This window comes from Juglans microcarpa x Juglans regia, chromosome 4S (genome assembly GCF_004785595.1).
Source record: "Juglans microcarpa x Juglans regia isolate MS1-56 chromosome 4S, Jm3101_v1.0, whole genome shotgun sequence".
Lineage (NCBI taxonomy): Eukaryota > Viridiplantae > Streptophyta > Magnoliopsida > Fagales > Juglandaceae > Juglans > Juglans microcarpa x Juglans regia.
This window is the reverse complement of record NC_054601.1, coordinates 1889463-2029749: the sequence shown is the minus strand read 5'-3', so window position 1 is coordinate 2029749 and position 140287 is coordinate 1889463. Positions and strand designations below refer to the sequence as shown.

At 35.4% G+C, this 140287-nt stretch overlaps 18 protein-coding genes and 3 long non-coding RNA genes across 38 annotated transcripts in view; 12 read left to right on the top strand and 9 right to left on the bottom strand.

Moving 5' to 3' along the window:
• Positions 1-5615: 5615 nt before the first annotated feature.
• Positions 5616-7185, top strand: LOC121263570 (probable sarcosine oxidase). Its single transcript, XM_041166534.1, is given in 3 exon segments — positions 5616-6335; positions 6338-6631; positions 6634-7185. Coding segments are annotated over 3 exon segments (1221 nt in total). The 5' UTR covers positions 5616-5788; the 3' UTR covers positions 7014-7185.
• Positions 7186-8019: 834 nt separating this feature from the next.
• On the bottom strand, positions 8020-14620 carry LOC121263571. Of its 2 annotated transcripts, XR_005940296.1 has the most exons (3): positions 13923-13988; positions 9578-9847; positions 8020-9463 (listed from the first exon to the last, which is right to left on the bottom strand). It is a non-coding gene; the product is annotated as an uncharacterized LOC121263571 (long non-coding RNA). The 2 variants fall into 2 exon arrangements; XR_005940297.1 differs by lacking the exon at positions 13923-13988 and adding an exon at positions 14494-14620 and having other exon boundaries at positions 8020-9847.
• A 1182-nt stretch (positions 14621-15802) lies between these two features.
• On the top strand, positions 15803-18519 carry LOC121263564 (exocyst complex component EXO70A1-like). The gene has a single exon (XM_041166527.1). The coding sequence runs from the start codon at positions 16088-16090 to the stop codon at positions 18122-18124; it is 2037 nt and encodes a 678-aa protein (XP_041022461.1). The 5' UTR covers positions 15803-16087; the 3' UTR covers positions 18125-18519.
• An 8207-nt stretch (positions 18520-26726) lies between these two features.
• LOC121263567 (suppressor protein SRP40-like) lies at positions 26727-28317 on the top strand. Its single transcript, XM_041166530.1, has 2 exons — positions 26727-27494; positions 27732-28317. The coding sequence occupies exons 1-2, from the start codon at positions 27157-27159 to the stop codon at positions 28180-28182; spliced, it is 789 nt and encodes a 262-aa protein (XP_041022464.1). The 5' UTR covers positions 26727-27156; the 3' UTR covers positions 28183-28317.
• Positions 28318-29771: 1454 nt separating this feature from the next.
• LOC121263569 (putative peptidyl-tRNA hydrolase PTRHD1) lies at positions 29772-31510 on the top strand. The gene is made up of 2 exons (XM_041166533.1): positions 29772-30212; positions 31140-31510. Exons 1-2 carry the CDS (start codon positions 29832-29834, stop codon positions 31320-31322), a joined length of 564 nt encoding a protein of 187 aa, XP_041022467.1. The 5' UTR covers positions 29772-29831; the 3' UTR covers positions 31323-31510.
• A 1944-nt stretch (positions 31511-33454) lies between these two features.
• LOC121263566 (pentatricopeptide repeat-containing protein At5g10690) lies at positions 33455-37785 on the top strand. Of its 2 annotated transcripts, none has more exons than XM_041166529.1 (12): positions 33455-33790; positions 33886-34068; positions 34233-34365; positions 34501-34598; positions 34718-34879; positions 34984-35049; positions 35255-35390; positions 35778-35959; positions 36441-36518; positions 36821-36889; positions 37086-37262; positions 37496-37785. In XM_041166529.1, exons 1-12 carry the CDS (start codon positions 33605-33607, stop codon positions 37745-37747), a joined length of 1722 nt encoding a protein of 573 aa, XP_041022463.1. In that variant the 5' UTR covers positions 33455-33604; the 3' UTR covers positions 37748-37785. The 2 variants fall into 2 exon arrangements, with proteins under 2 accessions (XP_041022463.1, XP_041022462.1); XM_041166528.1 differs by having other exon boundaries at positions 35727-35959.
• Positions 37786-38038: 253 nt separating this feature from the next.
• On the top strand, positions 38039-40140 carry LOC121263568 (54S ribosomal protein L24, mitochondrial). The gene is made up of 2 exons (XM_041166532.1): positions 38039-38486; positions 39386-40140. Exons 1-2 carry the CDS (start codon positions 38287-38289, stop codon positions 39849-39851), a joined length of 666 nt encoding a protein of 221 aa, XP_041022466.1. The 5' UTR covers positions 38039-38286; the 3' UTR covers positions 39852-40140.
• A 2156-nt stretch (positions 40141-42296) lies between these two features.
• LOC121262705 lies at positions 42297-43037 on the top strand. Its single transcript, XM_041165293.1, has one exon. It carries the CDS (start codon positions 42297-42299, stop codon positions 43035-43037), a length of 741 nt encoding a protein of 246 aa, XP_041021227.1.
• Positions 43038-47720: 4683 nt separating this feature from the next.
• On the top strand, positions 47721-48234 carry LOC121263563. Its single transcript, XM_041166526.1, has one exon. The coding sequence runs from the start codon at positions 47736-47738 to the stop codon at positions 48126-48128; it is 393 nt and encodes a 130-aa protein (XP_041022460.1). The 5' UTR covers positions 47721-47735; the 3' UTR covers positions 48129-48234.
• A 9348-nt stretch (positions 48235-57582) lies between these two features.
• Positions 57583-62615, top strand: LOC121263561 (probable E3 ubiquitin-protein ligase RHG1A). Of its 4 annotated transcripts, none has more exons than XM_041166524.1 (7): positions 57589-57748; positions 58185-58446; positions 59971-61174; positions 61272-61322; positions 61487-61528; positions 61723-61887; positions 62391-62615. In XM_041166524.1, the coding sequence occupies exons 3-7, from the start codon at positions 59990-59992 to the stop codon at positions 62541-62543; spliced, it is 1596 nt and encodes a 531-aa protein (XP_041022458.1). In that variant the 5' UTR covers positions 57589-57748; positions 58185-58446; positions 59971-59989; the 3' UTR covers positions 62544-62615. The 4 variants fall into 4 exon arrangements, with proteins under 4 accessions (XP_041022456.1, XP_041022458.1, XP_041022457.1 ...); XM_041166523.1 differs by having other exon boundaries at positions 61430-61528; XM_041166522.1 differs by lacking the exon at positions 58185-58446 and having other exon boundaries at positions 57583-57748; positions 61430-61528.
• On the bottom strand, positions 62606-62852 carry LOC121263562. The gene is made up of 2 exons (XR_005940295.1): positions 62721-62852; positions 62606-62685 (listed from the first exon to the last, which is right to left on the bottom strand). It is a non-coding gene; the product is annotated as an uncharacterized LOC121263562 (long non-coding RNA).
• Positions 62853-63969: 1117 nt separating this feature from the next.
• Positions 63970-69023, bottom strand: LOC121263560. 2 transcript variants are annotated; one of them, XR_005940294.1, is made up of 2 exons: positions 66484-69023; positions 63970-65703 (listed from the first exon to the last, which is right to left on the bottom strand). XR_005940294.1 is itself a non-coding variant. In XM_041166521.1 (2 exons), the coding sequence occupies exon 2, from the start codon at positions 68162-68164 to the stop codon at positions 66911-66913; it is 1254 nt and encodes a 417-aa protein (XP_041022455.1). In that variant the 5' UTR covers positions 68165-68603; positions 68837-69023; the 3' UTR covers positions 66374-66910. The 2 variants fall into 2 exon arrangements, 1 of the variants encoding a protein (XP_041022455.1); XM_041166521.1 differs by lacking the exon at positions 63970-65703 and having other exon boundaries at positions 66374-68603; positions 68837-69023.
• A 1188-nt stretch (positions 69024-70211) lies between these two features.
• On the top strand, positions 70212-96820 carry LOC121263557. Of its 5 annotated transcripts, XM_041166514.1 has the most exons (12): positions 70212-70413; positions 71489-71537; positions 71622-71670; positions 71926-71996; positions 72165-72223; positions 72394-72492; positions 79694-79751; positions 81327-81463; positions 81557-81613; positions 82089-82186; positions 83100-83302; positions 83613-83989. In XM_041166514.1, exons 1-12 carry the CDS (start codon positions 70336-70338, stop codon positions 83681-83683), a joined length of 1029 nt encoding a protein of 342 aa, XP_041022448.1. In that variant the 5' UTR covers positions 70212-70335; the 3' UTR covers positions 83684-83989. The 5 variants fall into 5 exon arrangements, with proteins under 5 accessions (XP_041022448.1, XP_041022449.1, XP_041022450.1 ...); XM_041166515.1 differs by lacking the exons at positions 83100-83302; positions 83613-83989 and adding an exon at positions 82294-82410 and having other exon boundaries at positions 70229-70413; positions 82089-82190; XM_041166516.1 differs by lacking the exons at positions 83100-83302; positions 83613-83989 and adding an exon at positions 96810-96820 and having other exon boundaries at positions 70230-70413; positions 82089-82285.
• LOC121263554 (plasma membrane ATPase 4) lies at positions 84921-92974 on the bottom strand. Its single transcript, XM_041166509.1, has 16 exons — positions 92624-92974; positions 90036-90155; positions 89692-89928; positions 88824-89585; positions 88609-88731; positions 88416-88520; positions 88181-88325; positions 87913-88077; positions 87443-87681; positions 87312-87344; positions 87132-87213; positions 86884-87044; positions 86254-86427; positions 85669-85851; positions 85373-85554; positions 84921-85244 (listed from the first exon to the last, which is right to left on the bottom strand). Exons 1-16 carry the CDS (start codon positions 92678-92680, stop codon positions 85148-85150), a joined length of 2865 nt encoding a protein of 954 aa, XP_041022443.1. The 5' UTR covers positions 92681-92974; the 3' UTR covers positions 84921-85147.
• Positions 96821-104574: 7754 nt separating the features above from the next.
• Positions 104575-108035, bottom strand: LOC121263559 (COP9 signalosome complex subunit 5a-like). The gene is given in 7 exon segments (XM_041166519.1): positions 104575-104884; positions 104886-104908; positions 105034-105111; positions 105754-105836; positions 105957-106104; positions 106186-106467; positions 107469-108035. Coding segments are annotated over 7 exon segments (1122 nt in total). The 5' UTR covers positions 107898-108035; the 3' UTR covers positions 104575-104805.
• Positions 108036-108661: 626 nt separating this feature from the next.
• Positions 108662-110918, bottom strand: LOC121263555 (rust resistance kinase Lr10-like). Of its 3 annotated transcripts, XM_041166510.1 has the most exons (3): positions 110746-110917; positions 110228-110307; positions 108662-110094 (listed from the first exon to the last, which is right to left on the bottom strand). In XM_041166510.1, exons 2-3 carry the CDS (start codon positions 110304-110306, stop codon positions 108815-108817), a joined length of 1359 nt encoding a protein of 452 aa, XP_041022444.1. In that variant the 5' UTR covers position 110307; positions 110746-110917; the 3' UTR covers positions 108662-108814. The 3 variants fall into 3 exon arrangements, with proteins under 3 accessions (XP_041022444.1, XP_041022445.1, XP_041022446.1); XM_041166511.1 differs by lacking the exon at positions 110228-110307 and having other exon boundaries at positions 110746-110918; XM_041166512.1 differs by lacking the exon at positions 110228-110307 and having other exon boundaries at positions 108662-109984; positions 110746-110916.
• Positions 110919-112477: 1559 nt separating this feature from the next.
• On the top strand, positions 112478-115938 carry LOC121263556 (cytoplasmic 60S subunit biogenesis factor REI1 homolog 1-like). Its single transcript, XM_041166513.1, has 6 exons — positions 112478-112558; positions 112589-112758; positions 114312-114884; positions 115018-115187; positions 115318-115536; positions 115660-115938. The coding sequence occupies exons 2-6, from the start codon at positions 112654-112656 to the stop codon at positions 115817-115819; spliced, it is 1227 nt and encodes a 408-aa protein (XP_041022447.1). The 5' UTR covers positions 112478-112558; positions 112589-112653; the 3' UTR covers positions 115820-115938.
• Positions 115939-120143: 4205 nt separating this feature from the next.
• Positions 120144-123899, bottom strand: LOC121262522. Of its 4 annotated transcripts, none has more exons than XR_005940113.1 (4): positions 123512-123897; positions 121208-122280; positions 120493-120602; positions 120144-120428 (listed from the first exon to the last, which is right to left on the bottom strand). XR_005940113.1 is itself a non-coding variant. In XM_041165025.1 (4 exons), the coding sequence occupies exons 2-3, from the start codon at positions 122101-122103 to the stop codon at positions 120566-120568; spliced, it is 933 nt and encodes a 310-aa protein (XP_041020959.1). In that variant the 5' UTR covers positions 122104-122280; positions 123512-123899; the 3' UTR covers positions 120144-120333. The 4 variants fall into 4 exon arrangements, 2 of the variants coding, with proteins under 2 accessions (XP_041020959.1, XP_041020960.1); XM_041165025.1 differs by having other exon boundaries at positions 120144-120333; positions 120566-120602; positions 123512-123899; XR_005940114.1 differs by lacking the exon at positions 123512-123897 and having other exon boundaries at positions 121208-122419.
• A 528-nt stretch (positions 123900-124427) lies between these two features.
• Positions 124428-131750, bottom strand: LOC121262521 (HBS1-like protein). 3 transcript variants are annotated; one of them, XM_041165021.1, is made up of 12 exons: positions 131225-131750; positions 130735-130941; positions 130515-130615; positions 129786-129944; positions 128942-129019; positions 127340-127785; positions 127108-127218; positions 126540-127027; positions 125945-126113; positions 125195-125434; positions 124963-125097; positions 124428-124833 (listed from the first exon to the last, which is right to left on the bottom strand). In XM_041165021.1, exons 3-12 carry the CDS (start codon positions 130609-130611, stop codon positions 124702-124704), a joined length of 2055 nt encoding a protein of 684 aa, XP_041020955.1. In that variant the 5' UTR covers positions 130612-130615; positions 130735-130941; positions 131225-131750; the 3' UTR covers positions 124428-124701. The 3 variants fall into 3 exon arrangements, with proteins under 3 accessions (XP_041020955.1, XP_041020956.1, XP_041020957.1); XM_041165022.1 differs by having other exon boundaries at positions 131524-131750; XM_041165023.1 differs by lacking the exons at positions 130515-130615; positions 130735-130941; positions 131225-131750 and having other exon boundaries at positions 127340-127807.
• Positions 131751-132675: 925 nt separating this feature from the next.
• LOC121262291 lies at positions 132676-132984 on the bottom strand. The gene is made up of 3 exons (XR_005940078.1): positions 132895-132984; positions 132807-132832; positions 132676-132769 (listed from the first exon to the last, which is right to left on the bottom strand). It is a non-coding gene; the product is annotated as an uncharacterized LOC121262291 (long non-coding RNA).
• A 5804-nt stretch (positions 132985-138788) lies between these two features.
• The window catches only part of LOC121261854 (replication protein A 32 kDa subunit A-like), a 7951-nt gene continuing 6452 nt past the window's right edge, over positions 138789-140287 (top strand). Inside the window, exons 1-2 of the mRNA XM_041164257.1 lie at positions 138789-139017; positions 139485-139595. Of these exons, the coding sequence (XP_041020191.1) occupies positions 138910-139017; positions 139485-139595 (219 nt within the window). The 5' untranslated portion in view covers positions 138789-138909. The remainder of the gene's footprint in view (positions 139018-139484; positions 139596-140287) is intronic.

Sequence of the window (140287 nt, the reverse complement as noted above, 5' to 3'; positions counted from 1 at the left end):
ATGTGCCAAGTATGAAGATTGCTTCTTATCCTTTAATTGTGATCCTAATATTAATTTCCAAACAAGAGAAAAATAACATTCAGATGCAAAATGTTAACTCAAAAAGAAAACAACAACAAACTGTGTGGACGAAAGAAGATGATACATCATGCATGGACAAAGAGGAAGAAGGAGATCATGGATTCAAGAAATTAACGGAATTGAAGGAGTAAATAAAAAAAAAAGAGAAGTTTAATTGTGCGTGCGTATTAGTTTCTTTCAAGAGTAGTGGGAAAAAACTTACCATTGATCCATTGCTTAGGAGGCTGAAAATGGAACGTAGTTTTATGAAGTTGTTTCACCTCAACAGCATGCATAGAGATTCATAGGCATCAGAATGATACCAAGCCCTAGATTCTTGATCGAGAAGTAAAACAGAGAATTTCCCTTAAAATTGATAATAAAATAAGACCGCGTGCCACTCGAAGAAGGGGAAGCAAAGCAGAGAATAAAGGCTTTCCTTCGTATGCACTGTGCAGACAGAAGAAGAAGAAGAAGAAGAAACCCAAGTTCAACTCGGAACCCGGAACTTGAATTTTTTAAAAACAAAGATTTATTTGGATTTCGGTTCAGATTTGACCTAGGCTAACCCAGTCTAGCTTCTAATCCGAGTTTGAAACCCGAATTTTGGTTCGAGTATACCTGATTTTCAGACCAAAACTCGAATAAACAATTCTAAATTGGTCTATCCTATATTAATAAAAGACGACGTTGGGAGGTTTGTTATATGCTTTTTAAAGGCTAAGCCAAACACGCAAGTGGTTTGAATTGGTGGTCTTTACTTTAGTTGTTGACTACAAATAATCATGGACCATTTGATTATGTTCAAAAGAAAAGTGTTTGCTTTATAAAATGTTTTTATCTAAATAATTTCATAAATCGATGTAATTTAGAGTGATACATCATATTATAATTTTTTTATTATAAAATATATATATATAACATATTATATAAAATTACATTAATTTATTTCATCACTAAAAGGCAATCTGTCGATCAAGAAATTATATCTTTAAGGTCTCGTTTGTTTTCATGAACCATCTCATCTCATCTAATCTAATCATTATAATTTTTCTAAACTCATGTATAAAATATAATAAACAATTCAACCTTTTACAAATCTTAAAATAAAAATATTATTAAAAAATAACATTTTAATAATAACTTATTCAGCTCTCATCTCATTTCAACTCACCTGTACAACCAAACGAAGCCTTAGAAGTTCCACAAAGACTCTAAAGTGGGCAACAAGTAGAGTGAAAAGCGTCTCACATAAGAAGCTAGATGCACGAGATAATTGATAGTTTTGTGACAAAAAATGTTATTCAAATATTTTTACACCACGCATCGTTCACTAACATAATTTAATTTTTAATATTCAATTTTTAAATTTATCTTTACAATTATATACTAAATAAATGATGCAAAGTCGTTGTTCCGGACATAACAGTGCATGTTCCAACATCGTCTCAGCACATTGTCTACATGACGTGGACCTAGCACTTGTTTTGACAATCTTTCGAAGAAAACAAACCTATAGAAGACCCCAACATAGTGCTCATCGCACCCACATTATCGTTATCCTATTATTATGTGGAAAATAATTTATACATAATATATTTTACGATATAATATTTTAAATGAAAGATATTTTTATAAAACATCATATGAAAGTAACATCATTTTATAAAAATACTCTCACCTTATAATATTATTGTAAAATATGTTGTGAAAATATATTATGTATATCATTACTCAACAATAAAAGGTCTTCTAAAATTGATATATATATATATATATATATATATATATATATTGTTATTCATTATTTATCTTATCATCATCTCACATCAAACAATGAATAAAATGCAAATACTAATCACTTACTCAATGCCATGTCATCACATAATAAAATGATAATAGATAAGCAATGACGAATGGCATTTTTATCTCAGTTATTATATTATAGCAAAGTTGATGACCGAAGTCTCAGAGGATTAGTATTAGTTTAATCAAAGTCATTTTTAAAATTTGATAAAAAGTATAGTTATTTTTTTCATAAATCCAAAACCTCTCTAACCATAACTACACATTGAATTAGTCAAAATAATAATATAATAATATTTTTTTATATTTTACAATTACACTAATTATATGTTAATTAATAATAATATTTATTACTTCACATATTTCAAAACTGAACACAAAAATAAAAGATAAAGGGCGTTCGAGGAAGTTAAAATCGTAAAAAATGAAATTGAAAAGCAGAGCAATTGAGGTAATTTTTATAATAATATTACTTTTGAAGATGAACAGTACATTTACAAATTTGAAAATATATTTAAAATTACTATAGCTCATCATAGTTCAAACTTTTACTTTTCAAAGAAGTCAATGTAGATAATTTTATCTACATTTATTCAAATTTTAAGAATGAAAAAGCCAATGCCAGTGCTTTTATGATAGTCGTCTTGCCTACAAATTAGATTTAAAGGTGTGAGTAAAAATCTTTGTTAATATTTTTAGATGGGAATAGGGTAGTTTGTTTTTCTTTACATTATCATGGTAAAGAGATAAAACTTTTGTGTATAAATTAAGAGTAATATTACTCATCATCCTTTTTACTATCATTTTCTTATCATCATATAATATATTGTTAAATGATTATGAACTATTTATTATATTTCACTTGTAAATCTATCATTTAATATCAGATCAAGAGATATTAAGAGTATAATAATAAAAATGGTGATAAATAGATTTCTCCATAAATTAGAGGCAAAGTTCCACGCGGGTCCTTTCAAAACAATGAGATTTATTATCAAGATATAATTTTGTTCAAATTGTTTTTCTAGAATTCATAAATTATTGTGAAAGAAAAGTGTTACAATCACAAAGTGATTTTAGAAAAATAAATTGACAAATTAACATGACTTTATATGATAGTTAAATCTACTTTATAATAATAATAACTTTACAATTTAATAAAGCATATCAAAATACATCAATTTATAAGTATACTTTTATGATATTTATTTATGATTCAAATATTTCTCATTAAATAAAAAAATAAAAAAAACGTCTGATCATGTTGCGTAACGATCCAAATTGAAACTCCTGCGTCACTGCCGAGGTATACCCCTGCGCATTATAAAAGAGCAAAAACGAATGCAATACAATAACTAAAATACTTTATTTGCGTGATCTAAATAAAGATATTGACATAACATTATTATAATTTTATCTTTGAGAGGGAGCGGTTCTTATAAATTTTAAGATTCAATTGATTTTTCTTATATTTTTAATAAAATGATATTATCACATTAATTAATTGTAAGATCATGTGTAAAATAATTGTTCAAATATCGTTGCCCAGAATATAAATTCAAATACTATTAATTTATATAATAGAAATAATAATCTATAAGAAAATATAACGAGAATAAGGGAATCACGAAGGTAGAAAATAAAATTTTGGACTCTATCCAAGATTTGATTAGAACAACGATTTCTTTGGAATATATTTGTCTTGCTTCAACGTGTTATAGAGTATTAATAAGATTGTTCAGAAGATACAATAAAACACTTTAATTCATTGATCTAAAATAACACATTTTATATAACAACTCAAAATACTATTTTCGGCTTCGTTTAGAAGTCAGAAGCAGCTCAGCTCAGTTCAAATTTGAGCTGAGCTTGCCATCCAAACGTATTTGAACCGAGTTTTGTCATTTAACTCATTTTAATCTGTAGATGGATGTAACATGTCTTTCTTTGCAAAGATTTCTGACTCTGCATTTAACTCAGCTTTTAATTTTTTTTTACCTTCCATTGGACCGTTATAACTCCTCCCCCTATCTCTCTCTTTCCGTCTCTCTTTCCTCGTCCTTCTTCTTCCCCAACTCATTGCAGAAGAAAATAAACTCATTTCCTTAAAATCAATATCCCTCTCCGCAGTGACTGCACTGCACCAAAATTTATTTAAAATATTTCCCAATTGCAAGCTTGAGCTTTAAATTTATAGATGCTATCGAACCCACAGTCATCCCCCATAGTTGACGGGTTGAAGAAGGAGATGTTGTGATTCAACGAAAAAGCTTCCACCGTCAACTCCTCCAACGTCTGCAGCCCTCGTGCTCCAACAGTGATTGAAGTTTGAAAATGGGTTGTCCTTCCCAATTGTAAGCCCACTACAGCCCTTTGGCTTACATCCTTTCGGCTTGATAAATAAACAATGTAGTGAAAATTGCGTTTTTACATGCATTGACTCATTTAAATAATAAAGTGATATTTTTTATTAATTTTGTTATTTTAAAAAAATTAAAAATTACAAAATCAAGAAATATTTTATACAATCAAATAAAAACTTTAGGGAAGATAAATAATGGTACTTGGTATTACCAATTTTACTCATATCATAAATAAGAAATAATAGAAATAATGAAATAAAAGTGATGAAAATAGTGAAATGGGGTGCCTTGAAAAATGATACGAAAGGAAACGGATAAAAAAAATTAAAGAAAAAGTAATATAAAAAATAACAACTTCAAAGACTACGTACGGAATAGTGAATAGTGAATACTATTATGAAAATTAAAAAAAAAAAAAAAAAACCGATAGGAATCCAAACTTATTTCCTACTTGCTAAAAAAAAAAAAAAAAAAACTTATTTCCTACTTGCATGTTCTCGGTGGCGTCTAAGCTACAGTGCCAGTTCCTTGTATATTTTTCCTGCTGCATTTGGCGCCAGATACGGAAATCATTTCCGTTTATACTGTAATATGAACAGTAACAAATAATGGTGGGACCATTTATTTTACAACTTTTCATAAATTTTCGTAAATATATCTAAACTTATCTTAACATCCAAACATATTTTAAACTCATTTTAAGTGAACTCCACCAAACTCATTCAACAATCTCAACTCATTACTATTCATAAAAAACTCAACTCATCTTAATATCCAAATACAGTCTTAATTACGAGGTAGAGATAACTTTTTGGAAGGAAAACTCATGTTCATTTTGTTTGAAAATTTGAAAATTTGAACAGATCAATTATATGGTGACCCTTAATTAATTTAGACCATAAATTATAAAGAAATGACCTAAAATATTTGGTAATGGTCATCAAATAGTCCATTTAAAGAAAGTAACTACAGTATAAGAATAATGATAGGGTTACTATCATATTATTACTTTTTTTGTATTTGATTTTTTTGTATTTTTTATTTTACTTAATGATTAAAAAAATGAGTATTAATAAAGTTATATATTTTTTTAATTTTTTCTTAGTGATTAAATATGTTAAAAAAATATTTAAAAGAAAATAATAATAATAAAAAAACTTAAAATTTACTTGAATAATAAATGGGTAATAATAGACTAATAGGAAAATGATTTACACATAATATTTTTTATAATATTTTACACAATTATGTTTTAAATAAGAGATATTTTTATAAAATATTTTATAAAAATAAAATAATTTTATAAAAATATCTTTATTTTATAATATATTATATAATATATTGTGTGTATATCATTTCTCTCTTTTTCAACTTTTAATTAGTAATACTTCGGAAAGTCTGGCCTGTCAAAAGAAAATAAGAAAACAAGGTTCACCCATGCTAGCTACCGGGAAACTTCGCACCAGAAGTTGGTGCTTTTAAGGAGATTCCCTTGTTAGAAAACTTTCACATCGCATCCAACCCACTAAAAGTAGCCTCCAAAATATCCCGTCATTGAGATGGCACTTTCTGCTGAAGAATTCGATGTTGTTGTCGTCGGCGCAGGCGTCATGGGCAGCTCCACCGCCTACCAAGTCGCCAAACGGGGTCACAAAACGCTCCTACTCGAGCAATTCGATTTCTTGCACCACCGAGGCTCATCTCACGGCGAGTCCCGCACCATTCGCGCAACCTACCCCGAGGACTACTACTACCCCTTGCTCATGGAGTCGTACAAGCTCTGGGAGGAGTTCGAGTCCGAAATCGGCTACAAGGTCTACTTCAAGGCCCAACATCTCGAAATGGGCGCGTCCGACAACGAGTGCCTCCGCGAGACCATAAACACTTGTCACAAACACTCCATCCCACACGAAATCCTCGACAGCAGACAAGTAGCCGAAAAGTTTTCCGGCGTGTTCGATATTCCGGGGAATTTTCTTGGAGTGTTTTCCGAGTATGGCGGCGTGATAAAGGCCACGAAGGCAGTGTCCATGTTCCAAACACTAGCGCTTCAAAAGGGTGCTGTTCTTAGAGACTGCATGGAAGTGAAAGATATCAGAAAAGACAGCGTCAAAGGGGCGTATGGATTCACACAAGCAATGGCGAAAAGTTCTGGGCCAAAAAATGCGTGGTGACCGCCGGGGCTTGGACGAGAAAGTTAGTCAAAACGGTAAGTGGGCTCGAGCTGCCTATACAACCTTTGGAGAGTACAGCGTGTTATTGGAGGATTAAGGAGGGGCACGAGGCAAAGTTTGCAATCGGAGGGAATTTTCCGACGTTTGGGGACTCTGGGGAGCCGTATATATACGGCACGCCGTCGCTGGAGTTTCCGGGGTTGATCAAGGTGGCTGTGCATGGGGGAATCCATGCGATCAGGACAAGAGGCCATGGGGGCCAGCAAAGGGATTAGAATATCTGAAAAAATGGGTTGGGGAGAAGCTGGCAGGGCTGGTTGATTCCGGAGGGCCGGCGGCAACGCAGTTGTGCATGTATTCGATGACACCGGACGAGGATTTCGTGCTTGATTTCTTGGGCGGGGAGTTCGGGAAGGATGTTGTGATCGGAGGTGGGTTTTCTGGGCATGGGTTCAAGATGAGCCCCGCGGTGGGGAGGATACTGGCTGACCTTGTGCTTATCGGAGAGGCAGAAGGAGTGGAGCTAAAGCCCTTTAGGATTGCAAGGTTTGAGGAGAATCCTAGAGGAAACTTCAAAAGCTTTTTATCATGTTCCTCATCAGAATTCTGAAAAAGCCTTCGATATATTTGTGGCCCTAGACTAGAGGCCAGGAATGTCTTAACGTTTTAAGTTCAGATCAAGTCAATCACTTTATTCACTTCTCACAGGGTGAATAAACACCCTTTCTATTGAGTTTGTAACAGATTATGGTATGCTTGTTGCCAGTGTCATCTTATCTTAATTCTGCTGCAGTTACTCTCTCTCTCTCTCTCTCGCAAGAAGAACGCTAAATTAAGCAGAAGCGAATTTAGACGGGCACGAAACACGTGCGTAAAGAGCAGACACAAACTTTTTGTAGTACAAGTTTTACGATTATTATAGAGAGCTGTAAATACAACAGTCGTAAAGTACAAACCTTCGGTAACCCGGTTGGTTTTGGAGTAAACAAATTCTCAATCTATTTCTTTTGTCATGGTAATAAGAGAAGATGACTGACCAGAACCTTTTTTCTCAAACCACTGGAGTGGCCAGAAGTGCATGCAAATTTGCGATATGGCCCAATAGATTATTTCCGAGCCGTAAAGCTGGTCGTCGCACCTGAGCCCGATCACAAGAAACCCTGGCAGAATGTGTATAAAAATGGTTTCAGCTTAGAAAATGTAGAATAGTTTCAAACCAAACGAATACAAAGAATATTGGGTTGTGCCTACCAAAGACCATCAATCATGTCAGTAACAGGTCTTGGACTCTTGTGAATCGTGGCACAATTTTTGACGTAATAAGTGACTTGAAACCATGAACTACAGTGGATAAAGAAAAAATTGAAATAAAAAAAGAAGAAGAAATGTATTCATTGAACTATGAGCTGTCTTAATAGCCAAGGAAATAAACGCTATATAGCCGAATAGATGTCATACTTGTATTCTTCTAGGTTTACCTTTATCATCGTCTTCATCTTCTAATCTACCGCTAGTATTAGGATCCAGGTCTATAGCAATGGCAACTTGGTCATTATTGGCTTTGCGCGAACTGCAGACTTGAGGTGTAAGCGAAGTCCCTGGCACTGTCCTTAAACATCTGCAAGGATCCCACCACAATCGATCGTTTACATCAAGAGTAATCTAACCTTGAAAAAAAAAATATATAATTGCTCTACAAAGGGCATTGCAACTTAAAAAAAGAGGAATTTGGATATAAGATATAAGCGTTCACAACTATCAAAAGTAAAATTAAAGCAATGAACTAACAGTTAAACGAAATGAACCGAATGTCACAAAGGAGCATCCACATAATGTAAATAAAACCAAATAGTTCTAGTGCATACTTGTGGTCCATGAAGTGGGCCTGGAAGTACAAAGCAAATATCACTGTCTAACACATTTGAATGGGAAACCAGTGATAAAAGGTACTACTTAATTTGTCACTAACGCAAACTACCGAGTAGCGGCCACCATATATTCCAATGCCTCATCAATATCTGAACCAAAGAAATATAAATTGCACGATCCCCTTCATTTCCTATAAAGTTGATTTGGACAATTATCAATACATAATGCATTCCTTTGTTTTTACTTTTTCCCCCTTTTTGAGAGGGAGAAGGCCATTTCAAACAGCAATTGATCTGAAATGGACAAGCTTATGAAACTTAACACATCAAAGTTCATATCCGAGAAACTAAATGAGTATTATATATATATATATATATATATTAATAAAGTGACTAACGTTTCCAGCAACTAAAACTTTCTCACCAAAGGTTCAACTTCCAAAATCTGTAGAGCCGTTTTCTACAAAAATCATACTAACAGTTCTCAAACCTGAATTAGAAACTGATTCCCTTGACTTGAGCAAAAACCTAAACTCTTCTTCAGTAAGCCCCCTTATCATTTCCATGAGCTGCGACAGACTGATTGCGCTCACACCCACAACAGGTGGCACAATATGTCCACCAGCTGAACATTTAGTTTCACCGGGTCCATCAAGGCTAATATCCTCAACCATACAAGATTTGTCTGGCATATATAGTTCATTGTAACTTGTAACCCTCTGCGGCTGTCCTACTGTCCAAAACAGCCTGAGTCTTTTTCATAGTCACCAAATGGAAAAGGCATGGCGGAGTTTTCTTGGTAAGATGAACCTTCTCCCTTCCATTTTTTCATGGCAAGATTAGCAGATGAAATCCCATCTGCCTCGTGTAAAGACAAAATGGAAGCTGAAAATCCATCCAACAAGGTCGAACCAGCAGATGCACATACTTTTCCTGACTCACCAGTTTGCTCTGCTTCGCAGGATGCCTCCTTCGTGCCAGTCTTTACTGAAGCTAACCTTGAAAGAGCATCAGAACTTTCACAAGGCTCAGTAGCAGGATGCCTCCTTCATGCCAGTCTTTACTGAAGCCGACCTTGAAAGGGCATTTTCACAGGGCTCAGAGAAAGGAAGCCGCCATTCTCCTTCAAGCACTATTTCACTACTTCGACCAGATTGCCTCAATTCCAAACCACCAGGTTCCTGCGTTGCCCCTACCCAGCAACAAATGAGAATATAATTATACATCAAGTCTACATATCATATGTGCTAACCTACCAGAAATTGTATCAAGATACAAGTATAAAGAGAAGGAGGGCACAACCTACATCTGTTACCTGATCTTCCCTCGACTGAATCAATGACAGATCTGGCTCTCCAACTCCCAGCGAGCACGATACTGATTAATGAATAATTTCCAGGTCTGAATCATCATGAGGAGAAACTTCCTTTTAAGTAACCTGATACGATGCTTTTGATATGGTAGTGGATGATGCACCAGCATCAGGTTCATGCTGCTCAGCTTCACCATATTTTTTTGATGATTTTCTATGGCCAGTACTGATTTTGCTCTCCTTTTTCTGATGAAATTGTTGAAGCTGATGATGGAAAATTAAAATCAAAATTAAAATCTCCAATCAATCATTATATGTCTGGTTGTTAAAATACTGGGGAAAATTGGGAGGAAAACATAAGTTCCAAACCCCAGGACTGAACAAAAGGTTTGATCATCGGGAGCCTAAGAGGATACTATTCAAACCTTACCTTCAGCTCTATTATCCTAACAGCCAAACAAAGTTTGAGGAATCAACGTATAATCACTCCAGGAATAATATTATAAAAAACCCCAGTCATCTATACTTGCTAATTGCTGGGATACCAAAATATAATACAGAAACCAGAAAGTGGAACCTCAATTTTCTTTTGCTCCAGTCCCCCAAAAAAAGCAACCAGCTCAGTCATTCCCACACAGTTATTAAACCCGAAATTTTAGTTACATTATGAACTCAATATCACAGACTGCACAAATTACAACCTGTTCCTTTATTTTCCTAAAATTTCTCCGTGACCAAACAGGAAGTGACAATAGCAGTTTCAAACCTGGAAATGAAACAACTCCAGATCCTTCCAGTCAAGAGCATTCTCGAAGTATTAGAAGAAAGCTACTGAGAAAGAAATTGTATATTCAACTTGATGCCTTTACACGTGAGAGTTGGTATTTATACCATTACAATAGAGGAAAGTAAAGTAACTAATCTTGAACTAAAGACTTAGTTACACTAACTGACTATTTACTATTTACAGTAACAGAGTAAAGTAAAATGAAAGCAGTAACTATTTAACTACAATATCTGTGATAGTCCCCCTCAAGATGAATGGTAAATGTTGTGAACATTCATCTTGGATAACAAAGAATGAAATATAGCATATCCAAGTGGTTTGGTAAATATATCAGCGAGCTGATGGGAACAAGAAACATGTAAAGTTCTAAGTACTCCAGCTTGTATTTTCTCCCTGATGAGATGGCAGTCCAATTCAATGTGTTTAGTTCTTTCGTGGAAAACGGGATTTGCTGCAATGTGGATGGCAGCTTGATTATCACAAAAAAGTAAAGCAGGCTGAGGATGATGTTGATGAAGATCAGAAAGTAAAGACTGCAGCCATGTGATTTCACAAACAGTATAGGCCATAGACCTATATTCAGCTTCTGCACATGACCTTGAAATTGTTGTTTGTTTCTTAGATTTCCAAGAAATAAGAGAATCACCAAGAAAGATACAAAAACCAGAAATGGACCTCCTTGTATCAGGACAACTAGCCCAATCCGAGTCAGCAAAAGCTTTAAGATGAATCTGAGAAGTTGCTGAGAAAAAAATACCTTGTCCAGGAGCCATTTTAACATATTTCAGGATCCTTAGAGCAGCTTGCATATGTGGGACTCGAGGAGACTCAAGAAATTGACTCAAATGATGGACTGAATAGGTGATGTCTGGTCTGGTATGAGTGAGGTACAGCAGCCTACCAATGAGTCTTCTATAGCTTGTTCCATCCTCAAGTAATTCACCATCAGTTTTTGACAATTTACAGTGAGAATCCATGGGAAAACTGGCTGGTTTTGAGCCCAGTAAACCAGTTTCAGATGTTAACTCAAGGGCATATTTTCTTTGACATAGAGAAATACCCTTTTTGGATCGGGCAATCTCCATGCCTAAGAAAATTTGACAGGCCCTAAGTTCTTCAACTTGAAATGTGTACTCAAAGAGGATGTAATAGACTGAACAGCAGACAAATCAGTGCTGGCTAAAAGTATAGCATCAACATATACCAGTAGAGCCACAAAACAATCATCAGTTTTCTTTGTGAACAAAGACTAATCTGATTTGGATTGAATAAATCCCAAATCCAACAAGGCTTCATTGATTTAGAATTCCACTGTCGAGAAGCCTGTTTTAAACCATACAAGGATTTCTGCAGCTTACAAACCCGTGTATCCCCCTTTCTAAGATACCCAGGAGGTGGCTTCATATACACCATTTCTTTCAAATCACCATATAGAAAAGCATTATTTACATCTAAATGTATTAAATGCCAGTTATGAATAGCTGCTAATGATAAGAAGCATCTGACTGTCACCATCTTTGCAACAGGAGAAAAAGTCTCTAAATAATCAAGACCTTCCCTTTGAGTATACCCTTTGGCAACCAATCTTGCTTTATGTCTCTCAATTGAGCCATTAGCATTAAACTTGGTTTTGTATACCCATTTACAACCAATTGGGACTGTATTAGGTGGCAGGTCAGTGAGGGTCCAGGTGTTATTTGATTCAAGGGCAGCTAATTCAATAGTCATAGCATCTCTCCAATGAGAGTGCTTAATAGCTTGATGATAAAATTCTGGTTCTATATGAGATGAAATGGAAATGCTGAAAGCACTATGAGAGGGAGATAAATGTTTATAAGATAAAAAACCAGAAATATCATATTGATTACCTGATTTTGTAGAAATTGAGCCTGCAGAAGATGTGTTTGAGGTAGAAGCTGCTAAATTGCAGTGACAATTCTGCAAGTAACCAGGAGTTTTGTGCTGTCTAGTTGATTTTCGAAGAGGTGGAAAATGAACATTATCTTGAAGTGATGGAATTACTGGAATTGATGGAGAGGAAGTGAGTAACGGCTCAGTAGAATTATTAGGAGGTGTATTTTTTCTGAAATTGAATGATGGATCAACTTCAGATTGAGAAATAGAATCTGGAATTGGATTAGGTATAACAATGTCAGATGGAATGGATGAAGGAAGTGAGGATGATTTTTGCTGAAATGGAAATATAGACTCATGAAAGATTACATCTCGGGATATAAAGAAGACTTGTGACTCAAGATCAAAAAGTTTATATCCTTTTGTTCCAAATGGATATCCAACAAAAATACACTTCCTTGCATGAGGTGAGAATTTTGATCTATTGTGACTAAGAGTAGAAGCATAGCATAAGCATCCAAATACTCTTAAATGATAATAGGAAGGAAGATCACCATAGAGAATCTGATATGGTGAATTTTCATTTAGAATATGAGAAGGAATACAGTTTATGATATGTGTGGCAGTGAGAACACATTCACCCCAGAAAGTTAGTGGAACATTGGATTGAAATTTCAAGGCTCTTGCTACATTAAGGAGATGCTGATGTTTCCTCTCAACGATAGAATTTTGTTGAGGAGTCTCAACACAAGAAGTTTGGTGTATAATTCCTTTGGAACAGAAAAAATCAGTCATGTTAAATTCTAAACCATTATCTGTTCTTACACACTTTATTTCTTGATTAAATTGTGTATGAACCATATTATAAAAGGCTATGAAAATGGTTTTCACTTCAGATTTGGATCGCATCAAATATACCCAAGTTGATCTTGAATGATCATCAACAATGGTTAAAAAATATTTAAAACCATCATGAGTAGGTAATGAAAAAGGACCCCAAATGTCACAATGTATTAAATGAAATAGAAAACTGGATTTGTAAGAATGGACTGGAAATGAAAGACGTTTTTGTTTTGCTAGAGGACATACAGAACAAAGATTCTTATGATCATTTTTATTCAGAACAAGATTTGGAAGTAGTTTTGCAAGTACTAACAATCTAGAAGATGATGGGTGTCCTAATCTATTGTGCCACAAACTGGAATTGGAATCAGAAACAGAATTGACATTTGGTGAAAGAGCTGAATTACTAGCTGCACTCACTGATGATTGTTGCAGAAAATATAAACCAGCAGATCTTCTACCCTTCCCAATCATCTTCCATGGGGTAAGGCCCTGTATATAACAGATTTCAGGCATAAAAATGAAACAACATTTCTGATCAGCAATTAGTTTAGTTACTGAAAGAAGATTATATGCAAAACGTGGCATTCTCGAAGTATTAGAAGAAAGCTACTGAGAAAGAAATTGTATATTCAACTTGATGCCTTTACACGTGAGACTTGGTATTTATACCATTACAATAGAGGAAAGTAAAGTAACTAATCTTGAACTAAAGACTTAGTTACACTAACTGACTATTTACTATTTACAGTAACAGAGTAAAGTAAAATGAAAGCAGTAACTATTTAACTATAATATCTGTGATAGGAAATTCCAAACTATGTAGAATGAATAAACAAAGCAAAAGAAAAGGACCTTTTTGCGTCCTGCAGAGAGCAGATCAATACGGGTCTTGTTCTTGTCCATCCAATCCGTTCCGTTCTTGTCCCCCCACAACCCCCCCGGGTTGAGTCTCCACACAAATCACACACATGGACAAGGCTCAATGAAAATCACCATTACAGACACTGCCTCTGTACCGTGTCCGGAAAAATAAATAACTAAAAACTGAGCGAATTGATAAGCTTTACGGAATTGAAAGTTTGTCCTCGTCTAGTCGGGGAGAAAATAGAAGTAAATCCTATAAAACTCAAGCGCTCGTGTTAAAATTCAGAAAATCAGAAACTAAACTCGGCAAAGTAAAGTTCAAGCTTTACAGTGCACTGCCTAGTATTCAAAATCCCAGTTTCGTGCATTCTCCCAGCCAGCACACAGAAGGTAAAAACGTCTGTTTCCAATTTTCCACCAATTAAAACTTTGATAATCGGGCAGTGATTACAGACTTCAGCCGAACGAAAATCCAAAAAAAAAAAGGTATGGAAAATATAATTCACGAAACAATGCAAAAAAGAAAAAGTAATTCAAAACATAGGAAGTGAAAGCGTACATCCTCGTCGTCATGATCATAAGATCTAACGCAACCTTCTCGTTCTGTCCGTTGTCTCGGCAGGTGAAACGTCGAAAATAGCACTGTTAGTTTCATCTGAGGCGCTAAGCAAACGGTACTGCAAACGACTTCCAATGCAAGAAAGCCGAATAGGACCCCAATATGGGCTCGGACCCGCACTTGTCATTGTGAATGGACCTTTCAATTAGAGCACAGAAAGCCCATACTACGAACTACTTGGACACAGAAAGCCCATATTTATGTTATAATTCCTTGATAAAAAAAAATATATATATATATATATATATATATATTTGTAATGTATGGCTTAACCAATGACCAGCCTTTTTACCATTAGTTAAGTTTAAATATATATATAAATAAATAAATAAATGGATGAGAATCTAAGATCATATATATTTTTTATCATACTTTTGATATGGTAAAAATGTTTTTTCTTTGGTCTCATTGAACATCCATCTACTTTGAATTGAATTGTTTCTGACACTAGTTTATATAACCAAATTTAAATTGCATTTATTAGATTTTGGATCTAGCCGGAAAAAAAATGCGATTCGGTTGAACAACCTTAGGTTGTGTTTAGTTGTTAGACCCAATTCAATTTATTTCAAATCAATTATTAATGGAATCTACTACTTTTTTTAATTTCTCATAAAAAAAGTTAAACTCATATCAATTTATATCAAACATTTTATCTAAAAATTTAAACTAATCTCAACTTAAAAAGATTAAACTCATCTCAATAAAATTTATAAAATATTACTATTTATAACTCAAGTTAACTTATCTCAACATCCAAATGCAACAATAAAAATTCATTAAATTTTCATTTCATAATGACATATAGAAATCCAAATTGTAGGAAGTGTGAATCATTATTGGTGCTAGTTGGTAAGCGAATTAATTTGCATGTGCCGATGCTGACTTGAATTGATGGCAACCAATTACTGTAGGTTTTCTGGATTTTATTTGTCTAAAACTTTGTAATGCTCTTGCACATTTGGCTGGTACTGGTACAGGTCGAACTAAACGTACGAAAGAATTAGAACAAGAAGAAGAAAGTTGTGAGTAGAGAGCTTTCGTTCCAATTCTCAGAGTCTCATCTCATTTTGTCACCGATTCTCTCTCGAGGTTTCGATAATACCGATTCGGAACCCAAGCTCTCACTTTGACTTCTTCTCAGCTCAACTCCCTCCGCTTCCACTCGCACTCCGAAATCCCCAACTCACAGTCTCTATTTCCAAGCGAGTCCATCTCTATCTATCTCGCACTTTCCACCTTAAGAAGAAGAAGAATGGTTGCCGATTCGGTTACATAAATAACATTTCCCGCACCACTTCATGGTGCATGGTTATGATTTGGTGAAAGTTTGGTGAAGGAACGTTTGCAGATTTGTTCTTTTTTGGAACACTTGTTTGATGAATTCCCGAGAGATTGATCATAGGATTAACCATTGCAAAAACCAGCTGCTGATTAAAGGTAATGTCTTGCGAAGCTATTTGCTTTTCTCTATTCCATAAGATTTAGAGGTCCAAACCTCTGATTTCTTAGGGTTTTGGGGTTTTGTATTCAAATGGCGGAGTCTTTGAATGACAATACAATCCATTGTTTGATATGTGCTACCAAATCATTGAAACTAAGCTTAGAAAAGTCGAAGGCGCTAGGGTTAGCTTTAGACAGAGCTGGGCCTAGATTAGAAGAGATTAACCAAAGATTACCTTCATTGAGAGCTGCCGTCCGACCCATTCGAGCCGGAAAGGACGCCCTTGTTGCTGTCGGGGGCCACATTAATCGTGCAGTAAGCCCTGCCGGGGCGGTGCTCAAGGTTTTTGATGCTGTTCATGGTCTCGAAAAGGCCTTGTTATCTGACCCCCAGAATGATCTCCCTGGCTACTTGTCGGTGTTGAAACGCCTACAGGAGGCATTGAAGTTTCTTGGGGACAATAGTGGACTGGCAATTCAGTGGCTGGTGGATATAGTAGAGTATTTGGAGGATAATAGAGTCGCCGATGATCTGTACCTTTCCAATTTGAAAAACTCCTTGAAGAATCTTAGAGAATTGCAGAATGATGGGGAGAGGGCACTCCTTGATGGCGGGCTGTTTGATGCCGCATTGAATAAGTTGGAAAACGAGTTCCAGAGGCTCTTGACTGAACACAGTGTGCCACTTCCAATGTCTTCATCATCTCTTGGTAAGCAAGCGTGCATTGCACCATCACCTTTACCTGTATCTGTTATTCAAACGTTGCAAGCAATTCTTGGGAGATTAATTGCTAAAAATAGACTCGAGAAGTGCATATCAATCTATGTTGAAGTTCGTAGTTTGAATGTTAGAGAGAGCTTACGAGCTCTTGATTTGGATTACCTTGAAGTTTCAGTATCCGAGTTCAATGATGTGCAAAGCATAGATGGGTATGTTGCACGGTGGGGCACGCATTTGGAGTTTGCGGTGAAGCATTTGTTTGAGGCGGAGTATAAGCTTTGTATTGATGTTTTTGAGAGGATGAGATTGGATGTGTGGTTGGATTGCTTTGCAAGGATAGTTGCTCAGGCTGGTATTCTCGCATTTCTTCAATTTGGGAAGACTGTTACAGAAAGTAGGAAAGACCCCAATAAGCTTTTGAGATTATTGGATATATTTGCATCTTTGAACAAATTGAGGCTGGATTTTAACCGGTTGTTTGGAGGAGCAGCATGTGTTGAAATCCAGAACTTCACAAGGGATCTCATCAGGAGTGTAATTGATGGGGCAGCAGAGATGTTCTCCGAGCTTCTGTGTCAGGTTGAGTTACAGAAACATACCCCGCCTCCTCCAGATGGGAGTGTTCCAAGATTGGTAATCATCATTATCGATTACTGTAATAAACTGCTTGGGGACGGCTACAAGTCAATCCTAATCCAAGTTCTAGTCATTCACCAGAGTTGGAAGCGTGAGAAATTTCAAGAGAAGCTTCTTGTTAATGAGGTTTTGAAAATAATCAAAGCCATTGAGCTGAACTTGGAGACATGGATGAATGTTTACGAGGATATCAACCTATCCAACTTTTTTGCAATGAACAATCATTGGCATTTGTACAAGCACCTGAAGGGAACCCAGGTTGGGGATCTCTTAGGCGATTCTTGGTTAAAAGAACATGAACAGTACAAGGACTATTATGCCACAGTCTTCTTGAGAGACAGCTGGGGAAAGCTTCCCAATCACTTAAGCAGGGAAGGTCTACTTTTGTTCTCAGGCGGGCATGCCACTGCCCGTGATCTTGTCAAGAAAAGATTGAAAGCGTTCAATGAAGCTTTTGATGACATGTACAAAAAGCAATCTAATTGGGTTGTGTTGGAGGAAGATCTGAGGGAGAGGACATGCCAAGTCATTGTGCAGGCGGTTGTTCCAGTTTATCGTAGCTACATGCAGAATTATGGACCCTTGGTGGAGCAAGATGCAAGTTCCAGCAAGTATGCAAAGTACACAGTACAGAATTTGGAGAAAATGCTAATGTCTCTTTTTCAGCCAAAGCCCAGGAGATATGGCAGTTTCAAAGGCAGACAGCCAAGTGAGAAATTCAACAATGGAGTAAGAGATGATCTTCGTCGTATTGCCTCATCGGTTATGTGATAACCTGATTGACTTCACTCCGTCGTGGTTAATTTAGGACATTGCATTACCTTGAGCGATAGAACTAATGCACAGAAACTGCCCATTCATTTCCTTAATGTTCTCCCTTTGATGGAAATTTTGTAATTTGTCTGACCGTAATGAGGAATCGAGGGCTGTCTCCCATGCCCAAAGGGTTCTGAAAACCCATGAGATCTCAGAGTCTTAGTAAGTTATACAATCCTGATGGTAAGGTCAGTAGATAATAGATATACTTTAAGCCATAGCTTCTTCTTTTTTTTCCTTTTTCGTTGAGGTGTAACTGTGATCGAATTCTTTAGTCATCAGTTATTTTGGAATTAGGTTGTACATGATGTAGGGAACTTAAGGAAATGCTTGTTGTCAATTTTACCGGATGCCTGTTCTTGTGGAGAACTTACGTATGATAAGCCATGATCTTGGTGAAACATAACTGACGATGATATGTTTGTGTCTTATATCCTTTTCTTTCGTTCTTTCTTTTTTGGGGTTGTATGCATATCAAAGAGTATTAACAAATGTAATTTCTGTTAACTGATTCTTTTAGTATTAGTTTCAATTAGTTTCTGTAATTAGTTAGTAGAATTTGGTAGTAATTTGTTAGCAAAGTGCCATAACTCAATATTTGTATAAACACATGCACTGTAATAATCAAATTAAAACTCATTAATTCGATTTCTTTTCTCTGTTGGCACTTCCATTCTTCTCTCCCTAACTCCGTTTTTGACAATGCATGAGATGGTATTAGTTATGTCAGCGTTGAGGTTTCTTTCTCTTTTTCCCTTTTCAACTCATGATCCATGCGTTGTACTATAATATTCATGTAATATACTTATGTAGCAGCCATAATTAGCTCTTAAAAAGTTCAAAATACACCAAAAAAAAAAAAAAAAAAGTCATAACAGTCACTAATCATGCTGTTGATGTTACCTTTCTCAGTTTGTTTTTTTCTTAATTTCTTTGCCTATCCCTGAAACTATTTGCTATCTGGTTGCAGAGTTGGATTTAACTGATGTTTCTCCTTGTTGACGTCTTTGTTCTTTCCTATCCTCTCTCTCCCCCCCACAACCCCCCCCCCCCCCCCCCCCCCCCCCCCCTCTTCTGTGCCCTCGAGTAAGATTACCACACCAGAATCCAAACAGGAGTACAAAACAAGAGTGACATATGTTACTCTTGTAACACAGGATTCCATCTTTGGAGTTGGAAACCTATCTTGTCGTCCATCTGGCGGTGATTGTGCTATTTGGTGGTCTCGATGATTCTCTTGTAACGTTCGTTGATGAGGATGTGGCTGATGCTTTCCATGTTGGAAATTCTGGATGGTTCCTGATGCCGTGGCACGACGCAATACCTAGATTTTTTGACTCGGGGGAGCTCGACGAAACTAACGTTTGACTTGTCATCCAGGGGAAACCGACACATAGGCCTCACATTGGGAGGCATATGGTTATTAAGTTGGTTGGTTGGTTGGTTGGATAGACTTACTGCCATCTGGGGGGGTTCGGTTGCTTTTCCGACTCCCATCTGTTCTCATTCATGTATGTGGTCGTTCTATCCACACGAAAAAGTCAATTATTAGGGGATTTGAGAACCAGGCTCTATTTTTATTTTGGCCACATATCGTCAATAATTGCGTCTGCTCCTGAAGACTTATTTTTAATATAAGCTCGACTTTTCTTCGCCAAAGCCAATGGCAAGCCGTTGCAAGTGCGCTTACCCTTCAATTGGGTGCATAAAAGCTTGGTCTCTGGTGTTTGGGCGGCTATGATGTAACAAAGTTGAAAATACTCTGTCCATTGGAAACTTGAAAATAAGTGGAGAATTTACGCCCAATAAAAAAAAAAAAAAAAGAACGGAAACTGGAGAGTGAAGCCATCCAAAGGACATTCATCCCGCGAGAAAATAGTGTCTTTTAGGGAAAGCATTTCGGATGTCCAAAAAAAAATAATAATAGAAATAGGCTTTTTTTTTTTTTAATAAAATAAGCTATTGATTTAGTGTCCATAGCAGTATCTCATATTTTTTCTCCTTGAGAGGACAAAGGGGGACTTCAAGTACAGTTTTACATAACACTTTCTATGTTAGGAGAGAGTTTGTTGAGAAATTAAGAGAAAATTCGTCACAAAAGAATTTGTGTGTGGGGAAGCCCTAGAGTTGATGCGTAATTTAACTTATAGTATGAATTTTTTTATGTATTGATAAGTTATAATTGTAACTTCGGTTCATTAATAAAATGAGTTTGTGTCCATTAAAAAAAAAAAATTTGGAACTCGACCCAAATGCATCTGGGTAACCGCCAAACCGAGCAACCATCTTTGGGTGCGTTGGTCTTCTGATTTTAAACAATTTTAGCAGAGAGGTCATTTTCCTGGATATTCTGTTGCCCACCAAAAGTTTCGCTCAGTTTGGACTGAGAGATGCTCTCGATACATCATTTCATTATTATAATTTTTATAAATTTTTATATAAAATATAATAAATAATTTATTTTTTTAAAATTACAAAATAATATTCTAATAATATTTTATTCAATTTTTATTTCAAATCATCTCATTCCGATTCATTAACCAAACCTAACTTTAGAGCATTAACATTGGTCTATGCATATGCATATGTAAAGTTATATTTGCATAATATAGCCCTAAAGTCTTCCATATTGACTTATGCATATCCAAATATTTAGTTACCTATGAACAGTGCTTATCCAAATTTGGATAACTACTATTCACCCTACAAATCATATTTTAATAATTATTTCTCTCTCCTCCCTCTCTCTCACAATCCTTTCATTTTCTCCCTCTTTCAACAACATAACAAACTTTCACTTACACATTCATTTTATTATTATAATATATTATATAGATTTTTTTCATTTTATTATATTTTTAATATAATATATAAAAAAATTATATTTTTTATTATTGCATTTGCATTATTAATGTCAAATGTATGTAGTGGATGCTAATTGTAAAAAATATATAAAAAAATTGATTTTAACAAAAAATTAATAATAATAAAATAATTTTTTATTATTTTGTCTCAAATATGCATAACCCAATGTGAGAATTTTGCTTGAATGACAAAGTGGATATGCAAAAGAGGTGATTTTGTATATGCATATGTATAGACCAATGCTAATACTGTTAGGGTAACTCTCCAGTTGGGGCTCTAAGTAGTTCATTTTGTTTTTTTGCTTTTTTTTTTATATGTATTTTTTCAACATTTTTAAATATATATATTTTTTAAAAAAATTACAACATTATTTAAAAATACTTACTTAATGAAATAAAAAAAAAAACCAGCAGTAGCCCAAGCGAGAAGAACACTATTTTCCAAAATTTTAATTTCTTCAATACTAGGCGATAATGATATATCTTATATTATTAATCCTAGAGAATCTTAAATATAAAATATACCTTATAAAATCGAATTGCAAAAAAACTAGTTAAATGCAAATGGAGTTAGAAAGGCATCCAATAATATTGCAACGTATTGAGGAAGGGATCATCTTTCCATCCATGGGAACGAGGGGATGCACCCCAGCTAACCCGTTGCCGAAGGTCTGGGAAGATGTATTCGGCTCTCACTTTTCGCTTTCACTGCGAGTCCGTGACACTGACGTTTTCCTGCAACATAAACGGCCCCTAACCTCGATTCTTTAGCACACGATATCTAATCCCCTTTGAATATTTGTACACATACCAATACCTATCAGCATGTTAACGTGTTTGAATTCCTATCCCCTGTTCACGGTCCAAAGAAAATAAATAAATAAACACGACATTCGATGAAATATAAATAATAAAATTTTATTATTCATCATTCTATACATATCATATATTTTTTTAACTTTTCTTTAGTCTTATTTCTGTTAAACTAATTGAATTATTTTATTCATTATTCATTCACCACATATTTATTAAGTGAAAAAAAATAAAAAGATAAAAAATTATCTGTAGTGTAGAAATAATAAGTATAATTTTTTTAATTAATGTACTTTTGCGCATTTGGATTATACTTATTTTTATTAATAAATCTTATTTATTTTTATAAAATATATATATAAATAAAAATAATTTTACAATCTAATAACATCAAATCACATAAACTTGTTAGTTTATTTTTATAAAATTTTTTGTAGTTAAAAGCATTTCTCAAGTTATAGAAGGAATCCCTACTGACTCTTCAAGACTATCTAAAAACACATGAAAATAAAAGCAAATTGAACAATGAAGAGACCCAAGCTGAATACGTTATTCTACATTGTTTCTAATTATTATTACAATTCTGTGCCTTTTTCTGAAAATTCGACCAAATTAACGTCTGAGCTCTCATAAAATTCAAAAATATTCAGATTCTTCTGCATCATATTTTCTAAAGGTGGGCTTGGCTATAGGGATTTCGAACATTTAATCTTACACTTCTGACCAAGTAGGGTTGCAGAGTGATACAACAACCAAACTCTTTAGTAGCTAAAGTACTGAAAGCCAAGTATTTTTACAAAACTGACCTCCTACATGCAAGAATTGGAAGCAATGCCGCTTATCTTTGGAGGAGTTTTTTGGAGGCTAGACCTGTTCTGGAAGAGGGCTTGATATGGAGGATTGAGAATTGAAATGCTGTTAACATATAGAATGATAAATGGATCCCTCAACCTGCATCTTACAAGGTGCAAACTCCTTTGGATGGGAGGTATGCACATTGGCCTGTGAGTAACATGATTGATGAGCAGACTAAAGCATGGAACCTGCCTGTTCTAAGGAGTATTTTTAGTGACGAGGACATTAGCAACATATGTAGGATTCCTATCAATTGGAGTGGTCTCTCTAATAAGCTAGTATGGAGGTGCACTAAAGATGGTCTGTTTATAGTGAAGAGTGCCTATCATCTCCTTGGCAAAATGGAACAGACTTCACTAGGTCAATCTCCAGCAAATCAAAAGCAAATCTGGCCCACTATATGGAAAATTAAGGTTCCAATTGCAGTCAAAATGTTTTTGTGGAGGGCCTGTCATGACTTATTGCGAACAAATCTCAACCTCAGTAAGAGGAAAATAAGGGAATTTCCTTTATGTCCTGTTTGCAATCTGGAACTTGAATCAATTTTTGATGCTTTATGGTCATGTACATCAGTGCAAGATGTGTGGGGAGTTTGTTCCAAGAGCTTATAGAAAATGTAGGTCAATTTTGCTCATTCAGAGAGCTAGTGAGGCACCTGTTTTCATCACTAAATGAGGAAGATATTGATCTCTTTGCTATTACTATATATCCTGTGTGGAAGAGAAGAAATTTGTTTGTATTTGAAGAGAAATTTGAGGATCCTTCTAAGCTGGTTTAGAATACTCAACAATTGCTTAGAGACTACAAGGCAACTAATGAATGTTGTGCTGCTAGATTGGAACTAGATAGGTCTCAAGGAATTAATTGGACTCCTTCACCTATGAATGTTTTCAAGGCCAATTGGGATGCTGCTGTCGATAAAGTAAAGTGTAGAGTGGGTATAGAGGTGGTGGTCAGGAACTAGGAAGGCCAAATGATTGCAACATTGAGATCTCAAAGAAGTTTGTTCCCTAATGTTAACTGGCTGAGTTTGTGGTTGCTTTCAAAGCTGTAATTTTCTGCAAATACTTAAGTTTACTTAGAGTAATTCTTGAAAGGGATGCACTCAATGTGGTTCAAGACCTTAACATAGAGATTAGGGGCTGGAGCATTGCAGGTTTAATCATTCAAGACTTTAAAGCAGAGCTCAAGAACAGGCCATCCTAGTCTGTCATGCATGTCTCTAGAGATTTCAATTGTATTGCTTATTGTTTAGTTAATGATGCATTAAAAACTCTCTAATTAGAGCATTTTTTTGGAGGGAGTCCCTCCTTATTACCAACATTTGCCAAGTTAAAGATGAATCAGATGGATCATTCTTTCAAAAAAAAAAAAAAAACAGATGATGCCAAGACTATATATGGGGAAGAGGATCGAAAGGGAGGAACAAGGGCCGAGACTTATTACTTTATAATTTTGTGTACCTTTCCGTGACTGCAAACGAGGTTCATAAGGACCGAAATTCACGCAAATTGGTCAGTGTAAACGTAGAGAATAACGTTGAAATTAAGAATTTTCGAGTAATAAAACTTTTGACGTGTCTTGATGATCTTATCCTTTTGCCAAACACTCTGAAGAAGAATCCCTCCATCTATTTTCAAACGAGCTGGGGATCGCCGAGAATGCCATGAAGTTTGTGTCGCCTTTCCTCCCGGTATGAAATTTTAAGCAACTTTTATTGAAATCTGCAGAGGAATTCATCATTATCCAGCTGCCCACTTTAAGTTCATATGATCTACATCCATGGCAAAGTGGCCCGGAATTAACCTACTTCTTCCTACTTCTTTAATTTAGGATTGAGTGATTAATCTTCTTCGTAAATACTCTCCGAAGATAATTGGGTATTTAATCTTGTCTAGCCTCATTTTATGGTCTTTTTTTTTTATGTATTTATAAAATACCATTAATATAATAAAATGCAAATTAGTTTAAAGAGAGAAGACGGGGTAAGCTAAGAAAGCGGACATTGGATGAGTCCACTACAATCAGCATATATATACTTTGACCTAATTTCCACCAATCAGTTCTTTTATCGGAATTGTTTACCTTTTATTTATAATATGCATGCCCATTTATTCTGGTTGGAATATCTGTCTGCCAATAAGACAAAGTCCACCGCAATCAAGAAACACTGCCCATTTATTGTCTTGGTGGTGTGTAACTCATGGTTTCCTTCTCTAAAATAATATGAAATTTATTATTATTTTTCAATATATATATATATATTTTTATATTTATAAATCCCTGACACGTTAAGCATAAATATTCGAGTTGTTCATTTTAGAATTTTATGGTGGGGTGCTCTGTCAAAAAGATTATTTGAGCTAAAATGAAGGCTTATAGGGTCTTGAGCTAAAAAAGAAAACAGTATTTTTATATATAATCGGTGGATATAATCGGCGTGCAGTCATTCATGTTACATTAGATTTAAAATAAATTCTTTATCTTTTATCAATTCGGTCTCTCTCATAAGTTTGGTATTTCTCTCTCATCAATTCTATCAGCTCGATCTCTCTCTCTTCTCAACTCTTCTCATCTCTTTCTCTCATCAGCTCGGTCTCTCTCATTAAGTGTTTTCACGTCATCTACATTTGTACGCCTTTTACACTAAACGCTTACAACAAGCATTTTTCAAAAGAAAAACAAACAAACAATTAACGATTTCGTTAAAAATACTAAAATAGTTCTTTATTAATCAAATTGAATATTTTACATATATTTGTTATCATTCTTTCACCAGTAATTTTATGTATAAGTTATTGTTTACTTTTGCACTCTATTTATAGTTTTTTTTAATAAAATGTGAGAATATTTTTTATAGAATGTGAGTAGGGAATAATAACTGATAAGAATAATTTTTCTTCTTTCATAATATTCTGGATAGAGATCAAAATTTCTATATGAAATTCGAAATGCAAAACTTTAGACCGGAATGATGAATTATTCTGGATAGAGATCAAGTATTTCGATGATAGAAAGAAACTTCGAATAAGCTTTATTATTATTATTATTATTATTATATCTTTTTAAGATATTAAAATTAATGCAGGGCATCGACAAGTTATAAAATCATGGTGATGCCTTGCACATTTAATTTAAGATCCAATCATCAAATAGTGCCCATAAAACTATTTATCATCACTCAACTAAGCAAGGGGTGCAAAGTGTCGGTTTTTGGGCTATGAATTGGGTTCGATTCCAACAAGAAGTACCCACACTTCGTCCCCAATAAGTTTGGTTGGATTCAGGTTAGAATTAGTTTGACTGAATAAATTATCTAGATTAATTTTGAAGCCTAGTTTATATGTAATCAAATGGTCTAGATCGTTAGTTGATAAGAACTTTAGATACTACCCTCAATATTTGTGAAGATCAAAAACCAACTTGCACCCATAATAAATATGTATTCTTTAATTTATACTGTCAGATCTCAACAATATAAGGTATTTTTCGGACATTTTTTCATAGAATAATCTCAAATACACGATCTCATCCATTAAAACGGTGTGTCTAATAATCTGTTAAACTCTTTAATCATACTACAAATGGCTAAATCTCCAGCTAATCTCAAACGGGTCGTTTTATATGGATGGATAGGTGATGTTCATCTACATCGTCTGAGACACCCGTACTCTCGATGGATCGATGAATATGAACCATAAATGACACAACATTCATTTATTTCAGTTCAGAGTGTATTTACAAACACGGCGTTTATGCCGTGAATCGTGCAGAGCAGAGGAGAGAGAGAGAGAGAGATGTACTAAAACGAGGAAATTGCATTGCAAGTGAAACATACTTATTTTTAAGGGGGGACCCAGTTTTTGAGCTCTCCGTGTCTTTCCTTGATCTGATCTAAAATAAGGAAACAGGATAAGTTTGGTCTTGTCTCTGGTCCTTATCCTTGCCACGTCATACCCTGCCGCTGCGCGTTAGCAGCATTTCTCTCTTTACCCTCTCTTGCTGCCTTGGAATATCCATACAATATATCCGACCTCCACGTACTTTTGTTTGTCTCTCGTTCTATTTCTCTATATATAAATAATTTACTGACTTCGTTTTTTCTCAGACGCATTGTTGTAATGTCTATCCAAAAGCAGCGCAACCACGCGCACTCTCTCTCTCTCTCTAGAATAGACAGCGAGAGACCAACCTGCTCATCCTTATCCATGTTCGTCTTTTTTACAAACGCTTGACCTACACCCAGCACGACTCTTCTTATCTTATCCCACGCTCCCAACCACCCTTTGGCTCTGTGTCTTTTACCAACCAGAGCGGCCGTCGATTGATGACAAGTAGCCCGTGTTCAGGGAGCTCAAAAGGAGGTGAAGTCCGGGGCGGAAACGGTAACACCGGAGGAAAAAAGAAAGAAAAACAACGACGAAAGTTCTCTATCGGGACCATCTGGAAATTAAAATGGAGGTTATTGTGGGTCCAACCTTCGGCATCGATGTTAGGGACCGGAGCAGCGCCATCCCGAGCGCTGCCGATCAGCGCAGCGTGTCTTCTTGTCTATTCCTGGAGGACGGCATCGGCGGAACAGGAGATGGCGATGGGTTGGTATTCGGCATCGGCGGGCAGGGGAAAGGTCGGGAGGCAAACGAAGAATCTTCAGAGAGTTCTTCCTCGATCGGAGCGCCGGATGATAGCGAAGACGAAGGGGACGACTGCGTTTCGTCAAAGGAGATTCTGAGCAATTTCAAGGGAGCAGGATTGGGCTCTTTGGGTTCAATGGAAGACACTCTTCCCATCAAGTAATTTTTTCTCCTTCTAAGTTGATGGCTTTTCTGCGAAATAATGAATTGGTGATTATTTTGGTTTTATTTAGAACTCATCCGTGCATTCTTCATGGAATATTTGTTTGATCCCTTGAAATGATCGAAGAAAGGGAATCTCATTTTATATCTATGATCTTCCGTGTCTTTTAATTTAATACCCAAGAGAGAATCTTTTACCAGCAGCAGTTGTGTGTTTGGTGTTGGTATATGCAGGAGGGGATTATCGAACCATTTTACTGGAAAATCGAAGTCCTTTGCGAATCTATCGGAAGTGAACACACTAAAGGATCTGAAGAAGTCGGAAAACCCGTTTAACAAGAGGAGGAGAGTTTTGGTAGCCGCCAAATGGTCTTCCAGGAAATCTTCCTTCTACAGCTCCTCTAACCCTAAATCTATGCCTCTACTGGTTCTGAACGAAGAGGAAAATGAAGATGAAGATGATGAACATCTTCGACGGCAACAAGAATACCCATCAACGTCGTCCTCGCCTTCATCATCGTGGTCATCGTCGTCATCAGAGAAAAAGGAACAAGAACAACATCATTTAAGTCATCAGGAGAGAGTACCCAAAACTTTTATTGATAGGAGGATCTTGAATTTCAAGTCAAATCGTTGTTTCTCTCTCACAGATCTGCAAGAAAATGATGAACAAGATGACGATTAACTTGGTTTTTCTTAATCAAAATTTCTTTTTCTTTCTTTCTTTCTTTAGCTGTGATGTATGGATGCCAGTTGCCAACTCAAAAAGGCATAACAAAAATCGTAATATGATGTATTATCATCCTCTTCTGTTTGTCGAGACTCGAGATCTTTTCCACTGATGGCAGGTTTTTTTTTTTTTTTTTCTTTTTTTTTGGGTTTCCGTGAGCAGATATGGATTAATTATGATCTTATCTTATGTTTCAGGCTGACTAGTTTCTTATTTTTTATTGTATAGAAACCACTCTGAACAAAATCGGGTTCGTAGTGGGTGGGATGGTGGTCCGACATTGTTAACACAGCCACTTTGATGCTTCTTGGCAATTGCCCTTCGTTCTAGGAAACAGTGGCCCTTCTTTTGTTGGGTTGTTAACTTGTTTTTTCTTTTTTGGAAGAGCTGGCAAGCTATATTGAAGATTGAATTGAATGCTAAACCGTTGAAGGATGATTAAAAAATAAAGATGATCTCAATCTTTAATCTAGCTTAAAAAATTTAATAAAATAAATATGATTTCATACGTTATTGAGGATGGATATCTCGTGATCATGTTTTTTAAACGAGGAATGTTATATATTATATTTTATCTCTCATATGAATTATTTAATAAATAATTATTTAATAATAATAAATGTCAGAATATAATAAAAATAAGATGATAGTATAGTATATAATTTTTTTAAAAAAAGGAAATTATAGATAAATAAAACGGACAAAAAGAGGAAGATAATCATAGATCGAAAATTAACTGTAGTTAGGAACTTAGGAAATAGGTGTGGTGATATCAACACCATTATACATTGGACAAGTATTAAAAGAGACACCTGGACAGATTCGTAAGAAGACGGGGTGACCATGTGAGATTTAGGCCTGATTTTGATAGTCATTGTATCTCATTTTATTTCTATTCCATCACAATATTCAAATATCATAAATATAAATATTTTTTTAATTTTTTCATCTAATTATATTATTTAATTATTATATTTTTTTAAATTTTTAAATAAAATATAAAAAATAATTTAATTTTTGAAATTCTAAAAAAAAAATTATTAAAAAAAATTTAACTTTATAATAATTTTTATTTAATTTTTCTCTAATTTTTTAAAATCTCATCAAATATATTAACTCAAATATTTTATTATTATTTATAAATGGATCGTCCATCTAGAGTGTAACCCGAGATATTCTCCCAATAAGATCATTTGGCTTTTTTTTTCATATTTTTTTTATACTCTTCAATATTTTTTAAAACAAAATTTATAATATTATTAAAAAATACTGTTCAGTGGCCTAAATATTTTTTTTAATAAATTATTTTATTACTATTTACACCTTATCTTATCTCCTAGACTTCACAATATTTAAACTAGGCGTTAAATTTTAGCAGTGGTTAGAGGTTTTTTTTCCCGAAAAAACTGTATTATTGGAGGGTTAGAGGATAAGACGGAGTAGACAGTAGACCCAACCTATTTCTTACCGAACTCGAAGGGCCCCAACTACTGGAAAACCAGACCTAAGCCGAGTTACTTCAATATTTCTCTCTTTTTATCACTTTAATGGAGCGCCCATCGAGTCAAAAGCCCAACAGCTGAGCCTAGCTGATCTGATCTGCCATGGCATCTCCTCTCTTCACGCCGCCATTTCGTTTCTCTCTTAGTCTTACTTCCTCCAATGCTCGCTTCCCTTTCCCAAGAGCTAGAATTAGGGCTTACCTTTCTCCTCCCCGCGGTGTCTGGTGTCGGCATCTGAATTCTATGAGTCAACCCGTAGGATCGGAATCACTGCCTTCCGAGGATGAAGGTGGCGCGAAGATGGAGAACTCCGACGTCATAGTTCAGTACGTGGTACTCCGGCGAGACCTAATCGACATGTGGCCGCTCGGGAGTGTGGTGACACAGGGCTGCCATGCCTCCGTTTGTGCGATTTGGTCCCACAAAGACGATCCTCAAACCATCGAGTATTGTAGTTCCCAAAATATTGATTCTATGCATAAGGTGAGTAGCCTTCTCCTATTTATAAGTTTTGTCCTCTACATTTCCTATCTCTTTCTCCGATTCTCCACTGTTGGTCATTTATTTATTTTATTATTGGCACTGAAACTTCAATGACTTGAGCCCACATGGAACTACTTTGCTTTGTTCACTTGAAAACTTCACTCTATGAAGAGAGTTAAGGGAAGTAACCGAAGGATCAATATTTTGATTCGTATGAACACGCCTTCCAACTTTTACTTGTAGTGTCGTAGAATATGTCTCGGGTCTTGTGCGGTTTGGACGGTTAGATGAGATTAAAATTTAAATTATTTGAGATGAGTATTAAAAAGTTAAATAAAATATTATTAAAATATTAATTTTTAATATTATTATTATTTTGAGATTTGAAAAAATTAAAAAATTTTATAATATTTTGTGTAAAAATTTAAAAAAATTATAATAATAAAATTATATAAGATGAAATATTTTTACTATTTAAACGAGCCTAGGCTTATAAAACTTGGAACAAATTTTCAGCTTGGCATCCACAGGACCCATGTCTCAGGGAACGATCTTGATTGCACTTGGGATGGGCACTTGCCTAACAATGATTTGTAATCGTAGGATTGCCTTAGGTCTATTATGAACAACTTTGATTGTACGTCGTAAGCTTCCGACATATAACATCTGAGGCCGGCTGTGATGCTTATCTAAATGTTTCTATGATATTGTTTTGTCCCTCATTCATGTCAAGTTCAGTTCTCATCTCAATATTTTCTTCAACCTGGATTTTTCCTTTCATGGATGTTTTTGTATCCACCTGAATTCCTGATGATGCTGTTGATAAGTCTACTTGTAATTTATTGTTGGCCAATTTGTTGGGATGATGGAAGTGATTGGAAGTAAAGGTGCTGAGTGAGTCTGCTTCCTTTTTGGAAAATAATGCAGGTTACTCTCGAGGTGAAGGGCGAACCTCAGATCTTGAACTTGTCAGAAAAGCTCACGGCTGGTGGCATCACTCACAAACTGTGGATAGAACAACCTGAAAACATCCCAACATGCCTTGCTACAAAGCCATGCCCCAAATCTGCAGTTTCTTCATTTTTCAAGAAGTTGAAACTCTGCAAGTGATGTATGTAACCTTAAATTTTTTCATCAACCCATTTTGTTTTTTGGGTTCGCGAGGAATTTCCTTGAACTATGAATTGAATTTCCTTGGTTAGTTTGTTACTAGAGCACTTTAAGCTCAAGTCTTGTGTATAAACACCGCTCATATGTATGTATTAGACACACTGCAATAATATCTTTCCTTTTCAGTCCATCTTATTTCTTCTGTCGGCAAGTGCTCTCCCTCCATTTCTAACGATTAACTCATTTCTTCTAAAGCTATTTCTTAGGATGTAAAACGAAGAAATTTTCCATCTGTCCTAGAAAACAGACATTCTAGCAGAGCAAGTAAGCCACTGTTGACCAAGGTCCTGGAAAACCGATCTGAGTACTCTGAGATTGGCCCTTGATCAAATGAACCGAAGAGATCCATTGACCCAAGGATATCGCAACACATCCACAACTCACTTGAATAAAAAGATCGAGGTTTAACAATCTAAATAGTAGGCTCAGAAAGTCATCGATTCACTTTGATGGCCATTGCGAATACATGCAATTAACCACAGTTCCATTTCGAAGGCCTCTGCCACTTCTGGATGTGTGTGTTGGCCAATTTGGTTCATTCCCAAGAGCCTCAGCCAGCCTTTATCCTTTCTGAACGAGTTCAACCGAAGATCACCCGTTCCTGAACCTCGCCACCCCACAAAATAAAAAGGTTTAAATACAAAAAGCTTCTGTGTTCACAATCTTTTCTTCCTTAGCTTTGCTAGGTATAAGCGATTTGGGGCACTAAACTGCATATCAACGCTGACATAATTTTTTTTTTTGAAAAGAAAAACAAAAGAAGAAAAATTTTGAGAGAAGAATAAGATTTTTTGACTCACGAAAATCATTTTCATCTCAATTCGTGCCGTTTTATTAAACAGATACTTTACAAGTCAGCATCGGTATAGAGTTTGGTACGTGAACTCGCTTAGAAGACTTTTCCTTTCAATTGCTCCATGGATTGTGAAGTTTCTAAACTCATATGTCAATCAAGAAAGAGTTGGAAACATGGCATGAAAAGTGCCTCGTAAGTTAGAGAAGTTGATACTATTCATACGAATAAACCTTTTTCTATTTCTCGATCTCCGACATAAAACGTTAAAATATTGTATAAAACACAAACGCAGAGAAATTAAGGAGAGGTTTCGATCAGTTGTAAATTATTGAACCACCAAACGTCTGGCGCATATGGTGCAGTAGTACTTGCACTTGGTTCTGGAGTAGAGAGGCAGGAAGCAGAACCTCCACTGGCTCTGTACGTCCATAGCTTGTATCATCCCTCCACAGCACGGACACGCCTCGAGTGCTGGCTACGTCGACACTACTCTCTCGTCCTCGTCGCACACGAATACCAGACACATTCTCTTATTCTCTATCTATCTTCTTTCCTCTCTCAATTAAATTAATTTGTCTCTATCCGTCTTCTGGCGAAGAATAACATTGTTTATTTATTGACAAGGATCAACAATTCATCACTTTAATTTCAATGCGCTAAATAAGGTAAATATTAACACTATAGATATGTGGATTTGAAAGCTAGAACGGTTGATTTGACACAATTCTTGAAGTAATGCTTGAGTGAATTTAATTATTTGGTAACGAGTAGAGATCTTTAAGGATTCATAAGATACTTTATTGAGTGAATTTATTTAAATACAACCGTTGCTTATTAAATTCAGTAGTAAATATCTTTAATATAAACCGTTGTTTTAGAATCAATAATAAATATTTTCTTACATCAATATTAGCCACTTTTGAGATTCAAAGATTTAATATTTCAAAAATTCAAATATACAAATTACAAATATATAAATATTTTTTATTATAATTAATGCATTTATAATTTGAATAAATTTTTTTATTAAAAAAAAAATTGAATTTTAAAAATGAGGGGTTTATAGTCATTTGGGCCTTTTATTAGGCTTGAGCTTCTTCTTCAGAAAGTTTAGTTTTGGATTGAGGTATGGACTTTCAGATATTGACGTCTGCGTTTCAAACTGTGGAATGGTCTTCTAATGTTTCACGGAGAACAATTTAGGCTCGGCCAGGCCCAAAATGTGGATTGCAGGCCGAGTTCCTTTCCATACTAGAGCCCTCCCAGCCTAATGTTCGCTCGCCACCAACATTACCCGCCATTAGTTTCTCTGCAATTCTGCAAGCTTCCATTCCGTTTCTCACATTATCCACAGCTCGCTCTCTCTCTCTCTGGGGTCTCATCTATGGCTGATGGGTAAGTCCTTCTCCATTTACTACCACCAACAATGCATCAGATCCCCGCCTGCTTGTCCTCTCACGTACGGACGGCAATACCAACTCTCTCTTCCGCTCTGTGTTCCTCTGTTCCCGCTCGGCGTCGTTTACACGGGAAAGTCTCTCCCCACAAACCCAATCTCAAGCCCCTCACTTCCCGCATCGTCTATCTCACTCGCCGAAGACAGCTTCACCAGGTCTTTCTGTTTTTATCTTTATCTCTTCCCCACCCCCCACATTCAAAACAAAATTCTGAAATCCCGTTGTATTTATTTCTTTCCGAGTGTTGTAGATATTTGAGGAGATTAAGGCTGCAAAAAACCGGTATGGGAAGCTGAACACGATCGTGATGAACGCTGTCCTTGAGGCCTGTGTTCATTGCGGTGATGTTGATTCTGCGCTTCAGATTTTCGATGAAATGTCAAAGTCAGACAATTGTGGAGTTGATACTGTTACATACGCTACACTTTTGAAGGTACTTTAGTTTTCTGGCCTAAGAATTTATGTAAGCAGACATTGTAAGTATCTCTTTTTAAGCGCGGTTTGTGCTTCTGCCCCCCCCCCCCCCCCCCCCCCCCCCCCCCCCCCCCCCCCCCCCCCCCCCCCCCCCCCGCGTCTCTCAAAAATCTAATGGTGAAGGGCTTGGGCTTGGCTCGAAGAACCGACGAAGCATTTCAATTACTTGAGTCCGTGGAGCAAGATTCTGCTGTGGGGTGTCCAAAGCTATCAGCACCAATTATCTACGGGCTGCTAAATGCCTTGATTGAAGCTGGTCAGTGTATTCCAAATTATTTACTAAATTCATAGTTAGCTTTTGATTACTTGTGTTTCCAATAAAGCTGCAAACTGCTGCTCCATGATGACATCATGCTCACTGATATGCCTCACTTGGGTTGCTGTAGTGCAGGAGATCTACGCCGTGCTAATGGTCTTCTTGCACGATATGGTTTTTTGCTCCGTGAAGGCGGCAACCCTTCAGTCTCAGTATACAACTTGTTAATGAAGGTTCTGCGCTGACCTGTCTGTAAGAAATTAATTGATACGTTCGTGTTTACGAGATGCAGATTATCTAATTTTAAAGTGCCATTATGTTGCTTAAACCGTTTTCTCTCTGAAACTTTCAGGGTTATGTAAACACAGGCCTTCCACAGGCTGCAATAACCGTATATAAAGAAATACTGCGTTTAGGATTAAGGCCCGATAAGCTCACCTATAACACGCTAATCTTTGCTTGTGTCAAGAGTGAAAAGCTGGATGCAGCAAAGCATGTCTTCAAGGAAATGAAGGTCGCAAGCATTTATCTAGAAGGCCAGTTTAGAGCCTGCAAATTGTTCTTTAGTAGCTGAAGAGAATTGCCTAGATTACTAAAATTACACTTTTTTCTGGTCAGGACAAAGCACAGAAATATGGCCATGTCCTTTTCCCTGATATTGTCACTTACACAATATTACTCAAGGTCAGTTGTTCCCTCACATAGTGCTAACAATTATCCAAATATATAAAAAAGTACTAATAATTTACAGTATCTATAACATGATAATTTACAGTATCATGTTATAGCTTGTGCAAGGATGGATGCAAAGAATCTGTATCTTCCCTCTGTATTTTTATCTTGTTAATTCAAGTTCTGAACAAACCTTTCACCCTTCTTTCTTTGGTAGGGTTTTGCGCATTGCAAGGATCTGCTCTCAGTTCAGAAGATTGTGTTGGAAATGAAATCATATCATGATTTGTATATAGATCGAACGGCATACACAGCAATAGTTGATGCATTTCTAAATTGTGGTGCGATTAAGGGTATGCTGCATTTGAATTTTCCTTCAGAATTCCATAACAAGACTAGGCTGCACAACGAAACTAGATTTGGATTGTATATGGTAGCGATCCTAGTTGAGATCTTTGCAGTTCATCATGCTGACATGACTTAAAATTTAGAAAAGTGGTGCAGGTGTAATTTATACAGTAGCAACAACATTTTCATCTAAATCTTGTTGATGAAAATTTATTATTCTCGTTGTTTCCACTTAATACATTGCAAGGAAGATACCAGATTCTGTTTTAATGTATTGAGAACTAAAAATATATAGTTTTGTTCTACACATCAAGTGTTCACTTACTGTCTGTGATGTTTAGATGCTCTTTGTACATTTGGAGAAATACTAAAGCACTCTGGTGGGAACCCAGACTTGCGACCAAAGCCCCATCTCTATCTTTCCTTGATGCGTACTTTTGCTGGTAGAGGAGATTATGATATGGTCAAAACCCTGCATAAGCGCATGTGGCCAGATACTGCTGGAACCATCTCCCTACCGATTCTAGAAGAAGCTGATAATCTTCTCATGGAGGCAGCTTTAAATGATGGTCAGGTATTAGATCTGCCAGAAACAATTACTTAGGTTTTTCTTGATGGTGTTTGATGCAAAGTAGTTATTGCCTGTGGAACTTAGATTTGCATTAGTGAGGTTGTAGCTTGGGAGCTCGTTATGTGAATGATAGACAAAAGGGTATTTACTATGCATGTTGCCTCAACTAACTAGCATAAGTTTCACCTACTGTCTCTGAATTGCATTCTTCTTATTAATTGTTACAACTTAGGTGGTGTTCAATATGAACTCAGGATTGATGACCAAGGGAAGAATAAAACAAAAGAAAAATTATGGATTAGGAAATGTGGAAACTAAGAGCTTTTGCAGAAACACTTCCACGCCCTTCTTTTTTTGGAATCGGCAATTTATAACCTTGCTTCCTTTACTGTTAATTGTAATCTTGGTTATTGGCATGTGTAAATATAAAATTTGAACTTTGCCATTATCATATCTGCCTTTTAATGGCTTTTTTCTCCCCCAGGTTGAGGTGGCTATCGAAAATCTTAAAAATATTGTTAAGAGATGGAAGGGGGTTTCATGGACAAGTCGAGGAGGGTTGGTATGTTAACTCTTTTACTTTTCATGATTGAATATTAGGCCAAAAACTAGGGTAAGCTGAAGACTGCAACGCTCAAATCTTTTGGTGTGACCTCTTGAATTCACTTCTGATTGCCTCCTTGGATATGTTGTCTAGTTTGCACCTCATTATTCTTTCACCAGTTTTTGTGGTAGTTGATAAGCTAGGCACTTTTCTGGATTTTTTTTTTTTTTTTTTAATTTTTTGTTTTTGCTCCTGATAAGTTACTCATGCTGTTTTTGGGCTACCTTTTTAGCCACCTTGACCGTACCTCTGTAATGCAGGTTGCCCTGCGGATAGAAGCCTTGTTTGGATTTACAAAATCCATGTTCAGTCCTCACCTACTGCCTCAGGTTTATAACTTGTCTCTCTGGTTCACAATTTTGTGAAAGGTGTAGAGGGTCCTAAAGACTTTTAATGACTACGGTTGCTATTTTGGATGTAATAAATGTAGAGTTGCTTTTACCACTCTTACCACTTTTGGCATCGAGACCTTTCTAATCCGCAAAATTTTCTTTCATGTTGTGTAACTTCACTGCATCCCTTTAGGTATCACCGGATGAATCAGTTGAGAGTATCATGATTCCTTTTGAAGCAGCTCGGCCACTACTAGGCACCGTCTCCTTAAAAAAAGTGGTTATGCGGTTCTTCAGAGATCCGGTTGTTCCTATTATCGATGACTGGGGCAGCTGCATTGGACTATTGCACCGTGAAGATTGCAATGAGGTCTGCTTGCATTTATCCGGCTAGCTAGCCATTCTTAAGCTGCTTTTATATCTGACCTGCAGTTGAGAACTTATCTCACTCGTAATTAATTAACTAAACGTGTAAATGAAATCATGAAGATGTGATCTCTAGTTAACTACAGTAAACTAAGAGTGTTTATTTGTCCTATATGAGTTTGAGAAATGATGCATAGTGAAATAGAAACCTAATATAAATGTGTTGTTCTCGTCTAGTTGGATGCCCCACTCTCAACAATGATGAGAAGTCCACCTCCCAGCGTAACAAGCTCCACGTCCATCGGTCAGGTGGTTGATCTGATTTTGGAAAAGAGGTTCAAAATGGTGGTGGTTGTAAAATATAGCAACTTTTATAGCACAAGTTTGAGGGCTCTTGGAGTTTTTACAGCGGAACATTTGTTTAGGCTCGTCACATCTGTATCAGAATTGCCTGTGCAACAACTTTCAGTCTGTAGAAGATCAATGTAAATTCCATTTTGTTTAATCAATTACGGCGATGGTAGAGAGCTCTTTTTTCCTTTATTTATTCATTTATTTATACGGTAGATTTTAAAAAAAAATGAATTACATATATATATATATATCAGAAAAACCAGAAATTTACATGTGTATTCACCAAAGAAGAAATTATTGTCCCAGGAGATCTTGTTCACGAAAACAAACAGAGCCGTAAAAGGATCAATAAATATCAATTCAAGAAAAAAAAAATAGAGAGGGAGAGAGAGAATACGTGTCAGTATTAGGGTTGCATAGCTGCTGACGTGGCAAACTTTAGGCACTAACTTAACTAACCGTATCGCTTGCTACTGGAGAGGCAAGCCCAAACCCCAGCCAAACCCTTAGCCTCCTTCGAAAACTAAACCGAGAAAGCACCGTGATGTGCAGCAAATCGAGCTTCGTTTTTGTACAAACCCAGTAATAGGCGCTTCTTGTATCCATTTTCTCTGTTAAACCTTTCTTTCCCACCTAACGAGCTCAGACAAGAAGAGAAAGTAAAAGAAAGAGAGATGGCGTTCAGAGGGAAGGAGATGATGAAGAAAGTGCTTAAGAATGTGGGAGGGGAGAAGAACTTGGCACCGGGTCTGAAGGAATCGTTGAAGAAGTGCATACCGGACAGCAAGGTGGTGATGGGCCGGGCCAAGCGCGGCCTCTACGCTGGCCGCCACATCCAGTTCGGCAATCGCGTCAGCGAAGATGGCGGCAACAAGTCTGTACCTTTCTCTTCTCTCTCTATAGTTTTTTCAAATGAACTCCTTTTTGTTTCAATTCTATTGATTGTATTTTATCTTCGACAGGATTAGAGAGGTTTTGGTATTTGATCTGTTTCCGTGAGTGGGTCTTTATTTTTGTGAATGTTTTTGCGCTACCGCAATTCATTTCTAGAATTCCTTTATTTGAATTTCAAATATTGAATTTTGTGGTAACGCATATAGATATGTGTTGGTTCTGAATTTTGTGATACGGCTAATGGGATTCATTTGTGGAATTTTGACTGAGCTTTCTCCTTTTGGATTCCACCTTTTTTAATGCTTTGCTTGATTTAATGGCTTGCTCTGAGGGTTTTATTTTAGCTGGGGATTGCGTGCTGTGCTTGTTGGTTGTTAGCAATGATTGTTAGCAATGATGAGTACGTTTTCTTTTTCCAAGTTTGTTTTTCACCAAGGACTGAACTGTATCCTGTTAGTCTTTTCTTTATATAACCAGATCTACCTCAAATGATTCCTGATCTGTAGCTACAAGTTCGAGCATGTTCTAATTCCCTACCGTAAACTGCATGCAATTCTCAATGGTAGTAGCAAGTTGATTGACGGAGGTATTAGTGGAGTTCAGAAGACCAAAGGCTGTTATGAGTCTCGCTTTCTTGTAAGATTAGACATATTACTATCTCTGATGTGTGAAGAGACACCCCATCCTATTAGTTATTTTACGCCTTGTCTTCCCTACTGCGTCCATGGGCTACATGTTCACTGTTTTTATTGCTGGATCCGTTATTTTGCAACATACATGGAGTCTCATGCTTGTTCTGTATTGGAATTTTGAATTTCTGTTGTTGTTTATCAATTTAGAAGAACCGTATATTGAGAACTTCTGAAACTGTGTTGATAGGTCAAGGAGAACTTGGAAGCCGAATGTCCAGGAGAAGCGGCTCTTCAGTTACATTTTAGACCGCCATATTCGAGTTAAAGTCACCACACACGCCCTCCGCTGCATAGACAAGGCAGGTGGGATTGATGAGTACCTGCTGAAAACTCCTTACCACAAGATGGACACAGAAATGGGCCTCTACTGGAAAGCTAAGATTGAGAAGCTGTACGAAGAGCTTGGGAAAATGGAAGTTGTCTTCTTCTCACCCGAGGATGAAGACAAGTTCGAACAGGGTTTTAAAGATCTGAAACTATCTGAGAGGGCAGCTCGTAGGGAAGCAAGGAGACAGATGTATGGTTTGTCGGACAAACACAGGGAGATTGAGGGAGGACAAGTGGAAGGCCAAGTGACTGATGAGGATGCTGCAAGAACTGGGGATGGAAGCTCGCATCACGATTTTCCTGAGCAGTTGGTTGCAAACACTTAAGTTTGGGCCTGTTCAGTTCGAATGTTGTTCCCATATTTGTTGGTTAATGTCTCTTTCAAAATTTGTTTCTCCATAATGTTTTTTTTGGAAGTAGTGCAAGCAGTATTAGGACTGAGAGGCCAAAACCATATATCATTTTCAGATAGAAATTAACTAGGATGGATATATATTTTGAAGTTATCTTGCACACTGCTTTCAGCCGATCAGTGCCCGAGGTTTTCATGCAAGCCTGATGATGGTTCATTCAGTAGCAAACAGAATAAAAGTAGTGACAAAAAAATTATTGCTAGATTGACTTCTCATGAATATGTAACCATTCTGTTGTATGGCATTCATCCATTTTGATTCTTTTCAATTTTCAAAGCATTCCATTTAAAATCTTCTCAGGTTTGGGATGCTTTTAACATTATAATGGGCACTGAACAAACAACAGGAAAAAAAAAAAGAGGAAATTTTTTTTATTTTTTTATTATGGACCTTAGAATCCTTTTGACGGATGTTTAAAAGATGTTTAAAGTTACCTAAGTATAAGAGTCTTCTCTCTGTTTTCTCTCCCGCGAAAATTGAGGTGGTGAAAAAGTCAGTAACCGTAAAAGGGGATATGAGAGGAATGTGGGCTGGAAAGATTTGGAAAGTGAAGAGATAGAGGGGCTTGAAAGGATGTGTGGTAGTCTCCGATTATCGGAGGAAGAGAAGATAGGTATTGATCTAGATTTGGTATCGGTGGAGGTTGCACGAGAAAAGGGGGAGAGAAGTTTAATTGGGAATGTATGTATGGATAGGGTAATTGGATGTGAAGTGATTGTTGTGATTATGACTAAAATATGGAAAGTAAGTAGTCCAGCAAAGTTCTTGGGAGTTGGAAAGAATCTGTTTGTGATAACATTCAAGACATATGCCAATAAGATGCGGATCCTGGAGGGAAGGCCATGGCTATTCGATAGCCATCTCTTCGTCTTAAAAGTGTTTGATGGTTTCTCTCAACCAAATCAGTGGGACTTCTCTACTGAAGTGTTTTGGGTACAGGTTCACGATCTCCCAATGGTCTGCATGACTCGTGAGGGAGGAATCCAAATCGGAAGCTCACTGGGGGAGGTTAAGAAGGTGGAGAGTCCAGATGACGGTGTTGGATGGGGGCAATTTCTACGGATTAGGGTGGAGATCCAATTGCACAAAGCACTTGCTCGGGGGAGATTTGTCAAGGTGATTGGGAGGCAACTTTGGGCGACATTGAGGTATGAAAAACTGCCTCGCATTTGTTTTGATTGTGGTTGGGTTTTACATAGTGAGGATGGATGCAAGATGGGAACAAGGAAGAGGGAGGAGAGGGGGGAGGATGGAGCACAATTTGGTTCATGGTTGAGGGCAGAGGTTGTGCAAAAGGGAAAATATAATGGCTATTGGACCAGATTTGGGAGTGAGGGGAAGGAAAAAGCATGGTGGAAGGAAAATGAAAAGGAAAAAGAAACAGAAATGAGGGGTCTGGGAGTGAGGATACGAATGGTCAAGATTGTCCAATTTTGATAGCAGAAAGGGAGAATATATCAAAAGAGGGAGGTGTTGTGGAGTTGGGAGCCAAAATAACTAAGGCGGAAATGAAATGGGGGGAGATGGAAGAAGGGAGGGGTGAATTGAGTGAGGGGTCTGACCTTTTGCTATTGTCTGATAATCAGAAAGGGGGGGAGTGGTTGAGAATGTTAACACTGAAGAAAAGCAAATGGAGTCTGTTGAGAAGAAAAATAGAAGTTGGAAGCGAAGGGCTAGAGACAAAGGTATGCCAAATAACCTTTTGAACCTGAAGAGTACTAAAAAAAGGGGTGGGAAACAAGAGCAGAATGAAGTAGAGAGAAAGAAGCTGAAGTTATGTGATGAGGAGCACATTGAGTGCAGATTGGTAGAGGCTGTTGAGCAGCCCTGCCAAGAATTATGAAAATTCTCAGTTGGAATTGCCGAGGGCTTGGGAACCTCCGGGCAATTCAATCTCTTTGCTTAATGGCAAAGGAAAAGAGACCCGAGATTGTCTTTTTGATAGAGACAATAATGCGTATGGAAAAAGCTATTAGTATCAAGAGAAAACTGGGCATGGATGGTTGTGTGGTTGTTGAACCCAGAGGAATGAGTGGTGGATTAATGGTTCTTTGGAAGCTGGAAGATCAGGTTGAATTGTTGAATTACTCACAATGGCATATTAACTTGTGGGTTAAAGGGGGTAGAGGGGAGAGGGATTGGCTGTTAACGGGGTTTTATGGGAACCCTGATGTTAATAAAAGGGGGAATTCATGGGAACTTCTCAAAGAGTTAAAGCCCCAAGATGGGATTGCGTGGTGTGTTCTAGGAGATTTCAATGAAATAATTTCTTAAGATGAAAAGGTGGGAGGGAGGGAAAGAGGTGAAGGGCAGATGTCACAGTTTAGAGAGGCACTAGAGTGCTTTGGGTTGTATGACATGGGTTGGATAGGGAACAAATTCACATGGTTTAATGGGCATGAGGACCATACCTTCATTAAGGAGAGACTTGATCGTGGGGTGGCCAATCAGAGGTGGATGGGTAGGTTCTTGGAGAGAAGGGTAGAGATGCTAGGAACACAGGTCTCTGACCATAAGGCTTTGTTTCTATCTGTGGGAGGGAAGGCTGGGGGGTTTCAACAGAGAAGAAATTTTAAATATGAGATGAGTTGGGGTATGGAGGAGGAGTGCAGTAAGATTGTAAGGGATGAATGGAGAAAAGAACATATTGAGAGGAAGCCTTTAAAAAAGATTCAAAATCTGCTATCAGGGTGTAGAAGGGCTTTAAGCAGATGGTATAAGGGTTCAACAAGAGCTAGAGAGGGGGCCATAAAAGAAAAAACTGAGAGGTTAAATTTACTGGAAGTTGATGAAAAGCCCGAGAGAATGGGGGAAATAAAAAAGCTGAGAGAAGAGTTGGGATTCTTGTTAGAACAGGAGGATTTGAGATGGAAGCAGAGGGCAAAGAAACAATGGCTAGCATATGGTGATAAGAATACTCAATTCTTTCATGCATGTGCAAGTCAAAGAAAAAAGAAAAATACTATTAAATCCATCATGGATGAGGAAGGAAGGGTGGTGGAGGCTGAGAATGATTTAGAATGTGCTTTCTGGAATTACTTCAGGAAAATTTATACATCTTCGAATCCTTCCTCTGATGATATTGTGAACTGTGTGTAGCATACTAGACCCAAAATCGATGAAGGTATGAGAGGGGTTTTAGAGAGAGTTTTCACTGTGGGAGAAGTGGAGTTGGCTTTAAAGCAGATGTCTTCCTTGAAGTTCCCGGGGATTGATGGGTTTGGGGCTGGGTTTTACCAAAACCATTGGGAAACAGTAAAAGATGAGACTTGTAAAGCAGTGTTAGATGTTTTGAATGGGGGAGAGATTAGCATAGGGTTAAACCATACCTTGATTGCACTGATTCCCAAAGTGAAAAATCCAACCTCAGTGAGAGAGTTCAGGCCAATTAGCCTTTGTAATGTGTTATACAAGCTCATTGCAAAGGTGTTAGCAAATAGAATTAAAAAAGCCCTACCTACTGTGATCTCCCAAAACCAAAGTGCATTTATACCGGGGAGGTTAATAACAGATAATATAATGGTGGCATATGAAATGCTACATTCAATGAGGTCAAGGCAGAGGGGTGGGGAAGGGAGTATGGCAGTTAAATTGGATATGTCAAAGGTCTACGACAGAGTTGAGTGGCCTTTCCGAAGAGCAATGTTGTTAAAACTGGGGTTTGAGGACAAAATAACAGGTTTACTTATGAAATGTGTGGAAATTGTCAGCTTCTCAGTTCTTGTAAATGGAAAGGCTGGGAGATCTATAAAGCCAACTAGAGGAATAAGGCAAGGGGACCCCCTGTCCCCTTACCTTTTCATTATATGTGCAGAAGGTCTTAGCCAAATGCTTCATACAGCTGAGAGGCATGGAGTCATAAGGGGAAGTGCTGTTTGTAGAGGAGGATTGAGGGTGAATCACCTACTTTTTGCTGATGATCGTGTGCTGTTTTGCAGGTCAAAAGTAGATGAATGGAGGAGAGTTTATGAAATTTTAAAACTCTATGAAGCAGCTTCTGGCCAAGCTCTTAACAAGGAAAAAACCTCTATAATGTTTAGCAAAAATACAAAAAGTGAAGTAAGAAGGAGTATCAATCATGAAACTGGTGCAGTGATGTGTGATAGCTATGAAAGATATTTGGGCCTACCTCCATTCGTGGGAATATCCAAATATAATGCTTTTCGAAGTATAAAAGAAAGGATATGGATGAAGGTACAAAACTGGAAGACCAGTTTTCTCTCGAAAGCTGGGAAGGAGGTGATGATTAAAGCTGAATTGCAAGCTGTACCAACATATACAATGGGTGTTTTCCTGTTGCCCAAAAGATTGTGCACTGAGATTGAAGGCATTTTCTCGAGATTTTGGTGGAGCCAAGATCAGAACGAGAAAGGTATTTATTGGAGAAAATGGAATGAAATGGGAAGACCAAAAATGAAGGGAGGAATGGGATTCAGATCTTTGACAAGCTTTAATATGGCAATGCTTGCTAAACAGGGGTGGAGGTTACTAAAAGATCCTCAATCCTTAGTTGCTAAAATTTACAAGGAGAAATATTATAAGCACTCGAAGGTTTGGGAGGCAACTATTGGCAGATCCCTTTTTCTAATCTGGAGAAGTGTATGGGAAGCAATGAAGGTGGTAAGGGAAGGGGCTATATGGAGGGTGGGTAATGGCAAGGATATCAAGATTTGGGGACAAAAATGGTTGCCTACTAAAACTACCCATTGTGTACAATCTCCCATAACGATGTTGCAAGCTGAGGCAAAAGTTTGTGAATTAATAGATGAGGAAAATAGGTGTTGGAAGGTGGAGTTGGTAAATGCTGTGTTGTCAAAGGAGGAAGCGGGGATTGTGAGAGCAATCCTTGTCAGTCAAAGGGGTATAGCAGATAAACTTGTGTGGGGTCAAACAAAGAATGGGAAGTACTCCGTGAGGAGTGCTTATCACATGGTACAACAAAGGTTACTGCAATCAGATGGTGAACCTTCTAACCCCGAGAATAAAGATGAGATATGGTCAAGAATTTGGAGCATGAATGTACCAATTGCTACAAAGCTGTTTGTGTGGAGAGCTGTTAGTGATTTGTTACCCACAAGGAAAAATCTTTGGAAGAAAAAGATTGTAGAGGATCCTTTGTGCCCAATATGCAATTTGAATGAAGAAACCATTTCTCATGTAATGTGGTCTTGCCCTGCAACAGTAGATGTATGGGGGGATACAATGAGCCCTATTAGTAAGTGGCCTACTATCGAGTACGATTTTATACAAAAATGGTTGGACTTGTGCAGAGGTATGGATCAGAAAATAACTGAAATGGTGGCTGTAATAATGAGGGGTATATGGTATAGAAGAAATAATTATGTTTTTGAGAAGAAGTTTTGGAAGCCAGGTAATGTAGTACAGATGGCAGTTACGGGGTTGGAAGCTTTTTATTCAACAAATGAGGAAAAAACTGGGTTGAATAAGGGGGAGGGAGGGAAAAGAGAAATGTCATTGGAGATGCCTTATTGGTGTAGCTTTCAAAGTCAATTTTGATGGGGCTCTTGACCAGAGTTGCTCAAAGATGGGAATGAGAGTGGTAATTAGAGATAGACAGGGAGAGGTAGTTGCTGCTATGTGTGCTTCAAGAAGAGATACCCAAAATTCTTATGTGGCAGAAGGGATTGCCTTGTGGAGAGCAATGAGATTCTGTCTGGAGATTGGTGTGGTGGATGTGGTTTTCGAAGGAGATTCAAAGGAATTGATTGAGGCTGTGATGTTAGACGAAGAGGAGGACTCCAGATGGGGGCAGATTGTTGAAGATATTAAGAAACTGAGGAATCTACACAGCAATTGGAAGGTGGTTTTCAGTCATAGGGAAAGCAATGAAGTGGCTCATAATTTGGCAAGAATAATTCTCTTGAATGATGAGGAACTTTTCTGGATGGAAGAGGTACCAAACTCTATACAACAGTATATTGTAAAGGACAAACTTTGTAACATTTTACAGTGAATGAATATTGATGAATGATTCAAAAAAAAAAAAAAAAAGATGTTTAAAGTTCTAATGACGCCAGCTGAGTTTGGTGGTGGAAAAAGTCAGGCGAAATTTTTGTCAAGAAAGCACGTACGTGAAGCATTCTGTGTTAAATCTTTTTCCGTCCATCATTAACTACGTACGATGAGCTTAGCTTGGGAATATTGACAAGTCTAGACTCTATTTTCAAGTCTGCTTGGGAATATTGTCTGATTTAGGTTTGACACTTTCAGGTGACAACACTTTTCAGGAGAGAATTATACGTCATTTCTGTTGGTTAAGATTTTTAATTCTCGAGGTGAAAACATATGGTTTCGTCGTTTTGTGCCATGAAACTCAACTATTTATTTTTTTCCCCAGGCCGGTAGAAGTTGATAGAACACCTAATAACATGCATAGCCAGCATTGAGTTTTGAAATTCTTATGTGGAGAAAAACTCCAGCGAAGTTGAGTCCCTCGAAAAAATAATTTTTCAGTGTCGACATGTCATTTGTAACTATCACAATACTGTATGTGCTCGGCAACGAATCAGTCATGTCATCCAGCCAAGCCATGCACCCTCTACCACAGCCTTACGTCAGGTTTACTAAGGGCTGAGCTCCGACCTCCGACTCCGATTCGCATAGTCTACGATCCGACTCCGATTCCGACTCCAAATTGTTGGAGTGGAGTCGAATTTGGATTTTTTTATTGGACTTTTTTTCTTAGCCTATTTAAAATTTCAATTTAATAATCTTGGGCTCTTACTAATCGGATTTGGTCTTCTGGATTTCAATTTTTTTTTAAAATATTTTTTCAATTTCAATTTTATTAAAACATAACCAAAGCTGAAAAAATAAATCATTGTACAAATTAATGTTATTATACATTAGTATTATATATTATTTTATGTTATTATTTATACATTAGTATTACATGTTATTATACATTGATTATTATACATTACTAGTACATGTTATTATACTTTAATTATTATATATTAGTATTACATGTTATTATAAATTTATATATTTGTGTTTATACATAATACATTAGTATTAAATGTTACTATACATTAGTTATTATATAATTAGTATTACATGTTATTATACATTAGTTGTTATTATTCATTAGTGTTACATGGTAGTAATAGTTAATAGTATGGTGTTTACATATACTAAACTATTATTAGTCAATTTATTCTATTTATATTATATTATAAGCATATTATTTTATAATAATTTGCTCATACTAGTATATTATTGAATTTAATTAACAATATAAGTTATATTTATGTAAAATATATATGATTAATATATAAAAAATACATATATTTTTATAAAATATGTACAATATCGGAGTCGGACAATCAAAGTCGGAGTCGGTACATCACCATCTCCGACTTTGACTCTGACTTTTTTGGTTACAAAAACTCCGACGGTGGAGTCGGATTTTTGGATTTTTGCTCGTCCCTAGTTTACTTATACAGATTTACGTCTAATTTAGTTATAAAAGTTGAAAGTTAAATAAAATATTAATGTTAAAATATTATTTTTTAATATTATTTTTGTTTTGAAATTTAAAAATTTTGATTGTTTTTTATATTTTATTTAAAATTTTGGAAAGTTATATGATTAGATGAAATGAATGAATTGAAATGGTTTGTGTAAAGAAAAAAGGGCCTAAACTTAACACGCTTTTCTAACCTTCTGGCGAAACATCGTAGCTTGTTCAAGAATTCATCAACTTCTTTATCTATAAAAACGTCTAAAACCCACATACTTTTGCACATGAAAGTCTCACTTCAACAAACAAATCTAATGGGTAGAGAGAGCTGGCTAGGGCTGGGCGGTCGCCTAAAGAAGGCAGTGAAGAAATTAGCATTTGTACTCAGCTTCAAACTGAGGCGATGGCGTTTGGCTTCCATTGTTGGCTGTGCTTTTACTAGGCGCCGGTTGAGCTTTAATGACCGAGTGGGCTTACATGGCTGCATCGAAGATGATCAAGGCGAGAAGTCCGATGGAAATAGTTCCTTTAGAGGGGTTCAACGAGCGAAAAGCTTTGCTTATTCCGACGATGATGTTGATAGGAGAGCGGATATTTTCATTGCTAATTTTCGTCGTCAGCTTCGTTTTGAAAGACAGATATCTTTGGAGTTAAGGTACTGTAATGGGCGTAGTTTCAAAGGCGACGAAGATAATCGGTCGTTTTGACCTTGGTTTCTCAATTTTGGTTGAAATTAAGGTATACCGCGTACCGCTAGATGGGGTTGATAAACAGCTATATATGAAGAAGTGAGGACTATTTCAGCAGAGGGATTTTGATTTATTTTTCTTGGGGTATAGATTATAATTGCTTGTAATTAAATATGTTTTATAATTAATGTTGATGATCCAGCAAAACTTGAATTGTACTATCCTATATATAGTATTATGAATCAAGCATATGTTTTTTTGCAGTGTGAATATATATACTTGAAAATCATCGCAGATTAAGGTATAGTTTGGATTCGAATATGAGTTGAGATGAGTTGAGATGGGTTATGAATAGTAATGAGATGAGTTGTGAATAGTAGTAAGATTTGTAAGTTAAAGTTGATGAATAATAATGAATAGTAGTGAGATGAGTTGAGATGAGTTGAAATGAATTGAGATGACTTGCGAATACAAACTGGACTTAAGATGTTTAGCTGCTCACTTGTACTTGTTATAGCTTTTTGATTTTTAAATTGAAGATCCTAGTAAGAAACTTGGAGGCCAAGAAAAATTAGTGAGCAAGCTAGCTGCTACCGGTTGAGAAAGATGGACATGAAGTACCAACTCTACCCACGATTCCCATGATATGAGAGCCAACTTCTTGAAAAGAGAAAAGGGGCATGCATTTTCTTCCAAAACCTTCCTTGATATTGTACTCTTCCTGCATGCTAAAGAGATACTCCGCCAAAGAACCTCGTTCAGTACCTAACGCGTACGTGACATGTTTCTTTGGCTTGATATGGAATATACACGGGGAAGACGTGCATGCCAACTGAACTATGCAGTCTATGCTATAATATGATAATAAAGTTAAATACAAAATAAGAATATAACGAGAACATTCAAACTCATTCAAGCTGTGAATATCATATATATATATATATATATATATATATATATATATATTCTCTAATATCCAAAGTGCTAACGATCGAGAAAAAGTAACAACAAGGTTTTGTTCATCAACTCAAGACTCTCTCCTAATTTTACGTTTTTGATAAAATAAATTTTGAGAGAAGATTCAAAAGATTAATAAGAGTGCTCCATACTTATTCATAATTGCTCATAATTGCAGAAGAAGTGCTGAGTCGATTACTTAATAAGAGTGCTACCGATGGTAAGATGATTGACTACAAAACTCACAGAGAATGCTATCGTATTTCTCATCTTTTCTACGCCAATGATCTTATGATATTTTTAAATGGCTCCAAAAAAATTTTAAAGGCTTGTATGGATACGCTACACACATATGAAAACCTTTTTAGTCAAAAGGTAAATCACATCAAATTTGCAATGTATTTTGCTAAACAAGTGCCCACAGCAAGGAAGGCAATTGGGCTTAACACTATGGGTTTTCATGAAGGTGCTTTTTCATGTTTATACTTGGGTGCACCTATGTGTACAGGTAGTATACGTGCCAATCATGTAGATCCCTTGATTCAAAAAGTGCAAAAGAAACTAGCCTCGTGGAAATGTGCTTTACCCTCGAAGGGTGGTAGACTTGTGCTAATAAAACATGTGTTATCCAGTATTCCTACATATCTCGAAGTGTCATACACAAGTTAAATCAGATTTTTGTTGATTTCTTGTGGGTTAGTAAGGATGGCAAAAAGAAAAAGAAATGGGTGGCATGAGAGACATTGCATGTAGACCTACAGAAAAAGGTGGTCTCGATATTTGGAAATTGGAAGAGATAGAGAAAGCTCTTCATATGAAATTTGTTTGGCAATTTATGTATGGCAATTCGCTTTGGGCTAATTTTTTCCGAGCAAAATATAAAGCTCCTATTCACCATTTCCTTCAGAATCAAGTTTCTTACGAATCTCATTTTTGGAAAGCTTTAAAACCATTGATCAAAGCGGTGATTAGAGGCTTGAAATGGATTATTAATGAAGGCAGGATCTCGTTTTGGTCCGAAAACTGGTCATCTTTGGGGATTCTTGGTGAATTCTCGGATGTTACGGATCCCTACTTGACTATAGATGAGGTCTTTTATGATATGAGAGGTAACTGAGAGAAAATACAAGAGATAGTGGGGAGCCCCATCTATGAAGACATGAAGTTACAACACATTTATCTCTCCTTAGGTCCTAATACCCCTATATGGAGAACAGAGTAGAATGGCAACTTTACAACCTTTTTAGTTTGGCATGACTACAACCAAGATCCTACACAAAAAGTGTCGTGCGCTAAATGGATCTGGCATAAATTAATTTGGAGTAAAATTTTTATATTTATGTGGAAAGGTATGTTTAATGGTTTGCCTTTTGACTAGAATATTTTGAAGTTGCATATTTTTATGGCCTCTAAATGTGAATGTTGTCAAGTGATTGACTGTGAATCTTTAAATCATTCCTTACTCTTAGGAGAGATTACGTCCTTTGTTTGAAATTTTTTTGAGGCAGAGTTGGGTCTGAATCTTGTACCTACTAATATATGGCGTGGTAAAAAAAATTTATTTTTTATTTGAAAGTTTGAGAAAGTTCTAATGATAAATTTGAAAGTATTTGTGTTTGAATGATGTTTAGAAAGGAAATGAGATGCTGCGGTGTCGGGAATCCTATACTGCATGGGTTTTTTGAATTTTTTTATTTTGGTAGTTTGTTTTTCAGCTTCTTAGTGTAATGGGGTTCTGAGTCGAGTGCTTTACAATCCAACTATAATAGATGCCTATATTTATTGTGAAACTTGTTTGTTTGACTTGATTTCAGTTCCTTTGCATTGATCTCTGGAGTATAAATTGTATAATTATCATATCCTTTTGTTGGATTGTCTTCTTCTTGTCAATTTTGACTCCATGCACAGATTGATTTGTGTTACGACATAGTTGTTCATAATTTTGTTTTTCTAATATCTCAAATTGTTGTTTGAAAAAAAAAAATTCAACCATGAACTTTGTAGAATTTTAAATGATCTAGATTTTTATGTTCACTTGTACTAGTATAATTCACTGCATATGAGCTACAAAGAGGGTGACTATTTTGTGGATTGATGTCATATTGATTCTAATTACACTTGTTGAAAGCATGACTCTCTCTGAATGTCTGAATGTCAGATTGTATTTGTGAACAATAAACCAATCTGAATTTTGGTATTTTTGTGTTTCTGGGATAGAGCTATTAAACTTGTTGAAAGAATGGCTCTCTCTGGGGCTTGTCACGATAGAGGGGAGGTAAGGATCCATGAAAGTTTGGATGAGCTTAAATAGCATTGATTTCTCTAGTTTTATAACTTTGGTACTTAGTTTAACGGCATGATTTTAGAGGTTGCGCAAAATACAATCTGATCTTTGTCTCATATTTGATTGCACTTCCCTAATCTATAAAAAATTTAAACTGCTCAATAATGAATTGAACCAATCATTTAAAGTGAATTTGATGCAGAGATCTCAAGAGGGGCAAAGATTCCTGATTAGGAACCACTTGATGAGGCTCAACCCCAAGAGGTTCTTCCTTCATATGAACACAGGCAACAAGATCCTTCCAGATTTTAACAATGTTGTGAATTGTTGAATTGTAACACTACTCATCCGAGTGCTTCAATTACCTGTTGTTGCTGTTGTGAAATTGTTTGGCAGTATTTAATTGTGGAATGATACTGCGAATTGTGGAATGATGCAGTGTTTTACTTATTGGTGCAATTAGATGTTATAATTTTATTGTCTCTAGTGTAGAAGAGTTGTTTTGTTAAGATTTTTAATGTTTCTCTACCAATCATATGTTAATTATTATTTGATTATTAATTAATATATATGATTGGTAGAATTGTAAAATATGACAAAAATAAATTAGAAAAGAAATATTATTATTAAATTAATAATATTTTTTTATTATTTTAACTAATAGATCATGGATAATCTAACGCGGGAATAGAATTGAGTAGAATAGATAAATGTAAAATCATGTGATATTATGTAAATTATGACTTTGCATTTGCATAATCCAATTAGAGTGCTCTTAAACATCAAAACCTGCGCGATTTTTCAAAAGGGTGATTGAGGACTAGAAGGAGTAATTAATTAATTAAGTGCAATTGAGAGCTAGCTAAGAATTGATATTGTTGAGCATGCATGTAGTAATTAATTATCAAACATGGAGATCAATTGCTAATTATACTGATCAACATGATCAGTTTCATAACAACTCGATCAGTACTGAAAAAGAAAAAAGAAATAAACTCATGATTAAAGTAGTTCAAAGAAAATACATGAGTCATATTATTTTTAGTATTTTTGTGTTTCTAAGCTAATTGTTAGTGTTTTTTTTTTAATCTTATTAATTGCTATATTCTTTTTCCCTAAAAATGATGTAACTTTATCCTCTAAGTAGTAGTAGATCAAGTGGCTGCATGCTACATACAATATTTATGAAATACGTAAACGCCGCGTAATCGTTTTGAAAAAAAGTAGAGTATACTATTATAAAAATAATTTTTTTTATGTAGATCCTATATTTTATTTATTTTTTTCAAAGCAATTATACGGCGGTTGCACAATTTACGATTCTAAATATATTTTCTCTTTTGATAATACCCAATCAATATCTAAATCGACTTTGCCCAAAATGTATGATATATATACTGGAATAAATTTCGGAATCATACACAAAAACTTGCAAAAGAAAAGAAAAGAAAAAAAAGAACATATATGCGTGCAACGCAAAATGATCGAGTAATGAAAACCATTATAAAAATGAAGAGTAAGATTATGGGAACGGACGGAGAGAGAGAGATAGGACTAGATGCAGCGTACCATATCAAAGAAGATTCATGGAAGAGTGAATTTATGGGAACAGCGGAAAGAAAATGCCTTGAATCATGCGTTTATCGGTTAAAATCAACGAATGGTTGAGAGAGAGAGAGAGAGAGAGAGAGAGAGAGGGTTTTGGGGCTTGATAAAAGAAACGAGAATTACGCATAATTCAGAGGTTATATATTACCGTGGTACTGGTATTGAAGGGAGATTGTTCACGCAACTCATGAAATTAGGATCAGAATCAGATTATCATGTATTCAGTTTAATTAATTAAGCTCAAAGGGTACTATTACTTGACCAACTTCTCAATAGCCTTTTTTCAACGAATTAAGCCCCCACGAGTCTGTATTTTTTACGAAAAAATTAAAAAGAAAAAAGGAAAAAAGTGCTGGCAGGCCAATTGCTTGCTTGGAATTCAACCAAATTAAATTAATTAATAAATTCAAAATAGTGTACAAATACAAACAAAATAAAGAATAATATTCCATTTGGCAGAGTTGGAGCCAAGTTACAGCGTTGTGGCACCATTTGGTCGATGATAAATTCTTTTGAGTTCAATTCAATTCAGTCTAATTTTAAATTAAGTTTAATATTTAAATACTCAACTCTCAAATTACTAAATTCATATCAAATCAAAATCTCTTTATACGTGGGACCGTAACTTTTTTTAATTCAATACTTTTTTATACGTGGGACCTATGATCTTTTTCAACTTTTCATAAATATATCTAAATTTATCTTAATATTTAAGTACATTTAAACTTATTTTAGATAGATATCACAAAATTCATTATATCATCTCAATTCATTACTATTTATAAATAACTCAATCCAACTCAACATCAAAACGCACGCTTAATTTATAGTTGACGACGACGAGAGGCCGGGAGATTATTACAGTAGTGCGTGGTGGGAGCTTGTTGCTGACTAATCTTGCTTTGTTTAATTGTTGGGTCGGAATGCCCGCAGATTATTTTTAATTGAACTTTTAAATAATAAAACAGTAATATGTGGGTTCAAGTCTCTATCTTTTTGTCTGTTTAATTAATTCGGAGAAATGACTAAATAACAAGTACAAATAAAAAACTCTTATATGTATATATATACATATATAACTAATGAATGAAATTGTTTTATTTATTTATTTATTTTGATTTTATGTATTTAAGATTTTGAAAAAAAAAATAATTTTTTATTAAGAAGTTGTGTATAGATTGTGGATGAGTTGTTACTGTATGATTACTCGTATTTGTGTTACAATTAATTAATCTTATTTTTCATCTTCTATCTCTCAATTTGTCACAAACGTAGATAGAATTAATTGGCTTTTTTTAGGTAGATCATATTTGAATAAAATGAGAAAATATCCTCAAATTAAAAAGACTTTTTCAATTTGTTGAGCTCCGTTGCTCTATTTGTTAATGTAACTCTTTAATGAGAGCTTTTATCCAAAAAATACTATTTATGATCATCAGGCATTCTACGTATAACGTCAAAAGCTACATCAACCCAGCTAAATTAAGCAGCATCTATAATTAATTTGGCACCTAATGTTGAAAGTCGGCCATGGTTAAGACATTCATCCCAAAAGGAACAAAATAATAATAATAAAAATAAATAAATAAAAGAGAAGGTACAGACAAAAAGAAAAACGAACAACAAATCGCTTTCACATACCACAAAATTTAAAACGCACCCTCGTCTTAAATGCGCAGTGCAACACACGCTCTTTAATTTAAAAACGGACCTATTTTAATTTGGTGAAAATTATAATTATACCTAACTAATTAAACATCGTTAAAAGTGTATCACATCGTTTTTTTTTTTTTAATATCTTCACCGTTTTACTCCTATCGATTTGTATAGTAAATATATATATATATGTAATTATTTAATAATATAAAGTCACGTAATAAGAATGATGATGATTAGGATATAGAGTTATTTTTCCCTTATTTGTGAAACAAAAATTAAAGAAAAAAAGGATGGGCCTTGCCTTGGGCTGGGAACGCTTGATATACGAATTTTAATTTTAATTTTTTTTTAAAAAAACAAAGGATTTTAATAAAAAGTTATAGGGTCTACTAAAAATAAGTTTGGAGTGAGAGTTATTAAGGGATAGTTTTATTGAGGTTTGAATAATTGGTAGGATGTAATGAATTATGAAGGAAATAATATTTTTGTGAAATATATTATTATGGTTTTGTAAAAATATTTTTACTTTTTAATATAAAATTATTTAGATGGATAGTAACAAAATTATGAAAAAAGTTTGTAAAACTTTTAATTTCCAAATAAATGAATAGCAATGCTGGAGGAGTGGAAGTAGGGGTGAACACCGACTTAGTCAAAGTCGGATTTCCCTAAATCCGATTTCAACTCCAACTTATGTAGGCTTTGATTTGACTCCGACTTATCAAAGTTGGAGTGGAGTCGAATTTTGGCTTTTAGTTTTAGACTTTTTTTTAGCTTTATATTTAGTCCATTTAAAAAAATAATTTTTTGTGGCCTTTCAAATTTTAATTTTTTTCAAAAAAAATTAAAACTAAATCATTCATTACTAATTTATATCTTTACTAATATCTAACTTATTTTTATATTAGACTTATACTATAGTATCTAATTACATGTTATCATACTATAGTATTACATATTATTTTTAGTGTCTAATTACATTTTATTATTTATTAGTATTACATGTTATCATATTAATGTCTAATTTAATTATATACTAGACGTTCTAGTGTCTAATTACATGTTATTATATTTTAGTAAATTAATATGTGTTATTAATTTATTATACTAAACTTATTTAAATATTAGCGTCTAATTTATTTATGTACCTGATTATGCTTGGTAGTAATACTATGATATTTATATATATTAAACTATCATTAGTCTATTTATATTATAGTATAAATATATTATTTTATAATAATTAGCTCATATTAGTATATTATTGAATTTAATTATATAAGTTATAGTTATATAACTATATTAATATATATGATAAATATATAGATAAATAAATATTTTTATAACATAAAGTTAGATTCGGATCGGATCGGAGTCGATTCAACAACATCTCTAATTTCAATTCTGCCTTCAATTGAAAAAAGAAAAAGTCTACTTGCAACCGGCTGGGGGAACCCCCACGTAACCGGTTGCATAAAATTTTTTTTTTCCACTTTCTTTTCGTTCTCTCTCTCTCTCATCAGTTTTTTTCGTTCACTCATAGCCAAGGATTGGAAGGGCCTCTGCGTCACGGTCAAGCTCACAGTTTAGAACCGTCAGGCCAAGGTCTCCATTGTCCCATCTGCTACCTCCCTCGTTATCAAGGCCCTTAAGGAGCCCAGCGCGACCGTAAGAAGACGAAGGACCTCTCTGGGACCTCCCCCGACGATGTCATCGAGATTGCGAAGGTCATGCAGCACAAGTCCATGGCCAAGGACCTCTCTGGGACCGTCAAGGAGATCCTTGGTATGTGCGTGTCCGTCGATTGTATGGTCGACTGGAAAGACCCCAAAGACTTGCAGTAGGAGATCACCGATGGTGATGTCGAAATCCCTCTGGACTGAGTTCCTCATTGAGGATTTTTTTTTTTCAAATATAGTTTTAATTTGTTTTTTTTTTTTTGGATAATTTGGGGATTGTATGGCTTACTATATTTTAGAAATTAGAATATTTGCAGGGATTTATATGCTAATTTAATTATGCTGATGGAGTTATGGTGTTAGTGTGATTTCTTTCGCTGGGTGATTGATTATTACGATGGAGGGATTTGCAGGGATTGTTACTTGAATTTCACTGCGATGGAGGTTAGCAGCGGGGTTAGATCTTTTGTGAGTGATGGCCTGCCATGGCTTGAGGTTGGCTGGTGGTGGCAATGGAAGGGAAGAAATCAAGAGAGAGTGAGAGTGTTTGAAACTTGAGGAAATTTTGCTTCTGTTTCAAGTAAAATTTTGAGAATATTGAAACAGGTTGCTAAACGGTAGTGTAATCGGTAGTTGCTATGATTATTATACAGAGTCAAAGGAAGATAGAGATGAAAGTGGCGCAGTGTGGTTACGGAAGACTTGACCAAAGATCGAGAGAGAGAGAAACGAAGAGGTAGAGAGGCTGCGAAGTTCATGGAATTACCGATAAATATTGATAAGTTTTAAGTTTTTCAATGATAAACGAAAAAAAAGAAAGAGGTGAGAGAGAAATAGGAGGAAGAAAGGGCTGAAGTGTGATCTAATTTGTCAGCCGGTTACGCAAGGTTGTATATGCCTATTGTACGTAGCATTTCTGATTTTCGAAATTTTATTCAGGAACGTTCCTTTCCGTGAAAAAGAGCAAGAGATTGAACTTGATGTTTGACCATTCAAAACATCCATCCCCAATCCGACGGCTGAGTTCTCACCAAACTCATTGGACGGCAAAATTAATGCAGTACTCCTAGTTGCATAGTCGGATGCTTTTAGTTTTATTTATGAAAAAATTTAATCGCCAGCGTAATTCAATTAGTTAAAATATAAATTTTATTAGAAATAATATTAATTTGAATTTATTTATTTGTTAATTTATTTGTTGAGTTTTTTATTTATTTGTTTTTGTAGCGAGTGCTGTGTTCTGTTGGGCCTACCTTGCTAAAAAGGACACCTTAATACGATTGGACTTTGCTTTCAGCCTCGGATCTTTCACGCGCGTTTCTGCTTCCTCCGCTCTCTCTCACTCTCTCTCCAAACATACTTCTCGCTCTTAAAGCCCAACCGTGAATTCTCTCTTTCTTTCTTCCTGAAATTCAAAGGAGAAAATATAAGAAGAAGAAGAAAAAGAAGAGGTGCAACGAGAATTAATACCACCTTTTCCACGACTTTGGAATTCTACTAATATTCGTCCAATTATTTTGTTCTCTATATATTTTTTTTCTCTATAATGTTTCTGAATATTTATTTGGGTTATTTTGCGATGAACTTGTAATAAAATTTTGCTTTTGTTGGACGTGGGTTCTTTATTTGTAGTCTTTTTTTTTTTTTTTCTAATAATATGACGTTCTTTGATTATGGATTTTATTGGTCTTGCTCGGGTGCGCATATTATTGGATTTTATTGGTTTTGGCTTCTTGGAAAATATTGAAAGAGCTGTCTTTCTATCTTTTGTTCCCTTTTATTTTCCAATGAATTCGAATAAGTTATGATTTTATATAGTATTTTTTAACAAAAAAATTATCTTGTAAAATAACTTTCTCTATGCGTTATTTTTGTGGGCATATTCAGCTTTATGAACCCTGAAATCACGGAGAAAGAGTCATTATATATATAGAATTCGCAAGGATTGTGTGGAGAATAATTCAAGCAGATGTTATGTCGTTAAAAAAGTTGAAAGAGAGCCGCTTTTTAGGGGGATGAAATATGGGCATGTGGCCATCTGGGTCCTGTCTTTCCTCCTTTCTTTCTTCCTTTTAATGTTCAGACTTCAGAGAGTTGTCAATGGGTTTGGTTCTCTTTGTGGGCATGCTTGATCACTTGGCTGCAGAAGGTCTTCCTATATGCTTCTGCGTTGTTTCTTCCTTGTTGCTTTCCATGGTTTATTGCATTTACATCTTTTCTAAATATTTTTATGTACTTATGATCGAAGTTTAACTTGTTAGGAAGTGGGTTTCTTCTGTTACCTTCTAATATGGCATAACTTGATGATGTTTGTGAGGCCTTTGTTTCTCAGTTGACCTCAAGTTTTGTGTCGTCGATTCGTCTCTATTTGAAACTTTATTAAATTTACAGCCAAAAATAAGTATTGGATCGTTTTGTTCTTGCTGAATTAGCGGATGGAGTGAGGGAAATGTGGGTTGAAGCTATCTTGTTTTTTTTTTTTTTTTCTCCTTGAACTTTCCCGTTGGTCTTTTTGATGCGTCTACTTTTTGTGCTGGTTGGTCTGCTTGGCAGTTTCGGTTAATTATAATAAAAATATCATAAAACGTATCATGATCGCATTGTTTCCGATGGAAAATCAATTTTTCTAACTATCAATGTTTTTTTTTTTCCTGAATGACGATTCGAAGTACTATGATTACCTTGAACAAATTTGAAGAGAAACTTTAGAAATTAAATTTATATTAGGATGGCTAAGAGATCGTAGATCTTCAGCTCTAAGCAGCCAAGCAGGTTTGGGAAATCAGCCTTCTAGGCAAAGAGCAGGGGTAGGTTTGTAAAACTTTCAAGAAATAATTCAGGAAACTGTTTCACGTGTTTTCAATTCCTGCTGATTGGTTAAATCAATAACTTAAGGTTGAGTTATTGTTGAAATATAAGGTTTAATCTTGTCCATCTGTCCAATGTTCCTATAATCAATAAATGGGGAGGTGAGGGTGTCAGAGTTTGTGTTTGGTAGTCCAAAGATGTGAACCATAGAGTCTATGTATGAAAGATTACTTCCCCCCCTCCCCTTAAATGTGGTTGTTCTTGATTTTTCTTTGGTGAAAATCTATATGTATGATTTTGACTTTCTTAGCTAGTTCATATCTGCTTGTAAGGACTATTGTTTTTTTTAGAAAGAGGGACGGTACTCCAAAGTTTATTAATTGCCCTCATTTATGGTGGATGAATACCATATTACAAACAAAGTTTGGGGGTTGCATTAAAAATCTCCAAACCCAAGCTTTAAAATTCCTAATTCCAAAATTAAAACCAAATCTATACAAGTATGTAAAAGAAGTTTCTATACATGCCTGACAATATCAGTATATTCATTTATAAATGCTTGTAAGGACTATTTATTTTGCTAAATTTGCAACTTTTCAGGTCCCCCTAAACTATGATTATTTGTTTACTGTGAAAATTCTGTCTTACATAATTCGCTGACAAATCTACCTGTGTACTGCAAGCTTGGCATCACTTTGTATATTGCCATATATGATAAGTTACCGTAGCATTTTTGTTGCTTATGATTGCTTTTCGTGCCAGTTAAAGAACATAAGTTAAATAACAAGTGATTTTGCTATTGATGATAAGACCGGCAGTGGAGGTTTCAGTCATTTACAATCTTTCGTTTATGTTATCATTGCAGATTTGAAGGGACCATATATATGGATGAATATTCTGGTAAAAGAGCTGTCAATGAGATTTTGGTCTCTAGGAAGGAATCTGGTCTCATGCTGAGAGATAACACCAACACTAGAGATCATAATGGACAATTTTGCAACAGACTTGGTTGCAGTGGCAGACTGAACTCCACAAGAGGTTCTCAAAATGGCTGTTCAGAAAAGCCCAAATCTCCAAGGCCTTCATTCCGCCCTTCTTCAAGTGGCAAAGAAAAAATTGGAAGTTCCTCTAGGACTTGCTCCACGATTAGTAATGGGAGAAAATACATCCCAGAGCCTCGGAAGAAGCTCTCTTCTCAATTAGATGCTGATTCATCTGAAACTAGTAGTGTTCAGGATGAGCCAGAGGTTTCAGAAGTCACACTTCCACCCGGAAAGATTCACAGAGGGTCTGAAATTGGGGAGCCTGGTAGTGACACTCTAATGGAAGTGGGAGGTTCTAGTGCAGCATCAGATACAAGACCACGGAGGAATCTGCATCAAAATTCTGGATTGCGCAACCGAGAGAATCCGGTCGCTTCCTCCATATCATTGGAATCTAAAAGCTCTGGCCAGGCAGCACGTGCTGGTGCAAGCAGATATGGTTTAAGAAATCTCAGATACAATTCAATATCTGATGCCATCCCATCAGGTTGCTCGGCTTCAGATGCAAGCCTCAGTAAGAGGAAGGATATCATGAAAAGGAGAAATTCCGAAGGGGAAAGTAGCTCCACTGCTAGAGGGAAGAAGATGAGTGGATCGTCATTGGAAGGAAAGAACTCTAGTTCTAGCCATGGCATCTCCATTTCCGAGTCAAGACGAGCAAGAAATATGCCTTCTAACAGGGATACTTGCGTCACATCAGTTCGGACTAGGCGATCAGTTAATGGCCACAACTGGGCAAGGCCCACCAATCAAGGAAATGGAAACAGTCTGTCACCAAATGGATCCTCTGTTGCCATCCCGCAAATGCTTCAATCCGACATACCTATGGACCCAAATGGTTCTAGTTCATCACATCAATTATCTGCAGGAACACCCTTGAGTCGTTCAATTTCTTACAGTCGACCAGGCAGTAGCAGTGAGAGCTTACATGGTGTTATATCAGCCAGTCCTGCAGAAGTTGGTATTATCCGCTCTTTAATGAATCAAGATAGTATCAGGCGCCACAACATAGATGGTATTGCAGAGGTACTAGGGATGATAAGTTCTTTCAAGTACACCACTTTAGTATTGTTTAAAAGAAAGCCTCATCATGTGGAATTTTTGCTTTTTAATGTTTGTGCAGCTATTAATGGCACTTGAGAGGATTGAACAAGATGAAGAGCTAACATATGAGGTAGTTATTTATGGTATTTGCTCTTCACCTGATATAGTACTGCTCATTGTTAACTCTTACTTGTCTTTGTACTTACAAAAAAAAAAAATCTATTTCTTGTCTTGCAGCAAATTCTTTCTCTGGAGAGCAACTTGTTTCTTTGTGGCATATATGTCCATGATCAGCATAGAGACATGAGACTGGATATTGATAACATGTCGTATGAGGTTTGTTGTTATGTTACAATGGTGATAAACTCACTTCTCTTCTGTTCTATCTTGTTGGAATTGTTTTTGGCTTGTTATGTTTTTGTTTGTGCATACTTGAAATATATATTTATCATGAATTATAATCGCATTCAAAAGGTGGAACCCATTTTATCTACAGCTGTTCTTTAAATCATTTTACTGCTACATGATAGGAATTATTAGCTCTAGAAGAGAGGATGGGAACTGTGAGCACAGCACTACCAGAAGATGCATTGTCGGAATGCCTGAAGAGTAGCATTCATGAGTCTATAATTCCAAAGGATGTAGATGTGGGCTGCAGTGAGGATAAAGATGATGTCAAATGCAGTATCTGCCAGGTATTTTCCTCTAATTACTACCACATCACTAAATTTCATGATGCAGATTGCGGGCTGTAGGTTTTTTCCCACGATTTTTTATACCTACAAAAAAAAAACTGAATGGGAACTGAATGAATTAGCCTTATGATAGACTTTTCACAGCTAAACCAAACCATTTTGAGGATTCTGGTTTCAGCTGGGATTGGATTCGATTTCAATCAATCTTAGATCGAGTGTTTAAGGGAAGTAATGTATTGGATTCATCCAAGTTGTAAAGTGGATAGAACTCCTTACAAACAATTGCAATCACTAGATGGTTCTTATGATCAACCAAGAACAAGTCATATCGTACTGAAGGAAGGTTTTTTGGGTTGCCAGGTTCTTTCGTATGTATCTAACTGGATTTGCACGTTATAACAAATGAAAATCAATATAGTCAATTTTTGGATTCTACCAACCTATAATGCATCGTTTTGAGTATTACTTTTCTTTATTTTCAAGTCTCTCTGATCTTTTTTTAGGAGGAGTATGTGGTTGGAGATGAAGTGGGTAGATTACAATGTCAGCACAGATATCATGTGGTGTGCATACAACAGTGGCTGCGGTTGAAGAACTGGTGCCCCATATGCAAAGCATTGGCGGCACCCTCACTATCATCTTTTTCCTCCTCTTAGTTCAATTTATTAGATCAGGTTGCTGGAGACCTATTTTTTCCTTTTGCTACAATATATGCGTGTTTCTTCGTTTGCGGCTATCTTTCTCTCCCGTCTCCCCCCTCTTTAGTGTACATATCAAATTCTCTTTCACCTCAATTAACTAATAAACCCCGGCTATTGGCTTGATAGGTGAACTTCACGTTGAAATTGTGAATAAAATTTCCTCTCTCTCTCTCTCTCTCTCAAGGAATATTATCAACGTTTTTCTTGATTTTAATTCCCCTTGTAGACTTATTATTGTATCGTTGCTACACCAGAGTTGTGTTCTTTGCCAGTCTTGGTGTGCTTTTTGCGTATTTTGTTGTGTGAATCAAAGGAGTTTTTTTATTTTTCTTTTCTTTCTTTTTTTTTTTTTTTCTGAAAGAATGGCACAGTGGATTCGAGGCCTGCGTCCGATTGTTTCACCTTTGAACTCGGAAATACATTGAACATGAGTCGAGTAAAATAACTTGTGCTTAAAAGACATCATTGCTTGGATCCTATAAATGTATTTAGCATCAAGTCACTTAAAACTATGGTGTTATCGATAGGATGAAGATCAGTACTTTTTTCCAAGAATTTTGAATCCATGCTCCTCCCCACCTCGTCCTTCAGAGATGAAGCTCATTAGGATTTATGATCCTTTCACTCGATATCTGGTGACAGTCTCAGTAGCTCATATTTGTGGCCATCCACATGAAGCTCATTCTTAGGATATTCATCTCAATTTCCTCACGGATTTGGGAAATATGCTTCCAGAGCAGCTTCAATTAGCACATTTCATCAAAACATGAAAGAGGAAATCTATGTAATATTCATCAAAACTAATAGATGAAATTCTTTCCTTCAATCATTATAGAAATAAATAAAATAATGTCATTGACTGAGATGCAAAGCAAATCAAGGAACCAACCTCTGCAATCTGGAAGTATGACATGCGAACAGCACGCTCATGAGCACAAACAAAAGAACATAGAAGTGCATGAGCAGTGAGCACAAACAAGCATGCCAGACTTCCAGATGAAGTCAGTTTTCACACTGAGACCTCACTAATCCTTTTTTTTTTTTTTTTGACCTCACTCATCTTGCAGATTATCTTTGACCTGGAGCAACCCAATTCCTCATCGTCATAGAAAAATGACAACTTCAGCAGTGTCCAAAGACAGATATAAGCCCTTCATACAAGCAGCAAAAATCCAACTTGATGTGTCAATTTGTAATTCGAATAGAGAAATTAAGAGACCTGAAATAAATCTAAGCTGCAGGATCTCCCAAGTATAACTATAGACGTAAGGTTCATGAACACATTAGTGATAAGAAGGGTACTGGGTGTATCAACAATGAATGCTTGGGTATATTTTTTCTCAAGCCAAAATGATCAGTCTTTTCCAAGTTGCTCCAGATATTTTTTTTTTATAAGTAAAGTAGAATTTTATTAATAAGAAAAATAGGCATAGCCCAAGAATATGGGATATATACAAGAGCAACCCTTATGCATGATTGTCTAAAAATACAAGGAAGTCATGAATGTTCATGCCATTAAAATATATTACAATTGACCAATGGCATAAAGTACAAAGAAAAAAATCATCGAAGCTCCTTGCATTTCTCTCCATCCATATGCACCGCCATAGACAAATCGATACCATCTTCCACATGGCTGCAATTTGAGAATCATCTTGGATGCGTCTCCAACTTGCTAGTAAGTCGACTACCTTGCTCCAGATTCCCCTAGGATAAACAAGAAATCAAGCAGAAATTTATGCAGACCCTACCTATTTGCATATGCAAAACATCTTTTCCTTTTCAGCTCATGTGCAGACCTAGCTCCAAACATCACAAAGCAGGACCTGATCAACAACTTACAGCCAACATCCAACATAAACATAAACATACCGGCATGGTCCATGGCACTGCTTCTGTCTACTATGCATTCCCCTTGAATTGTGTCATAAAATTACCTTTTTGTTAACAAAATTAATAAGTTTTTTATGAGTTTGTTTCCATTTTTTCTGATAAGAAAAGTTTGTTACCAAATTAAATAATAAAAGTACAATATGAGCTGGGCAAAATGGAATACAAAGAGATGACTCATACTCGGTAGTTTACCTGCACCACCTCATCCACATCTTTAACAATAGCTTCTTTTTCATTTGATAAACTTGCATCTGATAATTTCTTCACCGTTGATCTCTCACTCAGAAACTGAACCAAACCTCCATCATTCTCAGGTTCGTGTGGGTCCTAGAATATTTTTTAGTAGCCTCCCAAAAAAGCACATAAACTCCTTATCTTTCACCTTAAATCAGAGTGATATTACCGCCATCTTTCTTGGCCATCAACTGACAAGAGCACAATATGACATTGCATTTAGTCTGACAGGGTAAGAAATCCAGAATTCTTTTATTACATTTCCCAAGTTTTTTTCCTCTTTATGACCAACAAGAACCTTTGGTAGATTGAATATACACAATACTGGGGAAGATACAAAGTTATAGAAGTTTTTTTTTCATTATCATTAATCAATAGAAATGCTTATGTGCAAAACTGAAGTCAGAATTTGAAGGTTGATGATATAAAAAGTGCTGAAAATTTAGTGGAAACTGGAATGTTCTGTTCTAGCAGATTCCAACCATCCATGTGGTTTCACTCTTCTTCTTCTTCTTCCCCCCCCCCCCTATAGTTCAAAATCATCAGGCACAATGGTGCACATGGGATGGCTCAAATGGTCCTCGTTAGCTGCTAAAAAATTAATGTATAATTTCTTTGTCCTTCTGTTAGGAATGGCGAAGTATGTTAACCAATGGCTTATCACAGACAGCACACTGATGAAAAACAAAAACTAGAAAAGAAGTGTGCTTGTAGAAAAAGTGAGTGAAAGTTCCCACAATCAACAAGTTGATCATAAGGATATATTTATAATTTGATAAGTATAATAAGGATATTAATACAGCAAAGATATCCTCAGTATTCCAAGCAATGACAAACAAATTGAAAAATTAAGTATGAGCCCCTTATAAATATTACTACAGTGCTTTGCCAGCTTCAGATCCACATAACTACACGAACAGCATTTGCTTGACATCTGCACATTCTCTAGAGCGGTTGATGTCCACGAGGAAAAGTGATCCAAGGACATCTTCAAAAAGGGAGTTATAGAGTATCAGGGAGGAGATGGAAGGGAGGGGGGATATTAATATGCATAAATAACTGTCCAGTGCAGCCAAGTGGTCAAAGACGGATTTGGGATGTGCCGTAGACTTGGACATCGTGAGTTCAATTCTGCACTAGGAATTCCCCTAGATTGCCTGACTCATGGCTCACCAGGTAGGATCTTATATTTGGAATTTACTTCCCAAGAGTGAATCTAAAGGGCCGGCAAACTAGTGCTCATTGCCTTTTTCCCCTTTCAATATTGTTTTGCTAATTTCGAATGGCATTGCCTGTTATTCCTAAATTCAAAGTTCTCCAACATTACACAACTATATTTTCCAAACTACAGCTATGAATTCAATATGTCGGGTTGTCCTACAGCAAAAGTAAACAGAGATATCACAACTAGTTTTAGGCTCCATCCATGGAGAGAGGGGTCTATCCTTTAGAATGTGCAGTAAAACATAAACTTTACAACACGTGGAAGTTTCAGAAAATATATAAACAATATGAAGCCACCACTACTATTTGCAAGATGAAACACTAACATTTACAGTCAAAACTGTTCTTACAACACCACAGGAAGGGATGATACATTCGCATCAGGTTTAGTTATGTGTCACTTAGTTATAGAAAAGATGCCAAACCATCAAGGGGATAACAATGGAAGTTAATGTGTTATTGATATTTAAATTCCAATTAATCTTCAGGACCTAAAAGTACATACAGAGCATTACTGCAGCTCTTACACAAGATAATGTTTTACCTTTCACCACGCTACACAACAGTATTCTGGTAAAACTCTCTTAGTTTTCCTCCACATTGGCTGAAAATTACAGGAAATGCTTGAGATCTGTAGAGATGGCAAATACTGCCAAGATCAATGCTAAAGATACAACAGAGCAATCAATCATGGGCATTCTATTTGAAGGAACCCTTTGGTTGGTTGCAGTTAAATAATTTCCCGACCAGCCATGCTCTGCAGCAGGCAAATACAGACATTTTAATGCTCACGACCACAATTCATTTGTAAGGGCCAGAGCTTTAAGCAACTGGGAGAAATCTGGCTCATCTTGGCAGTAAGAACAGAACTTAGTGCAACAATTATCTCCAACAATGGTTGTCCACCCCTTTGCACCAGAACATACCAAACCAACCAAGTCTTGGAATGAGCAAAGATCTGTAGGGAAGTGTCATTCCTCAAATGCTTGCATACAAATTTTCTCCAGCAGCAATGGCCAATCTTCCCCAAGTTGCTGAGGATTCAGCTCCATGGCAACTTTGAAATCAAGCAAAGATATTGAGCATTGGGGTCCTTGCTCCTGCATAACTTCCATGGGTCCACCTGTGCTCTGCATATGTAAATGATTACTTGGCCACATACCTTTGAGAATTTTGCCTTGAATCTGCTGCTTGTGAGCAGGGTACTTTTTTGGCTCACGTGAACACCTTGCTCCCACCAACTCAACACAAGACCTGATTAACCGCTTCAAGTACACATCCAACATATTATTCAACATATTAGCACATTCCATGGAAACACCACCAAGGCCCTGTGCTGCCGCAATCTGCTCCACACGTTTTCTCAGTGTCTCTGTATCAGACAATCCACCACTATCATAACAGCTAACAAAATCACCACTGCTACTGAATGGATTAACTTTACGTGACCCGCCTACACTAGCTGAGCAAAATGGAATTCCTAGGGGGGCAAGTAGGTGACTTCTATAGAATCTCAACCGGTTTGACTGCTCCACCTGATCATCAATGACAGCTACTGCAGTCTGATCCTTACAATGTATCCTTGGCTTCTCTGCAGGTCGCTGGACAGCACCCTCCCTCTCATTCTCATATGGCTCAGCAACTGTTTGAAGATGCTGCACTGATCTCTGATAATCACATGGAGTCAAATCCCCATTTTCCATGTTAAACTTACTACTGCCATCTTCTGTTCCCATGGACTGATGTGAAACACACTCGACCTTCCCATTCGGTCCAAGTGGGCTTGGTCTATCCTTGAGCTTCCGATCACGTATCCCAGACCTACCCTTTCGCAGGGACACTGGCAGAACCCCATTAGACCACACAGGCACATTCTGATTCTGACCTGGAAAAATTACCCCACTTTGTTCATGCCCATCTTCCCCACCGGAACTGTTTGCAGCTTGTATCCCTAATTTTTGGGGACCCGTTAAATGAATTGGTGGTGGGGTCTTGGCTTGGCATGCATTCTTCAAGATTGAAATTATGAGTTGATTGTGCAGTGGAAGATTGTCCCTCCCAAAAGCCCGAATACAAAAATTTTCAAACTGACCCTTGCCCAATTTATGGCTCAAGAACCTATTCAAGTGATGGAAGTACAGTTTTGATTTATTCACCCCAAGCTTCTTCACTATCTGAGCTTTCAAGTCAACCAAATCAATTCTGGCGCTCTGCTGAGGTTGCATGTCTCGAGACACAGATTCATACACCGTCCGCAGAATCACAAGCCCAACAGTAACCGCAGTTTATCCCAAATCACACTTATCTCGTTTTCCAAACGACCCAGAAATTTCCCTCCCACATATCATTGAATGCAAATCCACAGCGGGATCCGACGAATCCCCAGAACCCCGAAACCCCAATTTATAACCAATTAACAGTATCCTTAGTTCCAAACAACCCCGAATTCACCAACCCACAAACCATACAATGCGAACCCAAATCTCATTTTTCCGAAACCAAAACCCTAGAGATCAAACCGACTACGGAGCTCACTAAATCCCACCTAATCAAGCTGAAGTTTTTTGAAAACCATGCACGTCCAAAACCCTAAGCTTGAATAACCAAACTTGGGCCCACAGCACCGTGCCTTCTCACGCACTGCACGAACCACAAATCGGACCACTGCACCAATGAAAACCCCTCATTCTTTTGGCCAAATTCAAAATGTTTCAAACTTCAAAGTCCCAAATTCGAAGTTGAATAAAAGAGATCAGGGAGTTGGACGAATTGAGTATAGGAAACATGGCAGGAAATAGCAGAAAAACGAATTGCAGAAGAATGAAGCACAATGAAGAGCAAAAAACTAGACTTGGGAGTACGCAAAAGAGGGTGGGAGATTGACAGAGAGCTCTGACCTTGACGAATTGCAGATAAATCGAACCCGAGTGACTGGGTTTCGAATCTTCGAAGGTTTGGCTCTCGCTCTCTCGCTCGCGCTCTTCTTTTATTTTTCTTTTCCAATTTAATTTTTTTCCACTTCTGTGCATTCTTCTTCTATTTTTTTTTTGGATATTTTCATTTTCTACTTATTTCTTTATTTAGATATTTCCCAGTAGGTTTGAGAATTGGGGTCACTGTTTTTATTTATATTTTAAGCTTTGCTCGCTCGGTCTCTGAAGCTCCTTCTCAGCATTCCTCCGTTCTCTCCTTTCTAAGTTTCTTGGCTGTTCTCTCAAAAAAAAAATTTCAAACATATATATATATATTTTTTAAAAAAATTCGTTGACTATATTCATCCCACTGTTTTGTCATATATGTGATCGCTTCAAATGTGTTAAGTTAACCTGATAATCAACATTTAGCGCGGTTTGAAGATAAAATATTTCATTTTATATTATTATTATAATTTTTTTAAATTCTCACAATAATAAATAATTTAATTTTTTTAAATTTTAAAATAATAATAATATTAAAAATTAATATTCTAACAATATTTTATTCTACTTTTAATTTTCATTTAAAAATATCTCATATCATCTCATTAATCCGGTCTTTATTTTTCTAATAATCATTTTTTCCTTTTAAACAATCACGTGAGACGAAAAATGGAATAAAATAATAAAATCAAAATATTTATTTTCTTTTTTTCAATCTGTTACCTCTAACCATACCATTGATATAATATATTTACGTTATTTTTTTATGTCAATTTTTTTTTTAATAATTATGTCAAATATTTAAGTAAATTGTCGCTCTGAATATTACACTAATCGAAATACTCAGATGATAATACATAACGAGTGTTTTTTATTAAAAAAAAAATGTAACACTTAAAAAATGTCATAAATTAGGAAGGTTTTTCTTTGTAGGAAGTTATTTTAGGCCATTCAGAGAAAACATCTTAAAAAACATCTAATTATGTGATAGATTTGATAACGATTTAAGATAGATTTCCAATTCTATAAGCTCAATGGGCTTCCCATATAATTACTGCGATAAATGCTACTCATCATCCTATACCATAATATACTTTACATATTTTAAAATTATTTATTATTTTTATTATTTTATTTTATTCTTATTAAACTAATTGAATTATTCTACTTATCATTCATATATCACATACTTGTTATAAAAAAAATAAAAAAATAATTTAAAATAAATATAATGTGTGATGTATGAAAATAATAAGTAGAATTATTCAAATAGAATCTATAAACAATAATAAACTGGAAAGATCTAAACCGAGCCCATATTTATGTATGGGCCCGGGTTGCCCGACTCTGCAGGCTCCAAATCGTATTACGGCATCGAGTTCGAGCTCGGGTGGGTCAATCGGGGATATCTAATCGGACATAATTCGGCAATCCCCCTCTCTTTCTCTCTCTGTCTCTCTCTGAAACGCAGAAGAGGAATGGATAGCGACGTTGAAGAGTCGCTGAGGAAGAGACAGAGAAAGAATCCCTATTTTGTGGATTCTTCCTCTCGTAAGGTCGTTTCTTCTTATTTTATTTTATCCCTAATCCACAATTCTTAGTATTTGTATCCATAATTGTGTGGCACTATGTTTATATTGGTTGCGAAGAACAAGCATACTTGCGGAAAAAGAAAGAGAGTATAATATATCTATTTATTTGTGTTGATTTTGCCTCTCCATGGGAAACGAACCACATCTTTGTGTGCAAGTGTTATTATAACTAGTTGACACAGAGTATAATTTACTAATCAGCAGTATCCACTATGGTTGTGTGTGTACTGTGAAGGATGAAATTGGTGTTTTTTCCAACTCCAAAATACCTAATGGCTCCTTTTAAAAGAAAAATGCTTTTCTTTGCTATACTCATTCAGTCATCTTTTTTATTCAATTGCTATCGTTATTGTTGCGTTCTTCTTGTTGTTTTTAAATTTAGTATTCTTATTTCTATTTTCAATCTGATTGTTTATGCACTGAGGATTTAAATGTGTGCAACTGTGCAGCAGCTCGAACAGCTTGATAAAAATTGAATATTTTAGCATTATCCATTTCCATTGTATGCCTAAATGTTTTTTCCCCTTTACTCGCTTGTTCTATCCGAAAGAAGAGCTATTGAGTTGAATTTAGAAACTTTTGTCTTTGATTAGAAGAATATGCTATGTCAAGAATAATAGCCCATGGAAGAATGGGAACTATACAAGTATTCAAATATGTGTGATTGATATCATGATTTGTGAATTAGATATGATTTTCTAAGTCCATCTAAAACATTGCAATTCCTGTAGCAGCATTTCGTGGAAGATTGTCAAGTTTTATAGAATATGTAGTTTGTGATTGCTTGTATTCTATCATCCTTCTGAGATTGTTCTGGTGGACTCTATCTCTATATTTAATTATTAGATGATGTTTTTCTCATGATTGGAATTGTGCATTTTTTGTGTTAGTAATTTTCGGAGATGATGAGTATTGGTATTTTGGTCCATTATCCTGTTCCAGTGAGTTGCTGATTTTTCTTATATTGGGTGGTTCTTGCTTTCGCTATGTAATAACATATTTTTTGTTGAAATTATAATCATACCTTACCCTGTAACAGAACTTTATGCAAGAGGAAGATATTCGGTTGGAGATAACACGAGCAAAATGTACCTAGTCTCACTTATTTCTTATTATTTTCCCATGAGTTTTCAAGAAGAATTTAATACTTTTTAGTCTTTCCTACATGACAGTTTCAAATGTTCTAAAAAGGCATGGAGAATTAACTGAGCGTCTCTCTAGGTACAGTTTTCTCAGGAACTTTGAAGGCTTCATTCATGTAAATAGTTGTTGATGTAAAATGACACTCAACTCTTCTTAAACTGTTAGATCTTTTTTATTTCTACGAAGTGAAATGAGCTATGAAACTGTCAGATACTTTTATTTAAAATTGATGCGTACATTCTATTGGTTGTGATGGATATACGTTCTCATAATACTATATGCTTTATGGACTAATATTTTAGAAGTTGTGATGAAATCATTGATTTTTAATAGGGATTCCGACAAGATGGTGTTTGAGCGTCTACAAAAAGAATTTGATGCTGCCCGTGTTTCTCAAACTGAAGGTAGTTTGGTTGTAATATTTCACACTTATTTTTGGTTAATGCTTTTGCCCTTAGTTGCTTTGTGTGAAAGATGATAGGTAATACCTAGCTTCTCTCAATGTCTGGTATGTTTTTTAGCACATCTAATCTTGCCATGTTGTAACTAAGAATTGAACTTTTTTTTGGTAGAGATTTGTTTAAATGGTGAAGAATGGAATGATGGGCTACTAGCAACAATAAGGGAGCGGGTATGGCTGTGTTATGAATATTTTAAGTAGTTCCTATTATTCTATGTAATCTATGGATGTTAGAACTAGATGATAGAGACTGTTGATCTCTCATCATCTATGTTGTAGCAGTTCAATGTTTCCTGCCAGGTATGATAAAATGCTTAATATAACTGATCTGGTTTTATCAGGTTCACATGGAGGCAGATAGAAAGACAATGCCAGGGGACACAAACATGGTGCTTGGTCCTCATTTTCAGGAAAAAACAACTTATAAAGTTGGGAGTAAGGTAAGATTCCTTGCTATTAACATATTCTATTCCCTGGAATTGGTTAATGTGATCTGCATGCCCATGGTGGTTGTTTTCTCACAAGCTGGCTAAGGGGCAGGAGTAGCTAAATAATGGTCTTGCGTGATTTTTTTTTTTTTTTTTTTTTTTTTATAAGTAAGAAAACTATATTGCTCAAAGAATAGGCCTAGCCCAATATATACAATAGGAAGCCCTGACTAAGAGGACGCTAGAGAGACAAGAAAATCATGAAGGGCCATGCCATTAAAATCAACAGCAATGGCCCAGATACAAAGTGTGCTATAAAATAATGCTAACAATTCCTCTAACGTTCTCTCCTTGTCTTCAAACGTCCGCGCATTACGTTCTTGCCACAAGCACCACATGATTCACATTGGAATCATCCTCTAAACTGCTTTGATCTGATTCATTCCTCCAATGTTTGGCTAGCTGGCCAGTGTTGCCACCACATTCTCCCGCATCACCCAAGCCATCTCTACTCTGCTCAATACCTCATGCCATAAAGCCCTTGCAATCTCACAATGCAATAGGAGATGATCTACCAACTCTCCCCCTCCCCTGCACATGCAACACCAATCTACTATGATAACCCTCCGCTTCCTCAAATTATTGGTATATTGCCCAATGCTGCTATCCACACAAAGAAAGCAGCTTTGGGAGGCGCCTTATACTTCCAAAGCCGTCTCCACGGAAACAGAGTATTAGGCTCTTGGGTGAGAGCCTTACAATATGAACGGACCGAAAAAAACACTTCTCCGAGAGGGTAACCACCCCAAACCGTCTGCTTGTTGATTACTTGGCTTCACAGAATACAAGAGGCTGTAAAAATCAACAAAACTGTCCATTTTCCAATCTTGTGCTGCCCTATTAAAGCTGATATCCCAATAAACTTGACTACCCACCATCCCAATTACATTCGCCACTGAGGCCTCTTTAGCACAAGCAATATGGAATAGTGAGGGAAAACGGTCTTGTAAAGCATTATCGCCACACCATATATCTTTCCAGAATTTAATCCTGGACCCATCACCCAACTGAAGACAAATGTGTCTAAGAAAAACCCCCCAACCTCTTCTAATATGTTTCCACAGGCCCACTCCATTAGTAACTCTAACTTCTTTGGTGCTCCAACTCCCCTATTTGTCTTCATATTTGCACCCAATCACCCCTCTCCACAAGGTATTGGGTTCCTTCCCATATCTCCAAAGCCACTTGCCAAGTAACGTCCGATTGAAAGTCCTTACATTTCTAATGCCCAAGCCACCGTTGGATATAGGACGACATACGGTCTCCCACTTGACCAAGTGAAATTTAAACTCCTCTCCCAAACCGCCCCACAAAAAATCGTGTTCAAGTTTTTCGATTCTATGCACCACACTAGCTGGTATAGGAAATAATGAGAGCAAATAGGTTGGTAAGTTAGAAAGTGTACTCTTTATCAAAGTGAGCCTACCACCTTTCGACAAATACATCCTTTTCCAACTTGCTAATCTCTTTTCGATCTTCTCAATCACTGGCTCCCATAAAGAGAGTGACCGTGCTCTTGCCCCCAATGGAAGTCCCAGAAACGTCAAGGGGAGAGAGGCTATCTTACAACGCAACGTATTGGCCAGCTGTTGAGCATTTGGCACCACTCCAATTGGTATCAATTTGGATTTGTCGAAATTCACTTTTGACCCAGAAACTGCTTCGAAACACAACAACAATGCCTTTAGCGCACGCACCTGACTCAAATCTGGTTTGCAAAACACAAGAGTATCATCTGCAAACAATAGGTGAGAAATATCCATGATCCCCCTATCCAGGGTTCCCACTTAGAAGCCCTCCATAAAGCCATTATGTGCCAAGGCCGAAATCATCCTGCCTAACCCTTCCATCACAATAACAAACAACAAAGGAGACAACGGATCTCCTTGTCTTAGACCACATGTACTATGGAAGAAACCTGTTGGACTACCATTAATCAAGACAGAAAATTTCGCCGTTGAAATACACCAATGGATCCATGTTCTCCACCTCTCTCCAAAACCACATCTCCTAAGAAGATAAGAAGGAAATCCCAGTTGACATGATCGTATGCGTTTTCCATATCTAGTTTGCAAATGATCCCTGTTGTGCCTCCCTTCATTCTGCTATCAAGACATTCATTAGCAATAAGTACCGCATCTAGGATTTGCCTACCTTTTATAAAGGCATTTTTGGGCTTGGTAATGATCTTCCCCACCACCTCACTTAACCGGTTTGCTAAGACTTTGGAGATGATCTTGTAAACTCCACTCACCAAGCTAATGGGATGGAACTCTGTTACCTCGTTTGCCCCCACCTTCTTTGGAATTAGTGCAAGGAATGTAGTATTCTCGAATTTTTTCACTACGAAGAGTTCTTGAAACACCTTCATGATGTCTTCCTTCACAACATCCCAGCAGTCCTGGAAGAAACCCATAGAGAACCCATCCAGACTTGGTGCCTTGTCTTTAGCCATTTTCCTCACTACTTCAACAACCTCCTCTTTCTCAAAGTCCCTCTCCAACCGCGACACATCACTCGGTCCAATAGAGTCAAACGCCAAGCCATCTAGAAATGGTCTCCAATTCGCAGGTTCAGTTATGAGTTGCTCATAAAAGCCAACTACATGGTTACGAATAGCATATTCTTCTCTACACTCGACACCTACAATTTTCATCATCTCTATATTGTTGTTTCTCCTATGAGAATTTGCTACTCGATGGAAGAACTTCGTGCTTCGGTCACCCTCCCTGAGCCACAATGCTCTTGACTTTTGCCGCCAATAAGTCTCTTCAGATAAGATAATTCTCTCTTAACTTCGCATCCAACAGAATCTTCCGAGCTACTTCATCCGCGGTGAGAGGTCTGGTCTCTTGGAGCATCTCAAGTTCCTGAATCTCCATCAACTTACCTTTCTTAATTTCCCCTAGATCACCAAAAGATTGCCTGTTCCACAGCTTCAAATCTCTTTTCAACATTCTCAATTTACCGACAAGGATAAAACTAGGGGTACCCTGAAGTTGATATGATGACCACCACTGCCTTACTCTTTCAACAAAACCGTCAGATTTTAACCACATGTTTTCAAATTTAAAGTACCTTTGACCTCCTCTAATGCCACCACAGTCTAGCAAAATAGGCCAATGATCCGACCCCATACGTGGCATGTGCTTTTGCCATACATCTGGAAAGTGACTTTCCCACTCTGGCAAAATTAAGAAACGATCCAACCGAGACCAAGATTGATTGTTAGCCCATGAGACAGGGCCCCCAGCAAGAGGCAAATCTATCAAATTCAAGTCAGAGATGCATGCAGAGAAGTCCACCATAGCTGGCCGCCCTCTTCTGTTTCCGGAGGACTCGCTCGGAAATCTAGTAGCATTGAAATCTCCCCCTATACACCATGGGAGGTTCCACCAACTGTGGACTCCGGCTAATTCTTCCCACAACAAGAATCTATTACTATCTAAGTTTGGACCGTATACACCTGCAAAAGCCCACAAAAAGTTATCTGATACACTTTTAAAAGAGCATGCTACCGTGTACCTTCCTATTGCATTGTGAGATTGCAAGGGCTTTATGGCATGAGGTATTGAGCAGAGTAGAGATGGCTTGGGTGATGCCGGAGAATGTGGTAGCAACGCTGGCCAGCTGGCCAAACATTGGAGGAATGAATCAAATCAAAGCAGTTTGGAGGATGATTCCAATGTGTATCATGTGGTGCTTGTGGCAAGAACGTAATGCGCGGACGTTTGAAGACAAGGAGAGAACGTTAGAGGAATTGTTAGCATTATTTTATAGCACACTTTGTATCTGGGCCATATAAACAGTTGATAATATGAAGCCAACAATTTCATCTTTTACCGAAGATGGGTTGTTCCACCCTAGAACCATCCTCCTTAACAAAAGAGACAATTTAGTTTCTCCATTGGCTTGTCCACTTTACTCCCAATGTTGGAAACTTATTAAAAAAAATTAAAAATGTGAATTTGGAACAAAATGAATAACATGGCTTTCAAAAGTAGGGAGCACCAAACAGGAGGGTTTCTTTAGTGTAATATTAAAATTTGGAAAATGCACTATTTGGCAAAGTCGTCGCTAGTTGCAAGCTTGCTCAAGGTTTTTTTATTTTTATTTTTGATAAGTAATAATTTTATTCAAAGAAATAGGCATAAGCCCAAGTACACAGGATGTATACAAAGGAAACACCTACAACTTCCAAAAACGAAAAGAAACTAACACCAGAAAACCTAAAACAAATGCAGAAAATTATCCTCCATTACAAAAGCTTTAACCCAAAAACTCAAAGTACTCAAGAACAAATCCCTAAGCTCTCTCAAGAACAAATCCCTAAGCTCTCCCAATGAGCGTTCTTTATCTTTGCTTCCCCATTTCATTCAAGCCAAATACACCACATAAGACAGGGAGGAATCATCTTCTCCCTTTCTTTTTGTTATGATTATGGACGCTTTGAGTAGAATGATTGAGAAGGCTGTGGAGGGTAATTTTTTGTCCAGTTTTGTGGTGGGTAATGAGACTAGGAATAGTTTAAAGATCTCTCATTTGTTATTTGCTTATGACACTTTGACTTTTAGTGAGCCTGATTCGGATAATATTCGTGCTTTAAGAGCACTTTTGCTGTGTTTTGAAGCTGCTTCGGGGTGAAGAGTTAATTCATCGAAGTCTGAAATTGTTCTGGTGGGTGATGTTCAGAATTTATCAGACTTGGCTAATTTACTGGGGTGCAGAATTTCTTCTATGCCTTTGAGGTATCTTGGGCTAGTTGTCAACATATGGGATGGGGTGATTAAAAAAATTGAAAAGAGGTTAGCGGGTTGGAATAGGATCTACTTGTCTAAGGGGGGAAGACTAACTCTCATAAAGCACTTTGTTGAACCTGCCCACCTATTTTCTCTCTCTTTTTCCTCTTCCGGCAAGTGTTGAAAAGAGGATTGGGAGTTTATTTCGAAATTTCTTATGGGGAGGCAATGGAGAGGACAAGAAGTTTCACTTGGTTAGTTGGAAGAAGGTTTGTCAACCACTGGATCGTGGTGGTTTGGGGATTAAAGATTTAAGGGTTTTTAATAGAACTTTACTTGGGAAATGGCTTTGGAGATATCAATTGGAGAGTAAAGCCCTTTGGAAAAATGTGATAGAAGTGAAATGTGGAGGTTTGTGGGGAGGTTGGTGTACTAATGCAGCTAGTGGAGCTTATGGGGTTAGTTTGTGCAAATTTATTAGAAAAGGATGGGATTCCTTCTCCAATAATTTCAGATTGAAGGTGGGAGATGGAAAGAGGATTCTCTTTTGGCATGATCTGTGGTGTGGGATACTGCACTCAAACTGGAATTTCCTACCCTTTTCAGAATTGCCAGGGATCATAATGCAACTATTTATGATTCTTACTGCAGTAGTAACAAGAAGGTTGAATGGAATATTATTTTTACAAGGGACGTTAATGACTGGGAAGTGGATGAAGTTAAGGCTCTGCTGGTTAAACTTTACAGTTCAAAGTTGGTGCTTGAAAGAGAGGATAGTATGGAGTGAATTCCTGCAGGAAATGCTAAGTTTTCAGTCTCTTCTTATTACGGAATTTTGTCAAGCCTTAGTAGTTGTGTTTTTCCTTGGAAAAGTATATGGAAAGTGAAAGTTCCCTCTACGGTTGCATTTTTCTGTTGGGCGGCTTCTTTGGGTAAAGTATAGACTACTGATAATCTTAGAAGGAGAGGTCTGTTTATTGCTGATTGGTGTGTTGTGTGTAAAAGGGATGGAGAATCAGTAAATCACCTTTTTCTTCATTGCGAAGTGACAAGATTCTTGTGGAATGAGGTTTTGAGTTGGACAGGATTACTTTGGGTAATGTCTAGAGATGTGGTGGATCTGTTGGTAGGGTGGAAGGGTTTGAAGGGTTGTAAGAAGGCCGAAGGATGAAGCCCAGCCCCATTCTATCGATAAATTACCTTTGACAATGAGGACTTACCATTTGGGCCTCTATTTGGCCCAACAAACTTACTCTCAGAAGGCTTATCAGCCTTAGGCCCACACTTCACATTACCCAAGTCCATCAATAGACCCAAACCCTCATCTACAGAAAATAATAAGGAGCCAATTTTATCTTTCCAACTCATTAATTCCGCCCGTACGTGCCAGAGAGACCCCTCGACTTCCCCCACTTTTTTCCACATCTCAGAACTCCAACTGTCACCCTCTACTAAAGAGATCCTACGACTGTTCATCTCCTTCAAGACCTCCTTCTTGTTTCTTCCTGAAGATTCAACCAAATCACTCCTACTTTTGATACCAACATCAACAACTGCAGGTTTCTTAGCAGCAACTAAGTAAGGAGTTTCTCTAGAACTTTTCTCCCTCTTATCTCCAAAAGCACCTCTGTTTCCTTGAACCAAAGCAGAAAGTCTAGACCCAACAATCTCACGTGCCTTCTTCACGAAACCAGACCAGCCACAACCATTTCTCCCTTCAGGAACTACAATAATTCCTTTCCCCTTACCCTCACCCAGCTCAATCACTTTTAACAAATCTTCCAAAAGAATTATGAGAGAGTTGAATTAGGAAGACTCTATTACCCTCCCTTCTGGTCTGAAAAAAAGAGTTCTTACCCGAAAAACTCAGACAATCCTCAACCACCTTAGCCGTCCAAATCACTGCATCACCACTAAGGAAGAGAACCTTAATAAATTTCCTGCACTTTTCAACAATACTATAAAGATTACCCCCCTTCCTTCTAAACACAAAAGATTTAGCTTCCACCCCAAAACTGCACTCCATCAAATACCACCTCCTACCACACAACGCTGGAACCAGAATAAACTAACAACAAAAAGCAGAAGAAGAAAAGAAGAGAAATAACAATGAAAAGAGGTAAAGAAATTTAACGAAAGGTTTTTTTTATATTCATTTCTTAATATAAATTGGGTATATAGGTGATATAGTTACATTTTTTTTGGATTGGTAGACAAAAAATTTATTGATGAAATTGATGGGCATAACCCAACAAGTATATTGATACATGTGACAAAGAGAGTGTTAATTATGTGTTTTGATACAGTATTATCCTTGGGAAGTAAACATTGGATACTTGACCATATTATCCATTTAACTTTGAATTTACAATGTTGTCGTGTTTGAGGCCAAAATTTTGTTGTCTTGTGAGCAGGTGATTTGTTGTCTAGAAGGGGCAAGAATTGGCATACAATATGAGACATCTTTTCCAGGTACGTTGAAGTGATCTAGTTGAAATCTTCTAGCAATGTAATGGTCTTGCTATAGTTAGAAGTCCAACGACAATTATTATTTCAAGTGCACGCATGAGATTACTGGGCATTTTGTTCGACATGGGTTGATAGCTGGAGCATCTCTATTCATTTGTGTTGTCTCACAGTAATAAATTGCCAGCATTGTCTTCTCTGTTTAATTTTTTTTTTTCTTCATTATATATTTTTGGTTTCATCATTCGTTGATGGCTCAATAGAGGTTAAGGTCTTGTTTGTTTTCGCAGATGAGATAAGATAAGAGGAGATGAGATGAGTTGAGATAAAAGTTGAAAATTGAATAAAATATTGTTAGAATATATTTTTTTAATATTATTATTGTTTTGGAATTTGAAAAGTGGAATTGTTTATTTTATTTTGTGTGAGAATTTAGGAAAGTTGCAATGATTAGATGAGATGAGATGTGTTGTGAAAACAAACGAGGCCTAAATCTTTCTTTTTGATTAGTAAGCTAAGTTGTACTGATGATCAAGAAAAAGAAACAAAGACATTTTCAAGGACCAAAGTATATCAGGAGTATACGTCAGATACACTTAGTGAGAGAGAGAAAAAAGATCAAGAAAATCCCAGAAGCTAAAGTTAAGAGAAACATAAGTGGGCCACTACCCAATGGTAAAGGAACTCAAAAAGAAAGCCTTGTGGTCTTTTGCGGTCATTGTGCTATTTTCAAAATTCCGGTCATTTCTTTCCCATCATGTGCATTACATCAAACAAATTAGGATCATTTTCCACAAGGTGACACTTTGATGATTATCAAAAGTCTTTTCCAACATGCTAATAGATCAGCCGCCTATCTATACATCACCCAAATTAGTCTAAAAGGACTAAGTACAACTTGCCTTGATGAGCTAGCTACATCAAAATGGAGTAAAAGATGATCCACGGATTCCCTATTCCGCCCATAGTGCAGGCATCTACACAAAGAAAGCCGCTCTCAAGGGAGTCTTTTCCAAATGGTATTCAATGGAAAAGTAAAGCCGTTTGAATGAAGTCATTTAACATAGGACATAAAAATAACAAAATAAGAAAGTGAGTGGATTACTTTGTCAAAGCTGTCAAGTTGCTGAATTTGAATATCTGTATTGGTATATAAGAATCTCTCCATGAAAACCTTTTTTTTTTTTTTTTTAAAAAAGTCTCCACGAAATTTTTTTACCATAATATTACCTCCTTTGTTAATTTTGAAGAGACTCATGTCACAGTTATTCCCTTTTTTATAATGGCTTTTTCCAAGAAATAATATCCCTTGCGATAGACAAGTCTGAGAATTAAGTTTTCTTCAAGGTAAGTATGTATCGCCACCATTATAGTCAAATGTGTTGATTATGAAACTTAACTTCTTTAACCCCATAGACCAGAAATGTTATTGACTATAACACAAAATCATAGGATTCCTGATTCGTGTGAAGACAGGGTTGATTCATTGTGGCTAGTCTTGTATGTGAGTTTGATCTTGTGGATATCACCATCAGCTTAAGTACTTGGAAAGTCATTTTGTTGGTTTCTGTAATTTTGCAGGAGGACCCTGTGAGCTTTACCATTGTGTGCTCGAAAGCAAATCATTTCTTGAAAAGATGACTGTCCTTGAGCACACAATTCCCTTTTTTTTACCAATACGAGAAGCTGAAAATGATCTTCTTTCTTCCAATGCCATGGTAGGGTTGGTTGCCTGCATTTTTAGTTGCTGACTTGATACTTTATAATACTATAATTTGTTGTAAATATTGTTCTCAATTATTTGCTTTCAGAAATTTATAGATTACATCGGAGAACTTTTGCAGGCTTACGTGGATAGGCGGGAACAGGTAGGATTTTGGTACGTGTAAACAGTATAGTATTGTCATATTCACAATGATGTTGGCCAGCCATTTGGGTCTGCATGGGTTTGTGTTATGCTAGATCAGAGCTGTGCAGGATTTCTTTTTGTACGATCAGTTCTGAAGTACTTGTTCCTTTTCCAGATCATTCATAGCACTGATTTGGTCCTCGTTCAGTGATAGCATTTGAGACAGACTGGGGGATTAGGGGTCAAATTAATAATTGGAACAAAAGACCAAAGCATTGAAATAACAATTATAGCTGAAAATAGTTTTTCAGTTCAGACTAATTGTCAGCATGACATGCTGGGATGTTGCTCACAAAGATAGTATAGTGGAAATATTTTTCTTGCTCTAATTATTTTTTCCCCGGTCCTTGTGTTGAAACAATTGCATTGTTATATACTTATTCTGCCAATGATGAGTTTTATTTCTTATTCTTGCTTTTCCAAATCCCATGCAGGTCCAGCTTATCAAGGAGTTGTATGGAAATCGAATTAGAGAATTGTATCACAGCCTTCCATACCACATGGTTGAATTTGTACTAGATGATTCTGATTGGTTGGTAAATTTTATTCTTGTATTTGTTCCGACATTCTATTATTTTGTTAAAATCACTTGGATGTGATTTCATGCTCATGCGTCCTCTCTCTCTCTCTGGTACCCAGCTTGCAGTTCATTTGCTTCTGAAATATTATCAGTTGAATCCTAGATGGTCTTGGTGGCTATTCCACTTCATATGCATGGTAGAACAAGTATTGTTAAGTTAATGATTGGATAGGCAAGATTTTTGGAGTGATACCTAATGTAACAACTAACAAGTATGAGGTGTAACTTATAGTTGATTATAAAAGTCCCATTATATGAAGTGGTCATTCGAAGTCAGATTTTCGTTAGTCTCTTGAATTGAATGGACGTCTATTTTTAGTTGATACGTAGAGATTGTGCCCTACAGGGTCAAGGCAATTTTTTGGCCTTCAATTATGGAGGATAAATACAAAGGACCAGTTGGTGCAAACGCCCAGTATTTTCCACTAAAAACTGAATTTTCAAATGGGGCCTTGGAGCTAAGCAAAACAACACCCAGATCTTTATATATTGGTTGATAAATTGATTGCTCAATTTGTTTCCTAAACAGTATCCTTTTCTCTTTGGCAAACATACCAGATTTATAGTTGATCTAATTGTACTACTGCCAATTTTCTTTATTCCTATAGTGAATTACCTTTGCCTTTACTTGTCCACTGTTTTATTTTATGATGTGATAGTTGTTCTTTTTGGGTTTGCAAAACTAAACATGGATCAAGTACTTTCTTTGAGAATAGTCTTTTTGGCATTATGATTCAGTGATCATTACTATGGTTCAGGGAATGGATAGGCTGCTTTATTAAATCTGATGCTTCCTTGGAAGATTGTTTTTATTTTGTTTTTCTTTTTTTCCTACTATGCTGAAATTACGGTTTTCTTGTTGCAGCAAGGTAACAGTAAGTCTTAGATATGCAGATATTGTCTCTGTACTTCCTAATCGAATCAGAGTGCTTGCTTGGCCATCCAAGAAAAATAGCATTAATGCAGCAACTCTAAACAGAAAGGAAAGTGGAGTGCTGGGAAGTCACCAAATTCCTGCACGCTTATCATATGCAGAGGATGCCTTACGAACCATGAGCTTACCTCAAGGTGGTAACTTTTTCCAAATCATAAACACATTTTCATCTGTATTGGTTTATTTCTGCCAATAAGACCCGAGGTCTCCCTCATCCCACTGCCTTCCCGGGTAAACTATTAGTTGATCTCCAGCACAATTTCAAAGCAGCTGTTGTTTTTTTTTTTTTTTTTTTTTTTCCTTGCTGAAAAATTCCGAAGGCACTTTTCTTATCTGCTTCTAGTTCTTGCCATGCTTTGTACGTTACTGCCTTCGTATGTATCCTATGAACTCTTAACAGTTTTTTTCTCTTTCTTGGTTTTGTTTTCTGCTTCCCAATTTCAGCATTTGCAGAGATTGTGTTAAAACTGTCTCGAGAACTTCAGCATATATTTCATCATCAGAGTCCCAGTTAGCGATTCTGTACAAAGCTGTAGCAGAAACTGGCGGGGATGGCTTTAGCCATTGCTTTAGCAAAGATGAGCGCATGGTTTTCTTGTAAATATATACCTTGTGTTGCTACCATTCTCATTTGTATATCAAATATCGTTCATAGTGATCACATGTCAGTCTGTTCCTGGAATGATTCCCATTCTTAGATGATTTTAGATCCAATGATGAGAAGGCGCTGTTTTTTGTCCTATCATCATGGCTATATCATAGCTATAGAGTGGAGAATACAAGATGTATTTTAGCCTATAGTTTGGAAGTTTTTGTTTTTGTTTTTGTTTTTGTTTTTTGAGCTTTGTTACTCATCATTCACATACACTACACACCATACTTATTTTTATTCATTTCTCTTTTTTATTAAATTTTAAAATTTGTTTTATTCTTCTTAAACTAAATGAGTTCCTTTACTCATCATTTATATACCACACATTTGGTAAAAGAAAATAAAAATAAAATTATGTGGTGTGATGAAAGTATGATGAGTAGAATTTTTCAATTGGAAATGAGTTTAGCAATTATATTGCTTGCGTACAAATGCCACGTATGTGAATTTCGAACCATACTAAATTGATCCATCTGACCAGGCAAATGCCAAAGTATCTAAAGTTTCGTTTGTTTTCATAGATTAGGTAAATTGAGATAAAAATTAAAAGTTAAATAAAATATTATTAGAATATTATTTTTTAATATTATTTTTATTTTGAGATTTGAAAATGTTAAATTATTTATTTTATTTTGTAAGAGAATTTAAAAAAATTATAATGATTAGATGAGATGAGATGAGAAATTTTGTGAAAGTTAACGAGTTTTAAGAAATCTGACCCAATCCTCCCACATATGATAACATGAACAAGAACGTTCGGCAAAAGGGCCAATTCACCGCTAGTCAATCTTTTTGTCTCTGGAGGGGCTTATGTTGCTGCCACTGCTAAGCTTGGACGAGTGGGGTACAGGACTTGAAACCGAGGTGAATTGCGCTATTCTGAACTAGATGATATTTGTTTCTTCGTAATATTTCTATGCCAGAACATATTGCACTTTGTTTGAACCTTTTATCTTATCATTATGGTATCTTTGTGTTCTGAATTTTTCATGATGGTGCTGATCCGACACAATTAAGTGGATGTATTTATACACCAACTTGTAAGTAGCAGACTCAAACCATTTGAGAGAGAGAGAGAGAGAGAGAGAAGAAAAAGAAGCTGTGCAAATGATATCATTTGGCTTCAAAAGAGAATAGTGCCCTTCCTCTTTCACTTGTTATAGATAACAAAGGAAAAGTAACTATATGAATTTTACCAAAAGGATAATCACTCTGAACTAAAGATAAAGTTCTAAGCTTTCTTCCTCATCTTAGTCGGCTTTCTCTGGGAGAACACGACACTGACACACTTTAGAGATCTCACTCTAAGGAAGACTCTATGAGCTCTTTAAACTGTGTAGTGTTGCTGGATTGTATCGATGTCTAATCCTTTCAGCTTCACCACTGACTCAACGTGCCCCTTCAGCGTATGTAGCTCCCTTAGCCTGCCAATCCAATTTTATGTTATTTTTAGCACTAAAGGAATAAAATATTATCATATTTGTATAAGAAAATAATGACATTCGCAGATTAAACGAATTTTTCTTAGATATAACAAAAATTACAAGCTTACCTTGCAACCTCTGCCCGTCGTTTGGCTTGCTCTGCTATCTCTGAAAGCTCCCTGTAACTATTCTTATCAGCAAAAAGGTTGTTGGTTTCAGGCGGTTGGAGACCATGTAGGGTCCTCTGCGCAGCTGCCCATTGTGCTTCTCTCTCTTCTTTGCCATAGTCTTTCTTTGTAGTAAAGGCAGTCTGTTATGCATGGGAATCAGAAAACAATTAAATGGAAACCTAGAGCAGAAATAAGACAGATGATTCTAATGGTATATGGCCTAGCATTTAAAATATAATGATTCAGAATCATACCTTGTTCTCCAAAAGGTTATCCCAGGCCTTCCCACTCAGAATGTAGCGGATTGCAAATTTGAGGATATCAAGGGGAATATATGTTACAATACTATAAAGCCAGATTACACCAGCCCAACCCCACCCAGCTCCTTTTATCCTTGCAAAACCCCAATTTGCATAGACTGCTACGAAGGTAGCTACCTGCAAATTACAGTACAGTTACTGTGTTAAACAGAGAATAAACCATTTCACTAACTGGTTTACTGGAAATAAATGTTGAGCTAACTCCAATATAGTTAGCCTAGAAAGTATTAATTTCTTGGAAAGAAAAAGTTACAAAAAAAATGTAATCAAGTAATATTAAATACAATTTTAAGATATATAAATCTCGTGCACTCATTTTGAAAAAAGTAATATTTACTATTAAAAAAAATAATATTTTCATATAGGTCCTAAATTTACTTATTTTTTCAAAATGAGTGTGAAGTTTATACACCTTAAAATTGTAAATATCATTTCTCTTGTCCAAGATGAAGTTTGACAAGGCAAGTTTCATCTAGAACTAGAAAAGAGAAAGGGATCTTTAAAAGATTAAATACTTACCAGCTGAGCAAGTACAAAAGCAGTGAGCAAGAGAAGTCCAGGTCGTTCAATAAAGGACCAGCTGCGAGACCTTGTGACAAAAATAAGGGCCTGGCTTATAATACTAACTTGCAAGTATAAGGCTGCCATCATTTCCCTATCGTTGCCACTTAATGGCCTCACGCCAAATGTGTCCTGCATTTAAAAAAAATGGTAAATAAATCATGAAAATTGATTAGACTCCATTAAGTTCCAGTACCATCCTCATATTCTCAGAGTCCTCCATTATCTCTCACTTTTATCCGTTGAGCCTCAAATAATGCGAGAGGAAGTGGAAATTTCAACCAAATAAAAGATTACAAATATTGAAAAAGAAAAAGATAGAAGGAAAAATACATGAAATAAATAGACACTTTCGACTTTGTGAAATTATGGTATGGTTGATGGATAAAATTCCCAGCTCTTCGCCGTTTACCATATCAACCAAATAAGCAAAAAAGGAGGTACAATCAGCAAAAGAGGTGAAATGGGGGCAATGTCTTTGCTTTAGTTTTAGTTTTTTCTTTTTCCACATGCAAGGATTGTGGGTGGCGACAGAGAAATTAAAGTTTATTTAATAATAAGAGCAAGAAAGCATATATAATTAATTACCGAGAAAAAGTTGGTTTCTTTCATAGCCCAAAAGAATATCACTGTCATTAGTGCCAAGTAACCTCCAAGCACAACGCCAGTAGCAAAAATTTCTCTCAGCTTCCAGCTGTCTGGCATTGGAGATGGTTTTACCCGATCCTTTGATATTGTCATGATTGTGCCTAGAGATAGTAAAATCAGACTCATGATCCTGCTAAGTTAGCAATGGATGAAGAGACAGATTCGCAGTTGCTTAGAACATGTCTTACCGTCATTTAGGATGGCAATAATTAGAACCATGAATGGTGCAAAGTCGAACTTCCATATCAAAGCAATGAACAGGAAGCCAAACTGCCAGATTGAGAATAATTGGTAAATGTATTAGAATCTATGATCAACTTGCTAAATTACAGTGTAACTACTATAATTCAAATTATTAGTACACTTACCACTATACGAATAGTGATTGAAACTGCATATATCTGAAAAGGAAGAAAACAAAATAAGTGAGCTTAGACACCTCTCAAACATAACTGAACCTTAAACCATCAGCAATCAAAGATGATGAAAGGTAACTAACTGTGTAATTCTTCATCCTCTGGAAAATAGCCCTGCTGGTCAGTACAGCACTTATGATGACACTCAAACCAGGTTCAGTGAGGACAATGTCTGAAGCACCTCTAGCAGCATCAGTAGCATCAGCAACAGCAATTCCAATATCTGCCTTCTTTAAAGCAGGCGCATCATTGACACCATCTCCTGTCATTCCACAAATGTGCTTCCTCTCTTGCAGCTTCTTCACAATTTCGTATTTGTGTTCTACCGATTTCAAAGGAAAGTTAGAATGTGGGAAAATGTTAGGTAAAATTAAGAATTTGACATAGAAAAACAGTTCATGTTCACATAAAAAAGGGAATGAGGAATCTATATTGCGGGCATTCAACAATGGAAACCAGCTATGTAGTTGAAGAATAATTAAACCTAGTTCATCCGAAAAGAGTAAGAACACAACAGGGGGGATGAAAGGAGAATATAAAAACGTATACGTACCCGGAAAAACTCCAGCAAATCCATCAGCCTTCTCGATCAACTCATCTACCGGGAGGGCTGCAATTGAAGCATCCTTGTCTTGTCCAAGCAATGAAGAAGAGGGGTACATATTTGTTCCCATTCCAAGCCTTCGGCCTGTTTCTTTGGCAATGGCAAGCTGGTCGCCTGGAAATTGAGAGAAATGTGTATAAATCTTAAGCAATGAAAAAGCAAGAAAAAATAAATACTAGTATAAAGGGGACAGGACAAGTGTTTGAATCAGATCTACCTGTGATCATCTTGACATTCACACCAAGGTTAAGTGCTCTTCTGATGGTTTCTGCACTGTCATGCCTGGGAGGATCAAAGAGAGGCAACAAACCAACAAACTGCCATGGTGCCCCTGGGCTATCTTTTGTTTTCTCAGGTATTTCCTGGAGACAAAATTCAGAAAGGCAACAGTAAGATTTTTTATTCAACGAATGCCAGAATTTGATATACATAAATACTGCATTGGACCAAACCTGTCTTGCAACAGCTAAAGATCGAAGACCGCGTTCAGCAAATTTATCAATCACTGCATGAACCCTTTTCCTAACGTCGTCCTTGCAGTTGCAAAGGGTTATGATCTATTTTTAAAGAGAATAGAAACACATGAATAATTATTGGGTAAACGGTTTCTTATAACTTAAGACAAAATGTGAAAAACCATGTTACCTGCTCAGGAGCACCTTTACTAGCACGGTGCCAATTGCCATTATCATCAATGTAGGTAAGAGCGGTCCTCTTATCTACAGGGTTGAATGGAAAGAAATGAATCTCTCTAGCACCAGCTCGCGCCTGTCGAATTAACAATCACATAGACATACATCATGATTCTCAAAAAATTATATATGCTAATCAATTCAACACCAGAGGGTTCCGAATCATACCTCTTTCGGATCTGCAAGCATCCCTACAATAGCAGCATCAATGGCATCTTGATTTTCAGTCCTAGAAGCCCTCGCTGCGAGAAGGATAACATGCTCTTTCTCCACACCCTTCGCAAACACTTCAATCAAATTTCTATCAACGGTCAACTTATTCAAGGTTAGAGTCCCTGTTTTGTCACTGCAGAGAACATCCATGCCAGCCATTTCCTCAATTGCAGTCATTCTCTTTGTAATGGCACCCTGTTGAGAGAGTCTGTGGGAACCAATAGCCATTGTGACAGACAAAACAGTAGGCATGGCAATGGGAATTCCCCCAATCAAGAGAACCAGCAGATTGTCAATTCCATCCCTATACTTGCGATGTTGTATTGGGTACATGACAATAATCTCAATGATTATTCCAACAGCAATCGAACAAATGCAGAAATTACCAATTGCAGTGAGAACTTTCTGGAAGTGCCCAACTTGATTGGTGCTATCGACCAAATGTGCGGCTTTTCCAAAAAATGTGTGGACACCAGTGGCGATCACGACTGCTTCTATTTCACCCTGTTTACATGTTGATCCAGAAAATACTTCATCTGATGGGTTCTTTGTAACAGGAAGGGATTCTCCAGTAAGAGCAGATTGATCAATTTTTAACGGATCACCCTCTAAAAGACGAGCGTCAGCAGGAATAATATCTCCCAATTTGATGCTGATAATATCTCCAGGAACCAACATGGCAGCATCTTGTTCACTCCATCGACCATCTCTCAGAACCTGCATCATATCGCCACAAGAAACAATCATGCCAAAAACTCCCGTGAGAGAGAGAGAGAGTAAAACTAGCTTAAGCACACGAAGTTTCTAATTATGTGTTTTTCACCTTAGTCTTGGGAGCAAGACCAGCCATAAGGGCTGCAGCTGCATTACCAGCATTGTTTTCTTCGATAAAACTGATTGTGGAGTTGATCAACAATAGAACCACGATACCAACAAAGTCCTGCCAATCTGGAGGCCTTCCGCCGCCATTTGCCAAGGCTATAGCCATAATAGCGGCAGCTTCCATGACCCAAGACAACGGATTCCACATAAAACCCAAAAACTTGAGAAGTTTGCTTTCCTGTTAGAAAAAACATGAAATCATTGCCTACCAACACAAAAGAAAAAGATAGAACAGCAAAATGAAGAGGAAACAATAGTCATCCTATTAGAGGCTATGTAGAGGACCTTCTTCTCTTCTAGCTTGTTGGGTCCAAAAACTTGAAGCCTGTTGGCTCCTTCCTCGGACGATAGACCTTCCCGTGAACATTTCAACTGCTCGAACACTTCCTCAATAGGAATTCGTTCCTGTTAATGATAAACAACCAATATTCATAATTCTTCATGATAAATAGATGAGTAGACAGAAAGTGTTCTCGTAATTTGAGTGCAATTAATCGGCTGTAACTCGTCATGCTGTTCTTGGTCACCTTTACGAGATTCACGTCTAAATTAATTTCTTTATAGCAATATTAAAAAGCCTCATCCTTTGGTTAAATAAGATGAAAATTTGAATAACATATTATTAGAATATTATTTTTATTTTAGAATTTAAAAAAATTAAATTATTTATTATATTTGTATAGGAGTTTAAAAACGTTATATCGATTAGATGAAATAAAATGAAATAATTTATATAACCAAACAAAACCTAAAATACGTAATTGTTTTTTTTTTATAAGTAAATACGTAATTGTTAGGTTTTCTATTGATCTTTTGTTACCACCAATGCAACTTTTTTTTTTCATCTTCTATCCAATTCTAACCATTTAAATTAAGGATTGAGGAGAGCTGTGAATAGTAGTGAAAAAGTAATAATTAAATATTAAATAACAGTGAAAAGTAATGAATAATAGTAAAAAATAAGTGAAAAGTAATAATAAAATAATAAATAGTAATATAGTATTCTAGAATATTTGAGATATTCTTGATATCCAAATCTAGTCTGATAGGTTTGGATAGTGAGTTCAAATAAGATGAGTTGAGATGAAAGTTGAATAAAATATTGTTAGAATATTATTTTTTAATATTATTATTATTTTAAAATTTAAAAAATTTGAATTATTTATTATATTTTATATAAAAATTTAAAAAAAAATTATAATGATTAAACGAAATGAAATGAAATATATTTTAAACAAAAACTAATCTAAAAAAATAAAAACATATCTTAACTGTCACATCTCAATAAAAGGTATTATTTAATAATAGGCGGTACTATATATGTTCGTACAATATGTCGGTTTGGTTAAATCGAAAGGCAATATATAAAATACTTATAATCTAGAGATAGAAAAGTATATACCTAACAATTATTTTTCTATAATTTGCTCACATCCGACGGACCATCTCTGTCTGAGTTGGAACAGTAGTGTAGGGTTACCCACACTGGTTTTCATGGTAAAACCAAACTTTACACCTCCATAAGCTTATTTTACTAATATATCATTAACAAATTCAAACAAATCAACCAACCAAGAAATCTATTATAAACAACTTTAATAGATTTATTTATAAGATACGAGAATCACGTGAAAATTATCTTTAAATAGATAGTAAGAGAGCAATGATCCTATCATTTTGTTTTCGTTAACACAGTATAAAACTAGGCTGCTTAGGGAACCGAACCGATTGTTGAATTTTTTCACCCAAAAACAATATAATAAACCAAGGTACAAAAAGTACCACGGAAGTACTATAAAGTCTAAAAAATAACGCAACGATACACAATACGAGAGAAAGAGCAGCAGACCAGTACGATATAAACAAAAGAGGCAACGACAGAATACTTACTATTTGTAATACTAAGGTTCTTTAATGTAAGTAGACTATCAATTCATTGATAAAACAATGTAATTGCCTTCCGTGTCAAACACGCGCTTGAGGTAGCGGGTGATGACAAAAGTGGGAAACAACCTCACGGTTGATTCCCTACACAGCCATGTTCCGTGAACGAAGCGTGCGTTGTCAAGCCGCGGATTCCATGTGATTGGGTGCACAGATAACAGATTTTTTTTTTTTTGACCTTTTTTCTATTCTACTTTGTGTGATGCGATGGAAACGTTTTTACGAAGAGAAACAGTGGCATCAGGACCGTCCAAGCCGTGTCCGTGGTCCCACAAGAAAAGTGGGGTCACGTGTCAGAACGAACCTGATGCAGTCACTGTAGCTTTAGAAAAGGTTCCGTCCTTCATGCAATCTATCGACAAGATCATCGCCGATAGGTCACAGACAAAAAAGTCACGCCGCGAAACGGAAATCGCCGATACGTACGGCACCGAGTACCTTAACTGGAAGAAGTATCTTTTTGCGATTTCGAAATTAAAGTCGAGATTGAGAATATTACCAGCACTACCGCTAACACACAAAAAGATCTCTCGCTGGCATTCACTGGATTAATTGAATGAAAAAAAATAAAAACTAGTGAAATCATATTTTGGCCGATGTGGAAAAGAAATACTCAAAAATGTTCCTCACGAAAACCCAAATCTACATCACCCAAAAGAATCGAATAACATCTCACAAAACCCAGAACACAAATAGGAATACATACGATCGTGAAATGCTTCTCAAATTTTGCAAGCTCCAAAAAAAAAAAAATATTGAGGAAACAAACACTATGATGAACATGCATGTGTTGTTGGTATTGAATCCATTGGTATATCAGAACAAAAACAAAGCGTAAAAACATTTTAATCCTGTCAGTTTTGCCGGGAACCAAACAGATATATATAGTGAGAGAGTGTGTGTGTGTGTGATAGAGAGAGAGAGAGTACCAGATCAACGGACTCGTTCTTGATCTCCTCGAGACTGATTCCCTTATCGCCACCCATGTTGGAAGCTTGGAGACGAGCTCAGGATATAAGAAACCTAATCCCTTAAAACGAGAGAGGCCAGAATTTATACTAGACAGACATTATATAGTGAAAGAACTACAACCACAGTAACGGAATAATACCAAAAGAAAAAAAAAAAAAAACAAATAAAAAGCAGAGAGAGAGAGAGAGAGAGAGAGAGAGTGTGTGAAAGAGTGATATAGTAGCAAGAATTGTGTAGGACGGTATGATGATGAAGAGTTTCGCTTTGCTTTGGCTTTCCTAATTTTCTGGCTCGATTGTTTTGATTTTTATATGCCAACCCAGAGTTTTGCTCTCCACAAGAAGACTTCAATATTGGAACGATTCTCTGGGAGTGGGACCCATCACATAAGGCCCCAAGTCCACCCGAACCAACCCGCACTTTTACGGCATTTATGCTCTTCCTCTCTTCTTCCTTACCCTTGAATTCCCGCACCCGCGCGTGGTTGTTTCGTTTGAGGTGGTCGGGTTTGTAATATCTTGTAGGCAAGAATAATGATAGGATTATTATTTTACAGTTATTTATCTATTATTTTTTTATTTATTTTTAATTTTTAATTTTATTTAATAATTAAGATTTAAGGAAGTAAGTATTAATAAAATTATATATTTTTTTAATTTTTTTCTTAGTGATTAAAGATATTAATAAAATATTTAAAAGAAAATGATAGAAAAATTTAAAATACATTTAAATAATAGAAGGGTAGTAATAGGTGACTACCTTATAGGCAAACCTATGTTTTTCTTTCCATCTAAATAGGTTTTACACAACTTGGAAAGTGTATACCCAGTCTCTCGTTTGCGTAGCCACTAACCTCGCCTCAACTCACTTATGTTTGCAATGTTTAGGCTTTGTTTGTATTTTGAACTACTCTCAACTTATCATTATAATTTTTTTAAATTTTAATATAAAATATAATAAATAATTTATTTTTTTAAAATTCTAAAATAATAATAATATTAAAAAATAATATTTCAATAATATTTTATCATCTCAACTCAACTCACTTCAACATCTAAACACACTCTAAATACTCGAATTCTCGGGATTTTTTTTTTAATTTTTTTACAAGTGTGTCGTCCAATATAAAGAAGTATGAATAATGATAATAGATCCTCTCATTTTACCTTTTCATTTTTATTGTTGATGTATTTTTTTATTTTATTTTTACTTACTAATTAAAAAATGACTATTAGAATATTGATATTTTTTTATTTTTTAAAAATTTTTAAAGATAATAAAAAAATGTGAAAAGAAAAAAATTAAAAAAATTAAAAATTTCAATTTTACCTAGACAAAACGTTCAGCGGTCAATGTTAGGCGGCAACCTAACATTACTCGAGAAGTATTGTGTTGAAAACTCTGTTCACGAGCTTAGAACAGTCAACTATAAGAAATTAGGTACGTTTGGACATCTCTATAGTATATTAAAATTTTGTACATGCTAATGAAATAGTTGACAGAGATATTTATTGAGTTTTGTTAAAGAAAACAAAATTAAATAAAAATATTATTAGATAAAGAAGTATTGTGTTCAAAACTCTGTTCACGATCTTAGAACCGTCAACTATAAGAAATTAGGCACGTTTGGACATCTCTATATTATATTAAAATCTTGTAAATACTAATAAAATAGTTTGAACAGATATATTTATTAGATTTTGTTAAAGAAAATAGAATAAATTAAATAAAAATATTATTGAATTAGTATATTTGTTGGATTTTTTAAAAATTATTTTGTTCAAAAAATTCAGAGATGGAATAATTTTGGGGTTCAAATATGTTCCCATTGAAGAGAAAAAAATGTGTAAAGATTTATAAAATTTTTCTAAAATAACACGCACTTGCACTTATTCTTTTTCTTCCTAGCTCATTAGATATAATTTCGATAGTGAGATGAAATGAGATGGTTTTAGATAAGTTGAATAAAATATTATTTTTAATACTATTATTGTTTTGAAATTTAAAAAAATTGAATTGTTTATTATATTTTGTACGAAAGTTTGAAAAAATTATAATGATGAGATGAGATGAGTTGAGACTATTTTTATATCCAAACGAGACATAAAAAGTTCACAGAGATTTCACAAAATCCTATTTATATTTAAATTAATAGTATATTTGGTATGTAATCAGACCATGATTTTGTATCTCAAATGTTGTTAGAGCGTATAAATAAAGGAAATAGAGAAAAAAAACAGACAATGTTATTTACACGGTTTCCTTTTTATTAAGAAATAAAAATGCAAATAAAACTCTATACCTTTTTGGTGGAGTTAGACACTTACGTTTGGTTTAGATAGATAAACGATTTCATTTCATTTTATTTCAACGTTATAATTTTTATAAATTCTCACATAAAATATAATAAATAATTTAACTTTTTAAAATTTTAAAATAATAATAATATTAAAAAATAATATTCTAACAATATTTTATCAAACTTTTAACTTTATCTAAAACTATCGCATCTCATCTCATTATCCAAATGGGACCTTAGGCTTGGTTTGGATAGAGAGATATTTTTATCTTATCTCATCTCATCTCATCTCATTATATTTCAATATTCAAATACCACAAACACATGAAGTACTTTTTAATTTTTAATTTTTAATTTTTTCATATAATCATTACTTAATTATTACAACTTTCTAAACTTCCCAATAAAACACAAACAAAAATTCATCATTTTCAAATCACAAAATAAAAATTATATTCTAACAATATTTTAGCTTTAAAATATTTTTATTAATTTTTTTCTCTATCATTTTCCAAAACTCTATAAAACATCTTAATTTATAATTTTACTATTAGTTACAAATCATCTTACTATTATTCACAAATTATCTCAACTCACTGTACAAACCCAACCTTAATCATGTTGACGCATGTGTATAAAATTATGATTGATTCTATTATATAACTGTTTATATATAAAATTGATAGAATTCTATTATTTATTGGCCAGTGCGGATAAAACCATATAACCATACTCGATATAAAAATTTTCAATACACAAATATTTTTAGAGAAATATTTTAATTATAAAAAAATCTCATAAAAATAAATCTATAAAATAAAGCGACTTGATGCAGTATGTAACACAATATGTTAGATTGTAAAACTAACATATAAAGCCATTACATAAGTTTATGAATTTATTTTTATAAGATCTTTTTATGTATGTAGTACTTCTCATATATATTTTTATGCCAATTTATATAATATATTTGTACATCACTACCATGTTTAATATGTTAAAAAACAAATTTTTAAATCAAATTCTTGATACATATGTGCACACATGTGCTGTAACACAATATCATAGCCATATTGAATTTCTAGTTTTGTAATAAAGTAGATAACACGCGTTTTTTTCTTTTTCGTTTTTTTTTTTTTTTTTTTTTTTTTTGTTTGAGAGAGATAACACAGGCTATTGTAACAAACATGAAACATTAATGTGTGTGTTTTTGCTTAAAGAATACAAACAAAAAACGTTGGCGTTCCATCCACTGCGGTACCTCCTTTTTTTTTATTAAAATCAAATGTAATGTACGGATCCTCGAGAATTTCGGTGAGAAAATTCCCAAAGTACGTTTTCTTCTCTTACGTACGTTTACGTGATATTATAATGATACGGTGTGGTATGAAACTTCAAACCCCGCTATTTTATTTAGAAAAATGATAAATACACGTTACTTTTCATAACATATTACATAATTATATTTTAAAATAAAATATAACTTAGTAAAATATTTGATAAAAGTAACAATATTATTTTATAAAAATATTCTTAATTTAAAACATATATTATGAAACATATTATAAAATATGTTGTGTGGGTATTATTGTTATTTTATTTATTGAAAAATTCTATTTGCAATCTCTAAATAGGGATTACATGTACATTAAATGAAAAAATATATATCATTTTGAGAATGATATTATTATAAGAAAAATTTTATTTGTAGTCTTAAATGGAAAATTACGTGTATAATCTCACTGATAAATAGAGATAAAATGGAAGAAATATCATTTTAAAATATATATTATTATAATTTTTAAATTTTTTTTAAACATAATTGTATAGGCTTGCATGAGCAGTCTCTATTTGGAGACTATATGCAGACTAACTCTTATTATAATTTTAAAAAATTTAAAAGATAAAATTAACTAGACTTACATATATATAAGTTAAATAGAGCCTGTACTAAATATTGCTTTTATTTATTATTGTAATTATTATTTTCTTTTATTTATATAGGTTGGGAATTAAGGGCTCGTTTGTTTTCAGAGATGAGATGAGATGAGATTAAAGTTAAAAAGTTGAATAAAATATTATTAGAATATATTTTTTAATATTATTTTTATTTTGAAATTTGAAAAAATTGAATTGTTTATTTTATTTTGTGTGGAGATTTGAAAAAGTTGTAATGATGAAGTGAGATGAGATGAGATGAGATGAGATGTTTCCTAAAAACAAACGAGACCTAAATCGATAGAACTACGGGATAGCATCAAGCGTGTGACACACGCTCCATAACGATCACAACAGTTGCGGGGTGATGCAATCCCCGCCTCTCTCTTAGTGATTATTTTATTGTGTTAATATTACGTAATTAATAATAAAATAATTTATTTTTATGTTGAGAAATGTTATTAAAAGGTTTTTATACTATACAATATTCATATGATATAATATATTATTTATATGATGTAATTTAATTTAAAAAATAATTTAATTTTTAAAATTATATTTAAAATAAAATTTTGATATTATTAAAATGAAAAAATTTAATTTATAAGATAAATCTCGAATTTAAATATCTTATAAACTATTTTTTTTTTTTTTACATTTTATTTCATTATCAATATGACACGAAATTCAAATGGCTTAAGATACGAAATTTCCCTCACGTCCCAATTGAAGGTTGTCCTTATCTTCCAGTCCTCACCACCGTCACACCGTCACATCTTTCCCAAAAAAAAAAAAAAAAAAAAAAAAGACCATTTTATATGGTGGTACTATTATTATTATTATTTTAGTATTAATTTGAACATCGCTTTTTGGCATATCCTCTCTCTTGGTAAGTATATATAAGTTGCCATAATTATCGGTCAATGCTATCTATATTAAGACAAACAAAATTTATTTAATTTGGCCGAAGTACTTTTATGCCCGATAACCTATTAGTTAATGCCTTTAAGAATACCATGGACTTGATAAATAATTGCAAGTAATGAATTAATAATGTGATTATTCATGGTCTTATAGTTTGATGATATTTTTTAACTCTTTCATCAATATATTCGAAAACTAGTCTCTGTCCGGCCCAACACTTTCGTTTGGTACCTAAATCTATCTTAACTCATTATTACAATTTTTTTAAATCTCAACACAAAATATAATAAATAATTTAATTTTTTTAAAATTTTAAAATAATAATAATATTAAAAAAATAATATTTGACCATATCAACTCAACTCAGTTCAACATCCAAACGCAGCCTTACAGAAAAAAAATATGATGGATTTGATTTAATAAAATGATGTTATGTTTGATATGCGGACATATCAAAATGTATCCGATCATAGATGTAAGTTTTTCTGATAAATGAATGATAATAGTTTCCCTTCAAAATTGAGGACTTTTTTTTTTTTTTTTTTAACAAGACTTTCCATTAATACTATTACAAACATTGCTTTTCTATCCAAATAACAGATGCAATAAAATAGGAAATGATCCTTCCCACACACTAAGATAAATTACATTCCAAGCATACTTTGCAAGTTAGTGTCACGTCAATTAGATAATTGAGATAACTTAGTAATATTACTCTATAATAAAAATTGAACGGTATTTCCTAATTCTTTTGCCTTTTATGAAAAGAATGAAATAAATAAATGCAAGTGGCATATTATTGGGAGAGTAGGAGGCATGACCTTTCAATTTCACGAGGGAGGACCATCCATTCATCTATATATCTATCTATCTAGGCGTTTGGACTTTTGAAGATAAAAGAAAATGGCCGTACGTTGCTTTTCAACCGATAGATGGTAGTGTTTTTCTGTTCTTATCGTTTTGTTGGTGCCAAGGTTTTCCAAAAAGAAATAAATTTTGAAAAGAAAAAGGAAGGATCAAAGAAAATAATAAAATGGTTCATTGACTCTTTGTTTGGAGGGTCCCATATCGAAGATGAAAGTCAGTCGTCCCTTCCTCCAAACCGACTCTTCAAGCCATGGCAGTCGCACCCAAACCCCTGTGGGCCCAGAAAACTCATGGCGTCGTAATTATTTTTATAAAATTCTTTGGCCATGATTGTTTTGCTTTCTACTTCTTTGAGTACGAGGGTTTTGCTTTATGTTTTGTTTTGAAAAATGACACTTGTAATCTCAAAATTTTTATGTTTTTTTTAAGAATATAGTTAAATATATGATTTATATTTAAAAATTAATTTTTTAATAATAAATTTTATTTTTTTTAAAAGTACGTGAGACTTAGACACTCTAAAACTGTATCTATCAATATTATTTTATTTTAAATTTTTATTTTATTTTTAATTATATTTTTAATATTGATGTCATATTAATACAAATAATTGAAGAAAATAAAATTTAAGATAGATCTCTTTCGATATCTACTCTATTATAATAAGTGGCTATCTAATTGTGAATGGTAACTTTTGTTGTTTTTCCGTTAAGTCCTGTTTTACCAAAAAGTCATTAAAACACTTGACCATTTGACGTGTAAGTCCCTTATAATATTTAATGAATGATCATGTTTTACCAAAAGGTTTTTAAGACCTTTGATCATTTGACATGTAGCTTAATTGTAGAATTTAATGAATGATCATATTTTATCAAAAGACCTTTAATAGCCCTGCAGCGCACATGAATTGACGTCTATTTTTTATGTCCTTTTTGTTCTGACAGTGTATTCATTTTCCTTCTTTTTTGTTTCAATTTTTTAAATAAAAAATTAATAATATTTTATTATTATATAGAAAGTAAATAGATAATCAAATATGGATGCAGAACAATACTCATACTTTACTGCAATTTAGATTTTTTTTTTAATCTTTATTGTTTGTCTTTCGTTAACCTTATATTTTCTTTTCCCAGACAAATAAGTTACTGGTTTTTTTATTTATTTTTTATTTAAATCATTATGTCATATGCACCCTGGGGCTAACGCACCTAAGACCGTTCCATAGTATGTATATATATATCAACTAATTTATTAACACCAAATTTAAATATACTATCAATATTTGAGAGATCAAACACTTTATATATTTATTTATTAGTAGTACCACACGTATATAAAATTTTATGCATAATATTATACGTATTGATTGGCAATGTCAACCTCATTTTATTAGTGTTTTAATTTTTAACTTGATTTCTAAATTTTGAGTTTTAAAATTTCCACAATTTTCAATTACTGCCAAATAAGAAGAACATTAGCAAAAATCACTTCTTAAAAAAACTTTTTTTTTTTTTTTATATTTAATTTGTGGACTTTGTACTAAGAAGAACATACATATTCAAGAAAAGTAATCTGTTTAATTTTGCTTTGTCTCTTAATTATAAAATCTAGGGTAATCGAGTTTTTCTTAATTGACCTACGAAGGTACATGTAGATTTTAATTTTACAAATGAGTAAAAATAAAGAATAATGCTACATGCAGTCGTGAAATTTATAAGTATCGTGCAGTCGTTTTAAAAAAAAAGTGAGATTTACTATTAAAAAATTAATTTTTTTTAATGTAGATATCTTATTTATTTATTTTTTTCAAAGTGATTGCGCAGTGTTTGTATACTCACGACTGCAACTATCATTTCTAAAATAAAAAAACAAAAGATAAAATCTTACATGGTATAAAATGGTGCTACTCGGCTAATTGTACATTTTTTTATTCTTGTGGATTTGAAACAAACTTTGTTGATTACTAAAATTAGAGTAATCTTATTATTCATAATCGTACTGATTGATATAATCACGTATAAATGAATAGAAACTAAAAATATGATTTATTTATTGAGATAACCATAAAAAAGAACAATATTTTTCTTGAAATTGTGTCAAGAAATTAATAGTAGCAAAGGTATGATCTTCTAATATTGCAATTCTAAATAAGAAATCTTAGAAATGACTTTTACATATAGTAGTATTATTATATGTCCGATCACATCTATTTAGAAATAGACATAGGATAATACTTTATCCACTGACAAGGTGGCTACATTTGTCTTTTTAATTTTTTGCTTAGTAATTATGGAAATATTTTTTAATAATGAGATGATTTTTAAAAAAAATATTTAAGAGTATAATAAAATATATGAAAAAAATAAAAATAAAATAAAAAGACCATTTGGCTTTATCAATGACATCTCTCGTGCTACACTGTCGACTCATAGACATAATTCCTACACGGGATTGTCACAAGAAAAAATAAATAAATAAAAAATAATACATACTATACTGTATCATTTTATAAAAATAAAAATAAATTTAAAAATATTTTATAAAAATAAATTTATAATCTCACGTATCATATCAAATTACATCACTCTCTATATTCATAAAATTTATTCGTGGTTAAAGTATTTGTCCGTGTTCTAGGAGCAGCCCGGCAGCGGAATCTAAAAAGAATGAAATTCCGGCAGAGTAGTATAGAGTAAATTAATGGTTACAGTTGAATGAGGAGAGCAGCCATTGCATTATCACGTTTTATGGGTTTGAGTGAAACGAAAAAAGCACTTTATATTCCCACTTGTTGCAGGCAGACAGTGAGGCACCACAAAATCAATACTAAATACTTATCATGCTATGTGTGACTGAGAAGATATGGTCATTGATGGGTTTTGGTTCCTCAAGGCCCCCACCTACTTCAATTGACATTTTGACCTTCTCAAGCTAGCAGGACACGACTACACAAATAATGTGTTTTCAAGTCTAAAGTAGAGGCAGGGAAAGTAAAAAAGGCAGTTAGAAAAATATGGAATAATTAAGCCAATAAAGATCAATGACTGTTGCCTCCACTTTCACAGGCACAGCTTATCTTAGAATGCTCTCTTAATTATTTCATTAACAGTAATGCGATATACATATTGTCCCAAAATTCGACATCCCTATAATACTTTGTCTGGCTTGGTTTGTTTGTTTTGAGAAGTCATAATTGAGAGATTTAAAGAGAAAGATATGATTTTCCGTTAAAAGAAATTTCTTATTCTAAATTGAGTGGGTTTCAAACGCAATGTTACGTGACAATGATATAAGAAAGTCTTATATCACGCATTTTTATTTAATTAATATGTGATTTATTATTTTAATCTTTAATATTTAAATATAAAGATAAAAATAATAAATTAATTAAGTGAAAGTATATAGTATAAAATTTTGACAGTAGAATTATAATATTATTTTGAACAGATACTTCATATAGAAACAGTAGTAAAAAGTACCCACTTGCTTCTAATCTCTTGAGTTGACGTGGAGTACTCGACAATCCACTCACAAAGTGCGTAGTGCATTTTGAGATTATTCCTATCACTTTCTCCCCACCCAAAACCCCCCCTTCCCTGCTCGAATATTCATCTCCCAAATATATGAAATAAAAAAGAAGAGATTTGTTAGGTATAAGCTGTTTGGTGCACTAAACTGTGTTTCAACACTTACATAATTTTTTTTATTATAAAAATAAATAAATAAATATCTTATATTTAATATTGATATGCAGTTTGATGCACGAAATCGCTTGCAAGAAGATTTTTCTAAAAAATAAATATTGAAAAAGTCCAAAACAAGTAGGAAATTGAAGACCCATTTTCAATTAAAAAACCTGGACCCTAGCTAATTTAGAGTAGGAAAGGAGTGGTCAGGACTCCATATCCAAATGAATAATACTATTATGTCTTCTCAATTTGTTTCCTCATTTTGACGCTCATGTATTTAATTTAATTTTTCTTAATGGTTAAGGAAGTGACTATTATTGTATTTATATATATATTTTATTTTTTAAAAATGTTTACATATGTTTAAAAAATGTTTAAAAAAAAGTAAAAAAAGAAATAAAAAAAAAATACAATTTATACTAGGCGGCACACAAAGTGGGCACACCTGCAGGCTGCAGAGTAGCACCACTCATATCCAAATAGGGGCCACATATATTTGGATATTGACCTTGTAATAGGGTCATGGACTATATACATAATGCACACCTTGTATCTATTTTTGTTTTTTGTTTTCGGAAAAATGTTCAATATATTCGAAAGTCTTCAAATGTTAGATTGGTAAGAGTTGCAATAATTCAATGCTAAAGATTTGAAAAATTCCCCCTCCCCCAACTCCCTATTTAAAGCAAGCAAGCAAAATAAGTCAGTCCTAGCTGCTACCTTTGTGTGTTTGATTTGAGAGAAGAGAGATGTTTATTCATAATTCAAGACCGTGACAGGATACGCACTTTGACATTAAGCTCACGGGAAATTTCTAGGCATGACAACTGATCAAAGACACTTGGGGGAAAACAATCACATGGATTGAAAGGGGACTAATACGAGAAAGCTGCAAATTAACAGGTAAACGAAACTTCAAGGCATAGGCGTATTCTAACAAGAATAGTGTTGCCGCATTAAGTGATCAGTGTGGTTGGAGGTGAAGGAGTTAGTCCCACGTGAAATTGTATGAAGCGTATTGAAAGTGACAACTAAAGCGAGGCACAGCCCAAACTCATGAAAGCAGGACCATTCCTGTGAATGCTACTCTCTTTTTGTTATCTTATAAGAATCTAACCTCCTAATAGGGAGGGGGCGGTGGGGTAGAGAGAGAGAGAGAGAGAGGAAAGTCATGGAAGACATGATTTATAAGAAAGTCGACTACATGCCCACTAAAGATTAGAAAAAAGAGAGAGAGAGAGAGGGAAAAAGTGGAGATTTTGGTTAGGCTTTTTCCTCTTGGCGTTTGTTTATCAGTGGAATAATGACAGTGAAGGAGATGAGGATGAGTCTCTCCTCTTCAGAAGCCCTCTCAACTCTTTGGCATGCATATATGTTCTTCTACTTCTCCTTTTCAATATTAGCTTCTCAAGTTTCACGTGATTATTTCCTAAAGCTGCTGCTACATGCACCGAAGGAGTGGACTGAAGGAGTACTGTACTGACGTACAGACACACGACTCGGTACACTCATTCGGCCCGTTTAACATTATTCATTTTCCTTCTAAGTAATGGGCGCTTCCAAGTACACAGAATGGTGTAGCGATGAATTTTTGACTTGTACACCATCATTCGGTGTACCTAGCTAGCATTTTTCTTTCCTAATTTATAGGTGCAGGCGCAGCGCTCATTTGGCAACCAAAGTGATTTTCATCTCAAAATCCTATAAAAAATAAAATAAAAATAAATAAAAGACAAGGCTTTAGACTTCCCAGACTATATGGTCCGGTCCATCCATTTTTCCATTACAATTTTTCTTGGAATCTCGTTTTGTTAGAAACCATCGTTTCTTTTTTCTTCTTTTAAACAAGAAATATTTCTTGGAATCTATACAGAAAATACAGAAATGTCGAGAACAACTAATGGGATTTTGGTGGTACGAAACAACATTGGGCTATTGAGAACATTCACAGGACCGACCCAAAAACAACTAATGGGGGTCAAAGCTCCGAGTCCACAAATCCTATTTCTTTCAACAAGGCCCAACCAAAGTCAACTATACGCAGATTTAAGACTAATTAAAGCTTCGCATAAATCATATTGTATCTGTCCCATTATGAAACTCCAGTCTGATATATTTATATATATATATAAATGTATGAAACTCCACAGTCCGGCCAAATAACGTAGAAAAGAGAAAGACAACCCACAACTCAGTTTCAACTGCATGTTTTACTTTCTGATTAAAATAGCTGTTGTGGAGACACTAATTGTTGCCATCTAGTATTAAAATATTAGAGCTAAAAAAAAAACCATTGGGGTGCAAATTATCTACATCAGAGCAAAAATTAACAACTTCCAGAACATTGAACTTGTATTTTTATATTTCAGCTCGTCTTCAGGAAAAGTAAAGGTCAAGGTAAGTTAAAGCGTTCATCTTTTGCCTAGTATGCCAAAATCAGTTCGTCAATCATTGGCTCATGGCCGGATGGCCCTTTGCGAGCTTTGTTGGGTTGCCTCAGGGTTGAAAAGGATATCTTTGATAACCTGAATGGCAAAGAAAGATAAAATTTGTTAAGAACATAATATTTGTGAAACAAAACGCCTGCCAACTGTTAAATTTCATACAGAGAAGGCATGAATGCTAAAAAAGCTGTGCAAGGATCAGTCACCTGTGACATTAAACCATGAACCTGCTCCACAGTTATCTTTGCACTATCACGAGTAATCTTTGCAAGTTGAGGTTCTTCCTGCAATTAATACAGGATCAAGATTATATGCGCGTGTGCGCACACACACAGGGTTGTTGCAGGGGAGGGTAACACAGAGGTGATAGTTGATCACCAGCTTACAAACTGAAAAAAGATGATGTAATTTAAGGCAAATCTGCCTCTAACACCAAATTTCTAAGAAGATTACATGGGCCTGCACCATTCACCTGCATGTACCGGTGAACTTTTGAATCTTTGGTTTTTATTTGTATCAAATCTCTTCTGTAGAAAAAGTTCTAATAGGTATACCCCCTACACCTAATGTGTATTTAACACCGAAACGCAATGAAGAAACAATGCTCTCCCTCTACAACAAGTGCAATGTACACTCAATTTTCACCCAACTAACCTCAATTATTTCAGGCATATAGATCATGAGAATGTCCCCAGTATATGGGACATATACAAGAGCCATCACCTACTGGGTATTTCAGGATCCATTCAAGTAACAATAAAATTTGTTTACGATAAAAAAAAGGATCCTGAAATGCTCCATGACTCAAGGCTAAGCAATGATTTGAACGACATTCCACTTCATGTGACCAAGGGAACGGAATTGATGCTCATCTTCCAATAAACAAAAGTATATTACGATTTTTAATGCAAGATAAGTAAGCTGACCTCTTTCTTCCTTGGAGGGGGTGCTATTAGTGACCCAAAGCGGGAGTGAGCTAGTTGGTTCTCCGCCTGCTCCAGCTTTTCAGCTGCACCGTACAGACGGCACCACTTAATTAGTTTAATCTTCACAATTACTCTAGTCAACTACGACAAGTAATTTGAAATAAAATTGAAGAAACTTGTATGGCTCAAGAAGAAAGAATTACCTAGATCTGAGATTTGTCCTGCAACATAGTCGCCATCACCTAATAAAGGTGAAGACGAAAGAGTATTCACCCAATACTTGTTCCATAGCAGATCCAAAAGGTGGCAATCAAGAGAAGACTTAAAATAAGTGATATCCAAAGAATAATACTGCAAAAACACATTCAAATGGCATTAATACAATGCCGAACAGCAAGTTTCCTAAGGAGCTGGAGACAATGAAAGGTTAACCTGTTTACAGTGTACACCAAAGTCTTCAATCTTATTCAGAGGGATGGTCTGATACTCGGAGACTGGCTCATCTGGAGGCTTATATCCTTCTGGATATGTCCTGAATGCCCCAATCTCAACTTTTCCAGCAGAAACAGTTCTTGTTGGATCTATAACAACTGCCAAAAAAGGTTCCTGAAATTGCTGGTTTAGCATTTGTGTCGAAACATCGATTCCCGAAAGCCAGCATCCATAGCCAGGATGAGAATGGTACCACCCAACAACGTTCTCCAACCGCCCTGCCTGCACCATCAACATATACTGTAAGATAACTCACCCCATTAGATGGTATAAATACTACCGGCTGAGTCGATAAAGACCAAATAACAATCCATTCTAGTGGAGGTAGACAGTGTGCCAAGACAACTAAGAAGTTTCAAGCATGCCCAATTCAGAGATGAAATTCAATCTCTATAAATATAAACGACGAAATGGCAGTAAATCAAACACAAGAAACTCTCGTAAGATATAACATGACTTGGAAAGTAACAAAATATTTTTTGTGATAAGTTTAAGAAAGGAATTAAATTTCCATAAGCAAATATTATAGTCAGCACTCAACCAGGTTTTTAAAATCCTTTATAGGACACAAATGCAAAGAAGTGGAAACGCAAAGACGCGAACTGCTTCTTGTTAAGCATCGGCTTAGAACTAGGTTACATGTGTAAATAGAAATAAAAACTTTAAATCTTATAAATGCCACCGACCGGACGTAATTTAAGCTCATGTTTGGATACTGAAATAGTTTAATCTCATATTATTTCATCTCATTATTACAATTTTTTTCAAATTTTTACACAAAATATAATAAACAATTCAACTTTTTCAAATTTAAAAATAATAATAATAATATTAAAAAATAATATTATAATAATATTTTATTTATCTTTCAATTTTGATCTAAAATCATTTTATTTCATCTGTCCAAACGGGACCTAAAAAGAATCACTAGCGTAAGCGCAGTCAAACGCTAGCTGCGGTACCAGATTGAGGCTTCTTTTCCCTTCTTTCCTTCTATATCAGCTCATCAATCAGACATAATGCCTAAATAAATAGATTTTTTTTCTCGAAAAACTGATTTAAAATAGAAATTTGGCAGACAATACTAGATTTCTCATAAACCAGATTCTAATAACCCACAATGCAGCATTCTTAAATCCCCAAAATAACTCCTAGGGTTATTATCTAAACGCTAGGGTTTATTATTCGTCATTAAAAGGAGAGAGAGAGAGAGAGAGAGAGACCATTTTGTTAGTCTGGGAATAATCGACCATATACTCGTAGGCATCGGCCTGGGCATTAACCCTAGTCTCTGTGCCTTCGACGGGCAAGGCAAAGGCGTCCATAACGATAATGGCGTCGCCATCGGTTTTCCCCTGCATGAGGCCCATGACCTCGATAGTTCCACCAGAGCGCGCGTGGACCACCATCTTCAGTAGCGCCAGGGCGGAGATCTTCACGCGCTTGAAGTAGTGGGGCTCGTTCGCCCACGGCTTCTCCTGCTGGACGTTGGCCTGCGCGGCCTCCTCGTAGTAGAATATGGCGTCGGAGGCCGGGTCCGGGTTCGTCGTCGCGGTGTCCATGGGGAGTATGTTGTTCTCCAGCTCCCAGGTCTTTTGCGCCATGCCTATTAGGGAAGAAGAAGAAGCAGCAGCAGCAGAAAAGGAATCCATGGCGATTTGTGTTTCCAGTTTCCAGTACTACTCTGAATTCGATGAAAGTGTGAAAGTGGACCGACTGCTTGCGATAGTCAGACGGACGTCCATACATACGATCAAACTATTCTCGTAAAGGAAATTAACTAATATTTTCAGGAGTCTATAAGAAATTAATTTTAAGGAACTTTCAAAATTTTAGGAGCTTCGGGCCCTCGGCTCCACCAAGCTTAGGCCCATCTTCGTTGACGGAACCGAGTGGGCTATTCAGTGAAGGAAATGATCGGTGCACGGATAGTCGTATGCGGAATGTGCACGGGACGTTCACAATTTTTCGGATATGATAATATTTGATTTTTGAAAAAAAAAAGCTCGATACATATTAACTTTCAAATTCCATACCTTACAAAATGCTTGAGTAATGATATACACAAGATATTTTCATAACATATTTTATAAAAATGTTGTATGATAAAAAGTATATATTTCTATAAAATAATGTTACTTCCGTAAAGTATTTTATAAAAATACCATTCATTTAAAACATAAAAATGTCGTGCATAAATTATTTTTCTTTTTTAATATAAATCTATGATCAAGACGGGTCCTCCAATAACTCTTCATATTTCATGCCCGAAGGCAAGTTATTTTGAAACTCCGGCCACTTCCTAGAGCTTCCTTTTGAGTTTTGGTTAATATTCGGCTGATATAATTTCAAATAATCTAAATGAATAGCTAGCAGCAATGTGAGTAATATATATGCGAACGTTAAAGCAATCAAAGAAACGGAAGTGCTAGTAATATTGACTTCATAGACTTTACAAACTCATATATACGTCACAAATTTATAAAAAGCTAAAATGAAAAGATAAAAACTTTTTTTTATTATTGAAAAAAGACAAGCTTTAATTTGGGGAAACAGGAGATTTTTCTATTTAAGAACTAGCTATCTGTATTTCATATTTAGTCATGAGTGGGCCGGTAGAATCCTTGTTCCAATAAGAATTAATTCCTGATCCAGTACTTCTTGCTGTTGAGTCATGATCCAAACCAGCAGTACTAGTTTCTGGAGGTGGCTTAATCGCTACTATATACAAATAATGAAATGGTTTTGGAGGCTGCATGATCTCCACTCCTCCCTCCAACATCTTCACCACCACACTCATCAGCGGCCGAGCCTCCGGCGAGTCTTGAACACACCACAAAGCAACCATGGCCATTCTTATTGCTTTCTCCCTATCCTTCTCTCCAATTCCACAAGCCACAGTCATTGCTTCTAACTCATTTTTCTCATGCTCTTCCCAAACTTGTTTTGGGAACCAATCTAGGCTCTGATCAGGACTAGCAGTACCAGTGTTCCTCCTCCTCCCAACTATCTCAAACAATACCATCCCAAAGCTATAAACATCACATTTATGTGTTATTGGATGATTCTTCAACATAAACTCCGGTGCCGAGTATCCGGGAGTCCCCCGATAGCAAGAGACACTGACATGGGTTTCATCCCTGTTACAAGGCTTTGCAAGCCCAAAATCTGCAACTTTAGGGGAGAAGTTTGCATCGACAAGAATATTACCGGGCTTGATATCATAATGAACGATTCTTTGTTGGCATTCCTCGTGCAAGTAAGCAATACCTTTCCCTGTCCCAACTGCAATTTCATGCAATTTTTCCCATTCAATTTCTTGTTTAGAACCAAACAAGTACTTGTCTAATGACCCATTGTCCATGCACTCAAAGACAAGGGCGCTCATGAATTGGTCGTGGCAAAAGCCATAAAGTCTGACCAAATTTATGTGGCATGTTCTACTAATTGTTCCCACTTCTGCCATGAATTGATCCTCGGCCGTTGATCTGGCTTGCCTTCTATTCAGGACCTTCACTGCAATCTCCACCCCATTAGGAAACTTTCCTTTGTACACTACCCCGAAGCCTCCAGCACCCAATATTGTGGAATAATCTTTTGTGAAATTGCATAGTTGCACATCTGTGAATCTAACTGGCTTCTCTCTTGCCACTTCTTGGAGGAACTTCTCCATTGTTGGTGAAATATCAACCTCCCAAACTGGAACCTGCACGTTGTTGGCCGGTAGAGCGACTATCGTCCGTAAATCCGTTGTGATGTGGGACAAGTGCTCTCTTTTAAATTTCTTCGCAATATACAAAGAAATACCTCCAATAACTGCTAGTACTGTTAACAAGCTCATCACTACAGCTGCAATTTAAAGCCATCCCATACAGATAGAGTGAGATAATAGTTCGTCTAAGTCGATATATAAAGACCTAAAAAATAATTGTTCTGTCCCCCATTAATTAATGCACAGCTAGACTAATATATGAGAACTTACAGACGGCTATTATCACATCGAAGTTTGGCCCAGACGGAATGGAGTCTGGCTCAGACTGAGACGATGGAACCGTAGACATTCTGGACAAACAAGATTAGACTTTAGACATGCATGGCAAGGAAGGTGAGAAATATATATATATATATATGTATATATATATATTTATATATATATATGATCATTCAGGACTCCTGTGCTATATAAAAGCAAGCAACATTGATTAATATAGACAGGAGAAGATTCGGATACATATAAATAATAAGCAACTTGGATGTTTGTCCGAGGAGACCGATCGATCGTTAATTTCTATGAGTACTTTCTTTGTTCATTTATTAATTCCTTCGGTTGGCTCTGTACCTTAAGTACTCGAAGTCGAAGATATTAAAGCATATATATCTAACTAGCCATTATAATATATATATATATATATATATATATAAACCCTATCTAGCTAGCCCTTTGATCAATTTCATAAACACAAACTGATCATGATGAGTATAGCGGGTGAGTAGGCTTACGCTTTTTGAGAACAGTACTGTTTTCGGCTCCTAATTAGACCTTGCGGATGGAATGATCTTGATTACCCAGGGGTAAGGCATGCCGCATGCATGCACCGGGCTCTAGCTGCAGCACTTCAACCTTAATTTCTTCAACTATGTATGAGAAGAGGGGCTCCCCTTACATAAATGCGAGAGAGAGAGAGAGAGACAGAGACAGAGTGGGAGAGAGAGAGGGTACAAGGCCCTGGGAAGGCGACGATGAAATATCATAGAATACACCTACTACTAACCAGTCACCTCCCTGGAAGAATCTGGCACCTACTACTAACAAGTCACCTCCCTGGAAGAAGCTGCCTTTGTTTTCAAAGCACGTGGACTAGTTTTGCTTGAGTTATACTTGACTTTTCAGTTTTCCGATTGAAAATTTTCATTTATTTTTGTTTTCTCAATCATTCTCACGCATATTCTTTTATCTTATCTAATCTTTTCATATTAATTTTTTTAAATTTTTACATAAAATAAAATAAATAATTTAACTTTTTTAAATCATAAAACAAAAATAATATTAATAAAATATATTCTAACAATATTTTATTTAACTTCTAATTTTAACTTTTATCTAAATTTATATCATCTTATTTATAAAAACAAACAAAGACTTGAATTTTAACAAAAGATTTAAAGAAGTTTGATCCCATACAGCGGGCTTGACATCTGATGGAATAAGACGTACTTGTAGCTTAGTACGTACGTAGGATATCATTTTTTTTTTTTTATGAGCATGAGGTATTTATTACATATATAGAGTGTTTTAAGGTATTTTGTGGCAGTATTATCGTTACAATATAGAGTGTTGTTTATTGAATAGAATTCATTGATTATTTTATTTTATTTTTCACGATCAACTCTTGGAGCTAGCTAGCTAGGAAGGTTATCTGTGTTATTTTCCTAAAAAAAAATTTAAAACTATGCTATTATTTTATAAATCGGTATGGATACCAGAATTAATTAATGAATCGTGAAGATTAAATAATTATACTGTTCTTTCTTTTATATTAATTTCGATCAAAATACCCATAAAATCTGTAAATGACACGTAGCTGTTATGGCCAGCTGGAGCCTGGAGGCCAGAGATCACTTCGATTTTATCCATGCGACTATTCTCCTCTTTATGGGCTGCGCTGGACTGAGTTGAGGCTCTTCGTTTGAACTGGGAAGGCTCTGCCTCCGCTAGTTTATTGGGTGAGATTTGTGAGTTGGAGACTCGGAGTAAGGTGAAGAGAGATTTTTTTATTTTCTGATTCTGTGCCGCCATGTACTCCAATCAAAAGTTTATATGCTGCCAACGTAACAATATATAAATGATGAAAGAAATTCGCAAAGCAGTTTAGGGAAAAAAAAAAAAATTGAGCTAAACGATTACGAAAGATATTTAAAAATAAATAAATTAACAATTAGCATCTATCTTTGACCTAAAAAAGTCCCATGTTTATAAAAAAAAATTGTTAATCCTTAAATTAAGGATGTAGAAATTTTTTTATTTAACCATAAGTGAATTAACAGGAGAAAAAAAATCACATCAATTAACGAATTTCAAGAGCTCACGTTTCAAAATAAAAAAATTAATTTTAAAAAGTAAAACAAAAAGTCCTTCTCGTAAATGGGCCCGAGGCCCACGATATTCAGTGAGCCCGTACAAACGGAAGCGCTTGCGTGGCGTGGCGTCGGGTCGATTCGAGTATGGGGCGGATGATATTCCTTTACCACGCACCGTTTCACCGAACAAATCACGAGCCGTCTTCAAAGTCTTTCGTTTCAATAAACCCTAGTCCTCCATTACACTCTCTCTCTCTCTCTCTCTCTCTCTCTCTCTCTCTCTCGTTCGTTTGCTTGTATTATCTGGAACCGGGGATCGAATCGTAGAGAATGACTGGGCTAACCTGCAACTCCTGCAACAAAGAGTTCGCGGACGATGCGGAGCAAAAGCTACATTACAAGTCCGAATGGCACCGCTACAATCTTAAGCGCAAGGTGTCCCTCTTCTCTTCATACTTACACCTTTTATTGATCTCCTCGTGTGTATGTTGGTTCTAGAGATTGGATAACCAAGGAATTAAATAACTTAAACTGTATCCATTGGACCATTATAGATCAAAATTTTAGAGAGACTCATACGAATCGTATGTTTTTATTGAGCCGAGGGATTTGGCCGCCTCAATTTCAGATAAGGGCTTCTAGTCTTCTACCTTATTTCCCTTGATATTCCTTGTCAATCAAATATGGATTCGAAAATCTGATATTAGTTATGCTTCATGTGTATAAATGTTTCTCCAATTGTGTGTTCTTCTGGTATAGATACTGAGTCCTACTTTGATTTATGTTACACGATTCTGTAAATTATTCCGTCACGATGTAGTTGGACTGGAAATGTGTCTTGATTTGTGCAGTTAGAGAGAGTTTTCTTCTCAAAGAGAAGTTAGCTTGAATCCAGAAGCTTTATTTTTTTATTCGACTGAAAATATCTGCGTGGAATATTTGTTAACAAGGGGAAATATATGAAACTTTTGCGGAGAGATTTTTTTCAAGTTTTAACTCTATTAATCCGTAGTTTTTTTTTAATTGACTGAGGCTCTTCATTGAGGAGTGGAGTGTTGATGGACAATGTGTTCAGTAATGCATCGATCCTAGGAAAGTCCAAACTACATCGGGGCCCATACTGAACTTCTACCTCCTAAGCAATTTGAGATCCTATTTTTGTCTTACCCCATATGATAAGAGGATAAGGTAGGTGGTGTATTGCTTAAGAATGAGAAGTTATTGCTCTTTATAATGTTCCAATGGGACTCCAATTGTATAATTGACAAATCCTTTTGGAGTATGGGTCATGTAGTTTGAGTCTTACATTGAGGCGTTACAATTTGTCACCTTCCTATATACAATGTGGGATATTATTAATAATAGTTTTAATGGAAATGGGCTAGGTGAGCTGGAGAGTTTGATGTGATAATGAGCTTGTGTCGTCTATTTGATTGTTTGAGGATTCCAAGATGTGGGATCGTAATGTGGTGTTTCCAGTTTTTTTCTTGTTCTTTTTTTTTTTTTTTTTTTTTGGGGGGGGTGGGGTGGGGGGAGAGAGGAGGATGGGGGTGTTTCTGCATGGGTTTCTACCCCATGCAAAAGACAACTGCAGTTCCAAGCAGACAGTTGATGATGTTTGAATTGTATAAGTTTAATGCCAGACCAATTTAGCCATTAGATCTCGGATAGTCTTTGATTCTTAGTTAGTAGCATTTTTGTAATGACAGACCTGTTTGATCTGTTGAGCTAAAATCAGTAATTTTTTTTTTTTTTTTTTTTTGTTTGATAAGTAAGAATCTTTATTGAATCGAATGAAACTAGACGAAGCCCATGTACACAGGAATTATACAAAATGAGACACCTAATTACATTCTAGAAAGCTGAAAAGAAAACAAAAACTCATGAACATTCCCTCCATTTAGTACAATAGCAGAAAACCACTGAAAAAGAGGAGACGCAAAGAAATTTAATTGTCTCTTCTCCTTTTTTGGAAAAAAAAAAAAAAGGTCGCTGGGGTTCCTGGAGTGACTGAAGCACTATTTCTAGGTAGACAAGCTGTGCTTGCTCAAGAGAGAGGCCGGTCAAACGAAACACCTATGCTCTATAGTTGTGGTCTTTGTGGGAAAGGATATAGAAGTTCCAAGGCTCATGCTCAGCATCTAAAATCTCGAAGTCACATCATGCGGGTGTCTGAAGGAACAAGCCATGAAGAAGAGAAGGCGATAATTAAGCCACTTTCCCGTCGTGTTGTGAGTAAACCACCCCAACAAGTAGACAAGGAAGAAAGTGAAGATGAGTGGGAGGAGGTAGATCCTGAAGAAGACTTGGTTGGTGAGGCAACAAAGTCCTTAACTGAATTGAATGTACATGAGCATGCCACCGATGTTGATATGGATGATGATGAGGATGGCAGTGATGAGTATGAGGAATTGGATCCATCTTCTTGTTTTATGTGTGATCTAGAGCATGATACCATAGAGAACTGTATGGTTCACATGCACAAGCAGCATGGGTTCTTCATTCCGGATATCGAGTATCTGAAGGATCCAAAAGGGCTCCTTACTTATCTTGGGCTTAAGGTACAGAAACATATGCTAAGTTATTTCTTCCTAGAAATCCTTATTATCAGTTCTTTTTAGTTAGAATTTGATTTCGTGTCATCCACTCTCTCTCTCTCTCTCTCTCTCTCTCTCTCTCTCTCTCTCTCGCCAGGTTAAGAGAGATTTCATGTGTCTGTACTGCAATGAGCGCTGTCACCCTTTTAACAGTTTGGAAGCAGTTAGGAAGCATATGGTGGCAAAAAGTCATTGCAGAGTACATTATGGCGATGGTGATGAGGAAGAGGAGGCAGAGTTGGAAGAATTCTATGATTATAGCAGCAGGTTTTTGTTATTTTGGATGACTTGGGTTTATGATACCTTTAGACCTTTTCTTTGGTAGCATTATTCTAGTCTACCCGTTGATATTTCCTAGTTTAACTGCTTCTTTTGGCTCTCTCTCTCTCGGTTACAGTTATGTGGATGGGGATGGCAAGCAACTGGTTGCATCGAGTGATATGGACAACACAGTAGAACTTGGGATTGGTGGAGCTGAGCTCATTATAACCAGAAGATCTGAAAAGGGTATATCAACTAAAAGCATTGGTTCCCGGGAATATTTACGTTACTATCGTCAGAAACCACGCCCTTCACCTATGAACAATGCAGCTATTACCGCGGCACTGGCATCGAGGTCTGCTTTGGATCCCATTACGTCTGCCATTTTATCTGTTCAGAAACAATGCTTTCTCTTCAGCAGCGAAGTCAAAAAGAAACGAAATCATATGGTGCTTATGCAATTGTATGTTGATTTCAGGTACAGGAGCATGGGATTGGCTACTGTGCAGTCAAGAGAGCAGTTGGTGAGGATGAAAGTGATGAAGCAAATGAATAGATCAGGAGTGGAGGCCATGCGCACGAAGAGTGGGATGAAGAGCAACGTCATTCGGAACCTGCCTAAGAATGTCCCGCACTAGTAGTTCTACAATATACCTATAATACCTTTCGTTGTTACCTATTAAAAAAAAAAATTTTGGAAGGCATATGTGATAGTAGCCCGAATTCCGTTGAAATAAGTATCGTATAACTTTGCACAGATCTCAAGATATGGTTCCTAGTAGCATATGCATCCTGCAAGCATCTGGGATTTGCATGTTACAAAAAGTCATTTTTAGTTGAGCTAAAATAGAAAAAGAAAAATGAAGTCAACCAACGTTATGTTAAGGGGATGTTTGGAAACAATTTCTACCTCATCTCATCTTACAAAATGTGCCCATCAAATGTGCATACTATTACAAATGATGAGTTTTTTTATTTTTTTTAGGCATTTTTTAAATATCTTTAACCATTAAGAAAAAAAAATTCAATAATAGTTACTTTCTTAACTATTAAGAAAAAAAATAAAAATGAGTGGGCATATTTGGTAGTCACACTATCATTTTCTAATACAAATACTTTCAAACTAATTATTACAATTTTTTCAAACTAAACATTACAAATGTTCCAAACTTTCAAACAAAAAACAATTCAATTTTTATAAATCTCAAAATAAAAATTATATTATAATAATATTTTAATTTTATAATATTTTTTATTCAACTTTTTTATCTTTTATTTCTCAAAACTCAATAAATACTTAACTTAAAATATTTCACAGTTATTCACAAATCATCTTATTATTATTTACAAAATTTTCATCTTATCTAATTTCCCAAGAATCCTTTAGTCTATGTTCTCTAAGTATTAGAGTAGATAAAATAGACAGTAGATTGATTTAGGCCCCGTTTGGATTGAGAAGCGATCTAAATTTATCATTACAAATTTTTTAAATTTTCATACAAAAGAGAATAAACAATTTAACATTTTCAAATCTTAAAACAATAATAATATTAAAAAATAATATTCTAATAATATTTTATTTAACTTTTAACTTTCATTTTAATTCACTATCCAAACGGTACCTTAAATTTCAAATAGGTATAATTTTTTTTGTTTAACCCTTAACAGTGATCTTTTTAAAGTTTGGCTTTTATTTTTCAAATTGAGCTTCTTTTTCAGATTTTCTACTTATTTTAACATATTCTTGAAATTTTAAAAGATTTTTTTAACTTTTTTAAAACTTCCTAACTCGTAGTGACCAATCTAATCAATCTTAAAATAGAAAAGACATATGACCTAATAGCATAACACTCAAACCTCCAAAACGAAGGATTTGGGTTCGACTCTCTCCCCGAATTTAAAAAAAAAAAAAAAAAAGGGAAAAGTAGAAAGTTCAACTAAATAGTCTTGACTACAATTTAATTTAAAAGCAAAGCACTTGATCTTGACCTAATTTATATACAGTGCAGTAGTAGTGGCCTAGCCATTTTTTAGCAAAAATTTGACTAGAAAATTCATATATATATATTTTTTAATTTAGCTAACCACTTTTCAACAACATCAAATAACAAACTCTTTATCTATCACTATTCTATTAAAATATTATTTTTGATCTTTTCATTTATTTTAATTCTAATGGTTATTGAAATATTTATTCGTTATTAAAAAGTTCACATTAATTTTTCAATGTTCATATTATTCTAACGGATATAATTTTCTAATGGTTTTTTTTTTTTTTTACAACGGTCATATTCTTCTAACGGATATATTTTTCTAACTATAAAACATAACATTTCCTCAAAAAAAATTTTACTTCAACTCAAGTTTTTCTGTTAAAGGTCTGTAACCTGATTGACATAACCCCTAACTTCCAAAAGGGAGGTCTAGAGTTCAAAACCCCCCTCCCCCACTAAAAAAAAAAAAAAAACTCGAGTTTTTTTGTGAAATCATTTTTTTTTTCATTTTCTCCTAATGGATCGTTTGCTTTTTCACAAGATGGCACTTTTCGATTCAAATTTTGATGAAGAGTTTGAGATAGCGAGCAATTTGTTATGGATGAAGAAGGATCAAGTTCACGTGATTCTTCTAAAAAAATCACATAGATTCATCAGGTGTGATCGATTGCAAGCTCACCAAAATCTTTTTCGCGACTATTTTGCTGATCTTCCAATCTATCCTCACAGATACTTTTGAATAAGGTTTTGAATGAGGCGTTCTCTTTTTCTTTGTATTCAAACTACAGTAGAAGCCTATTATGTCCAGAGACAAGATGGTTTTGGATGACTCGGTTTTTCTTCATTTCAAAAGATGGATATGGTGTCACAACCAATTTTATGGATGAATACTTAAAGATTGGAAATATTACCATATTAAGAAGTCAAAATTTTTTTGTCAAAATAGTTATTTCAATTTTTTCTGAAAAGTATTTAAGGAAATTCAACAATGACGGCATTGCTAGATTGCTTGCAATTGGTGAGAAACGTAAATTTCTAGGTGTGTTAGGGAGCATCAATTGTATGCACTGGAAGTGGAAGAACTGCTTAGCATGATATGTACTATGATCATATCCATGAACCAATAATTGTTTTAGAAGCAGTGCCTTCTTATGATATATGGATTTGACATGCTTTTTTTAGATTATCTGGGTCTCATGATAATATAAATATGTTGATAAATCATTTATATTTTCTGACCTTATTCAAGGGCGTATTTCGACTGTCAATTACACAATTAATAGTCATAACTATGCAATGTGGGACTATTTTGCTAATGACATTTATCCGCAATGACAAATATTTGTTAAAACCATTTCAGCTCCCCAATGAAACAAGAAAAAATACTTTGCTACAGTCTAAGAGTCCGCAAGAAATGATGTGGAGCGTGATTTTAATGTGCTTCAACATGATTTGTTATAATTTATAGACTTGCACGGTTTTTTCACAGGCCGGATGCCTCTTTCTCAACCATCAGTCTGAACATAGATATATCCATATGCAATCTAAATGAACGAATCCCTTTATCAAACAAGAAGTTCCTAATTCACGTGCCTCGTCTCAGTTCGCTCCCTTTCTTTAACATTTTTTGCATTCATTAATTTTCCACTCTCTGTTACAGAACCAAACTCAAAGTCAATCAGAAATAAAATAGTAATGAGAGTCCTTATGGCTGACCCATGAACAACCCAACTTTCCTCCTCTAGATCCCAACCAAATCCACTTGATTTGCATCAAACTTTGTGAGGTTCCAGATCAACATCCCAAATCAGCAACCAAAATCGAAACACAGTCCTGAAAACAAAGAACCAAAAAAGGAAACAAAAAAAAAAAAAAAAAGAGTTCAGCAACGACGGTGTTCGTGGAGGTCAACGGTGGCAGATGAGGAGTTCAGTGAGATATGTTGCATAGTTTTGTGGAGAAAAAGCTGCGGAGCTGGTGAATAATGGTCTCAAGCGGGAAGAATATATTACTGTGAAAAAATAATTTGACCAACAATTTTGGCTGGCTACATTTGGCTAGTAAAAAATGTTGGGAGTTAAAATTACTGAATATATGTTAAGAGTTTGGTGTTGATGCATTTTAAGCAAGCTAGCCAAATCTTGGCTAAATTTTATCTCTGTCTAGGTTCACTACTAACGCTCTTAAAAGCCAGGCAAGTTTTTTTATGGCAGACTTTCTGAGGTTAGCGAGAATTTTGACAATTTTGCTGCTGAAGAATCTTTGGCATAGACGGCATCTATTAGAGTTGAATATGCTAACAGCGAAAGAGTACACGTCTTTGTCAGGCATATAAAATGGAATAATATCATAGAAGACTTCTTGCACTTAACCACCACAAATAGGCAATTTATTTATGCACCTGAAATGACATTTAGCTCCTCATCCAGTTTTTTGGGTCAAATTCTGGACTTAATGAACGGCAATTTACTGAAAAACGGTCTTACACCTAACCAGAGTATAGACATCAGGGCCTTATTATTCAGGGCTTTAAACCTGCTCGAATGATACCTTCAATATTCCTCTCACGGCTACAAATCTTTGGTCAAAATAGCGTTCAGTCATGCATATGCTTTACCACAAGTTTCTGACTATCTAACTTTCTCCAAACAAGAAGAATGCTTTATGTATATGTCTTACCACACATGCATTGAAAATTCCCATTCCAACTTACATCATTCCTCTAAATAGAAATTACACACAGAAGGAAATACTTCAAAGTTGGTCAAAGATCAAGACGTTTTTGTTTTTGTTTCGGCTTTTGTATGTAATTTATCTTTTGGAGTGCGGAAGAGGCAGGCAAAACTTAAGATAAAATGGCCAATATTAGCCATGCCGAGGTTGGTAAGATAATACTTTACATAGTTATTATACTTTCTCCCCATCCATCAGAACTAGAGAGAGAGAGAGAGAGAGAGAGAGATGGAAGTTTACCAAAGCAGTCATAACATAACCAGATGGATTATCAGGTTAGTTCATGTATAATCACCACATCTCATCACAAATGTTACAAGACGAGATCCAGATGAGCTTTTGCATGTTTTAACATTGAGGTGATCTGAAGCAAGCATACAGTGTTTTCTACTTCCTCTGTTTTTCACTATACATCTAAGCAAGCACTGTCAAAGAAAAACAATTAAGTTATATGCCTAAAAAAGACAGAATAACCAAATATGCCCTCTCACTTCAAACAATGAAGACGAGGGTTATAGTAAACAATTACTGAATGGCGGGAAATGATTATGCCTGGAGATGCAATTACATTATACGACACAAGATAAAATGACCAAAGATTTTCCATTGTATAGTAAACAATAGCCAGCATAAAGAGGATCCATGGGCAGTGCATACCTAATTGTCATAGAAGCGGGAACGGCGTCTTTGAGAACTGTGAATATAACAGTTATATTTGTAAGTTTTTTATAAACTAATGAGCTAGGCAGTGCTATGTTAATTTTCCTGTATAAAATATTTTGATGCTATGAACCAAGATTTCCAAAAGTGTAGCATTCCATGTCTCTTTGCACCTATACAATGACAATGGTTAAGAAAGTTGAGTTTATTTTTATTTGGTTTTTTTTTTTTTTTTTTTTTTTTTTGGGGGGGGGGGGGGTTGTTTAGATAGGAGTATTGCTACATTCACAAAGGAATTACACAAAATAATCCCACAAACTAACGTGGCTTCATCTGATCTGTTAGATCTAATTTATAATAAAAGTAACTTTACAATCTGATGAACCACGTAAAACCACATCAGTTTGGAGGATTGCTTTCTTGTAATCCCTTTGTGGCTAAAGTATTTCCCTTTAGATAATGTCAATTAACTCATGTCATGAAAAAATTGATGTACAAAATTAAAAGCAGGCAGAACTCTGACCAACGTTCAGAGATTAGATCAATCAGCAATAAAACTTAAGATTCAATGGACAACAGACATAACAATATCATCCCATAAGACAATTAAGATTAAGATACAGAAGAAGCAGTACTGACCTGCGATGATTGGAGGTATCCCTTGGGACATTTGTACTCACAAAATCATAATCAGTCTCGTCTACCCTATACTCAGAATATTCTACAGATGTTACAGAACCCCCATCAGAAATGGAACTATCATAACTTGTACGGTGATTTCCACTTCTTGTATCACTAACTCTTGACCTTCTTCTGTTTCTAGAACTCCGGAAGTTATCAAACACCTGATAAAGGATACAAGAGGTCCACCAATTCCCCTCATCCCCAGGGAAGTCCTCAAATTCATCTACAGTTTCATCATCCCCATATTCAATTACATAGTCTCCCAAAACCACACCATGTGGGACTTCGGAATGAATAGTGCTCAAAACATCTATGATCTCAGAGGACTGCTGGAAATTCTCCCAATCAAGCTGCTGAGCAGGATCAATCTTTGATGGACGAGCATGAGGGTGCACCAGTCGAGCATGGTTTTGCAGTTCTAAATACGTCCCCATAAATTTACATTGTGCCTCCTCACAATAACGTCTCTTCTCATCTAGATATAGACGAGCCTTTTCAACAACCACCCACCCAGTAACCTCTCCTCTACACAAGGGACAACTTGGTTTATAGTTGCCTTCAGATACCACTGGCTCGCTGTTTTCTGTGGGAGTTACATTTGATGTTGAAGCCGATGACATACCATACGCGCTTTTGAAACGGTCTAAGCAGTTTGAGTGCAAATGGTCTGTGTCACACACAAAAGGATGGCATCCTTTCTCATGAGATGAGCATTGAAGGAGTACACCATTGTGCGGAAACTCCAAGCATATCGGGCAAAACACATCTTCCCAAGTAGTACTCAATTGAATATCTTCCATGTTGGATACATTGGGCTTGAATCTTCCTTTACATAAAGGTCTTAAGGCCATGAAGATAATATTGAATTGAAAATGTAAAAGCAGATAGCATGCAGCTCACTTTCCTTAGATAACAACTGTCAATTACACAAAAAAAGTGATGGAAATACTAAGGATAACTTGCCAAGTTTTTATGCCAAACCAAATGGAACAAGCCCCTTATGTAGAACAACATGCTATCATACAAAGCTGCACAAAAAATAACAGTAAGTGGAAGATAGTTAAAAAAATGATGAAAACAATGGTAGACATGAAAGTAGCTACATTTTTTAAGTTGTTAGTTACACTAAAAACGCTTCTTTTTTCTTTGCACCCCCGCGCAGCCAGGGGGGGGTTTCTATGTGGCAGTGCAAAACGGTACAAGTCTTTGCAACACTTTTCCCCTAGAACCAGTTAGTTTCATCTCTGGTATGTGGTATCTATGTTTAATATGGTTGCCAAGACAAATAGGTTCTATAAAGAATATGATGCCATAAATCTTATACTCAATATCCTGAATCTGAATTAAAAAGATAATATATATATATATATATATGTATTCTAAGAGCAATGAGTAAGCCTAGTACATAAGACCTTTTCACTTTCTGGAAACCAACAAGAAAAAAATTCAAAACCCATTCTATTTTATCTTTTAGAATTATTTTCAGAAGCCAAAAAGAGCTTATATCATACGTTTCATTATATTGCTCAGATGAAACAGAAATCAAAATGCTTAGTTTTAGGGGATGAGAAATAAATCAACAGGCTCTCATAGCCAACAAACATATGGAAAGAAAAAGATTATAATTTATTTTTTTAATAAAAGGTTAGGCTGCCAATGTTTTCCGATCATTTAATAAAATAGAACAAGCACAGTATCATTTGAAATCAATCAACTAAAATTTCAGCAATCATATATTTGTCCATAAAGATATTAGCCACACAGAAAAATAAAAGCCTGAGCTTACAATTACATGTATGTAAAGTATCGAAATAGACACTGGCGATAAAATCCCAATTGACCTAAACTTATGGTACAAAACATAATGATCCATTAGCCACCTAGATTTCATAATGATTGATAGAAGTCCACAAACCCAAAATCACCGAGTTAACGAATGACCCCGCAGTCCGTACTAACTAATAGACAGACTAGTAGATATTACTCGTTAAAAATAGCTGCTCACTAAAAAATGGATCAAACCACAATCATGGGCATTCAACAAAAGCAACTCTAGAACGTAACCATAACGAACTAAGATTAAAATGGAATTTTTAACATGCTAAATCCAATATCACGGGCGTTCTGTGAACTCAAAAGACACCAAGTAAATCAACTAAAACCCATGAAAAAACTTCTTTTATTCAGAAAACACACAAGCCCCCACGCAAACTGGAACATGCAAAGTGATGAATAACATTGAAATCGAACATGACTAACCTTAAATATAGTATTATTCTGGAGTCCAGAGGAAAAACCCAGATAGGTATATCATATAAAGGCCTAAGGAAGGAGATGGAAAGTTCGTTCTCCTTGGTTCGTGTGCGCGATTGGGTGGGCAGGGGGGCATCTGTTTGAGACTTTCAGGAGTTCGCAGAGTTTCTCTCCTTCCTTTTGGAATCTAAAAAGTTAGAAAGTACACCTTTTCTTAAGTTAATTGACGTAAATGCCCTTTTACTTGACTAAATGTAAGAACTATCTTTATTGAATTTTTTTCCCCGGAAACACTATTGTCTTGTTCACACGTTTTGTAAAATGTTTTCTGGTTTTCATGTTCTTTGTGTATATATATAGTTTTCAGAGTTGTATATGGCTCGTCGTTCTTTTTAGTTTATTTCAATAATTGTCTCATTAATTGCATCAACATTTGATACCAATCAACATATAATGCCTGCCGGTACGATATATTTTTTTTAATAGTATAATACAATTGCAAATAATTTTCTTACCATATAATTGGAGAAAGGGTAAAGAAGGTAAATTACTTTCAGAAAAGGAATCGCATCGACACGGATTAGGAAGAGAAAGTAATCGTTAACTTCTATTTTTTATTTAAGTAAAAAAAAAAAAAAAACCGAAACCTTTCTTAATAGAAGTCAAAGACAAAAGTTAATAGTAAAGAGAATGCGTAGAGAGAGAGAGAGAGAGAGATGGGACATCTTACACTTGCGTAGATGCATGCATGCATGATGCACGTGTCTCCATAGTCAGACACTCGCCATTGCATGCTTTTTCCAAGTATACGAAGCAGTATATGGAAGGAGATGTCCAAGTCGCATTCGATACAGCAGAGAGACAAAAGACAAATAGCTTTTTCTTTCTTCCGGGACTCAAATGGAAGGAGAACTTCAAGTGATTGAATTTAAATAAATAGCATAAAATAATCAATAAAATATCTTACAAAAGTACAGGTATATAATTCGACCTATACCTTTCTTGTATAATGCACATTCCATAGACAAACCCAAATAAAAATTGACAGAAACCTCCTGAGCCCCATCACTAAGCTCCTGTCACGAAGGTTTCCCCCAGCATTACCGTTCAACAGTTCTTACCTCTGTACGGAGACGAGAGAATGAACAAAAATGTTGCGCTAGCTTATGCAAATGGTATTGCCACTTATCGATCAACTAATCCTGCTCCTCAATTATTCGGGTTACGAGCCCGACAGCAATTGTTCTTCCTAATGCTCTTAGAAACACTCTCCCAAGAGCTCTACAACTTGAAAACTCTTCTACGCACACGGGTCCTTGCAAAGCCACCTGAAGTTTGTTTTAGAAAAAGAAAAAACACCAAGGGTCAAACCAAAACCAAAGTTCCCTGCCACAACCTGAATTGTATCAATTGAACTTTAAAATTGAAGGAGCACAACTTTTGTCATCTTAATTCACCTCAACAACAGCAGTCTGCTTGGCGGTAAGACAACGAGGTGCCTTCTTTGTCACCTTGCCAGTCTTTGGATCAAGTAAAGACAACATTCTGACCATTCTTGCAGCTTCCTTTGCATGGTGCACGTGAAATTCCAACTGTTCATTCCACTCAAATTATTATATTGTCACCCATAGACAAGCAATATAGTGAAACGAAAACAATATAGATATCTCATGTAAACAGAAAAGACACCTGGGAGCCAATTAAAATTGGGGTGGTAACATCCAAAACAAGGACTTTCAATTCCAAATGTTTTGCAACGGCAACCGGAAAATCAGGGTGACATAGCACGCCCCCTGCCGTCAAGAGGCTCCCATCAATGCCTTGCAGACTAACAGCCACATTGTCACCAGCTCTTGCAAAGGAACAAGCCTGAGAATCACGTTCTAAGGAACGCACTATCCCTACATTTCCTGATGGCATAACTAGAACCTGCAATCACACACATTACAGTCAGGGTTTATGGCACCTGTAAAGAGAAGGATGGTGAAGAAAACAGATGCCAAATAAAGCCAACAACTTTTGTCATTGACATACAACAACATGTTGGGGCTGTGTACATGCACAAACTGTCATCCAATTGTGCGAATCACTTCTATCAAGATGAAGAAATGGGCTATCAATGCAATAAGCACGTTGATCAAACCAAAGATTGCCAGGTGACTGGGTAAAAATAAATTCAAGCAAATACCAATTACAGATGTCCCGAGTAAATATAACTCAGCACAGTCTACCATCTACATGCAATCAAGGAAGTTTATTTTTTTAATCAGTAAAATAAAATTTTATTTAGTCAAGGAAACTTAGCTTCACTCAACAATATATGTGAATCCTATAATAGTATAAATCTAAGATGTTAATACAAGGAACTTGGTACTTTGGAGGATAAAAAATTGAACCCCTTAATCTATCAATGAAAGCTTCCAATACTACTCTGCATACCTTGGATCCACTTCGGAGAGCTCCAGCTTCTAGTTTACCACAGGCAGACACCTGCCCTAGTGAAGACAATTTAAGAACATCACATATGGGCATAAGTACAGGCTTTGAGAAATCTCTCATAGGAGGTTGGAGGGAATCAATTGCATCCAGCAGATAAGGTCCATGATACCTGCATTCCAATCAACATATCAAAAATAAAAATTATTTGCAATATCAGTTGCACATCATTAAAATCTATAGAAGACAATTCTTCATGATGGAGATGAAAAAAGCTACCATCCCAACATGGGCAAATTAGTGGCATACTTGATTTGGCCTAGACAGGAATGTTGAGCATTACATCATACTTTAGCATGCATCAATGTTCATTCACTTTTATCTGTTTACTTTCAGTCGCCTTTCCAATTATTTTACAGTACTGTATTTTTTTTCTCCCAGTTAAATACTGATAAGATATTTTTCCCAAAATTGAATACATCTTAAGCTCAGTTTCTACTGCACAATGGTGCATAAAGTTACCATTGACAGAAAGTATGAAGACCTAGAAGAGGAACAAGACGTCTGACTAGAATTTGATGGATGAAAGGAAACTCACCAGGACAGCAGACGAACATCAGAAGGAGCTGCCACCAAATTTTGATTTTCCATGGCACTCAACGGGATCAATATTATAGAAGAATCTCTAAAACCACAAGAACGGAGAAATGTTCCAAGTCGCTGTTTAATCAAATCAAAACGTTCCTTAGAGTAATCCACAGCATCCATTTTGTTAACTGCAACTATAATTTGATCAACACCAAAACTTCTGATAAGTTGTGCATGCTCCCGTGTTTGACCCTTAGCACTGTCCATGCCAACCTCAAATGAACCAACTGAGGCATCTATGACAAGAACTGCAGCATCTGCCTGTGCTGCCCCAGATATCATGTTTGGTACAAAATCCTTATGGCCTGGTGAGTCAAGCACAACAACATGATACTTTTTGGAATCAAAATATGCAACAGCCACTGTCATAGTTATTCCCCTTTCCCTTTCTTCAGTGCTCTCATCCAAAGCCCAAGCATAAGCAAAGGAGCCCTTGCCCTGCTTGGATATGCAAACACCACATAAATACAATAACATCAGGCTTGAGAGTACCCACATACAAATCATTGTGATTTTACCTGTAACTTAGCCTCCTTTTCATTTTTGTGCATCTCTTTTTGTGATATTCGCCCTAAAAGGTGTAGTAGTCTACCAGAGAGTGTTGATTTTCCGGAATCAACATGACCAACCTATAATGACAGATTAAATGAAAAGGCATCAGTGATGTGTTCTGATACTAAATAAACTATAATAAAGGAGTTGAATAGCTGGGCTTCCTATATAGTAAGACTAGCATTAAGGTTGACTTACAATTGCAAGATTCAGTTGATTCAATGTATCTTCAGCTTGGCCAGGGAGCATCCAATTTTCAGGTTTATATTTTGTATTTGAACGAGTCACTCTGGCATTACCATTTTTTGACAATCCAGATCCAGCATCTAAAGCCATTTTGTTCAAACTATTGGTAAGACTTCGTGGGTTGCCCCTACTCATTGAAGAACTACTGCTCTCATCTATTGCATCAGGTCTGCCTTTTATAGTCAATGCAGCTGGGCTAACAGAGCTTTTATCACTCGATGGCATGTTGCCTGTACCATTCTTTGAATAATTGCTCCCATCCTCGCTATGATGTCTGCCTTTTCGCATCAATGAAGATGAGATATCTGCCCTGTCAGCACTTGATTTTATGCCAACTACACCAATATTCTGATCTATGCTTGAGGAAACTCTTGAAGATTTCAAGTCGGTAGAGTTGGCTGCAAGTAAAGAGTAGTAAGGCTGCAAATAAAAAGTAGTAGACAAAGAGAGTAACATTTTACACTCAAGTGATACGAAGAAGTGCTTTTAAAAAATATTCAATCAATCCATATCAGTATTTCTCAGAAAACTCTGAAAACTAGAGAAGCAAAAAAATGCTTGATCGACAAAACAGAAGTATATTTGCAACTGGAAGCAACAGTCGGGCAGACTTTTTATTCCAATTCAGAACCAACCAGTCATGGGCTAATTTGTAGCCCAAAATCAATCAAACGGCTGTCAGTAAAAGAACCAAAACAATTCAAAACGTGAAAAGGTGTGCTTAGTTTGGCAGGACCATTTTATCATTCATCTGTCAGAATAAGATACTAAAAAATATTTCCCTATCAAAAAATTAAGATATCTGAACTTAACTACTTCAGTTCAGATGAAAGATGCACAGGCACAATTGCCTACTACCCCCAAGCAATTACCCACATAATGCAAAAACAATTAAAAGAAAAGCAAATGCATCCTTATTTAACAAAATTATAGTTATATTTTATTGCTTGCTAATGGTCTTTGGACCCATTGGCATCACCACACCTCTATTTTTTTACGTGTGCACGTGAATCAAAACACCTTTTCTATGAATCATGTAATGAAGCTATTCTAAGGATTTCGGGCTGAGTCTTCTAGAGAATGATCCTCCTAATGTGGCACACTGTAGACATAGAATGCAAGTCAAACTTCTTCAAATGCTAAGAGAGAATTCCTACATCCTTCCAACTAAGAAATGTGATAATGAAATTCAATGCATCTCATCAACAGAAAGGAATGAGTTTTGAACAGGCAACCTCATATTATATCATCACCCAGCTTCTTCATATCACTCATCAACAATTAAATGTCCACTTCAATAAAAGGGCCAAGCATGTAAACTTGTAAACTTGCCTCAACAGAATTCCACAGAATTCAAAAGGAATTCTATATCAATAAGAAGGATTGCAAAAAATTCTTTTTAACTTTCAGTTAAGGATGTGGTGGTCCAAAAGCTCTTTCCATAACCTTTTTATCTTGCCAAGTTTTTTTCTGTTCTTTTAAAAAAAAAAAAAGGAAGAGAAAATTGAAATTGAAATTTTAGTGACAATCATATCTGCAACAACAATAGGATACCTTTTGAAACCTTTTTGGAGGAATGCAGTCCATCAAAAACCAAATCATCTGGGGAGGGAGCATCGAACTTGAAACGAGCTGTATCATCAACATGCATAAGGTTAGAACACATCTAACACTGCATATGGACATCTCTAGGGAAACTACAACTTACAGAATAAAGTAGAGTACAGATGGACATAAGAGTATTCTCAACTACAAGAATAAAGGGAATGTCTATTCTACTTCTATATATCCACATCTGATGTGGAACATGTGCAGACCTATATTAAAATGGTGCTGGCTACAAGTACTAAATGTCTTAATGGAGTTCATGAGATTGTCCTTGCATATTCATATGCATGTGGGAGCTATTGCCTCTTCCTTCAGAAAAACATCATTCTGCTTTTGAAATGATGCAGCCTTTTTGGGTATCAGTCGTGGCAATGATGCAAATAGAGACTTGGCCATTTTGGATGCTCCAGAATCTTTGCACATGCCTTCAACTGCATGAAAGAGATCTATTCTATAAAAGCACAACAAACTTGAAAGAAATTCTAACAAGAACACTAAAATAAGGTGGTGCCAAGACAGTACAAGATCTCTGCATTGGCAACCTGAAATACAATATTTAGTTCAACATGGGAGCTCTTGCCCAAAACCAAACCCAACATGTACATTTTGAATTTTCTAAAAACGGGGAAGGAAGAGAGACATAAGTGTTCCCGTAACACAAACTAAATATCAGCAGAGATCAGGAATCCCCATAACACAAAGTAAAAATCAGCAGAAGTCAATCCATTCAGAAACTGCATTCCCAGAATGTAAGTTAATGTGATTACAATAAGAAGATACAATAGCATACCTGTTTTCTTATCACTGCCGGCGCCATAATTGATCAAAGGATTACGAAGAACCCCACAAATATCACATACAGACAAGCTCTCATCATTATCATACGTGCAGATGGAGCAACGCCAAATCCCACGCTTAATAGTCTCTTGCTTCGACTGAGGTATGTTGCCTGTACAGAAGCAAAAAAAAAAAAGGGACCTCATATAATGAGAAACATGTCAGAGGATCCACGTATCTTAGAGCTTTACTTTTAAAGCAGAACATAAGTGGATAAAGACCAGCTTTAGATAAATAATATCCTATGAACTTTGCCCCACAGCCAATTCAGTCAGCAGCTAATCTCTAATACTATAATGCACACGACAACTATTGCTACCACCATCATTACCTTTCTTTAAATGAGATCACGTTTAACTCTAGAAATAAGAATTGGACTTACATCCATATGCATCTTGGTACAAGTATTTCATTATTCTAGGGACAGAAAATAAGAACTGTACCAAACAGTGGAAAGGTAGCAAAAACTAGTTGAGAACAGGTCAAACATCATGCAAAATGTGAAAATTGATCTGCTTACCATCTCATCTACATACAGGACTGATATTTTTTCGACACATTATTAAATACACTCTCTCTAACATTGCCAATGTCCTGGATAACAGGTAAAAGAAACCAAAACAAAGAAAGAAAAAAGGCAGCATGAACCAATGAAATGGAGCTTTGAGTTAAGGTTACTGACCATTATCTTCTACATCTAAATCATAATCAACATCATAATCTTCATAGTCATCATATTCTTCATCATAATCAACTCCATAACTCACTTTACGAGGCATGGCCCTAGTATGGGAGAGAAAGAGATAAAAACAAAAACAATCTTTCAACTGGAGATGTAAGACAAAAGCAATATCTGCACGCAGATGAACAAAAGCACCCTCATTTTTCAAAAATCTACATACCCTGAAACTGTAGGACGTCAAAGAATCAGTACTTCTACGACGCCATTAGCCAACCAAACATTTCGTGGGGTTCCATATGTCATTGTCCAAGTTAATAAAATCTCCGAGCATCAAGCGACAAATGCCTCCGAAAAGTATAGAGGATAGCAAGAAATTGTTTCTGAGCTCCAAAAATATAGTGTCCTCTTCCTCCAAACGTCAATTAAGCTGCAAGCCAAATTATTTACAAAGAACTTTTAGTTTATTGGTAAAGCTGTCGTGATCACACTCCTATCTTTTTCACGTAGTACCATTATATAAATTGAAACATTTGGGAGTTTTTATGTGAAATCGAAATTAAAGAATAGTGATTATATTAACAATAATAATGATGCTGGTAATAATGAAGATGCTGCTGCTGATGATGATGATTCAAAATATAGCCGACTTAATTGAAATAAACGACGCTAGGAAAAAAAACAAATTATAAAAGTGAACTAAAACTTCATACCATTTCCGTAACTTTTTCCCCGGTTTTTCAGCAACCAAACGATAAGTGAGCCAATTATCGTGATGCCCTAAAGATCATTTAAATCTTGTCCAAATATATTCACACCAACAAATAGAAGAGAATGCAGAAAATGATTCAGTCGGTTTCCATGCGACTCTCTGCCAAGCAATCTCCACCACCGAATGACAAAAATATTCCGCCGAGAACAGAAAATCACAATGATATAGGGAACCTTGATACAACACCTAGGGTTTCTATGTTGAAGGAAGTGAATGACCAGAAAAACGATTAGGCTTTACCAGATAGACCGGCAATGAAGATCAATAAAGCTATAAAGATGCATCTTCCACAGTTTCCGCTTTTGCCTCTTCTGTAGGATCTTCTTTTCTTGGAGTTCTCTGCTGTCGTAAATACAAACTGAAAAAGGTGCAGAGCGTGTGAAGATATATATACGTGTGAGTAGTACAAAATTTGGTGTATGGGAAAGCTGTGTCGGCGGGCAACGCCAACGCCCAACGGCCATTTGCAATGGTAATGACACGTCCGATTGGATAGAAAATATTAGGAAAACAAAATTCTAGAAGGGATACTGATCGAATTGAGTTGATATAAATTAAAATTAGAGTTAAAAATTAAATAAAATATTATTATAGTATTATTTTTTAATATTATTTTTTGTTTTAAGATTTAAAAATTTTGAATTTTTTGTTATATTTTATTTAAAATTTTTAAAAAATTATAACAATTATATAAAATGAGTTGAGATAACTTTTGAATCCAAACAAGATCTAATTGTATCTCCAGTTTTCAAAGTATTTTCTTATTTAAATAATTTCTTATTGTCAGTCACGTGTTAAAGAAAAGAAAATAGCTGAATGCAGACGAGTTTCCACACACACTTGTGCACGAAGAAGGCCTAGCATGGCCAGCTGAAAATTGATATAGTACATTTCAACGGGTGATGCGTTGAGGCAGGAAAGGAGAAATCTTCACGAAGTCCCTATATTTTTTCTCAAGTTTGAGTTTCACAACCCTTTCATCTGCCAATACAGAATCAATAAACAAAAGCTACAATATTTCATGTAGAGTTGTTGACCCAAACTTGCCACAATCAATTTTTTCACTACTTAAGCTTGAGATTTCATGTAAGAAATTCAACACTAACTGAACGTTATCGTGCAAAATGAGACTACAAGTTAATCTGCCAATTGCAAACGAATTTACGACCCATCCAACAAGTCTCCACACCCACAACTAGAACAAATCCACCACCGGAAGCCTTACTAGGCAGCACCGTGAGAAACCAAAACTAAGCAACGCCCTCCACACTGTGAGCCTCTCCTCCATAAATGAGCAACCGACGGCAAACCATAGCAACCATAATGTCGCAAGACATGCTCCACCATGTTCTCTGTTTCGGGAAGTAAAAAACAATGCAAATTATCTTAGCTCTTAGCCTAGCTTCGCCTCGCACATAAACTTCTGACCACCTCGTGGGTTAGCGTCTCAACAAACAAAGCCACTGCATACTCCTCCACAAACAACCTTGACTACCCAGCCCCATTACTTTGCCACCCTGCACCATGACCAACGCTACCCAGCCAGCACCTGAGGCCAAACACTATAGAAACTATAATGGGTACCACCACAAGTTCATATGAAGCTGCCACATCCCTGAATTGTGAGCCACCATGGAAACAACCGACAGAAATGCCCTGTCTTGCTACCTTCGAAACAGAGCACCCCTATGCATAATCCAATTGCCACTACTCCCTTGAACTGCTACACGTAGAGGCCAACAACCATGGATGAAAAAGATTGGCTAGCCCCATTAACATTCTACCCAAGTCCTTATTGTACAACCACCCAACCCTGTGTAAGCACAACTCGGCAACAAGAGGAAGATAAGCCAGCCACAGTGACCCTCACTCCCATGTTTCAAGATCTAAGAGCGAAACGTGGGTCGCAGAGGAATGAGGAACGTGAAAATGGGGTGCGAAAATTAGTTTAGGGTTGATGAATGGAACCTAACCGGTTCTTCTAATCAGATTTGGGAATGGACACGGCGAACGAACCTATGTTGTCTTCTTCGTCGTGTTTTTCTTCTTCCATTTTTCTTCTTTTGTTTGTTTGTTTCTTTTTTAAACAAAGCTAACGTGACATATCATATGGGGGTGTGTGCAATTTCGTGCGCAAACTTGCTTGTACGTAATGGGACTGTAAATAAAATAAAAATATACAATTTAAAAGCGAATATGGAACTATAAAATATAAATATTAAAATTTTAGGTTCTCTATATCTTTTTTGTGTTTGTATTTTTTTTAGTTTTTTAAAATCACATAACATCACGTGATAGTATCACATAAAGAAGATTATCCTGCGATAAATTTCAAATAACCCAATAACATTAATTTTTTATAATTTTTATTAACATGTGTCACATCATCAACAAAGTTATAATAATAAAATCTAAATAAAAAGTTGCATGATTCTATAAATATATATTTTTGTTGCATTGGTATTTTGTATTATAATTTTAGAAAACAGAAAAAAAATTGTATACGAACATGAAAAAATATAAAAGTTTGAAACTCATGTATATTTTTGTATTAATAAATTATTAATAGAGTTACATCTTAAATCATTTCATTATATGAAACATCATCTAGCTCGACTATAGACCTTAAAATCCAAAATGGAAAACAATATTCTTATTTTTTAATGATATTAGATCATGTAGACGATAAAATTTTTAAAAAAATATTCAATAACTTAAAAATATTATTTAGAATCTTTTTAACTGTCAATTTGAGAAGTGTGGGGAGAGGGATAGAAGTGAAAAACAGTTGAAGGAATTTATGGATGTTTTAGGAGAATGTGAGGTTTGAGATTTGGATTTTATTGGTGCTCCTTTTACTTTGAGTAATAGGAAGGAATGGTATGGGTTAATTAGTGAAAGATTAGATTGTTTCCTTGCTAATTCTTTGTGGTGTGTTCTGTTTCCTCATATGAGGGTTCAACGTGGGTGGCAGCTTACTCGGATCATATTCATTTATGGGTGGATACAGATGGAGATTTTATTAGGAAGAAGGGTATAAATTTGTTCAAGTTTGAAGCCATGTGGGTGGGGGAGAGAGAGTGTAATTCTATTATTGAGAGGGCTTGGAGTCAAGTGGGTGGTTCACATTCACTTAGTCAAGTAATGGATTGTATTTCTACATGTAAGGTTGATCTGGGAATGTGGAATAAAAATTATTTTGGTCATGTACAGAAGGAACTTTCTAGTGCGAAGTTAAGGCTGGAGTTGCTTTTAGAAAATGATCCTAGTTGCTTTTTTCTAGATGAGCATAATCAAGCAAGAGATGAGGTTCAAAAGTGGCTTGAGAGGGATGAAATAATGTGAAAACAGAGGTCTCGTGTGATGTGGCTTAGAGAAGGGAATAGTAATTCAACGTAATAGTATTTTGCAGTTACAAGATGATTCTAGAAATTGGGCAAAAGGAACTCAAATGGATGAATTAATTACTAGTTATTTTCATAATTTATTTACTATTGCAGATCAAGTGGAGATGGAGGATGTAATATCAGGGATTGATGCTAGAGTGACTGATGGGATGAATGTGGATTTATTGAAACCTTATGTGGCTGAGGAAGTGGAAATAACACTTAAATAAATGCATCCTTCAAAAGCTCCTGGACTAAATGTGATGTCTCCAGTTTTCTTTCATAAGTACTGGCATGTAATAGGTAAATATGTTACTGATTCAATGCTTTTTGCTTTGAATATTGGAGAATTTCCTAAGAATTTGAATCATATTTTTATCACTTTAATTCTTAAGAAACTATCTCTTTCTAAAGTAGCGGGTTTTAGATCAATTAGTCTTTGTAATGTTATTTACAAGATCTTATCTAAAGTTATTGCAAATAGACTAAAGAAAATTCTTCCTGATGTTATTTCTGAAACTCGGTGTACTTTTGTTCCTGGTAGACAAATTTATGATAATGTGTTAATAGCATATGAGTTGTTACATTTTATTATGAATAAGAGGAATAAAAAGAAAGGTGTATATCTCTTAAACTTGATATGAGTAAGGCATACGACATAGTGGAATAGGTGTTTTTGGAAAGAATGATGGAGGCACTGGATTTTGCTAGAGGACTAATTGGCATTGTGATGCAGTATGTGGAAGCAATTTTTTTTTTCAGTGCTTGTAAATGGCTGTCCAAAAGGTTCTATAATCTCAAATAAAGGACTTAGGCAGAAATATCATTTGCCTCCTTACTTGTTTTTTCTATATACTAAAAGCCTTATTTCTTTATTAAAAAGAACTGTTAGTAGGGAAGTTGTGGAAGGTATTAATATTTGTAGAGGAGCTCATAGAGTAAATCATTTGCTGTTTGCGGATAATAGTGTAATTTTTTGTAAGGCTGATGTGATTACTAATGCAAAGATTCATTATTTACTGAATAAATATGAGAAAACATCAGGGCAATGTATAAATAAAGAAAAGACTTGCATGGTGTTTAGTAGGAATGTTAAGGAGGATTTGAAAATTGAGATTATGCAGTTGTGGGGCAGTAGCTTTACACAATAGTATGAGAAGTTTTTGGTCCTTCCACCTATGGTGGGAGGTCTAAAAAGCAAGTTTTTTCAGGTATAAAACAAAGGTTGTTGTAGAAATTACAAGTGTGGAAGGAAAATTTATTATCGCAAGGGGGAATGGAGGATGTTGGTGGAGAGTTGTATAGATTCAATATCTATACCAACTTATGCGATGAGTTGTTTTTTGTTCCCTAGATCTTTGTTTTATGAATTAGAGATGATGATGGCTAATTTATGTGGAAAAATCAGTCTAAGGGGAATAAAATACATTGGGTTAGTTGGGAGAAGATTTATGTTTCAAAGTTTAGAGGATGGATGGGGTTTAAGGATTTAAGACTGTTTAATTTGGCTCTTCTAGCCAAAAAAAGGTGGAGACTTTTAAGGAATGAGGAGTCTCTTTTACATAGAATTTATAAGGCAAGTACTTTCTTAATAATAGTTTGTTTGAAGCAAAAGTTGGTTTTAAGTCATCTTTTGCTTGTAAGGGGATTTGGGAAGCTGTCAAATATTTAAATAGAGGATGTAGGTGGAGAGTGGGGACTGGTAAGTCTGTTAGAGTTTTTAAAGACCCATGGATTCCATATTGTACTATAAATGATGTACATCAAGAGGTTGATGAAGATTTGAGAGTGCAATCATTAATAGACGAGGAAACTAGGACGTGGAATGTGCAAGTTTTGAGAGCTCTATTCAATCTAAATGTTGCTAAGCAGATTATGAAGTTAAATGTTTTTACAAGTACTGATGATGCTTGGTTTTGGGTACATGAGAAGAGTGATCCTACTTAGTTAAGAGTGCTTACAAATTGTTACAACAGGGTCAAACTCAATCAGTGGGGCAACATTCAAGGGAAATAACTGAAATAGTTTTTTGGAAATGTCTATGGCAGTTGAAGTTACAAAAAAAAATGAAGATTTTCACATGAAAAACTTGCCAAGAGAAGTTGGCAACCTATCATAATTTGAAGAGGAAGCATGTTTTAGAAGATGATTTATGTGTTTTTTGTGCTCAAGATCGAGAAGATGCTGCTCATGCACTTTTTTAATGTTCAAAGGTTAGAAACACTTGGTTGGAATTTTTTCCTCATCTGGGAATTGTGGAAGTTGAACTATCTTTTTTAGATTTGGCTAATTCGGCTTGGGATAGAGGCTTTGAGGAGGCTTTGAACATATTTATATGTATTGCTTGAGGTCTTTGGTATAGAAGGAATAAATTCATTTATTAGCATGTTTCTTTGCAAAATCAAGTAGTGGTTAATTATGCTATTTCTTTACAGTTAGAGCATAAACATTTATAAATTTTTTATGTTTATCATAAGGATATAAACAAAATTGTGTGCTGGAAATCACCTCCTATAGGATTTATGAAGTTGAATGTGGATGAGGCTGCCTTCTTGGGTCAACAATCAACGAGTTAGAGTGATTCTTAGAAATCATAAAGGAGATGTCTTAGTGGCTTGTAGCAAAGTGGAGAGGGAAGTTTCTTTTGCATAATTTATTAAGGCAATGACTTTGTTAAGGGGTCTTCAATTATGTGCACAATGGGAAGTTCCAAAATTATTGTTAGAAACATATTGTTTAATACTTGTTAATGTTTTGAATAATCTATCTGAGTTTCTAACAAATTTTGAATTTCTACTTCAAGAAATTCAAGTCTTGCATGTGAATCGACTGGGTAATATGGCTGCTCATCTGTTGGCAAGACATGCATGAGGGTGTCAATGATATTGAGATGTGGTGGGATTTTGTCCTTCTTTTGTAAGTCAAGTTATTTGGCTCAATAAGATTAATATTTGTATTAACTTTATTTAATTTCAATGAATGATTATCTGGTTATAAAAAAAAAAAAATCACATTAATTCTCCAATTACTTGTTGTTTTTTATTTTTTGAGGAGGCTGAAAATACAAAAGTTAAACCTCCTAACAATTATTGCCTCCCATGTTTAAGGGTAGATAATTGAGCTTCCCAACAACCTGCCACTAAATTCCAGCCAATTTCAATGAGCTCTAAGCTAATGGTCGTATAGTAACTAAATTTTATTTTAAAACTAATTAATATTAGAGTTTTTAAGAATTTTGAGTTTATGTTTTAAGATTTTAGAAATTTATTTTTAAAATAATTTAATTTGATGTGATATATTTGATTGTATAATTGATAGAACTATGACGTGGTGCCGTATGATCGAATTCGAAGCGTGTAAAAACTATTTTTACACTACATTCTAACAAAAAATACACTCTTATAATTTTTGTACATTTACATGCAGCAGGCTAAATAATTTTAAATCTCAGCATAATTACATATTCTTACATTTAAGGAAGCACACCTTGAATCATATCTTCAGAATGCTTTTATTGTATATTATTTGAGTGTAATTTATATCTTTTAAAGTTTTTGTTCGGATCTTAAAATTAAATTAAAATAAATATAAACATACAAAATAAACTAGAAAGCATATTGCAATCGAGTTAAATAGTTGATATTCTAAAAGATTGATGATTACTTTTAATAAGTTAGTAAATATATTAAGGACGGGTTTGGATTTAGAGATAAGATGAGATGATTTTAAATAAAAGATGAAAGTTAAAAAAAATATTGTTAGAATATTATTTTTTAATAATAATATTATTTTGAGATTTGAAAATGTTGAATTGTTTATTATATTTTGTGTAAAAATTTAAAAAAATTGTAATAATAAGATGAGGTGAAACACTTTTCAAATTCAAATGAGACCTAAAAAAAGATATTCAGTCAATAATACAAGAAGTCATGATTTCTCATCTAATATATGTAAATATTACAATCAATATTGTATGGTTTTATTGAAATTTCTCCTCGTATTAGATAATTTGTTGATATTTTATGACAAATTCTAGTGATAAAATAATCTACTAAATAAATCGTATTCCAAGCAGGAAGACACGTAAGTCGTCACCTCCAACGGGCGGGAAAAGTGAAGAAATATTGGCGGGAGACTCTAATAAAGCCCTCGAATTGTTTCTATTATGAGATTATGAGTATTAACCCCTCCCCTCTCCCCGCGTCCCACCTCCCACACATTCTCTCTCGCTCGAGTTTGAATGATGTTCTCCAGTAGCCAGTTCGACGCCGTATCTGCCTTTCCCGGCGGCGGATCCATTCTCTCTCAGCAATCTCAGCCAACTGATTCGCCGTTCTCGTCGGCAAAAGTAAGTCATCTCTCTTAATTTTCCGTTTGGCTGCCCGGAACATGTAATAAAATGATAGAGTGGGTTGAAAAGTAGAAAATCAAATTATAGTCAAGCCAGCTAAATATGACTTTCATTACTTGGGGTAATGAAAACAATAAAATAAGGAAGCGTTTTCGTTTATGTTGTTTTGTACTCTCAGACCAATAGTTCGACGGATTTAGATCCTAGAATGGCCGGAACTCAAGGGATCCAAATCCTAGTTCGATACCAGTATTTTTTTTTTTAATTAAGTCCGTTGGAGGTTTCTGCCTGATTGAGCGTTTGATTTCTGAGAATAAACGAGCTCTCATTTTTCAAATGTTATTTTATATCCAAAAAGTTATTTGGTTTTCAGGAAACTAAAGCATCATGAAACATTAGTCTACATCGTTTTGTTTTCTTGCCAGCCAAACGGGGTTATGTTTTGCTCTATCTTTGTGTTGCAGAGTCGCGAAACTCAGGGCTTGGTTCCAGTGACAGTGAAGCAAATAAGTGAAGCTTCTCAGTATGGCGATGAAAAATCAAATTTTGTAATCAACGGCGTGGACGTTGCAAATGTACTATTCATTTCCCGCTTTCTACCTCTCTCTTTCAATCGAGCACATTTCATTGTTCTGTTTCGTTCCAGAAAAGTGCACTAAGTGAAGTAGTAAACCTTGCTACCGCCAAATTTTGCGTTAAGCGTTTACTTTTTGTCATATGATTTCTCAAATTATGTTTTTGTCTTCCGCAGCTTCTCTCAGCAAGCACATAGAGGGTTTGAGTAATCTACTACGAATTTTGCATGAAAAAGTTTCACTTTCTTCTGTTAACATATCTCTTAGATCTAATTTACGTAGGCTTCATTGTTAAGGAAATCTCTCAAGATACAACTGTCCCTGATTCTCAGGGATAATAATTTGCCAACTGATATGGAAACCTTGACCCCTGTATTTAGGAGAAATCAGTGCAGCGGTCATCCTTGTATCTTGTCCATAATTATAGGCGTTTGATTTGTAGTTTATATTTTTTACACTTACCTTGTATACAGTCTGGCTATATAAATGAGATACTTTACTCTGGATCCATCATCCAGAATTCTTCCAATTCCAGTTTTGTTTATATGGTGTCAGAGCTATAACGTGACCTCTGTCTTTTTTTTCCAAATGGCTTCCACTCCAGTGACTCCTGCCAGTATTCACAGCCTTGTTACCATTAAACTTACCAAAGACAATTATCTATTGTGGAAAGCTCAAATTGAACCTTACTT

Coding starts and splice junctions, on each gene's coding strand:
- LOC121263564 (XM_041166527.1), top strand. CDS start 16,088: ATGGCGGAGTCTTTGAATGACAATACAATCCATTGTTTGATATGTGCT.
- LOC121263567 (XM_041166530.1), top strand. CDS start 27,157: ATGGAGGTTATTGTGGGTCCAACCTTCGGCATCGATGTTAGGGACCGG. Junction 27,495..27,731: donor GAAGACACTCTTCCCATCAA/GTAATTTTTTCT, acceptor TGGTATATGCAG/GAGGGGATTATCGAACCATT.
- LOC121263569 (XM_041166533.1), top strand. CDS start 29,832: ATGGCATCTCCTCTCTTCACGCCGCCATTTCGTTTCTCTCTTAGTCTT. Junction 30,213..31,139: donor ATATTGATTCTATGCATAAG/GTGAGTAGCCTT, acceptor AAAATAATGCAG/GTTACTCTCGAGGTGAAGGG.
- LOC121263566 (XM_041166528.1), top strand. CDS start 33,605: ATGCATCAGATCCCCGCCTGCTTGTCCTCTCACGTACGGACGGCAATA. Junction 34,599..34,717: donor TATACAACTTGTTAATGAAG/GTTCTGCGCTGA, acceptor TGAAACTTTCAG/GGTTATGTAAACACAGGCCT. Junction 34,880..34,983: donor ATGTCTTCAAGGAAATGAAG/GTCGCAAGCATT, acceptor TTTTCTGGTCAG/GACAAAGCACAGAAATATGG.
- LOC121263568 (XM_041166532.1), top strand. CDS start 38,287: ATGGCGTTCAGAGGGAAGGAGATGATGAAGAAAGTGCTTAAGAATGTG. Junction 38,487..39,385: donor AGCGAAGATGGCGGCAACAA/GTCTGTACCTTT, acceptor CTGTGTTGATAG/GTCAAGGAGAACTTGGAAGC.
- LOC121262705 (XM_041165293.1), top strand. CDS start 42,297: ATGGGTTGGATAGGGAACAAATTCACATGGTTTAATGGGCATGAGGAC.
- LOC121263563 (XM_041166526.1), top strand. CDS start 47,736: ATGGGTAGAGAGAGCTGGCTAGGGCTGGGCGGTCGCCTAAAGAAGGCA.
- LOC121263561 (XM_041166522.1), top strand. CDS start 59,990: ATGGATGAATATTCTGGTAAAAGAGCTGTCAATGAGATTTTGGTCTCT. Junction 61,323..61,429: donor ATGAAGAGCTAACATATGAG/GTAGTTATTTAT, acceptor CTTGTCTTGCAG/CAAATTCTTTCTCTGGAGAG. Junction 61,888..62,390: donor TCAAATGCAGTATCTGCCAG/GTATTTTCCTCT, acceptor ATCTTTTTTTAG/GAGGAGTATGTGGTTGGAGA.
- LOC121263560 (XM_041166521.1), bottom strand. CDS start 68,164: ATGCAACCTCAGCAGAGCGCCAGAATTGATTTGGTTGACTTGAAAGCT.
- LOC121263557 (XM_041166514.1), top strand. CDS start 70,336: ATGGATAGCGACGTTGAAGAGTCGCTGAGGAAGAGACAGAGAAAGAAT. Junction 71,997..72,164: donor CCGTGTTTCTCAAACTGAAG/GTAGTTTGGTTG, acceptor TTTTTTTGGTAG/AGATTTGTTTAAATGGTGAA. Junction 72,493..79,693: donor CTTATAAAGTTGGGAGTAAG/GTAAGATTCCTT, acceptor TCTTGTGAGCAG/GTGATTTGTTGTCTAGAAGG.
- LOC121263554 (XM_041166509.1), bottom strand. CDS start 92,680: ATGGGTGGCGATAAGGGAATCAGTCTCGAGGAGATCAAGAACGAGTCC. Junction 90,156..92,623: donor AGAACGAGTCCGTTGATCTG/GTACTCTCTCTC, acceptor TATCATTAACAG/GAACGAATTCCTATTGAGGA. Junction 89,929..90,035: donor ACAAGCTAGAAGAGAAGAAG/GTCCTCTACATA, acceptor TTTTTCTAACAG/GAAAGCAAACTTCTCAAGTT.
- LOC121263555 (XM_041166510.1), bottom strand. CDS start 110,306: ATGTCTACGGTTCCATCGTCTCAGTCTGAGCCAGACTCCATTCCGTCT. Junction 110,095..110,227: donor CGATGTGATAATAGCCGTCT/GTAAGTTCTCAT, acceptor TTTAAATTGCAG/CTGTAGTGATGAGCTTGTTA.
- LOC121263556 (XM_041166513.1), top strand. CDS start 112,654: ATGACTGGGCTAACCTGCAACTCCTGCAACAAAGAGTTCGCGGACGAT. Junction 112,759..114,311: donor GCTACAATCTTAAGCGCAAG/GTGTCCCTCTTC, acceptor AAAAAAAAAAAG/GTCGCTGGGGTTCCTGGAGT. Junction 115,537..115,659: donor ACCGCGGCACTGGCATCGAG/GTCTGCTTTGGA, acceptor TGTTGATTTCAG/GTACAGGAGCATGGGATTGG.
- LOC121262522 (XM_041165025.1), bottom strand. CDS start 122,103: ATGGCCTTAAGACCTTTATGTAAAGGAAGATTCAAGCCCAATGTATCC. Junction 120,603..121,207: donor GATACCTCCAATCATCGCAG/GTCAGTACTGCT, acceptor TTATATTCACAG/TTCTCAAAGACGCCGTTCCC.
- LOC121262521 (XM_041165021.1), bottom strand. CDS start 130,611: ATGCCTCGTAAAGTGAGTTATGGAGTTGATTATGATGAAGAATATGAT. Junction 127,219..127,339: donor ATCAACTGAATCTTGCAATT/GTAAGTCAACCT, acceptor CTGTCATTATAG/GTTGGTCATGTTGATTCCGG. Junction 125,098..125,194: donor CAATTTTAATTGGCTCCCAG/GTGTCTTTTCTG, acceptor TGGAATGAACAG/TTGGAATTTCACGTGCACCA.